Source organism: Sarcophilus harrisii, chromosome 5 (genome assembly GCF_902635505.1).
Source record: "Sarcophilus harrisii chromosome 5, mSarHar1.11, whole genome shotgun sequence".
Lineage (NCBI taxonomy): Eukaryota > Metazoa > Chordata > Mammalia > Dasyuromorphia > Dasyuridae > Sarcophilus > Sarcophilus harrisii.
In genome coordinates this window covers 68,946,310-69,090,488 of record NC_045430.1, presented here as the reverse complement: position 1 = coordinate 69,090,488, position 144,179 = coordinate 68,946,310, and the positions used below count along the sequence as shown (strand labels likewise).

The 144,179-nt window shown below is 34.7% G+C and overlaps 1 protein-coding gene across 6 annotated transcripts; it reads right to left on the bottom strand.

Annotated features, from left to right (window-relative positions):
* Nucleotides 1–58,526: 58,526 nt before the first annotated feature.
* On the bottom strand, nucleotides 58,527–141,084 carry YAF2 (YY1 associated factor 2). Of its 6 annotated transcripts, XM_031940632.1 has the most exons (6): nucleotides 140,302–140,382; nucleotides 114,785–114,870; nucleotides 102,813–102,973; nucleotides 101,944–102,015; nucleotides 64,535–64,687; nucleotides 58,527–63,841 (listed from the first exon to the last, which is right to left on the bottom strand). In XM_031940632.1, exons 4-6 carry the CDS (start codon nucleotides 101,973–101,975, stop codon nucleotides 63,604–63,606), a joined length of 423 nt encoding a protein of 140 aa, XP_031796492.1. In that variant the 5' UTR covers nucleotides 101,976–102,015; nucleotides 102,813–102,973; nucleotides 114,785–114,870; nucleotides 140,302–140,382; the 3' UTR covers nucleotides 58,527–63,603. The 6 variants fall into 6 exon arrangements, with proteins under 6 accessions (XP_031796492.1, XP_003771030.1, XP_031796491.1 ...); XM_003770982.4 differs by lacking the exons at nucleotides 102,813–102,973; nucleotides 114,785–114,870 and adding an exon at nucleotides 140,891–141,084 and having other exon boundaries at nucleotides 140,302–140,427; XM_031940631.1 differs by lacking the exon at nucleotides 102,813–102,973.
* Nucleotides 141,085–144,179: the final 3,095 nt, after the last annotated feature.

Below are 144,179 nucleotides of genomic sequence, written 5' to 3'. Positions count from 1 at the left end.
AAAAAAATATATATATATATATATATATATATTCAAAAACTAAAAACCATAAATCTCCAACATGGAGATGAGGAGCTAAGAATCAACCCGCCAAAATGAATTCTATCTCTGAGTTTGAGAAATTGTATGTTATATTACACATTGGTAAATTGAAAAAGATTCGTGAAAGTATGTGACTGCTTAAGTTTCTGTGTTCTTTGACAAGTAGAAGAATAGGACCTCCTGTGGCAAACTTTTGGAAACATAAGAGTCAAAAAGAATTGCCAGGCATGGATAAGTTGTGATTTGCTTCAGTGGAGAGAACTCTTCACTTTGGGGTCAGAGATTTGATTGAGTATTTGAAGGTAAATTTCCATATGAAATTGCTAAATTTGTTCTGTTCCTCTATCTAGTGATCTTTTCCTCCATTCATTTCCCATTTTTTCAGCATCAATAATTTGTTTAAATTTAAATAGGCCAGCTTGGAATTGTTTTATTACACATTTCTTAATTTTCCTTTTATACTTTGTTCTATACTTTGTTTTGTACTGATTTTGAGCTCTGTTCTATGAAGTCAATTGTCTTAAATGTTCACAATTTATTCAGAAATGTTTCCCACATCAGTAATGTCACATTTTCTGTATTCGTTTTTTGTAATGCTTTTGGGGGTCTTCCAATTCTTTTATTAAAAGAAAATATTCATGATGTGTTGGAATAAGATTTCTTTTTAATATAAAAGCCTTTGTCCTCCCTCTGGATGGGGACCTTTTTTTGTGTTTTTGCCCTTCTCTGTATCCAGTGCCTACCACAGTGCTTAAAGCACATAGTAAGCACTTAATAAATGCTTGTTGATTGATTGGTTACTCCTGAATCATGTTTATTGATTTTTTTTTTTTTTTTGGCTATCTTCCTCTACGTTTATCTTTTTATTGAATTCACTAAGTATTATGAAAAATATGAGTTTATTTAATTTAGGGGGTGTTTTAATCAACTTCTTCATAGAATTTCTCTATCATCTTATTCTCTGCAACTAGTATTGGTATCTATGCTCCAGTGATTTTTATGGTTATTTCTGCAGATATTTATTATGAGCCCTGCAGTATGAGATGATCACACATCCCATGATATGATATTTCTTCTTGTCTTTGGATACAGGATAAAACCAACTCTGCCATGCTTTATTTGTTTACTCCTGGAAGAATCTTCTTCCATTTAGCTACAACTTATTCTTGACATCCTTATTTCATTTATATCAAGAATGTTAAGATTAATCCAATGCAATTTCTCCAGTCATATGTTCATGAGATAGTCACAGAAAAAGGCTCTCACATATAGAGTACTAATAGCTAAGTTAATGTTTATAGAGAGTCTAAAAGGGTTCTTAAAAACCTGTGGCCCCTCCCCCCCCTTTTTTTAACTTTTTTGCCACTACTGCTGAAGTAAAAAGGGCTTACAAAAGGGTGAGAGTCATTTACTATTCTCTTTGTTTCTTAGGTTGCCACAGCCACAGAATTCATTACCACTTGGCCCTTGAAAACGGATATTATCTCTTGCTGAGAGCATACCAAAACTTTTAAAAGCATCTTTAGAGAAATCCTATCAAAGAGTTTTTGAGAACCCAGATCTATTTCTGTACACTCTGAAGTACCAGAGTGGGATTTTGTGGAGGAATGATCATTGTAGTAGAAATGGCAACTTTTTTTTAAAAGATTGCAGTGCGTTGTTTTATTTGTTTTGTATGCTTAATATATATAATATGAAGAATTCTCAGTTTTTTCACATTTGCAGGGATTCTGTTCCCCTAATCCCTATGAATGTTGAGGAACAACTATACACTTATAGAGTATAAACATTGATGAGATCAATTCCAAAAGATTAATACTTACTTTTAAGTAGAAAACTGATAGTTTAAGAGTAGACTGCATTTGGAATTCAAAACCCAGAAGTAAATGAAAAGTAAGTAGCAAGTTGTCCAATAAATCCAAAGACTACATGAAAAAAATTCAAAATTCAACAAAGCCTGCTGGGAGAATTGAAAAGCAACCTGCCCAAAATTAGTTTTAGACCAACTTCTCATAGCACATAGCATAAAGATATTAAAGGATCAGAGAAGGAAAAGCCTTTCTCAACCATGGACAGGGAAGAGTTTTTCAGCAACTCATTCATTTAAGAATATTTTCTGTTTTACAAAGTGTTTTTTCACAACAAACTTGTGAGATTATTGGACAATGGGACTTTTGAACTTCACATTTCATAGGTCACAACAACAGTCTTTTTTTCTTAAACAGACCAAGCTAAAACAGCCAGGACTCAGGTATTTGCCTAAGGCTTCCCAACCAGTAGAACTATTAAAACTCAGCCATTCTGACTACTTATTATAGCTGATATTTATTTACATATTGCTTTAAGGTTTATAGAACACTTTTATCTAATTCATTACTCATAAGCTTGTGAAGTAGGCACTATTATTATTCCTACCTTATTAATGAGGAAACCGAAGCTTGTTTTTTGTTTTGGAGGCAATGACTATGTGACTTGCCCAGGATTACACTGCTAAGTGTCTGAAGTTGAATTTGAACTCAGATCCTTTTGCCTTCAGGTTTGATGCTTTATCTATCTACCTTGCCACCCAGATGCCCCAAGAATATTTCTTAATTATATATTTTGAACTTGGTATTTGACAGAAATGAGTTAGACTCACTATTCCCTACTCTCTTAAAGTAGACTTGGCCCCTCCTCTGTCTTAACTTCACCATGGCTGAAGAGGTCTTTTTTGTAGTGGTAGAATTATAACTATCCTGTTATAGGTGAGGGAGAAGATAGACTGTATACTTATTGCCCACTTATACAATTGCATGTGTCACTGAAGCCAAAGGTCCTCAAAGAAGAAATGCAGAATATAACGTTTTCTGTATTAAAAATGGAAGATGAATTTACCCCTGCTTCCCTCCTCCATCTGTTTTGTACAACACCTTCCAAAACTGTTATGGGTCAGTAAAGATCATCCCTCTCTTTACCCGGACCCAATCACTAAAATAAAGATCTTCACCTTTTTTGGAACAACATAAGACTTTCAAATTTACTGGTAGACCTTGATCTGTATCTTGCTACTGGACCAGATAGCTCTGGTGGGGCAAGTGAGGCAAGTGACTGCTGTGAGTAAAGTTGGCCCACAAACTGGAATTGGTCAGTTGGAAGAATTCCTTTCTTCCTTCTCTCCTTCCTTTTCCTTTCTCCTTCCCTCCCTTCCTCCCTCCTTCCTTTTTTTCTTCTCTCCTTCCCTTTCCTTCCTTGTCCACAGAATGTATCATACCCTTAACCTGTAGATGCTCTTAAAAGCATTTTCTTTTGTTTTGCACCTCTGAACCTTTTCAGGATATTCTGGGGGTTCACAGGCTAGATTTCTTTCTTAAGGACCATGCCTTAAACCAAAACCCCTCTGATTCTCCTTGGCCACTAAGAGGTCCTAGGTCAAGCCCCATTTGGTCATTATTTGGGTCCTGATTGACTCAGATTGAATGTAAATAGCAATCATTTCTGCTTTGGCTGGAAACCCTGAGGGTCTTTCTCTTCCATGTTTAGTTATTGTGTGTGTGTGTATTTTCTGGAGGAAGTGAAAGAGGAGATTCTTTTCCTTGATTGCTACCTATCTTTAATCACTGAATGGGTGAAGCCCCATTCAGTCAAACTGAGGCCTTAGTTTATAAAGGCCAAGGTCTCCCATGTCTTCCAGGGCCATCTCCAGTGTCTTGATCCATATCAGGCCACTGGGCCGAGAGGGCTCTGGAGGAGAAAGTGAGGCTGGTGGCCTGGCCCAGCCCTCCCTCATTTAAATCCAATTTATTTGCATGTCATGGTGTCACTTCCCTGATCTCATGATCCTCTTCACAAACGGAGGACAAACAGCAGCAGCAAACAGGACAACAGTCCCTACTTCCTTAAGTTCTACAGTGTTCCATCCGGCCAGGACCTGTGTCCTTATGGATATGTTGGGAGAGGATGAAGCTTTGCAGCAATTTTTTGCGGGTAAGAAAGAGCCCAGGATGCAGCACAGAAGAGTAGATTTTGGAAGATGACTAAGCATGGCTTCCCTACCCCACCTCTATAATTTTGTTTAAATGTTTTCAACAAACACTGTGGAAGAAGGGCTCATTTTAAGGGAATTCTGAGAATGGATGCTTGCAGCAAGAAACTGGGGAAGGAATAGAAGCAGAATAAATAATATCATTCTTGTGTATTGTAGATTGTAGTGGAAGAAAAGTTGTTCTAATTGAAATTATCATTGAATCAGAGATTTTAGAACTGAGAAGACCTTTAGGAACATTTTCATGTAATAGTTTCTCATTAGCAGATTATTAAATTGGTTTAAGGAAAACCAGTTTACCATAATTTGCTGCTCTAGCAGTAAATTTGCTGCTTTGTATGTGTATGTGTGTAAAACAGACACATTTTCAATTTTTTAATATTTTATATATATATGAAAATGTGCATGTGAGAATATATATATTTAAATTATGTGTATGTATGTAACATGCTTTCATTGCACATACATTGAATATATGTATAACATATATTCAGTGTTATATACACAATGTACATGCAGGGGAAATATGTTCTGTCTATAGCCTATGTGTCATATTTGTTATAAATACATATGTATCACATATTCAGTATCCTCACCATTGAAGTTGGGCATGTGGCAGGTGCAACAGGCACAGGCAGGCACGACAGTTAACACAACTGGTTTCCTGTATAACTCTATGTATTTTTATTTTATGCATTTAAAAACATCATTCTGAGAAAGAAAACGTCTAGACAACCACAGGGGTCTATGACACACAAAAAGCTTAGGAGCCCTTGCTTAAGGACTACAAATTGTGGAATCGTTGCTGATCTGCTGATAGTGATGAGGTTTAGGTTTTGGGGTTCCCGTCTGTCAGGGAACCAAAATTAGATTAGGGTTCCTGGTGGTCAGGGAGTTAAACGATGAGGTCTAGTGGCAGGTTCGGGGTTCAGGGAACCAAATGGAGAAGTTTGGCTCCCTTGCAACCCCTTGGGATCTGGCGCAAGGGTGGGGAGTTTTGAAGAACCCCGTTCTGGTGGTGCAGAGATTCTCTAAGGCATTTACAGACCCAAAAACCTAGATTGATAAAAGAGGTTTATTATTGGCATTGGAAGTCAGCCTTTACTATGCAAGAATAGAAAGGCTGAATTCCTCAGTGGAGGAGTTCTGGCAGAGATCCCTACAGAGGGCCATAAAGTCTCGGTTGGGAAATAGGTAAGGACAAAGAGAGGGCAACGGTGGAAGAGAATATTATTCTAGTGGGCAGAGGTTTCCTTGGCATAGCCTAGCATAGCCTGGCATGTTAGAATCTCTGCAAAGAAATGAGTTTTTACTTGCCTTTTTTATCAGGAAGTCTTTGGCTACAAGCAGGCCTGCTCCATGGGAATGGTCCCAAGTTGGCTCTTTTTATCTACACTCTGGGTTTCAATTTGGGCTGGAATTTGAATAGAATTGAATGAGCCTCTTTAATTCAATAGGGTTGGAATTCTTTAGCTCAGGACTTAACCAGCCCCACCTAAGTTACAGAATGAAGCTACTTGTCCTCAGGCCAGGATATAACTGTTCTGTAAGAAATGATGAGCAGGAAGATTTCAGAGAGGCCTGGAATGAGTTACATGAACTGATGCTGAGTGAAGTGAGCAGACCCAGGAGATCACTGTACACGGCAACAAGATTGTGTAATGATCAATTCTGATCAATTCTAATGGATCAATTCTGATCAGTTCTCCTCAACAAGGAGATATGATTCAGGCCAGTTCCAATGATCTTGTGATGAAGAAAGCCATCTGCATCCAGAGAGAGGTCTGTGGGAATTGAGTGTGGATCGCAACATAGCATTTTCCCTCTTTTTGTTGTTTGCTTCCATTTTGTTTGCTTTTTCATTTTTTCCTTTTTGATCTGATTTTTCTTGGGCAGCGAGATAATTGTGGATATATTTATAGAAGAACTTAATGAAGAAAAACAACATATAATAATATATGTTGGATTACTTGTCGTCTAAGGGTGAGGGGAAGGAAGGGAGAAAAAAATTTGAAACACAAGGTTTTGCAAGGGTGAATGTTGAAAATTTATGCATATATTTTGAAAATAAAAATCTTTTTAAAAATAACTGGAAGATATTTCCAAGATGCCAAATGGAAAAAAAAAACATTATTTGAGGCAAAGCTTTTCTCTGAATAAAATCAAGCTATTGTGGCTAGAAAGTAAGAGGTAAAAACATTGGAAGAAACCAGTATTACTTGGAAAGAGACCAATCTTAGGGAAACCATCAACCATATTAGGTATTCTGCATATACTCAGCCTTCAAATGCTTGGATGAGAGAATTGTCACAGATTTGTGGGTCTGGTCCTTTGTCACAAAGTAGACACCTGCCCATTACCAAGATTAGCTTTGGCTTGAAGCACTATTCCTCTCATCCATGTACTGCATAGATTTCTCACTGGAACAGGGAAAGGATCAATGCCCATTGCCTTAAAGCATTGAACATGAACATCTGGGCAAGTTCCTTTCATGCACAGTTATTTATCTTGAGACTTTATCTTGGAGAATTCAGCTGGGAAGTAATAAAAAACCAGCCTGTCTGTCTTGCCATGACACATCACACACACAAAAATTACTGACTTGGAGTCACCACAAGCCCTCTGTCTCTCATGCTTCAGAGCCCAGGGCGTAGTGATTTAATTAGACTTCAATGTTTTGTCATAACAAGAACAGTGTATGCTGGCCCAAGGGTTCCTGGGATGTGTCCTGTATTTCAGACCTCCAAAGGTCACAACTACCTCCAGAGAGTCTGGAAAGCAAGCCCTCCTCAGGCTGCTCTATTCTTAAACTTAGGAGGAAGGTTCCGCAGCTGCATTTGGTCACTTAAATCTTTCCACCCTCATGTTTAAGAGCCTTGTGCTGATGTGGACAGCATGCCAGCCATGTCATCAGGAAGTTGTTCATTGAGTCAGGTCTGACTCTTCATGACTCCATTTACCATAGATGCCAGTGTTCAACAGCATGTTCTTGGCAAAGATACTGAGAAAGTTTCCCTTTTCTTTCCCCAGTGGATTAAGACAAATAGGGTTAAGTGACTTGCCCAGGGTCACACAGCTAGCAAGTGTTAAGTATCTGAGGCCAGATTTGAACTCAGGTCCTTCTGACTTCAGGATTGGTGCTCTATCCACTGTGCCACCTAGCTGCCCCAAGTTCTTCAATTATTAATGCTGAAGTTGTGTGAGGATCAGAAGAAATTTTAATATGAATGATTTCCCCAAAGCTTCAAAAATTTAAAACTATTGAAGCCATTTGGGACAATATAAAGGATTTTCGCAGAGTTTAATGTGTTGGTAAGTGTTAGTCATTAATAGGCTGTGTGTATAAGTTTAGTCTGCTTTCTGACTTTGAAATAGATGACCAGTTCCTGGTTCCTGCTTAGGGACCGGGATAAACGCAATGGGCACGTGCCCATTAAGTCTCTTTTGGATCAAGGCTCCTAAGATCATTGATTTAGGGCTCAAAGGAATTTCTTCAATAATCTAGCCCAACCCTCAGCTTTTATAGATGAGGAATATGAATCCATCAAGATTACACAGTATGCATTTAAAGTGGGCCTTGAACCCAGGATTCCCAAGGAAATCAAAGAAACAAGAATAGATCTGGATAGCCATATTTGAACAGGAACAGGGGAAGGTAAAATTAGGGAATAAGCATTTATTAGGCACCTACTGTGTGCCAGGTACTATACTACGCACTTTACAAATATCTCATTTGTCCCTTAATAACAAACCTAGGAGGAAAATGCTATTATTATTTCCATTTTATAGTTGAAGAAGCTGAATTTAAGTAACTTGTCCAAGGTCACCCAATTAGGAAGTAGTTTTGAATTTGAGGCTAAATCTCCCTGAGCCACAGAAGGAAATAATATATACTCTTAACCTTGGTAACCTAAATAGGTGTGTAGAGAAGTCATTTAAGATACTTTGCCAGTTTTAAGAGACAGAAAGGACAAACCTATAAATTATTCCTTGCAAAGTCCATGAGTTAACATCTAGCCTCAAATTTTTTCATTGGATGCCCTCTTGAAGATTTTTTTTTTTTTTTTTTTTTTTTTTTTATAAATATAGGAGTCAAATCAGGGAGTGGTCAAAAAGGTGATAAGATAAAAATTCAGATGGTTCCCCCCCCCCCCCCCCCACTCCCTCATTACCTAGTACTGTGCCTGGTACCTTGACAATAATTAGTGATCCTGAAGACAAGTATAATGTGTTTCCCTCCACTGCCTAACATAATTACTATTTTTATCTTTTCTTAGACAGTTTTGCTTTTTAGAACAAGATAATATTTTTATGATGAAGAGAGTCATTTGCATCCAGAGACAGGACAATGGGAACTAAGTGTAGACCATAATATAGTATTTTCACTTTTTCGTTGTTTGCTTGCATTTTGTTTCCTTTCTCATTTTTTTCCCTCTTTGATATGATATTTCTTCTGCAGCTCAATAATTGTGAAAATATATATGGAAGAATTGCACATAATTAACATATATTGAATTGTTTGCTGTCTAGGGGAGGGGCTGGAGGAAGGGAAGGGAAGAAATTTGGAACACGGGGCTGTGCAGGGGTAAATGTTGAGGATTATCCATGCATGTATTTTGAAAATAAAAAGCCTTAATAATAATAAAAAAAAAGAATTAGATTGTACTTAACATTGCCCTAATCTTTTTTTGGAGCTACCCAATTATTGATGTCAATCTAAAACATATGGTATAAATCTCGGTGTAAAAAACATAAACAATTTGTTCGTGTTGAGTTCCTTGAAATTAATCTTGGATATTGGCTCTTATATGTTAAATTTTCTATTAAGTTTGGGTTTGGCTGAGACAAAGTCCTAAAAAATCTGAAAGTTTGATCGATGTCCATTTTTCTTTGTTCAATATTATGGACAATTTTGCTGGCTATTGTATTTTTGGCTGCATGCCTAGTTCTTTTGATTGCTGGCATATTTATTTCAAGACCTACAGTCTTTTATTGTGGTTGCTGATAAATCCTATAAAATTCTAATTATAGCTCCAGCATTTTTGGTTTTGTTTATTTGTTTCTTGCATAATTTTCTCTTTGATCTGGGAGTTTTGAGATTTGGCAAAAATATTCCTGAGTTTTCCACAAAGGATCTCTTGGAGGTAGTGATTGGTGGATATTTTTCTGTTTCTACTTTCCCTTCATGCTCTATCACTCCAGAACAATTTTCTTTGATTATTTCTTGCATTATTGTGTCAAGATTCTTTTTTTGGTCACAGCTTTCAGGTAGTTCAATTATTCTTATATTTTCTCTTCTTAATCTAGTCTTCAAATCTTTTGTTTTTCTTATGCTTCACATTCTGTTCTATTTTTTCGTTCTTTATATTTTGTTTTGTTATTTCTCTCATAGCTTCACTAGGTTTCCCAATTTTCTTTTTTTTTCTAATTTTTTTGGATCACATTTTATATATCGTTAATTCTTAGCATAACACAGACACTCAGAAGAGATCTCAGAAATTATCTGGTCTAACATACTATTTTTTTTAATCCCCTATTACTTTATTTTTTAACATATTTTATTTTTTCCAAATATATGCAAAGATAGATTTTAGCATTCACTTTTGCAAAATGTTGTGTTCCAAATTTTTCTCCCTCTCTTCTTCCCTCAGGCAGCAAGCAATCCAATATAGGTTAAACATGTATACAAATTCTAGTTTTTTAAAGAATTATTTTCATCTTTAGACTCTATCTCCTTTTCTAATTGGCTTTTTTCCCAATAATTTTCTAGTTTTTCTTGGATTTTTAAAAGTTTTTACTCGATTTCTCTCACTTGATTTTAAAGTCTTTTTTGAGTTGTTCTATAAATTTTGGGGGCAGGTAGCCATTTAATGCTACTCTTTGGGGTAAAAGTTTTTTTTATTTTTCAAAATGTATTATTATTATTATATCTTTTTACTTACAAAACATGTGCATGGGTAATTTTTTTAACATTGCCCCTTGCAAGACCTTCTGTTCCAAATTTTCCCCTCTTTCCCCCTACCCCTTCCTTAGATGGCAGGTAGACCAATACATGTTAAATGTTAAATTATATGTTAAATCAAACATATGTATACATATCTATACAGTTATCTTGTTGCACAAGAAAAATTGATCTAGGAAAAAAAACCTGAGAAGGAAAACAAAAATGCAAGTAAACAATAACAGAGTGGAAATGCTATGTTGTGTTGTTCCACACTCATTTCCCGTATTTTTCTCTCTGGGTGTAGATGACTCTCTTTATTACTGGACAATTGGAACTGATTTGGTCCATCAGAATTGATCATTATATAGTATTGTTGAAGTGTATAATGATCTCCTGGTCCTGCTCATTTCACTCAGCATCAGTTCGTGTAAGTCTCGCCAATCCTCTCTGTATTCATCCTGCTTTTCTTGTCATTTCTTACAGAACAATAATATTCCATAACATTCGTATACCACAATTTACCCAGCCATTCTCCAACTGATGGGCATCCATTAATTTTCCAGTTTCTGGCCACTACAAAGAGATCTGCCACAAACATTCATGCACATACAGACTCCCTTTCCCTTCTTTATAATCTCTTTGGGATATAAGCCCAGTAGTAACACTGCTGGATCAAAGGGAATGCACAGTTTGATAACTTTTTGAACATAGTTCCAAATCACTCTCCAGAATGGTTGGATCACTTCACAATTCCACCAACAATGCATCAGTGTCCCAGTTTTCCCATATTCCTTCCAACATTCATCATTATTGTTTCCTGCCATAGCCAATCTGACAGGATTGGTCACTGTGCAGTGGTACCTCAGAGTTGTCTTAATTTGCATTTCTCTGATCAATAGTGATTGGAGCACCTGTAAAAGAGATTTTTTACAAAACTGTCCTCTTGTGTGAGATGAACTGAGTGAAGACCCTCTCATAAGATTATGGCCTTAAATTCTGCTCTAATTGTGACTTGAGACTTTGTAATAACAAGTTGAGCTATAGCTAAAAAGCTGGAGGTATTTGTCCTTTCCTGCCAACTCTTGCTGAGGCAATTGGGGTTAAGTGACTTGCCCAGGGTCACACAGCTAGGAAGTGTTAAATGTCTGAGGTCAGATTTGAGCTCAGGTCCTCTGACTTAAGGGCTGGTGCTCTATTCATGTGCCACCTCCCCCTTCCTAACAATTCTTACTCTTTTAAAGTCAATTTATTTTTTTGTTTCTGGGATAGTTTTCCATGTTTAAAATATAAGCCTGGACTCCCCAGACAATAGAAGAAAAAGTCAAGGGGTGTGTGTGTGTGTGTGTGTGTGTGTGTGTGTGTGTGTGTGGAGGGGGTTTCCATTCCATTTAATCTTGTTTTACAGTTTGTATTTTGCTTTCCTTTGACTGAGTTGGTTAGGAGATGCTCTTTCTCAGAAGATTATAAAAAAACCCCTTCTTATTTTTTCTTACTCTTAGAGTCTCTGATTGTTTTTGTGGTAACTACTATCCCACAAACTCTGAAGATGAATCCTAGTCTTCCCTATTCCCACAGTAAGTTTCTATAATTGGGTTTTTTCTTCTTTGCCTGTTCATTTTTTTAATAAGAGCCATTAGCGTAAGCACCTTTAATCATGGGGGAATGGTGCTTTTGACTTCCCTTGACCTGGGTCCCAAGCCAAGAGCTCCACCCTCCTGCAAGGGCCACAGCCAGCAACATCCCTGCCCCACTGCTTCAGCACTCACCTGGCATACTGGTTCCTTCTTGCCCAAGGCTGCATTTCTGCAGCACAGCTGGGCCAGGAATTCCTAATCAGCAGAGGTCCACTAGGTCTTCTGCAACCCACACTCCTAATTCCCCATCTTGTCCTGTGACTCAGCTGAGTCCCTTTGAACCCAGCTAGCCCCAGAGATCCCCTCTTGCTCTTTCTGAGGAGCTAACCTGGGGGTATTTGCACTGTACACTGGTTAATCCTGGGCCTGAGTTTTTTCTTTAGGTCTTCTTGGGTTCTCCCAGGACTCTGTTCTGACCCAAGTCTTTGTGTTTTAGTAGTCTACATTCACCCTGAGATACAATTTTATTCTGTTAGTGAGCAAAATCTATAGAGATTGAAAATTTCTGACTTACTCTGCCATCTTTCCAGAATCCTCCCCAAGAACTATAGATTTTAAGGGAAAGAACCTACTTGGGGGAAATGATCTGGTCTAAGTCACAATCTGGGAAAGTAAATAGAAAACAGTTTGAGATCTTATTGGCTTTTGGACTGCTTATATCACCTGATTGACTTAGGTCTCTCAGTTGTTTTTCAGATGACAGCTATGAAGTTGATGTGTTGTTGAAGTGTTGAACTCATGTAAGATTTCTATATTCAATTCTAGTTTCATAGATTTGGCCCAGCATTCCAATCTGTAAAAATCTTTTTGGGTTCTATAATCTAATAATTACCCCTCAGAGAATCATGTCATTTGCAGATTTGATAAACATAATATCTAGACCCTTCTCCAAGACAAGAGTGGAAGATTAAACTCTACAATTCCAATATAAGTCTCTGGAAAATTCCAGTAGATGCCACCTTCTAAACTGACAGCAGACTGTCAATGAATACTCTTGAGTCTAGATGTTCAACCACCTCTGAATCTATCTAATTAACCAGAATCTACCCCTTATTTTATTCATAAAGATAATTATCAATCCCTCCATGTTAGACAGAATCATACCCAGAACAGATATGCTATTCATGTTTTCTCAGCTCTTTAAAGAATAAAATTATCACTAATGCAATTTTCGTCTTTCTCACATTTTTTTAAGAGCTTTTGCATTCACACCCTATTTTCTTTTCTAGTTTTCCTACTTTCTTATCAATTTTCTTTTCTTTTTCTAGTATCTTCCTTCTTTAGTCTTCATTCTACCCTTATATTCTGATCCTTCTCCATTTCCGTCTTCTCCTTTTCCTCTTCCACCTTCTTTCCCATCTCCTTTCCCTTCTCTTTCTTCCCCTTTTTAAATCCTCCCAAATTTTCCATCTTAGAATCACAGATCAAGAACTAAAACTGACTGTCAGAACCTCTCACCTGAATTTTTTTTAATGATATTTTACTTCCCCTTCCATTACATGTAACAACAATTTTAACATTTTTTTTTAAATGACAAGATTGAAACACTCCCTTTCCTCCAAGAGCTCCCCTTTTATTTATTTTAAACTTAAATACAAAGTAGGAAAAGAGGGGAAAAAAATTGAAGAACATAAGAGGATTTAAAATATAAAGCAATAAATTACCATTTCAAGAAAGCCTATATAATAAGTATGACACATTGTGTGTTTAGAGCTGTCCATTTTTTGTTTGCTTCCTTATAGGTTTTTTGTTTTGTTTTGTTTCTGTTGTGCATTTTTTATTTCTTTTTCCCTTTCCTCCTCTGTAATGTTCTCTTTGGTTTTCTGGAGGTCTCTGGGCCAGCCTTGGTTTCAGCTGAGTAATCACCATGAGAATTGCCAGGTAATAAAATCCAAATTCTTTATTATCTCCATCAAAGTCTTGTCTCCTTGCCAGGGACTCAGATAGCTTTCTTGAGGCCCTCTGGAATGTGCCTTGATTTCTGTGGGGGAGGCAGGAGGACCACCACGTATCTTGAAGTCTCCCTGAGTCTGGGAGCTTGTGCACCAGCCCTGTCTTCTCGGGGTCTGTCTCTGAACCTATCTCCGAGCCCTTCTGAGTCTGTCTCTGGCTGAGTTTGTCCCAGTTTATATGCAGTATTCTGAATATAAAGCAATCATTACATCATTAGAGAAGCATTATTTGTTGTAAGATTAACTCAATCATACTGAACTAGAGAACTATTAATCACCATGCTAAACTAGATAACCATTGTCTTATCAATTCCATTGAGTTAGCCCCTAGTAAGACTCCTGGTTTCAGAGTCTGGCCCATTAGACTCCTCCCCTAAGAAGGCTACAATTAATGTGGAGAGATATATATATATACTCATACACACATATAAACATACATACCTAAACATAGATATCTATAATCATATGTAGATATGCACATTCATATGTGTAGATTCATATGTATCTAAGACCTGTACTATTTCTGTTTTCTGAAGGTAGATAACATCTTTTATGAATCTAAGTCTTTTCCATATTTTTTCAAATTTTCTAGCTCATCATTTCCTATACCACAGAAATATTCTAACCTTATATTGCCTAGTTATTTTAAATAGTCTAAAACAATATTGATTCATGTGGCTGACATATAGTATAGTTTTTCTATTTTTCTCTTTTGATTAAATCTACTTTAGATCACTATTACTACCCTTGCTTTTTCTTTCATAATAAATTTTACTCCTGATCTTTATTTTATTTCTATGTATATCTAATTCCCTATCCCTCTTTACTCTTCTCTTTTACTTCTACCTGCTGTCTTATCTTCCTATTATTCATTCTACTTCCACTCCTAGGATTCCTATATTATCCTCTCCCCCCTACTCTTTCTCTTTGCCCTCTTGTTTCTGTCTGAATTTAGTAGACTTTTGTAGCCTTCCAAATATATATTATTATTCCTTTATTCAATTTCCATTAACCTACACCTTATCTATACCATCCCCTAATCTTATTCCCTCATCTTATTTTTTTTATAAATTTAGAATTTTATTCTCTTCTAAATGCATGTTATTCTCTCTAACCCTAATCTAAAAATCTCTCCCTTATCCTCTTCCCCATCCCTATCCTTTTATTTTCCTCTTTCTGAATTTAGAAAACTTATACCTTCCCGTATATATATATGTATTGTTTCCTCTTTAACCCATTCCCAATAAGAAGAGGATTCCAAAAATACTGGCCCTCTTCTTCCAACTAATTCCTCCATGAGAGTTCTTCCTCTTGCACTTCATTTGTATAAGATATTTACTCTTTTTATATTTTCCTACACAGTTTTGCTTTTTAGAATCACATCATATTCAGTTCTACCCCAATCTTTCTTTCAAACTATATAATTTATTAATACGAATCTTAGACATAATGGTTTACATTCCCACATATAAAACATAAACAATTTGTCTTTGAGTCCCTTGTAATTAGTCTATCATGTTTACCTTATATTTCTCTTAGATCTTATATGCCAAATGTTCTATTAAGTTCAGGTCTTTTTGCAACAAAACCTGAAAAGTCTGATGATTCATTGAATATTCATTTTTTAAAAATTCAGTGTTATACTTAACTTTTCTGGGTATGATATTTATTTTGCACTTTGATATATAGTGTTCCAGGACTTACAGTCTTTTAATATAGTCATTGCTAAGTCTTATGATTCTAATTGTAGCTCTCCCATGTTTGAATTGGTTTTATTTTTTGTTGTTGATATTTGCTCCTTAACCTGGGGGTTTCAGAATTTGGCTATGATATTCCTTTAGGTTTTCCTCATAGGATCTCTTTCAGGTGGTGAGTGGTGCATTTTTTCTATTTCTACTTTCCTCTGTTGTTATAACACTTAAGGACAATTTTTAAAAATTCTTTCTTGTATTATTGTATTAAGATTTTTTTTTTTTTGATTATAGCTTTCACATAATCCAATTATTCTTGTTTTCTCTTCTTGATCTGCCCTACAGATCAGGTTTTTTTCCTTATGAGATGTTTTACATTCTCTTCTATTTTAAAATTCTTTATATTTTATTATTTCTTAGTCTCTTATAATTTTGCTAACTTCCCCTTGCATAATTCTAATTCTCAAGGAATTGTTTTCTTCCTTTTCTAATTGGTTGACTTTCTTTTCATAATCTTGTTTTTCTTGGATTGATGTATTATTTTTTTCCTCACTCTTTCTCATTTGATTTTGGCCAGATGACTATTTAATATTGTTTTTAGAGGTAGGAGAGACTTTTTGAAAAAAATCCTTCTCTGAACATAAACCCTGGTCTTCTTTCTTCTCATAGTAATAGTCTTAATGCTGAGGTTTGTGAAAAGAATTGTGGTGGATAAATTACTGAGTGTGAGAAAATTAAGTGAGAGTTTAAAACACCACCCTCTTCTTTACCTAGAGTCTCCTTCCCTGAATACAATGTGGTAGGATCTTCAGTTCTAGTTTGTAGACTGCTACCTTTGCATATGAAAGGCAGGCATTCAGAACAAATTATTTAAGATGAAGGGAAATTGTCTAGGAACACCTCCACCCACACCCTGTTGTTTTTGCTTTTTCCCAGCATTGCATTCATTTGCATGGCAGACTCATGGTTTTGAGACTGGAGGAGTTAAGATTCACATAGCCCTTTGTGGTTTTTTGGAATGTAGTCTCCTAAAGGAAGGATGAGAAGGAAATGATAGTTGATAGTCCAGGGTTGATTGGAGTTAAAGGGGATGGTCTAACTCTAAATCAAGTAGAGGTTTGGGACAAGGACCTTAATCCTTTTCATAATGATGGGGGTGAACCCTGAAACTGTGCCTCTTTTCATCTGTAAAAGAAGGATGATTCGGGGTCTCAGGTTCTCCCTTGGGAAAAACATACCTTTCCCAGACAATTCTCTCCCCAAGTTAAGTGGTCTCATTCAGTTGGAGATCTGGGCCTGATCATCCTATTCAATGGCTGGAAATTCTGGAAACTGGAAATCTAAGCCCGGGGCATTGACAACAATTGAAGGAATTTCATTCAATTTTGAATGGAAGCCCAAGCCTCAAATGGCTAATAAAAGACAACTCTGAACCCTGAATCTTTGGAGAAGTCCTAAAGAGGATTATGCTTGCCAAGGAAGCTGCCTGCCAGGACTTTTGCCCACTGTGGGGATATTCTTTTCTCAGTGTTAATCTTTGTTGCCTTCCTGACAAGACCTTGCCACTAAGAAGTCTGTCTTCCTAGCAAAGCTGACTTCTCACCAACAAATTCCTAATCAGGAGTTTTGCCCACTAAGAAAGCTTTCTTCTTAGTGAACAATAAATCCCTTTTACCATACAGATTTTCGGTTTCCGAATTCTTTGCATTGGGCCTTCACTATCTCTAACCTCATCATTTGCACCTCATCAATATGAGTAAGTCAATAGAAAAGACAGATCAAGTGCTTTTAGAACCCAAATAGCTGGCTAGGCTATGTTCTACACTATCTTATTTGAAATTTTCACTAGGAACTGTGAAAGAAGGAAAGAAAGGAGGGAGAGAAAGAGTAAAGAAAGAGAGGGATAGGAAAAGGGAGAGAGAGAAGGGTGAGTATTTTACTCTTTGTCTTAGTGGATCTATTTCATTAGATGCTTTGCATCATATAGCTGATTAGTAAACTAGACATATTGATGGTGAATGGGATAAACTCAGTAAAGATCTCTCACAGGAAGTGGCCTTGAACTATGCCCTAATTGTGACTTGAGACTTTGCAATAATAAGTAGAGCTTAAGCTAAAAAAGATGCAGGTGTGCGACTGTCTTGGATGAAATGTCTTACATTTCCCCTCTTATTTCTGCCCCCCCCCTTAATTAGCATTTAAGTACTTCTTTTAAAGGAGATAATGGTTTTTGGGAATTCAGGTAACAGAATTCTCTCATTCAAGAATATTTGCTTGTTTAGCAGTTCTCTAGGGAAATCTGAATTGAGTTTGTAATTTACCAGTATTCTTCTGTTTCTGGGATAGATTTCTGTGTTTAGAATTAAGCTTGGATTCTCCCAGACAACAGGAGAAAAGACCAGGGTCGGGGGGAGGTGGGGGAGGGAGGGCTTCATTCATTCTATATAATCTTGTGTTTTGCAGTTTGTGCTTTGCATTCCTTTACTGACACTTTGTCTGTTGGGAGTTGCCCTTTCTCTCAAGATCATAATAAATCCTTTTTTGTTTTTTACCTCGAGAGTTTCTGATTTTAATGTGGATAAGGATGCCTCTCCTACACAATTTGGGAGACTTGTCCAGGATATTTCCTTTTTGTAAGATCTTTTCCATACTAATTCCTTGGGCAGTCGCCCTCTGGAGAGCTCTCTGGTGGTCCTTAGACTCAGCTTGGGAATTCCTGCTCAGAGTGGGCAAATTTCAAAGAGAGACACAAGGAGAAAGAAAACAGAAGTGGACTAGCAAAGACAGAGGATTAATTCTGCTCAGGAGACAAGCCAGCTGAGAAAAGTTTATCTAAAAGTTTAGCTAGGACACCTTCTCCCCTCCCCCCCAACTGGGGCTTAAGTGATTTGCCCAGGGTCACACAGCTTGGACATGTTAAGTGTCTGAGGCTAGATTTGAACTCAGGTTTTCTTGACTTCAGAGCTGGAAGCTGTGAATTTTCTAGGATGAATCTCTTATTGTTATCAATATAAGATTACAGTCTATACTTATTTAGAATAGGTGATGCTTGGGAGCTAAGTTCACTTGAAGCTTTGATTAGTGAGACTTGCTATTTGAGATAAAATTTCTTGGGACTGTAGCTGATATTATTTGGAGTTTTGAATTCAGGTATGATGGATCATCAAACCAGTAATCCATCAGCTGAAAGAAAAATGCCACAAATTACTCAAAGGAACCGATCCTGAATTATTACAGATGGAGATTAATATCTGGGCAAAAGTTTGGAGGACAACCTTACCCTCCACTTAGGGTGGGATCTGACTCAGTTTCCCAGGGGTCTTCCTTTGAATAAGAACCCACCTGATTATTTCTGAATCTGGCTATAAGATGGAATTGTTATTGCATACAATTAGCTAAGGATGCTTTATCCTGTCATGTATGTACTCTTAAGATGAGGCCTGAAGGATCAGTTTTGATGCTATTATAATCATGTGCATGCTTTTTCTTCTTATAGCAAAGTTCTATAATCAAGGCAAGTTTTCAGTAGAAGTTATGAGCACAATTCAAATATGTAAGATCTTGCAGTTTCCTATCTGAAAATATGTGGTCATTATATCTTAAATAAGTAAGTAAGTGAGTATTTGGCCAAGTCATCTATCTGTTGCTAGATACATATATCTTTCTTTTAGCATTTTTATTGTTGCTGACTTTCCTGATAGACATCTTTATTTTTTTTATTATAGCTTTTTATTTACAAGATATATGCGTGGGTAATTTTTCAGCATTGACAATTGCAAAACCTTTTGTTCCAATTTTTCCCCTCCCTCCACCCCCTCCCCCAGATGGAAGGTAGACCACTACATGTTAAATGTTAAAAGTATTTGTTAAATACAATATATGTATACATGTCCATACAGTTATTTTGCTTCACAAGAAGGATCAGACTTTGAAATAAAGACATTTTTATTTATGAAAGGTTATCTACTCCAATTACTAGGGACACAAATGTTTGGGGTGATAGATGGCCCCAGAGGGGAGTTGGGGTACAGAATCCCAATTGGATTTCTGAATAGGCTTATTAAACCCCAGGTCATGGTTGAAATAATTACAACCAGATGACAAGGGCACTGGCTTTGTTAGCAGACCAGGCCACTCAGACTAGAGAAGCAGAACTCTAGGATAGATTGATATTAGACTACTTGTTGGCTGAAGAAGGTAGAGGTTGTGGAAAATTAAATTTTTGCTGTATGAAAATAGATGATAATGGACAGGTAATTAAAAAATTGCCAAAGACATCAGAAAATTGGCCCATGTCCCATTCCAGACTTGGTCCTCACTGATGTGATTTATGGTGTGGGGTTTGTCAGGGTTAATCATGTGAAAAATTCACAATGGCCATTATCTTTGGCAGAATGTAGATTTATTTAGGAGAATAGCTTACAGACAAAATGAAGGGATATAATGCACTGGGACTGGTAAATATGAAATAGAATTGGGAGAGCATATGAAAGACAAGTTTCTCAGCAAAACTCACAATTTCCTAGTAGAAAGGGAGCACCTCATGAGGTGGGGGAATTCCCTTACCTGAGAGGCTAAATCCTGAAGGGGACTGAGCACCCTAAAAGTTAGCTGTAAGGAGGAGAATTGGAGTTGGGAAGCATAGTGGAATTAGGGGAGAGGCCATGTGGTATAGGGGAAGGGAAAAGCCTTCACAAGGCAGAATGCTAGGGTGGGTTGACCCAGAGGAAGATAGCCATGGGACGGCCCAAAAGTAGGTTTTATAGGGAAAATTTAACCCCAGGGACATGACTGGTATTTCCATAAAGGAAAGATTGAACAGCCTGGAGGGAGAAGTCCAGTTGGACTTGGAGTATTAAAAGGAGGAGCGTGGACCCCTCAAAAAGAAATAAGGACAAACCAGGTGCAGAGGGATGGGAGACTGAGAACAAGATGGTTGAGGAAATGTATCAAGAATGGTATGAGAGGTCTTCAAAGGTTAATAAATAAAGAGAAGGGATTGTATGGGATAAACTGAGTGAAGTGCTCTCCTGGGAATGGGACCTTGAGCTATGCCTTAATTGTGACTTGAGACTTTGAAATAACAAGTTGAACTATAGCTAAAAAGCTGCAGGTGTTCAATTATCTTGGATGAACATTTTCCTTCCTGTTCTCCCCCCTCCCCCCCCCCCACACACACCTCTTAATTAGCATTTAAGTACTTCTTTTAAAGAACATGATGGCTTTGGGAATTCAGGTAACAGAATTCTCTCATCCAAGAATATTTGCTTGTTTAGCAGTTCTCTAGAGAAATTTGAATTAAGAGTTTGTAATTTACTAGTATTCTTTTGTTTCTGGGATAGATTTCCGTGTTTAGAAAGTAAACCTGGATTCCCTCAGACAATGAATGGGGAAAAGATCGGGGTGAGGGCTTCATTCAGAGTCTATATAATCTTGTGTTTTGCAGTTTGTGCTTTGCACTCCTCAACTGATACCTTGTCTGTTGGGAATTGCTCTTTCTCTCGAGATCATTATAAATCCTTTTTCGTTTTTTTTACCTTGAGAATCTGATTTTATTTTGGATAAGGGTCACTATCTAATACAATGATGATTTATGAGCTGTGTTTTGAAGTGAAATAAAAAAGGAACAATTAAATAAATAAAAAAGGAAAGTGCTGAAATGATATGCTGAAAGATATCAATACTTAACATATGAGGAATGAATAGCAGAGTGGTTAAAAGTTAAATGAGTTAAAGGGAAAATAGACAATGAAATTTTGATAAGGGGGAAGAAGAGGGACCTCATTTGTTCTTTCAAACTTAAGACAATCTAACTAAAAGCACATTTAAAATTAATGTAGGGCCTTTAATAGAATTTTATAAAAGTTATGAATTATAGATGTTTAGTGATAATTGAATGATAATTTCACATACATATATTCTCCATTATGTATGGCATCTTTACAAAAACTGGTTATGGATCAGAGCATAAAAATCTCAGAACTTCATAAAAGCAGAAATATTTAAATGAAGCTTTTACTGACTGCAATAAGTGAACATCTTATTTGTAAAGTCCACTGAAGAAATAATTAAAAATCAATTTAAAATTAAATATTTTAAGCCTAAAAAATAATCATGTCAAAGAACAATTGAAATAATAGATAATTTTATTAAAGATAATAACAAAAATGAGGCAGCATATCCAAAATCTTAGGATATATCCAAAGCAATTTTTTGAGGAAAATTTATGCTTCTAAACACCTTCAATAAAAAAAGAGAGAAAGAATATGTAAATTAATTGGGCATGCAACTAGAAAATTGGAAAACCAACAAATTTAAAAACTTCACTTAAACAACAAAATAAATTAGAAAAATCTAAGAAGAAATGAACAAAAACAAAAGTTTAAAAAGTCATTAAATTAGTGGCTGGTTTAAAAAAAACAATAGAAAATTTGGTTTTTAAAAAGGAAAATCAAATTAGTAGCAAAAAGAAAATTTTACAACAAATAAAGGTAATAATAAGGACCAGTTTGCCCAATTATATGCCAATAAAACTGTAATTACTTGGGAGGGCACAGAATTCTTCTAAAATTCAAAGAAAAACTGATTGCAACTTTAGATAAATTGTTTCAGAAAAAAAGGGGGTCCTACCAAATTCATTTTATGATTAAATATGATTTTGATACCTAAACAAAGAAGAGTCCAAACAAAATTATTGACCAATGTGCCCAGTGAGCAAAAATGCAAATATTTTAAATATGACATTAGCAGGAAGACTAAAGTAGCACACCACAAAGATATACAATATAATCAGATTGGATTTATATCAAGAATTCAGGATTGGCTTAATTACAAAAATCATCACAATAATAGGTGATATTAAATATAAAAACAACAAAAAATGATATTAAATGCAGGAAGTTCTTGACAAGATATAACATTCATTCCTATTAAAAATACAGGACTAAATAGACTCATCTTTAATTTGGAAAATAGTACTTATCTGAAACCAAGAGCCAGCATTATATGAAATGCAGATAAATTAGGTATCTTTCTAAGAAAATCAGGGATAAAATAAGGATTTCCATGATCACCACTATTATTTGATAGAATGCTCAAATTTTCACTATTTGTAGATGTTTACTTATATAACTCTAGAGCCTCAACTAAAAAAAATTGAAAAAGTAACTTCAGCAAAGTTGCAGTGTACAAAATAAATCCACATAAAATCATTACTATTTTCTATATAATATCAACAAAATCCAACAGGAAGACAGAAAGTTATAGTGCATTTAAAATAACTATAGGACATATAAAATAATCTGGAATTTACTTGCTAAGACACAGAGGGACTATAGAAATATAACTAAAAACTATATGTAAAAAAATAAAATTCAAATAATTGAAGAAATCTCAATTGCTCATGAGTAGACTAAGCCAACATAATTAAAATAAAAATAGTATCTAAATTAATTTACTTTTCGAATCCCATACCAATGAAACAACCACATGATTATTTCATCAAGCTAGAAAAAAAAATTGTTGCATTAATTTCAGTTGTGTCTGGCTCTCTGTAACCCCATGTGGAGTTTTCTTGGTAAAGATCCTGGAAGTGCTTTGTCATTTTCTACTCCAGTTCATTTTTACAGATGAGGACTCTGAAGCATACAAGGTTAAGTGACTTGCCCAGGATCACACAGAAAGTAAATGTCTGAGGCTGGATTTGAACTCAATAAGATGAGTTCAACATTCACTTTTGCAAAATCTTGTGTTTCAAATTTTTCTCCCTCCCCTGCCTCCACAGACAGTAAGCAATTCAGTAAAGGTTAAACATATACAGTTCTTCTAAACATATTTTCATTTTCGTCATGCTACACAACAAAAATCAGATCAAATGATGGACAGAATCAGCTACACCCAGAGAAAGAATACTAGGAAATGAATGTGGACTACTTGCATTTTTGTTTTTCTTACCAGGTTATTTTTACCTTCTGAATCCGATTCTTCTTGTGCAACAAGAAAACTGCACACATATATTGTATCTAGAATATACTATAACATATTTAACATGTATAAGACTGCCTGCCATCTAGGGGAGGGGATGAAGCGAGGGAAGGGAAAAGTCGGAACAGAAGTGAGTGCAAGGGATGATGTAAATATTTACCCATGTATATGTCCTATCAATAAAAAGTTATAATAATAAAAAATAAATAAAATTTTTAAAAAAGAAAAATCAGATCAAAAAGAAAAAAAATGGGAAAAACCAAACAACAACAATAACAACAACATATAGTTTGACTCACATTCAGTCTCCATAATTCTCTCTCTGAATGCAGATGGCACTTTCCATCCCAAATCTATTGGAATTGCCTTGAATCATCTTATTGTTGAAAAGAGTCAAATCCACCACACTTGATCATCACATAGTCTTGTTAATGTGTACAATGTTCTCTTGATTCTACTCATCATTTAGCATCAGTTCATGTAAATCTCTCCAGGCTTTTCTGAAATCAGCCTACTGATCATTTCTTATAAAACAATAATATTCCATTATCTTCATGTATCATAACTTATTCAGTCATTCCCCAAACATCCACTCAGTTTCCAGTTCCAATCCAGAAAGGATTGCTACATACATTTTTGCACACATGGGTCTTTTTCTCTCTTTTTCTCTCTTTAATAATCTCCTTAGGATACAGACCCAATACAGACACTGCTAAATCAATGGGTATGCATACAAGTCGGGCATAGTTCCAAATTGCTCTCCAGAATGTGGATCAGTTCACAACTCCACCAACAATGCATTACTTACCAACTTTTGCTACAACCTCTCTAACATTTATTATCTTTTCCTGTTATTTTAGCCAATCTGAGAGGTGTGAAGTAATACCTCAGAGTAATTTTGATTTGCATTTCTCCAATCAATAGTGATGTAGAGCACTTTTTCATATAAATAGAAATGGCTTGAATTTCTTCATCTGAAAATTGTCTGTTCATATCCTTTAAGCATTTTTCAAATGGAGAATAGCTTGTATTCTCTTACATTTTAGAAATTAGATTGTTATCAGAATCAGTGGCTATAAAATTTTTTCCCTCAGCTTCCTGAATTCTTTTTAATTTTGGTTGCATTAGTTTTGTTTGTGCAAAAACTTTTAAATGTAATGAAATCAAAATTATCCATTTTTCATTTCACAATATTCTCTAGTTCTTCTTTGGCCATAAATTCCTCTCTTCTCTACAGATCTGAGAGGTAGACTATCCCTTGTTTTAATTTGCTTATAATATTACCTTTTATATCTAAATCATGAACCTATTTCAACTTGGTATAGCATGTTAGATGTTGGTCAATGCCTAGTTTCTGCCATACCGTTTTCCAGTTTTTCTACTAATTTCTGTCTGACCCTGATTATTACAGCTTGTACTGGTTATCTACTTCCTCCTGGTGTGTCCCTCAATGAGCATTCTCAAGATTCTAGCCCTATGAGATCAGGGCTCCCTAACCCAGAGGAAAATACAAGAGTGCTTGTATAAATTTTGGGCATTGTAACACTGTAACTCATGTTGATTTCCAATCCCCTCCCTGTGACCAAGATGAATGGGCTTATTTATTGCAATTTCTTTTGGTGCTCTTGACCACTGCTTTCTTTCTGTCCTTTGGATATTATTTGTTGAAGTATATGTGGAAAAGCTGAACTCTTTCCTCTGAAACCTTTCACATTGCTATTTGAACTGGAAGTCTCCTCACAAGACTTTCATGATGCCAGTTTTCCATTTCTTCTCATTGGAAGCTATATCTTTTCCACACCCATGTTCTTCTGGGGATGTCTTAAGATGCAGCTAGTTAATATTAGGTGCAATATGGAGAGCACTGTACTTGAAGTCAGGAAGACCCAAGTTAAAATCCTGTTTTAGACACCTTCTAGCTGTGTGACCCTAAGTAATCCTTAGCCTCAGTTTCCCCATGTGTAAAGTAAGCATAATAGCAATTATATCAGAGATTGTTGTAAATATCAAAAGAGATAACATGTACAAAATGCTTTATAAATGTTAAAAAGTGCTGTGTAAATGCTAGATGTTAATATTAACAAATATTTATGTAGCCTTTTGCACTTTTCAAAGTGCTTTTCCATGAATTTGCTTCTTTGATTCACACAATCCTCTGAAGTTTGTTACCCCCATTTTATAGATGATGAAACTGAAAGTACAAAAAATAAAATTATTTGCTCAGGATTGTCTACTAATTAAGTAGTTGAGGCAGGTTTCAAACTCAGTTCCTTTCAGTGGTCTAGCCACCTGAGAATCCACTATAATCTTAGAAAAATTAAAAGCACAAAAGACAATGGAAAGAGACATTGTGGGCTTGAACATGTTCAAGTATGTTTACAATTACTTACTTGGGGAAAATCGACTATAAATAATATTACGGGGAGGACATACATGACTTGAAAAGGAAATGGGCTGTTCATTTGGTGAGAATTAAGGATGACAAGCAGAGATACAAAACGATGCACTTTTTTTACTTAATGATATTCAATGACAAGGTCTACAATGCATTGGATGGAATCTCTACAGGGAAAACAGACAAAAAGTTCACAGAAGGACTTGTGTTAGAGTCACAATCTATATTAATATATGGGGTTACCAACACAAAGAGAGTTATGGGGGCTCCAAAATATCAACTCTTCTGGCCTCAGACACTTCCATTTTAGTCAGAGGTGAGCTGGTTTAACTGGCTCCCTGGGGGTAGGAAGGGAATATTTAAAAATATATGCATAACACAATTTTCTGTTTAATCTGTATTATTAACATATTCTCCATTTTCCTAAATCTAAATGATTAATGAAATATTAAGTCAAGTTCTGATTTGTAACATTTGCTGATTTCCAAGGCAAAAATGCTTGCACTGAAAATTTAATAATTGATTCTTAGAGCTGGCTGAAGCTGATTCTAGCCTACCTGTTTCTATCTTTTTCTCTCGCCTACAGAAATTTTATTTGTCTGAAACGGCTTGATAAATCATTGCAGTAGAGTGGAATGAGAATCAGATTTGGAATCTGAGAACTTGGATTACAATCCTAGCTCTGACACTATCTGCAAAACTCTAATTTGCTTCCCTTTTCTGAAGCCTTCCATGTCCTTATGTGCAAAGTGAAGGTAAAGAGAGGTGTTTTGGGTTGGATTTTTTGTGACCTTCTTTCTCTCAAACTTGTTAATGGAAGTTTTATCATATTTTAAATATGTTTTACTTGTATGCTAGAAGAGTCATAAAAAGGGCTCATACTCGAGTTATATTTCAGGGTGAACCAAGTGGATTTCCTTTAAGGAGAAAAAAATTAAGATAGTTCTATTGGCTCACTTGGCTTGTAATCAAGAAAATATGTGCATTATAGTACAAATATCATTATTGTTGTTGATCCTTCCTTTGACGATGATGAGTGACATCTTGGGGGTGAATTGAATTTAACTGAAACAGAGCAACTCAAAGTCATCAGCCTCACTCTATCCTCCAGGATAAAGACTAATTTTAAGAATGGAATTGATTTCTTCAGAGATATTAACTAAAGTAAGGACTTATAGATGGCGCAGTAGATAGAGTGTCAGACCTGGAATCAGGAAAACTTATCTTCCTGAGTTCAAATCTGACCCGACACTTCCTAGCTGTGTGACCCTGGGCAAGTCACTTCACCTTGTTTGCCTCAGTTTCCTCATCTGTAAAATGAGCTAGAGAAGGAAATGACCAATCCCTTCAATAATCTTTGCCAAGAAAACCTCAAATGATGTTACAAAGAGCTGGACACAGATGGAAAAACAACCAATAACTAGATGATATTCACAGGGTTTTTCACCAGGCTACCAAATTTAGAAGGTGCTCAAAGTACTTTATCCACTCTATCCATTATATCACCTCACTGCTCATAGCTTAGGTAATAGGTAAGCTTAGGTAGCTTAGTTCAAACAGGAAGCTACTAGATAGCTGCTTGCCCATACTCCCAGCTACAGTGACCTCCTGTGCTGCTCCAGGATCTCTGCTTTATTCTCCCTGTCCTTCCCAGCACTGACCTGGAGTCTCCACTGCATTCTATCCCTCCTACTGACAGTGAACTGAAGGAAACCCTCTTACCCTAGAAGCAAAAGTTGTTACAGCTCTTCTTAGAATCTTTCTCTCTGTGCTTGCTTTATCAGCACATGGGACTAATTAGACTCTGTGGAACCCAATGTCGAATCCAAATCTTCTGAAAGAGTTCCTAGGAAGTGACTGATTTGTGAATAGTAGAAACTGTTCCAAATCATTACCTTTGGACCTCTAGGAGTTGTACAGGGTAGACTCTGTCTGTACCATTGGCACATAAACCATTCCTGATGGGCCCTCAAGGGATTCCAATACCACAGAATCCTTTATCAATGCTTACTTTTTGTAAACAGAACTTGCTTATATGCTCAATCAGTTGCAGGAACATTCTTCTTGGGTTTTGTTAAAGAGTGAAATCCACAAGGAGTTGTATAATCTTGGGTTTTAAGGATGGCAATTTTTTGCAGGATCAGGAAATCATTGCATCTTAATTTTTGAAACTTTGCCACATAACTTTAAAATGCTATTATCTCACACATAGTAAGCACATAATAAATGCTTATTGATTCTTAACTCATTTTTAAATGAGGAGCTATGTTTCATTCCTACAGGAAAAAACCCTTTGTTTAATTCCATCCACTGCCCCATCTTAATGATGCCTCTATTGTAGTAAAGGTAGAAAATTTTCTAAATTTAGAAAATATTCTAATTTAACACACACAGAGAGAGCCTCTTTGTTTTTAATATTAATTTTTGAAATAGGTCACATTTTTTTTTTAAATTCAGGAATATCCGGAAAGTGTTAGGTACAATTTTAGGAACCACGAACTCACTGAAAACCTTACCCTTAAATAGACTTATTGCCGATGGCAGAGCTTCTTAAAATTTTTCCACTTGCAACTTCTTTTTCTCCTGAGAAATTTTCACAACTCCAAGTATGTAAGTATATAAAATAGATTTGCAAACCAAACATTTACTGATAAATCATAAACTTATTTTAAAACAATTATTTGCTATGCATATTTTATCATGTATTAAAGATGAAGCAAATTTGCATAGTAATGAGATGGATATGCTTATTTATTTTTACATAAAGACAAATCTTGGTAGAATATTTGATAGTGCAAGATGTAGATTAACATTTTCCAAAGTTGATCAATATTTTGATATTTGATGATTCCCCACATTCAGATTCATGACCCCACAGTTTAAGAAGCTTTGGCCTGGAGTACAATCCACAAAATGCTTCTGGGGTAATGCATCTGTATACTGGAGAGACTTTGAGCCAGCCAAAAGCCATAGGGAGAGCAGGGAAGATATCAGAAGAGATGAGGCTATTGCTAGAGAAGCTACCACTAGATGGCATAGAGGAGGAACAGCCTAGTGTGCATTTCAGCAGGGAGGAAGTAGTAGTCCTTTTATATAGATTACGATTATGACATAAGTAATCATAATCCTTATTTTAACTAATCCTTCTTGCTACCTGGACTGTGATTTTAGTTAGTTCCACCCAATGAAGCAGTACAAATAATATAAGTACTTTCTAAATTTTGTCATCCTATAACAAAGCCCCAGTTGCTCCATCCTAGTCATAATTCTGCCTTTTAGTTAGTTCATCCTATGGCTCACAGCATATTTAGGCTCCAAAATATTTCCAATCTCATGAGAACAGTGTTTAGGTTTTTGTGATATCCTTGAATTAGAGATGATTCTTGGATATGCATACCTTATTTAATTAGGTTTTAGTTCCATGTAGAACTACCATGAAAAGTAGTGAAAAGAAAAAGCAGAGTGGTCACTTTTGGGGAATTCTTGGCTCCTTCTCAGTAAATTTCAGTGATGCATTTTGTTTTGTTATCTCCTTTTTACTCTTGCTGAAGAGATACCCAAAGCCCCAATTCTGTGGGAGTCTACTTGCTTAGACTTGTGCCTACTGCTCTCAGATCATTTGCTGACCCTTGCCATTTGGACACACACACACATATACACACACACGCACACATATTCATAAACTTCTATTTATCAGTTCTTTCTCTGGCTGCTAGTAGCATTTTTCTTCGTGTCATTTATTTTTAATTTGGGCATTTGTAACTGTAAAAATAACGGTTACTCAAAGTCACTCTTAAAACATTGTTATACTATATACAGTGTGTTCTTGACTCTGCTCTGTCGCACATTATTTTGTGCAAGCTTTCCGTGCCTTTCTGAGGGCATCGAGTCATTTCTTACAGCATCGCAACCACACACCGCAACTTCATTTGGCTCTCCAGCAATTGATAGGATTCCCTGCAATTCCCAGTTCTTTGCTACCACAAAGAGAGCTGCTTCCCAAAGTTATAATTACTATTTGTGAATTTCCATCTTATTTTTATCACTCTCTTCTTTCTCATTCTTTCTATCCTAATCCAAGAGTCCCAATTCTTGGACTTGACTGGTTTCTAGCCTCAATTTTCTTATTTTTGATTGCTCATTTGTGGCAAAGGGGCTGGGATTGCTGGATCAGTGTTTCTTGTGATATGTGGATGCCTACCATTGGAAACAAATTACAAAGTAAAATGAAGGAATGTGTAATTCCAATCAAAAATCTTTGGAAGTAAGAGATAAGGGAAATGAACAACTAGTAAATGATTTTGAAAAGTGAGATAGAGTTTTCTTTATTACAAGTCAAAATAGCAGAATGGTAAGCTAAGGACTGAATTTCATGGTCCCTTAGGCCTCAGTAAGAGAACAAAGTTTGTATCCCTATCAGCAAGAGATTGTGAGTGTGATGTTGGGACAAGTCTGGAAGAAAGGCCAGGGTAGTTTCAATACAATGATACAGGTAGGGGAACAACAAATACGAAGCAATGGACCTTTCTAGACACAAAGCAAAGAAGCCAATAAAAAGGAAGAGACTGGCAATTTGATTCAGAATGAGTTAAACATATGTGAGACCTGCTTGTTCATGAGATCCAAGAAACAGAGATAGGGAGGCCCAGAAAAAGATTCATTTGGAGATTCTACAGGCAGATTTTTCAGAGCTCAAAGATTTTTCTAAAAATGTAGTAATCCTCTAAGTAATGTTCTTTTTACACAAGATGCAGCTTGGGATCACAAACTCGATTTAAATTCCACCAGTATTTTTTCTGCCATCTCCATGACCATCTTCTTTCCTTATTATGCAGGGTCCAGGGCCTTCCTCTACCTTCTCCTCTCTAAAAGTCTCCTCCCTCTTACTTCTATGTAGTTTCACAATCATCCATTAAATTTATTGCTATAATACAAAGACTACAAGGGATGAATAATATATTGAGCTGTTATCAATCAATATCTCAGGTCAAAAAACTTCCTTAGATCAACTAGGCCAGCAGATTCTCAAACATTTTGATTTTAGGATTCCTTTATTCTCTTGAAAATTTGAGGGTTTTTTAAAATTTATTTAATTTCAATTCAGGGAACAAAACAAACATTTTCATAACAGTATAATGACAAAGATGATTGTAAATGAAATTGCAAATATACCATGTACAATTTACTATTCCTCCAAATATACAAAAGTTACTATGTAAATTTCTTCCCCATTCCTTTTTCTGTTTTCTTCCCACCCTGCCATTTGGACACACACATACACACACGCACACATATTCATAAACTTCTATTTATCAGTTCTTTCTCTGGGTGCTAGAAGCATTTTTCTTCGTGTCATTTATTTTTAATTTGGGTATTTGTAACTGTAAAAATAACGGTTACTCAAAGTGACTCTTAAAACATTGTTGTATAACAATACTATATGATGGCCAATTCTGATGGATTTGGCCATCCTCAGCAATGAGATCAACCAAATCAGTTCCAACAGAGTAGTGATGAACTGAACTTGATAGAAGCACTTCTATCTACGCCAAGCGAAAGAACTCTGGGAGATGACTAAAAACCATTACATTGAATTCCCAATCCCTATATTTATATTTATGCCCACCTGCATTTTTTATTTCTTTCACAAGCTAATTGTACAATATTTCAGAGTCTGATTCTTTTTGTACAGCAAAATAACGTTTTGGTCGGGTATACTCATTGTGTATCTAATTTATATTTTAATGTACTTAACATCTACTGGTCATCCTGCCATCTGGGGGAGGGGGTAGTGGGGTAAGAGGGGAAAAATTGGAACAAGAGGTTTGGCAATTGTTAATGCTGTAAAGTTACCCATGCATATATCCTGTAAATAAAAGGCTATTAAATTTTTTTTTCTTTTCTTTTTTTTTTTTTTTTAAATTTAATAGCCTTTTATTTACAGGATATATACATGGGCAACTTTACAGCATTAACAATTGCCAAACCTCTTGTTCCAATTTTTCACCTCTACACCCACCCTCCCTAAATGGCAGGATGACCAGTAGATGTTAAATATATTAAATATAACTTAGATACACAATAAGTATACATGACCAAAACATTATTTTGCTGTACAAAAGAATCAGACTCTGAATTATTACAATTAGCTTGTGAAGAAATCAAAGATGCAGGTGTGCATAAATATAGGGATTAGGAATTCAATGTAATGGTTTTAGTCATCTCCAGAGTTCTTTTCTGGGCATAGCTAGTTCAGTTCATTACTGCTCCATTAGAAATGATTTGGTTGATCTAGTCTGAGGATGGCCTGATCCATCAGAACTGGTCATCATCTAGTATTGTTGTTGAATATATAATGATCTCCTGGTCCTGCTCATTTCACTCAGCATCAGTTCGTAAGTCTCTCCAGGCCTTTCTGAAATCATCCTGTTGGTCATTTCTTACAGAACAGTAATATTCCATAATTTTCATATACCACAATTTATTCAGCCATTCTCCAACTGATGGACATCCATTCAGTTTCCAGCTTCTAGCCACTACAAAAAGGGCTGCCACAAACATTCGTGCACATACAGGTCCCTTTCCCTTCTTTATAATCTCTTTGGGATATAATCCCAGTAGTAACACTGCTGGATCAAAGGGTATGCACAGTTTGATAACTTTTTGAGCATAATTCCAAACTACTCTCCAAAATGGTTGGATTCGTTCACACATCCACCAACAATGCATCAATGCCCCAGTTTTCCCGCATCCCCTCCAACAATCATCATTATTTTTTCCTGTCATCTTAGCCAATCTGACAGGTGTGTAGTGGTATCTTAGAGTTGTCTTAATTTGCATTTCTCTGATTAATAATGACTTGGAGCATCTTTTCATATGACTAGAAATAGTTTCTATTTCTTCATCTGAGAATTGTCTGTTCATATCCTTTGACCATTTTTCAATTAGAGAATGGCTTGATTAAAAGGCTATTAAATTAAAAAAAATGTAAAAAAAAAAACAAAAAAACAAAAAAGCATTGTTGTACTATATACAAAGTGTTCTCGGCTCTGCTCTTTGGCACATTATTTCGGGCAATCTGTCCGCCTTTCTGAGGTCATTGAGTCATTTCTTACAGCATCGCAACCACAACTTAATTCGGCTCTCCAACAATTGATGGGATTCCCTGCAGCTCCCAGTTCTTTGCTACCACAAAGAGAGCTGCTTCCCAAAGTTATAATTACTATTTGTGCATTTCCATCTTATTTTTATCACTCTGTTCTTTCTATCCTAATCCGCCACTTCACCTGCCCCTCCAGTACTTTCCCCACGCTCCCAAACCCCGCCCACACAGGCTCTAAAAGCGCCCCCCCCCCCGCCCCCGTCGGGCCTCCGGGAACTTTCTCCAAGTACCCGACACTTCTGGACCTTCCACGGGTGTTGGTAGTTTCCTCTCCAACCCGGAAGGGAGTAAGGGCTGACCACATGACCAGAATCCCACCCGCACCTGCTTCCTCCGTAGTAGCTCCGCCTTTCACGCCCCAACTTTATGACACGGTTTGCGTTTTCCCACCCAGTTTTGCTTTTCAGAATCACCCCGGCCTGCACAATTCAGACTGAGGTCAGAGACTGAGGTTCCGCCCTTGGGCAAAGCGGCGAGGAGCCGGAGAAGGGAAGGAGCGGGCGCAGACGCAGGACCCCCGGCCCAACTGGAGAGGCGGGAGCCTTCCTCCAGAGAGCGGGGACTCCTAGGTAGTGCTACCGGGGGCAGTCGGGACGCTCCGGGGGGCCGACGCTTCGCCCCGAGTCATACCTCCGCTAGCAGAGCCAGGAAGCAGCGGCGGCCTTCCGCTTCCCGCCACCGGGGGCCCCGCCCTTCTTCCTCCAGAGACACAGGATGAAGGCGTAAAGGCACCACGCCCGCAGGTAATGTCGCGCGGCCCTCTTCCACCAGCCGCCCATAGAGGCCGCTGTGGCCGCGAAAGTTGACTGACAGCCGCGTCCCAGTGCGCAGTCGCACTCCCAAGCTCCTCCTTCTTCCCTTCTGGCCCCGCCCCCTCCCGCTTCGTGGCGGAAGTTACTTGCGCGTAGCCTCCTGCCGGACTGCTGTAGGGGTCGCTTTGGGCATCAGCGGTTCCCCAGAGCTGGACGCCCCCCGGGCAGGACGCGGGACGGGAGGGCTCCCTGACGAGGCCCTGAGGCCTGAGAGGAGGCTCCAGCCTCGCCCAGGCTCTCACGGAGCTGACCTGTGTGTGTGCGTTCCCCCGGCCGTTTCTCTGGGCGGGAAGCTGGATGCCTAGAGCGGGAGTGGGGGCTGGGAAGCCTATTCTGTCTCCGAGGGAAGCTGCCCCATTACAGCGGGAAAGCTTGAGAGCTGCCCAGTTGTAAAGCCTGTGCAGAGTTGCCAAAAGATTCTATCCCTTTTTCGTGCCTGTGCGTCTGAAAGCTTAGGCAGAATCGTTTACGTTATTCTACAAACGTAGCACCCCTTCTCGTGCGGGCAAATTGGGTAATCCAGGACGACTCCCTCAGGTTCTAGGTACGAACACACTCTAAAAACTGACAGATTATTGCTAAAAACAGACTAATAAGTGCTCCGAAAACAGACTCTTAAACAGACCTCAGAAAATCTTATGAGTTCTATTACAACGCCATGTAGGCCTCCTGAAGTGCGAAGAAAATCATGAAAATCAGTTTATTTTTTTTTAAGCTGCTAACCTTAGATTTAAAAAAAAACACCACTTGTCTCGGGCAAAACCGCGCAAAGATGGGAGTACTGAAAATCAGAAAAAGATAATTTTTCCTGTTGAAACTAACTTTCAAGAATATGCCAATAGAAATCCTGGTCAATCATGTAATAATATCGGAGAATCTTCATCAGATTGTAAAACAGAACTGCAAAAACAGTTTGGGCTGTTCCAATAGGCCTGGAAGTCTTGTTCCCATTGAGAGAATTATGAGCTCAAGAAAAAAAATGGATTTAAGGAAAAGCAGAATTGTTACAAAAATACCGAAATTTCTAGATGGAGAGGGAATATTGTAACAGACTTGTACTATGCTACACAATCAGAAAAGATTAAGAAATTTATTTAAGAGAGGAAGATAAACATGTTTTAATGGACTGGGAATTCATCTAATTTAAACCTCATCGAAAAACTCTATGCTACAATCAGGGTTAGATTTAGAAAAATGTACCACTTGTCAAAGACATTTATTACCCAATGTGATATAAAAGTAATACTTCATACTTTAAAAATGTAAAAGCTAGTGAACTTAATACCTTATCATGTAGAACAAATTATTGCAGCAGACTTATTCTAGTTAAAGTTCTTTTAAAAATAAAAAAAATTATAAGATACCATTGTCAGTTAATTTAGTTATTTTACTTTGCCCATTGTAATTCACATCCTATTATAGAATGTGGCCATGCTCTAATGCTATTCTTATTCTGGTCCCCCCCGCCCACGTCCCGTGCCCCCCCCCCCCCCCCCCCCCCCCCCCCTTAGGCGCCTCTTTTGGCTAAGTATAGTGAATAAGTAACTCTGATGCAAGAAAGTCATGGCTGTGGGGCCAAGAGGAAAAGTAGAGAGAAATCCATTCTTCTTCAACTCCTAAGAGAGAAGGCACTATTCTCTTTCTTGAAAAAACAAAAAACAAAAGCACTTTTGTTTGAACTGAGAGATTTCCATATACACAGAATAAAGGACTGCATATAAGACCATGAATCTTCATTGCGGGCTACTTGCTTCTATCAAAAATTGTTTGATAGAGGTGAAACCAAGATGGCAGAAAAAAGGCAGGGAGAGTTGTCCGAAGCCTCCACATTTTCCCTCAAATAACTTAAATTATGCTTTAAAATTAATTCTGGAGTGACAAAAAATAGGGTAAAACAATTTTTCAGCCCAAGAAAACTTAGAAGAACTGCAGGAAAGGTCCTACTCACTTGGGTAAAGGAGCAGTGCAACCCAGAGGAGTGTCTGGGTGAGAAAACCCAGCAGATTAGCAGACAGCTCCACAGGCCCCAGTAAAGAAAGCCAGTGATCAGTGTCCTAGTCCCTGAGTAAAGAGGCTTGGGACAGTGCCCCTCTACTGCAAGAGCAGAACTGTTGAGCTTTTTAAAAATCACAAAATAAGCTGGAAAATAAGCAATTCAATTTTTTTTTTTTAAACCCTCTGACAAAAGAAAACTACTTTGATGGCAGGGAAAATCAAAACAAAAACTCAGAAGAGGACAACAGTGTCAAAATACCCACATGTGAAACCTCAAAGAGAAATCTGAATTGAACTCAGCCCCCAAAAGTCCTTCTTGAAGAGCTTTAAAAAAGATTTTAAAAATCAAATAAGAGAGGTAGAAGAAAATTTGGGTAAAGAAATTGTTATAACTTCAAGAAAATCATGAAAAAAAAGCCAATAATTTGGTAAAGAAAATACAAAAAAAAAAAAAAAAAAAAAAAAAGAAAGAAAGAAAAGAAAAAGAAAACTTCTTAAAAAGCAGAATTGACCAAAAGGAAAAGGAGGCAAAAAAGCTAACTGAAGAAAATAATTACTTAAAAATTAGAATTGGGCATGTGGAAAGCTAATGTCTCAAGAATCAATCAAAGAAAATCAAAAGAATGAAAAATAGAAGAAAATGTAAAATACCTCAAAAGTGATCTGGAAAATAGATCCAAGAGAATTATTGGATTACCTGAAAACCATGATCAAAAAAGAGCCTGAATAATATCATTCAAGAAGTTATAAAGGAAAACTGCCCTGATAGTCTAGAATAAGAGAGTAAAGCAGTAATTAAAAGAATTCACCAATCAATTCCTCTTTATCCCCAAATGAAAACTCCCAAAAATATAATCAAATTCCAGAATTCTCAAGTCAAGACAAAAATAAAACAACCAACCAAAAAAAAAAAAAAAAAAAAAAACCAATTCAGATATTAAGAAATCACAATCAGAATTACATAGGATTTAGCAATTTCTACATTAAAGGATCAGAAGGTTTGTGATATGATATGGAGAATGATATGAATATGAGATGGCAAAAGAATTTGGATTACAACGGAGAATCAACTACCCAGCAAAACTGAGTGTAATATTTCAAAGGAAAAATGGATATCCAGTGAAATAGAGACTTTCAAACATTCCTAATGAAAAGACTAGACCTAAACAGAAAATTTGATTTTCAAATATGACTCAAGTGAAGCATATAAAAATGAATATGAAAGAAAAAATCATGTTATCCAGTAAGGTTAGATCACGGTGCAATAAAAATCCCTACATAGTAAGATAAGACTTGCAACTTTTAAGAACTGTATCTCCATTAGAACAGTTAGAAGGAATTACATAGATAGGGAGTACAAGTATGCTCACTTTGATGGAATGATATAAAAATGGTAAGGAATGAGAAAGAAGATCGCACTGGGAAAAGAAGGAAGAGAAGCAAGAATATACCTTTTTATTTCAGTACTGGGCACCCACCCACCCCCACACACAAACTATGTATTATGGGCATAAAAACCTCACATTCAAATGCAAAAAGACAGAAATATTAAATACATCTTTTTTAGATCATGATGCAACAAAATTTATATTTAATAAAGGGAAATGGACAAATAGATGAAAAATTTATTGGAAACTAATCATAGAAGGATAATTTCATCACAGAGAATGACAAGGATAAGACAGCACACCAAAATGTATGGGATGCAGCCAAAGCAATATTGGTGGGAAATTTATATCTCTAAATGCTTCCATCAATAAAACAGAAAAAGCAATCAGAAGAATGCATTGACATACAACTCAAAAAAAAAAATAGAAAAAAGCAAATTTAATATGCCAATTAAACACCAAATGAGAAATCATGAAAATAAAAGGAAAAATGAATAAAACTTAAAATAACAAAACCATTGAACTAATAAATAAAACTAGTAGTTGGTCTTATGTAGAACAGACAATACAGTAGATAAACCAACTGTTAATTTGTTTAAACACCAAATTATTAGTATCAAAAATGAAAGGGATGAATTAACAATCCATAAAGAGAAAACTAAATTATTAGAGGCTATTTGGCCAATAAACCTGACAACCTAAGTGAAATGGATGAATATTTACAGAGATATAAATTGTTCAGATTAATAGAAGAAATAGAATGCTTAAAAATAATAGCATTTTAGAAAAATACATTAAACAAGCTATCAGTTAGCTCCCTTAGAAAAAATCCACAAGTGAATTCTACCAAGCATAATCACAAGGCTATATAAACTATGTAGGAAAATATGTGAAGGAGTCCTATCATTTTTTTTTTTTATGACAATCATCGTGCTGATATCTAAACCAGGAAGGGCCAAAACAAAAAGAAATCTATAAACCAATTAGCTTAATGAATATGGATGCAAAAATTTTAAATAAAATACTAGCAAGATGTTCACAGCAATATATCATCATGATCATATACTATGACAAACTGGGAATGCAAGGATGTAGGGCTGTTTCAATATTAAGAAAACTATCAGCATAATCGATCATATCAATAACAAAATTTAAGAAATACCCATCAGTTGGGGAATGGCTAAATAAGTCATGGTATATGAATGTATTCAAATTCTATTGTGCTATAAGAAAAAATGAGCAGAATGATTTCAGAAAAAATCTGGAATGATTTATATGAACTAACACTGAGTGAAGTGAGCAGAATCAAGAGAATATTATACACAATTACACCAACATTCCTGATGAGCAACCATGAATGACTTGGCTCTTCTTAGCAATACAATTAACCAAGGTAATTTCAAAAGACTCATGATGGAAAATTTATCCAGAGAAAGAACTGATGGAGTCCAAATGCACATTTATTTTCACTTTATTGCTTTCATGATTTTTTCCTTTTGGCCTGTGTCTTCTTTCACAACATAACTAATATGGAAATATGTTTTACATGTTTGTGTATATATAACCTATATCAAGTTGCTTACCAGCTTAGCAAGGGGGTAGGGAGGGAAGGAGGGAAATAATTTGGAACTCAAAAATTTTTTTAAATGAATGTTAAAAATTGTCTTCATATGTAACTAGAAGGAAATAACACTATTAAAACCAAAAAAATAAAATAAGACAAAAATGTAAGAAATTTTCAATATTAACTCTTAAAATTACCCTGCCAATCTGTATTGCCCTCTGAACTTCTCTCTATTCTTGTTTATGCATTTTTAAAATGTCAGTGGACCCCTCTCTTTGACATCACCAATGTCCACCTCTTTTTCCCTCTCCAACCTCCTTTTATTCAAAATGAGAGTGAAAAAAACCCTTTGTAACAACTCTAGTCAAGCAAAACAAAATCATACAGCCAAGTCCAGAACAGAATGTCTCATTCTTTATCTTGTGTCTGTCATCTATTTGTCAGGAGGTAAGTAAATTGCTTCATCATAACTCTTTTGGAGATACTGTTAGTATTTGCACTGATCAAAATTGTTAAATATTTCAAAGTCATTTTCTTTAGAGGAACACTACTTTCTATTTGCAGTCTGCTTGGTTTTAACTCCATGGAAAATCATGTCTACTCCAGGATAAAACACCTAAAATCTCATCACCATGCCGAGTGCTTCAGTTTTTGATACATAATGCCTTCCTAACCCCTTTTAGTTACCTCTCATCAGACCCCAATCCCCTTCCCCCATCGGAGGGTTAGATGATAGAGCACTAAATTTTTCCCAAAGTCATCCTCTATAGAGGACTCACATCTGAACTCTCTAAATAATCCTTCATCAGCACCCCTGCTTGGTTTTCACTCTACTAAACATATCCACTGGTGTCTCTGCCTCCTCCTTATTTCATCCTCACCCCAGTTTTGCTGGTTTCATTTGTATGTTAACTCCCTCTATTAAATTGTGAGTTACTTGAGGACAGGGACCATCTTTCTTTTTCATACTTGTATCTCCACCACTCATCACAGTGTCAAGAATACAGTAGGTACTGAAAATGTTTATTGAATTGATTTTTTAAAATAAATTGTCCTCTTTTATGTACTCAGTTCATACTGCCCAGTAAATTTATGAAATTTGCCTTTTCTGATTTGCCATTATATTCTTAGACTACCATTTACTTAACCATTCTCCAACTGATGGATACCGCTTTCATTCTTATCCTTCCTTCCCCTTTCCTCTTTCTTGTAATACTTATTTCAGAGTCACAGAAATTGTTTTGATTGTAGCTATTATCCCCCATTACTATCCCTCTCTTACCCATTCCCCCCTCCATATATTTCATTATTGAATTTACTCTATTTCTATGCCAAATTTTGTATGTGTCCACATCTCACCCCAATTATGAGAAACAGCTAGTTAACCTCCTTTACCTCTTATTTTATACTACTGCATTGTTTTTACCCTTCCTTTTCTTAGGTTTCAGAACATAATCCCATATCACTTCAAGTCCTATGTTCCTTATATGTAACTGTTAATGTAACTACTCTTAATGGTTTGAAGGTACATCTGTTTATTCTCTGCTTATTAAAGTATGAACTAAGTGCAAAAATAGTTAATTCTTATCAGGTAACTCTTTCTAGAGATTGGACCCAAGAAACCCCTGGACAATGAATCACTTCCTCTTTTCAGGATAGTATTGATTGTCAGACATAAATTGTGAGGGGTTGGAGATCTGATATGGTTGGTAAGATACATAATAAAAAGCTGTTCACAAGCAGAGATAAATCTCTTGTCCTAAGATGAGAGAGCACCACTTTGTCAATTGGAGATAGGTTAAGGTCCACTACAATTGAGGCAGTTAGGTGATTCAGTGAATAGGGCCCTGAACTGGAAGTCAGGAAGACCTAAGTTTACATCTCACCCAGACATTTACTATCTTCATGAACTTGGACAAGTAAATTTACCTGTTTGTCTCACTTTCCTACTCTGTAAAATAAAGATAATAAGAATACCTCTTGTATTCTCTCTTAGAGTGATTATAAAGATAAAATTGGATAATATTTATTTAAAAAAAAAAAAGGTTGGTGCAACATGGCATATAGTAGGTGCTATAGAAAGGCTACTAATATATTTCTACTATCACTAGAATAATCTTATCCTTAGTGGGGAGAGGAGTCATATTGGTCCTGGGTCTAGCACAGCATATCACCACCCAAATGTCCAAATTTATAAAAGAACCCCCCTTTCTCTCCCTCTCTCCCCTTCCCCCTCCTCCCTCTCCTGTCTCTCATGGTAATGGCTACAACTTGGTTGTTTAGCATATATCCTTTTATTATTATAGCCTTTTATTTACAAAACATATGCATGGGTAATTTTTCAACATTGACCCTTGCAAAACCTGTTCCAACTTTTCCCCTCCTTCCCCCCACCCTATCCCCTAGATGGCAAATACATGTTAAATATGTTAAAGTATACTTTAGCATATATCTCTGAAGAGAGCTAATACGTTTTGCAAACAGTGCTGGAAAGCATTTTCCTTTAGTCCTGACTCTAAAGAGGAGAACGTTTAATTGTCTACTTCTGTGCTCTCCAAGTCCCAGATCATTTTGCGAGACTCATGATCACTAGGTAGGAACTTGTATTGATGAAGGTCATCTCTCCTAAGCCCCCTCATATGCCAGCCATGCAGCTTGGAGTTCAGCCAACTGGAAAGACTTGCTAGTACCCTAATTCCTAGAGTATTTCATCTTATCAGTTTAGTGACTGCTGAAGTCCATTTGTACATGGCTCTCTTGTATGCAAAATGGCATTCCTAAATGAGTCAGAACCTTATGAGAAGAAGACATTGGGTCAATAGAGGAGGCAGGTTTCCAGTAGTACCTGACATAGTCACAACCTGTTTCTGAAGAACGGAGTAGAGGGCCTAGGAAGAATGACTTCCAATGTATAATATCCATTTAGTAATAGAAGTTTCTTGTGCTGTATCTGCCTTGTTAGAGGGACTATCTTGCATACCTAAACTACAATAGGTACACATGGAAAAAAGGATAACATGACCCTTTGTCATCTGTTTAGTATCAAGTAGGACTGAGTAAGGGACAAGCAACTGCTTTTCAAAAACAGTATAGTGAGTGGCTGATCTGAGGAGCGTGGAGTTGCAGATGCCTAACAGAGGCTTATTTCTACCACCCTTTGGGTATCTACCAAAGATGCCACTTAGTCAGGGTTGTTTGTTAGTGCTCAAGGGGAGAGACTTCTGGACAAACTGCTTTACATCTTCCATGGAGGGACCTATTCTGAGAATCATTTAAAAGACACTGGCTTGTGTGTGATTCAATAAAAGTAGGCCTCATGATATCCAAGTGGGGACTGTGAATTTTCTGAAATCTAGAGAATCCAATTAGAAACTGGGCTTCCTGCATAAATCAGGGACAAGCAAGGGTTAGTGTGTGGGGCTTTGCTCACCCATTGTATCACTCAAAACTTGACTGAGAGGGTTGGACCTTCACTTTTCTTAGGATTGATTTCCCACCTGTTATTTCTCATATGGACTACCAGCTAAATTAGGGTCTCTATCACCATGCCCTCAACATTGTCAGCAATGTAGTGCTATATTCCATTGCTCTCAGGAAGAGAATCTCAGGGTTCTACCAATCAAAATGTAGTAGTATGAAGTTCAAGTAGCTCTTGGGAAAGATGATAAAGATATATTGGACTCCTTCCTTGGTGAAAGTTGACTCTAATTCATTTTAGCCAGTTTACTTTCCTTATAATTTAAATAGCATTAATCAAAATTGTCCATTTTATTTTCTTTAATAGTTTTCATCCCTTGTTTGGTCATAAATTCTTCACATTTGCATGGTTGTAAAAAGGTATTTTAGTTTTTTAAGTTTTAATTTGTTTTTAATATGACATTTGATATTGAACTAATTTGTACTTGGAGCTTATCTTGATACATATTTGATATATTGATTTGATGGAATTTCTCTGTCTCTTCTTTCTAGGTTTTGTTGGAAACAAAGAATATTGATAATTTATGTGGGTTGGAATTTTCTAAGTTACCTCCATTTCCTTTTTGCTTGTTTATTACTTCAATTTCTTTTTTTTTAAATCTGATTGCATTTCTAGAGCCAAATCAAATAATAGTGTTCATAATGGACCTTGTTTTACTCCTGTTCTCAACATAAAGTCTTCCAGTCTTTCTCCATTACAAGGTCCAGTTATTCTTAAGCTTTCTAATTTATTTAACAGAAATGGCATGGGGTGGGGTGGAGATTGTCAAAAGCTTTAAAAGTATTCCAATATAATCATGTGGTTTTTATTTCTGTGGCTTTTTTAGCTATTATCTTCCTCTGAATATGAACTGAATATGAACCATAGATAGTTGAGTTCGTTCTCTTTTGTTTACTCAATTTTATTCATTTATTTTGTTTTTGGTGGCTGTTAATGTTATCAAGTTGCAGTCTTGAGGTATGGGAAGTGATGTGTCAACTTTCAGATTCTTCTTACTTTTATTTTATGAGGTCTGTCTTGGTGTCCAATCTTGGAGTTCATTTATAGTTTATTCAATTTTTTCCCCTGATATTTATTCAATCAAATGATCTTTTTTCTTCTGTTAATGTGGGCATTTTGTGGATGCCCATCAATTGGAGAATGGCTGAATAAATTGTGGTATATGAATGTTTTGGAATATTATTGTTCTGTAAGAAATGACCATCAGGAAGATTTCAGAAAGGCCTGGAGAAATTTATATGAACTAATGCTGAGTGAAAAGAGCAGGACCAGGAGATCATTATGTACTTCAACAACAATATTATATGATGATCAATTCTTATGGATCTGACTCTCTTCAACAATGAGATGAACCAAATCAGTTCCATTTGTTCAATAATGAATAGAACCAGCTACACACAGTGAAAGAACTCTGGGAAATGAATGTGAACCACCACATAGCATTTCCAATCCCTCTGTTTTTGTCCACTTGCATTTTTGATTTCCTTCTCAGGTTAATTTTACCTTATTTCAAAGTCTGATTCTTCTTGGGCAGCAAAATAAGCATATGGATATGTATACATATATTGTATTTAGCATATACTTTAACATATTTAACATGTATTGGTCTACCGACCATCTGGGGGGCGGGGAAGAGGGGAAAAATTGGAACAAAAGGTTTTGCAAGGGTCAATGCTGAAAAATTACCCATGCATATATCTTGTAAATAAAAAGCTATAATAATAAAAAAGTGGGCATTTTGTATTTTTGTAAATATTTATCCCCTTCCTCTGTAGACAGATAATTGAGTGAAAAAAATTCTTATATTTGTTTTCCTTTCATCTTCAACTATTTCAAATTCATCTTAAAAATAATTATTCAGATAATTTGGTATTTTGGGACTGCTTGATTTAAAAATTAAAATTTATTTATCAACTCACTTGCTATTTATGCTTTCCATTTTGTTAATCTTGCCTTTTATTTTCAGAATTTCTAATTTAGTATTTGGTTAGTGGCTTTTTGTTGATTTTCATATAGTTTTAATAATAATAAATAATATTTACATAGCACTTTTAAGATGTAGAAAGTGTTGTACAAATATTATCTCATTTGACCCTTATAACAATAATAATACCATGATTTCCCCCATTTTGCAGATAAGGAAACTGAGATAGAAAAGGTCAAATGATTTGCCTATGATCACAGATCTGGTTAAGTGTCTGAGGCCAGATTCAAATTTATATCTTTTTGATTTCTAAGTTTAACAATTAATCCACTGTGCAACCAAACTGCTAATTCATTGATCTATTCTTTCTCTTTTATTAATGGAAGCATTTAGAAACAGAATTTTTCTGCTTAGGACTGCTTTAGTCTCATGTTAAAAAGTTTTTGGCTGTTGTGTCATTACTGATTTTCCTTGATGAAATTACCTATTATTTCTCAAATTTGTTCTTTGATCTACCAATTTTCATCATTTAGTCTTCAACTTTTATTCTTTTCTTCAAAGGGACTAAATATAATTTTTATTGCATTATGGTCATTAAAGAATGTGTTTAACATTTCTGCTTTTCCATATTTCATTCCAAGTTCAAACCTTAGTTACCAGTTTGGTCTGGCTCAGGCCTAAAGTTAAGAAGATTCACAGTCCTGAGTTCAAATCAGAATTCAGACACTTACTAGCTGTGTGGTCCTAGGCTAACCATTTAACCCGGTTTGCCTCGGTTTCTAATATGTAAAACAAACTGGAGAAGGAAATAGGCAAAGCATTCCAATATTTTTTCCAAGTAAGCCCCAAATGGAATCATGAAGCACTAGAAATGACTTATATGACTGAACAAAAGAAAATGTATAAATGCTAACTGTGAGACACAGGGATCTGGACTGTAATTGAATAGATGAACATAGGAAATTTGGGGACTTAAACTGAAATAGATAATATATGCATATATATAAACACACACACACATATATATATGTTGGTATATGTATGTATATACATACATACACACACACACACACAAAATCTTTTTTTTTATTAAACCAATTATTTTAACCTTATGTGCCCCCAAATAATTGGCACTGAGACTGAGTTCAAGTGAGAAACCACTTCTATGGAATTCATTTCATTCTTTGGAAGGTAGTTAAATGCTAATAAAATTGAGTAAGTTAGAACTGTACAATAGAGTGCTATACTGAATTGCAACTATAACAGAAATGGTACTAGAAGCAATTTGTGTTGTCCCAGAATTTTATTGTGTAGCCATGAAGTTGCTACATAATGACTTAAGACACAGTTCAAGAAAAGAAAATCCTTAAATTAGTAAGCAGCACATTTCAGTGACTAAAACTGGCAACAAATGTCTATACAAAGCATGCAGAGGAAAATAGTATTGTAGCACTTATTCAGAAGGTGAATATTTAACTCATACTGTTAAGTATAAACTCCAGAACATGGCTACTATATCCCTTCCAGACTCTAGGGATAGCCTTGAGAAGATTGAGAGAGGTACTTTTCTAATGCTATATCACTCCGACCAGTGTGATTCCATTGTGAGTATGGGTTGATGCCCAATTAGCCAGCCTTAATTAACTTAATTAATTAGAAAAGGATATTTTTACTAAAAGTGGTGTGATCTAATGATGGACAGAAGCAGCTACACCCAAAGAAAAAACACTGGGAAATGAATGTAAACTGTTTGCATTTTTGTTTTTCTTCCCGGGTTATTTTTACCTTCTGAATCCAATTCTCCCTGTGCAACAAGAAAACTGTTTGGTTCTGCATACATACATTGTATCTAGAATATACTACGATATATTCAACATATATAGGACTGCTTGCTATCTAGGGGAGGGGGTTGAGGGTGGGAGGGAAAAATCGGAACAAAAGTTGAGTACAAGGGATAATGTTGTAAAAAATTACCCTGGTATGGGTTCTGTCAATAAAAAGTTATTATAATAAAAAAATTAAAAAATATAAGTGGTGTGATCTAATTAGTTGCTAACAAAACATCCTTCTGCCCTCCCAGGAAAAAAAAGCTTATGATAAACTATTTCACTTGTCCAAATAAAGTCTAAGGGAAATAGAAAGTTCACATGGATAACTCACAGTTTCTGGTTGTTTTTTGTTTTCCTTCTGGGCTATTTGTAAAACTGAAAATCTGTATCCAGTCTGTTCTTGGTTCCCAATAGAAACATTGCCATCATCTGATGCTGGTATATTCTCCCCTTTATTTTCCCTTCTGCTCAATTCTGATTCCATCCCCTCTAATTACAGTTTCCTTAGTGGTTGGATCTTAAAAGTTTTAGCCTCCTCTCACACTGAGCAATTCATCAACCTAGGTCTCTGTCCCAACTGACTTGGGTGGTTATAAGTGGACCCAGCTGGATGCTATTCTCTTCCTTCATGCTTGGTAGAATGCTTTATACATATCCAAACATACAGTGTACTGGTCCAGTCATCTGTCCTGTTCCCTCTGTCCCTTAGTATTTTGGTCCCACACAGGCAGCTCAGAGGCTGCTTTCCCTGGCACTCACCAGCAGTTCAGAGATATAGGTAATTCAGAGTCTTATAGCATCAGTACAAGTAGGTTGCAGCCCTTAGCAGACTTTTGATCCTAGAGGACTGTGGCAAACCTGGCTATGGAGGCCCAAGAAAAGTTTCACAGCCAAAAGCCAAGGTCTCTATGGTAATTGAAAGAGAGAGAATGGGCAGGTTTGGGTTTTGATATAAACCTGTCTTGTGGGCTTGGCTCTGCTAGTATGGCCACATTGCTGGTACTGATGAGCGAGGGGTGCTAAGTGAGGTCAGGTTCTGTGTCAGTTCCTGGATTTTGTTGTTTTTTTACCTTGTTTGAATTCTTGGTGTCAGCTCATGGAACCAACTTACATTATTTGGCATATAATTTCTCTTTGGGGGAAGTTTGAGTGGTTCTGGGGATAAGAGAAAATGTTTAGTCCCCATCTTGTTGCCCACATGACCCAGAAGCCACTATTAGGATTTGATGAGAAGATGGGAAGTCCTCTGGAACAATGAAGTTTTCCTTTCACTAAGGGAAGGTGGAATGGGAAGGGACTTCCACAATCAATTCTTTCTCAGTAGTTTATCTAGAGCTGTCTCTTCTCTACTCACTCAAATCCTTAATTTCTAAATTTGAACTGGTCTTCTATTTTGTAGCAGATATATAGGATATGACCAGGTTTCTCTAGCCCATCTGAACCGACTTGCTATCCTGGTTAATTCTAAGCCTGTCTTTTGATGCCCTGTGACTACTTGATATGACTCATGCCTTAAGTCAAATAGAGCTAAAGGAGTTTTTCCCATTATGGTATGTCAGGTCAGTTTTTGCCCTTTAGGAAATGAATCCTAACTATGTCTCTCTTTTTCCTTTCATAACAAACAGGGGCAGATGAGCAGTAAAATTTTTCTGAGTACAATACCAAATCTGTTAATAGACTGATGCTAGAATATTTCTGACTTAATATACTAGGTTGCAAGTTTGAAAAAAACTTATAATTTTAATTTGTATTTGTGGTCAAATGATACCATAGAGATTATTAGATAGGAATTACATTATGATACAGGAATTCCTCTAAATTAGTAAAACAATGTTTTTAATATATAAATTTTCTAATTAAATGGAATAACAAATTTTGAGAAAGTAACATGACTAGATTGTTTTTCTTCTAGGAACTTATACACACACATATATGATTAATTTCTAAATGTATCTAGCATGGGAATTCAATCTGAGTTTGTTTTAGTAATAAATTCTCAAAACTGGATTAACGATTTTACATATAAAATTGTACTGATAATTATAAGGTGGGTATTTTCCCATTTAAAATATATTTGATAATTTTAAAAGACAGAAGAATTAATTTTACAGTTAGAGTCTTATGAATTTTTAATATCAGGAACCGGTAAAGAAAAAAAAACAAGTGGTAGCAAATTCTCTGAAGTTTCAGATTTGGAAAACTAAATTTAAAAGATTCTTCTAAATTGGATTAAGCCTTGTTACTGGAAGATTTTAGAAGAATTATTTAAGAATCTTCGTAAGTGATTCGGAACCAAACAAGCAGGGCCCCTTTTAGAGCTGTTCTGAGAATGTAGTAGATTTTTAGATAGCAAAACCAATTAATCAAATAAGGGCAATTTGAAGGAAACAATACAACATCTGATTTTTAATTGAGAAAAGATTAGGGACTCTGCAATTCCCTAATTCAGAAAGAGGTCTCCCATTCCCCCCAATTGTCTTTAAGCAAAAGAATTTGGCAACAATAACTGATTGATCAGTATGGCACAGATAAGACATGTATAACTTGAGATATATAATTATAAGAAAACTCCTTAAATCACTATTAGGATGTGAGCTTCTGTTCAGCATAACTTAGGTCATTAATTAAGGGTCTCCAAACATCAGGGAGAAGTGATTCAGTTTCCCAGCCATGAAGGATTATGTTGAAACAATGCAATAAGGTTTTCTCCCAATTTCTACAACTGAATGAAGTTTTCTCATAAGACAGAAATTGAAGTAAACCCATAAATGAATAGAAACTAAGCTAGCTCCAGAATTCAGTCACAAGATGGAGTCATTCAATTTCCAGAATTAATCTTGCTATCCTAATCATCTCAATTTTCTCAATTTCCTCCCTGGGGATATCTAATCAACAATGTTTTCATCTAATAAATGTTTTAGGGCTAAGTGAGAGTGATTTTGATTCCATTCTTTTCAACAAGCTTATGGAAAGTTTACTGAAATATATATTATATGTATTTACAGAAAGAAGTGTGTGTGTGTGTGTGTGTGTATATACAAAAGCTCCTAAACATATATGGAGGACTGTGTATATATTTATGTATCAAATATTACTTACATATTATATCCTAATTTCTTTTGAGTTTTTAAGCTCTAGCACATGGTCGATTTTTGTAGTGGTACCATGCACAACTTAATTAATATATTAAAACACACATGTAAAAATATATATCTGTACTTTATATATTTGAATATACTATATATTATACATAGGTATGTATAAGGGATAACAATATACTTGCGTATTTATGTATATAAGAACATACATACTTCTATTGTTCAATCATTTTCAGTCATGTCTAATCCTCTGTGACCCCATTTGGAGTTTTCTTGAAAAGAATACTGAAGTTGTTTGCAGTTTCCTTTTCTACCTTATTATACAGATGAAGTAACAGAGGTAAACAGAAGTAAGTGACTTGCCCAGGATCACACAGTTATTAAGTGTCTGAAGTAAAATTTTAACTCAGAAAAATGAGTCTTCTTGACTCTAAGCCAAGCATTCTATCCACTGTACCACTCAGCTGCCCCTGGTTGTATTTTGTACATACATATATACAAACCTATATATTTGTGTATATGAATTTGTATATATACACTTAAATGTATTTAAACTTTTCAACTGTACATGAAGTATTTATAAAAATTGTTTGCTAGAGCTTAAAAACTCATAAAGAAATATAGAAAAATAAATGTTTTTATTGACCAAAAGAATAAAAATTATTATCAATAACAGGTTTTGAAGAGAAAATTAACATTTAAATAGACTTAATTATTTATTCCTAAAGAATTAGTGGGTCAAAGAAGAAATCATGTAAATGATAATTTCATCAAACAAAATGACAAGAATGAAACAATACCGAAACTTTTGGGATACACTCAAAACAGACCTGAGTACACTGAATCCACAGGAGTTGCTGAGATTATCATGAGATACGAAGAAAAAAGAAGAAGATCCAGGATAGAACCTTGAGATGCAGTCACAGTTAACGGACATGATATGGATTAAGATCTAACAAAAAGAGACTTACGAGAAGAAGATCCAAGAGAAATCAGTCACCACCAGAAGGGAAGATTAGAAAGCAGCATTCAGTGATAGAGAGGTGGATTGAGAAAGACCATTCAATTTAACAGTTAGACTCAGAATGGGTAGGACTATGGATGAAGTAGTGGGGAGACGTCACAGTAGCAGAGAAAGAAGCTGTTTTGACCTAGGCAGCTTTCAACTCTGCATCCCAAGGATTAGGAAGAGGTAAATAGGCTTGCCAGTCATAGGATGTAGAAATATTGTTTGTAACTCCTACCAGGCCATACATACAGGGTGTCTGTTTTGGTAATCCTCAAATACCAGGAAAGAAGGGAGATCAAGATGGGTATATGGGATGGCCAATATATTCCTGGTGAATGAGGCCTAGGGGCTGACAACTCATATTCAACACAATTCCTTTGCTTATCCCAAGATGATTGATGCACAGTCAGAAAATATCAGAAATAAAATATATCCAATTATTCTTGGTTAGGCCTGGTATCTGAACATCTTTTGTAGGAGGCTCTGCTCTAGGTTCTGACTAGGTGGTAACAAAAGTGTTGAGCATTTCATCATCTTCCCTTGTGACTCTTGTCCTATGAAGTATCCCACTGGCAAAAGTCTCACACTAAAACCTAATTCTATCTGGAGTAATGAACAGAGCTGACATTTTTGTCTAGGAGAAACAATTGGGGTTGAGTGATTTACCCAGGGTCACACAGCTAAGTAAGGGTTAAATGCTCAAGACAGGATTTGAACTCAGGTCCTCCTGACTCCAGGGTTGGTCTTCTATCCACTGCACCATCTAGCTGCCCCCAGAGATAACATTTTAAAGCATCAATATGTATAGAATTACAGACAGCTATTTGGCCCAGTGGATAGAAAACACTGGCCTTGGGATCAAAAAGACTCATCTTCATGAGTTCAGATTTAGTCTCAGACACTCACTAACTATGTGACCCTGGGCAAGTCACTTCACCCTGCTTGCCTCAGTTTCCTCATCTTTAAAATGAGCTGGAGAAGGAAATAGCAAACCAGTATTTTTGCCAAGACCCAAAATGGAGTCACAAAGTGTTTGACACAACTAAACAACAACAAAATGCATGAGAATCTGGAAAAATCTATTTAGATGAATCATTAAAAATGATTTTAAAATTATTTAAATTTTATTATTATTATTAAAATTTAAAAATGATTATTAAAATAGCTTTTATTCTTAACTAGGTGTAGTATGATGTAAGATTTAATATAGCTCACTGGGACAAGAATTAGGCAGAAACTTTTTTTTTTTTAAAGGAGATAGCTTGGAAAAGGCTACTAACCAGAAGTTACACTTGCTGAGAGAATATGGGGTAATTTATCCATAGAGAATCTTTAGAAACCCCTTATTCCCAATAAAAGCTAATACTTATATTGTCTTTTAAGATTTACAAAGCACTTTACACCTCTCATTTTATCTCCATAATCATGGAAAGTGAGTGCCTATTATTCCTATTTTACAAATGAAGGAGCTAAAAAATCAAGGTTAAATGACTTGCTCAGTCACATAGCCAGTAAGTGTCTGCAGCAAGGTTCCAACTAAGGTTTTCCTGATTTCAAGTGTTCAGAATGGAAAGATATCTTATAGGGGACCTTCTTCAATTTACACTTGAACAAGAATCTTCTTTACAACATCCCTGATTATTACTTATCCAGTCACCACTTTTAAAAGTAGTCATTATGCTTTTGGAAAAAAGGACCTTCCAGTTCTCAAATTTTTGCTTTTCTAATTGTCCTAAAGAGATATTTGAATTGAAAATCTTAGCTGCCAAAGAAAGAACAGTTTCAGATTACTTTCATCTACTTTATCTGTCCATATGTACCTTGCACATAATGCAATTAATGACATTCTTTCTGCTATTAGATTATTTATTCCTTGAGAAGAAAGACTACTTTTGCTTTTTTCTTTGCACCCTCAGTACTTAGTACAATGTCTGGTATGTGATTAACATGCAATAAGTGCTTGTTGACTAAATTCCAACAGAATGTAATCTCTAGAATTCAAAGGTTTACACAGGGGTTTTAAACTTAGGATCTGGAAATTTAAAAAAATATATTTTGATAACTGCATTTTAATATAATCTGCTTCTTTTGCAATCCTATATGTTTTATTTTATAGATTTGAAAACAGTATCCTGTGAAAAGGTACAAAGTTTTCATCAGACTATGAAAAGATATGATGCAAAGAAAATGTTACCAAGACCTGTTTCTAATACTGAGTTAGATTCAGCAAATTCAGTTCTCATATAGTGAATAATCTTATTATATATCACACAATTCAAGATAACTATAAGAAAACAAGAAAAGTTCCAGAAGATAATCAAAATATTGGAAATGCTGACATGAAAACTAAACTGATCTGGAAAAGCAAAGGTTTAGGGAACATGATTAACACAAAATCACAGAGAGAATAAATGATTTTGTTCTTTTAATTTAAAAATACTAGGATGATGGGACATATTAAAATTTTTTTTTAATTTCTCTAACATTTTTAAGAAATATTTTTTCTCCAAATCTCTTTTATTTTCCTGGGGAAAACCCCTTGGAAAAGTGATGGGTTAAGGATAAAAAAATCTCCCCACTCACAATAAGTATTTGGCCACTGAGAAAGGATAGAGATGGAAGAGAAATTTCTTGATTTAACTCCAAGAGTAAGAAGAATGGTCCATGAGAGAATGGGATGGTGACTTGATTCTCAACAAATCTGGAAGATTAACTTAGACTGTATTTTAACATGTATTTTCCTTATTCAAGATTCCTATTACCTGAAATCTTCTTGGCACAAGGTCAAATCAAAGGGCATGGAAAATTATGTCATTTTGGACATCACCATCTCCAAGTTATAATTTACTTAAATATATTAAATAGTTTTTGGTAAACTTTAGCCTAAATTTTAGGGTATAGTATTTATATTAATATTTTTTCTTCAAAAGGATACATATGTCCACTGTGGAATCTGAAGAAGGAAATTTTTAAATATATATAATTTAGGAAAAATAAAAAGAAATTAAACTTTATATAACAGATAAGAAACACATAGAATATTTTTCTTATGGCATTCTCATCATTTTTCTTGCCATGTAGCAGCATTCTATTCTCTAAAATGGTGTTCCAGCTTCTTTCCTGCGTGGGTCACTGCTTTCCTGATAGGTACACTCAGTCCATTTTCTCCAGTTCTCCATTCCCCAACTTCATCTTCTGGATTAGTAATTAAATCAACATTGCTATTATATCGCTGTGACTTTCCAAACCACTTAGGTCACTATTCCTCTATTTTCGTATTCTTTCCGCATTGAAATATAGGGTCCTTGAAGGTAGGTATTATCTTGCTACTGGTATTTTAATTTTCAGCACAAGGCACAATACATGATATATAGAAAGCATTTGATATATATTTTTCATTTGTTAATCAAGTCATAAAGAAAAGGATTCACAAGGAGTTGAGCAAATTTATGATAAAAACACAAATAGCTATTTTAAAAGACTACAATATATTTATTCTTTAAGGTTACTATCATAGTCCAATGTATTGTTATTGTTAGTCCTTGAAGACCATGACATCAGGAAGTCATATCTTGCAAGTGAATTGGATTTAAGTTAGGCAGAATTGTGCAAAGTTACTAGCCTCACTCTCTCCTCCTGAGCTATCTGGTCCAGCAGCAAAGATGACTGTAGATGGTCCCACAGGGCCAATGTATATTCCTTGATATGGGACCATCTACAGTCATCTTTGCTGCTGAGTGTACCATTGGTGACTAATGATTCACTGGATCAGAGAGCAGCAGTTCCTCTTTATGGATAACTGTGAAAACATCAGTCAAGAAGAAATGTGTATGTGCTATGTGTCAAAAACCAGTAAACTCAAAAGTAAATCTGGCCTTGAGGAACTCACAATCAAATGAGGAAGATAACCCACAATAACCATGTATAAATAAGCTATAGAGAGTAGATTGGAAATAATCCCTCAGAAGGAAGACATGACAATTAAGTTATCAGTCAAGGCCTAAGGTAGATTTTTACCTGAGACTTGAAGAAAGTGAAACAAAGAGGAAGAAGAAAGAAGGGAGAACTTTTCAGGCAATGGGAACAGGCAGGGGAAAAGCCCAGCCAGGAAATCAAGCATCTTGTGTGATGAAGGGTTTGGAGATGGGGTTGGGAGGTGTTGGGGATGATTGGGATGTAAGTTGCAAAAAGACTGGAGAGGTGGGGGGAAGAGGTTATAAAGAACACCATAGTCAGGTCTATGCTTTTCATATTGACAATCAGACTGGCTTGGAAAGAGGAAGACACTTGTGTCAGAAAGATCAGACAGCAGACTATTGTAGTAGTTCAAGCATGAGGAGATGAGAACCTGTACCAAGGTAGTGCCAGAGAAAAGAAGGGAGCCACAGGAGAGATATCATAGTAAACCAACAGGTCTTGGCAACAAATTGGATGGGGGTAGGGGATGAGAAAGAATGACACCAAGGTTGTGAGCCTGTGTGACAGGGGTGAATGGAAGTTCACTGGCTTGTAAAAGAGTAAAATTTGGAAGAAATAGAAGATGAGTTCAGTTTTAAACATTTAAAGTTTAAGATGTTTAAAAGGGAGCTAATTCAAGGTATCCATCTGGATATGTAAAAATGAAAGTCAACAGGGAGGTTAGGAAATTTGTTAACAAATTTTAAAATCATCATAGATGATTTGTTTGGGGAAAAGGCTCACTGAAAAATCAAGTAAAATGTATGTATTAGGAGGCAGTGCAGGATTGTAAGTGGTAGCTGTCTCAGCCTCCAAATACTCCCTGAATTTAATCACCATATTAAAATTCCATAGCATTTTCATGACATTGAAATCATTGTAGTAGAACTCAATATTGTACTTCCAATGTGACTATCATCTCTTTATCTTTACCTCCCCGCCCCCCAATGTGACTAGAACTATCTTCTGACATAATAAGTATAAGAGAGGAGTAAGCATTCATGGGACAGCTTTTTAGATGCTTGAAGCCAGATATCTGTCAAAACAGAATTAGAAATATGAATTTCAGATGAAAGTTGTCAGATGGTTAATGATAATTAAGTTGCCTCTAGGTAAATTTGCCTAAAAGACCTTATTAAATTTATCCTGTTAAAATAATTATGAATCTGAAATTTAGTAAGAAAAACATAAAAGTCCTATGATTGAAAACGTCTGTACAAAAAAGATATGGGTGTTTAGTGGATTGTAAGCTCAATATAAGTAAATAAATTCAATATGGAAGCCAAGAACACTATGTGGTCTTTAGCTACATCAATAGAGAAATGAATACAGAAAAAGGAAGATGGTAGTTCCTCTGTATACTATCATAGTCACGACAAGGAGTACCATGTTCAGTTCTGGGCATTCCAGGATGGACAGTGACGAGTTTTGAAAGTGTCCAGAGGAAGGTGATTAAGGTGGTAATGTGGCTAATGACCATGCCATACTAAGATCAATAGAAGAAACTGGAATTTTAGACTGGAAAAGATTGAGTTGTGTCACATGGACAAGGGGATTATCAGACTCGCTCTGTTTGGTCACAGATAACAGGATGAAAATTCCACTAGGTGGAATTTATGGAAAGAGAATCAATCAAAGTAAGGAAAAGGTGCCTAACACCTGTTGTCCTTTAGAGGAAAGTGGATTCCCCCTCCCTTGGGGGATCTTCAAATGAAAGCTGGGATTCTTGGTAAGAAACAGGTTAGACTTAGTGGTACTGTTACATAGGTCTGTTAGCCATTATGAAACCATAACATCCAAGCTTAACTTTCAGAAATTCGGATGAGCTTGACAAAATCAAGGGCAAAAGGTCAGTTACTATGGTCCGAAATGAAGCTAAGGGCAAAGGAGAAAGCTGATGGAAAGGCGGAGAGTTAGAAACAGGAAGAAGAGAAAGGAATAAATATTTATATTGTACCTATCACATTTTGGGCATATTACTAAAATGCTTTACAAATAGGATTTTATTTGATCCTCATAACATCCTTATGAGGTAGGTGCTGTTATCCCCATTTAATAACTGAGGCAAACAGATTAAGTGACTTGCCCAGCGTCATAGAGCTAGTAAGGATCAGAGGCCAGATTGGAATTCAGATCTTTCTGATCCTAGAGCCCAGCCCTCTATCTATCCACTGTCTCAAGTGAAGAGAACTATTAGTGTCACAAGAGTTAATTGCTAAGAATTGGGAACTATGCCCACGATTTTCTGTGTATAAAAATCATGCATGTCTTTTGAACAAGCACTATTAGATGTTTCCCACAGAGATTAAAAAAAAAGAAGAAAAAGAACAATATGTACAAAAATATTTTTGGCAATTCTTTTAATGATAACAAAGAATTACAAATTGAGGGATGTCCATCATTTGCGAACGGTGCAACAAGTTGTTTTATATGATTGTGATCAAATACTATTGTGCTATGAGAAATATAGCAGGATGTTTCCAGAAAAACCTGGAAAGAGTTATACGAACTGGTGCAAAGAGAAATGAGCAGAACCAGGAGGACATTGTACATAGTAACAGCAGTACTGTATTATCAACTGTGAATGACTTAGCAGTACATTGATCCAAGACAATCCTGAAGGACTTATGATACAGATTGAAGCATACGTCTTTATTTTTCTTTTTTGCCTCTGTTTGCTTTCACAATATAGCTAACATGGAAATATGCTTTGTGTAACTGCATATATATAATCTGTATCGAAGTGCATGCCTTCTCAATAAGGACCTGGAACTCACAATATTTTTTAAACAAATGCTAATAAATGTTTTCCTTATTTTTTTTAAACAGCATGGTTAAGTCTGTATTCACTCCATATCAGTTCTTTCTCTTGAGGCAGATAGATGTTTCCTCATTAACCCTTTGGTATTGCCTAGGATCATTTTATTGCTGAGAGTAGCTAAGCCATTCACAATTCTTCATAAAACAATATTGCTGTTACAGTGGACAACATTCTCCTGCTTTTTTATTCATCAGTTCATATACCATGTTTTTCTGAAATCATCCTGCTTGTCATTTCTTATAGCAGAATAACACCCCACTACGATCATATACCATAGCTTTTTTTTTTTCTTTTAGCAATTCTTCAATTAACAGGTATCCTTTGATTGGAAATTTTTAGCCACTACAAAGAGGTGTTTTAAATATTTTTGTACAAATAGTTCCCTTCCCTTTTTTTTTTCTTTTTTGGATATGCTTGGAATATAGATCTAGCAATAATATTGTTCAATCAAAAGGTAGGCACAGTTTTATTTTATAGCCCTTTGGGCATAGTTCCAAATTGCTTTCCAGAATGGTTGAATCAGTTCACAACTCTATCACCAATGCATTCAAATCCCTGTTTTTCTACATCCCTTTCAAATCTAACATTTCCCTTTTTTAACATATTAGCCACTCTTGACAGGTGCTGTCTCAGAGTTGTTTTAATTTGCGTTTCTCAGATTAATAATTTAAAGAATTTTTTTTTATGTGACTACAGCTTTGATGTGCCTGAAAACTGCCTGTTCAACTCTTCTGATCATTCTGACCAAGTCAAATCATTGGGAAATGATTTATATTAAAAATTATATGTCATTGGGGGAAAAGTACAATATTAAATTTTTTAAAAAGAAAAAAAGTTAAAGTTTATTACAACATACTATTAAGGACTATATTTTCTTATGGTGCAATTATATTGGTATGCTGCAACACCCATGTTTACCCAAACTAATGGCTTTCTGGTCCAAACTGATCAGTTATGGGGGATTTTTCCCAAAGGGTACTAACATATCTTTGATTTCATAATGGAAATCAACAGGAAACAGCACTTATTTTATATAAAGGTCCACACAAACTACATGAAAATAACGTACCCCAAACAGAGTACTATTCTTAATACATTAATTGTATATTAAAGGACAATACAATTCCTCTAACACTTGTCTCCCTCCTGTTAACTTATTATCACAACTACCCTATCTCTCCCAGTTTATCATAATAATAACCTCTTAATTGATCATCCCATGTATAACAGTTATTCATCTGTCACAGTCCCTATATTGTTAATTCTAAACTACAGGTCTTGGTCATGATGTGCCCATTTAAAGAATTTCAGTGACAGGTTTCCAAATAACTGTTAACCTTTAGTTAATATTCTCTCTTTCTTCAGATGTACCTAGGACACTTTTTGCTTTTCATTTCCTTTAGTCTATATACATGTTTTATATCTCTAGAAGAATGTAAGGTCAAAGGGGGCAGAGTCTTTTTCATTTGTTTTTTTATATTCAATCCCTGGAATGTAGAAGGTCTTTAACATTTCTTGAATTGAACCATTTACATGAAAACTTTTAAACTTTAGTTTTGATGGAAATCTTTTCTATCTTAGATAGATATACTGACCATGAGTTAATTTTAATTAACCATGTTCATAATGATCAATGATTGTGTTATGTCATATTATAATAATGGTGACCATTAAAGGGCTATGTGACCCTACAATAAATACTGGATTGGTATCTCCTTCAATTTCATATTTATTTTCCCTCTTCTGTTATTAGTGTCTCTGCCCTCCATAGTTACCAACTCTGCTTCCAACTATCATCGACTAATCTCTGCTATAGACTTGTGTTGCTTTTTTTTTTTTTTTTTTTTTTTACTTGCTATTTTTCCTCTGGCACCTTCCATGTTTTTCTGTTTTTTATTTTAAAATGAAAAGTTCTATTCTTCAGGCCACAAAACTAACCCATAATCATATTTTCTGTTATCATATCTTCACTCTTTGGCTCTTTGTAGTTATTTTTTAATTGGTCATGTTTCAGAGTTTCTTTGATTTCAATCAAATAAAGAGACCAAACAGCTGCATGTCCAATGTGTATGTGAATGGGTATGTTACCCTCTAATTTTCTCTCTTTTCTGATATATTCATCTGTCTGTATTTCTCTTTAAAGTTTTAAAAATGATCACTATAAAAATATTCAATGATTTACTAATTGTTCCATTTATTAGATCAGTTCTTCAAAATATTCTCAAAGTAGAATTTCTCTCTTAAAAAAAAAATCAATTAAAATTTACGTGGTTGAAACAAAAAAAAAAATCGCCTAACTTTATTTTTAATAAGACTCCATGTATATAACACATACTAATTTATTTTTTTCCCAAGGGGAAAGATTTTACATAATGAAAAACTGGTCATGTTATATCATCCTTCAGTTTAACAGGGGGTCTTTTGGAGGTGAATGGGGAGTGGGAGGAAAATAGTGGGAAAGAGGAATTAAAAAGTATTTTCAATTCTTAAATCTTTCTGACCTTCAGGAAATAACTTGATAAAATAAGTATTTTAGTTCAATAAACCAGCAACTTTTTCTGGTGTCTAATTCAAAATACTTTAACAACTACCTCTTTTTTGTATATAAGAAATTTGATAATTGCAACTTCAAATTATATTCCCTTTATTTTGATTTGTATTTTAAAATACAAAACTTGTACACCAACTCTCCACAAAGATGCATCACATATAATGCAGCAATGTTTTCTCGGTAGGGCCAGATGATTTGATGAAAAGCTCAGTATTATAGTTCAGGAGTCATGAAGTTCTCTGGTCCAGCCTTAGATTATGTTGCTTCCTACCTTACCATTCCACTAAAACTGTCTTTTTGAAAGTTACTAATGATCGTAGCTGCCAAAACCAATGGCTTTTTTCTCAATTTTTATTTTCCTTGACATTGTTGATCACTCTCTCCTTCTTGATACTCTAAGTTTTGGGGACACCAATCTCTACTGGTTTTCTTCCTATCTATAAGACTGCTCCTTCTCTATCTCTTTTGCTGGATTCTCCTCCAGATCACACCTTCTAAGTCATTCAAGGTTGTCCTGGATTCTCTCCTCTTCCTCCTCTTGAATGATCTCATCAGCTTAATTACCATCTTTTTGCTAATAATTCTTAAATCTACCTTTCCTGTCCTAATCTTCCTCCTAACCTCTAAAACTTTAATCTCCACCTGCCTTTCAAATATCTTAAACCAGATGTTTAGTATTCGTATTAAAATCAATTATGTCCAAATCAGAATTCATTATCTTCTCCACTCCACCTCAAACCCTTCCCTGCTTCCAATCTTCCCACTGCTGTAGAATGTAAGACTGTCCTGCTAGTTTCTTATGCTTGCAAGCTAGGAGCCTTCTTGGATTTCTCACTATTTTTCATCCCTTGTCTCCAAGCTATTATCAAAGTCTGTTTATTTTATCTTTGCACCATCTCTCATATATCCCTCCTCCTCCTCTTCCTCCTGACACTGTCAGCACTCCAATGCAAACCCTCATCAGCTCATGTCTTGACTATAATAGTAATCTGCTGATGGGTCGCTTATCTTAATTTTCTCTCTCCTCCAGTTCATCCTCCATTTAAATTATTTTTTCTAAAATATAGGTGTACGTACATATACATAATGCTCTAACAAATTCTAGCTCCTCATACCTTTCCAGTCTTCTTGCACCTTATTCCCAACATGTACTTTTTAATCTAGTGACACAGGCCTTCCTGGCTGTTCCACAGACAGAATCAGTTCTCAGCACCGGGAATTTTCTTTGTCCATGCCCCGAGTCTTTCCCTCTTCTTCTCTGCCTATTAAATTCCCAAGTTTCTTTTAAGTCCCCAAATAAAATTCCATCATATACAGGAAGCTTTTTCTAACTCCTCTTAATTCCAGGGCTTTTCTTTTAAAAATTATTTCCTATTTATCCTAAATATAGTTACTTTGTGTTTATTATTTGTGTTGTCTCCCCCATTAGATTTTAAGCTCTTTGAAGGTAGAGACTGACTGTCTTTTGCATCTTTTGTATCCACATTGCTTAGCCCAAAACTTGACACATAGTAGATAACTTAATAAATGTTTACTCCTGCTAAACTGGACAAAGGATTTAACTTCTCTGGGCTTAAATTTCTTCATCTACAAAATTTGTCTAATTTATTGCCTAAAATACATTTCAATTCTATTAATTGATTACATGATTAATGGAAAACAGATTTGAAAAAGATAAGATCATTTCCCCCTTTTCTTCCTCCCTTCTTATAGAATAAATTATTCAGCATCAATTCTTTCATTGGAAAGATATTTAGAAGAGCATCAAAGAACATTTAAAAAGAACACATGTAATCACATTAATATGATTAAGGATCTGTTATAGCAGGAAAACAATTTTTAAAAAATACTCTTCTGTGATTTTATAAATACTGGTTTCAGAATCAAAGGATTTATGTTTGAGTCTTGACACTGCCAGTTAAGTTTGGTGACTTTGGCAATCATTGTGAGCCTCGGTTTTTTCACCTGAAAAAAAGATAAAATTTATCCTACATACTTCATCAAATGTAACATATGGCAAAAATGCTGGATTTGGAGTTAAAAGGACTTGGATGCAAATGTTAACTATCATTTATTCTATATTTTGCTAGTCCTAACAGCTCAAATCACAGTTTTTCGATTTTTCAGATAAGGGGTTCAGATCAGATAACCTCTATGGTCCCTTCCAGCTTAAATCCTATGATCTTATCTGATAATACAGGGAATACGGTTTCTAAGTATGATAAAAAACAGCAAACTGCTTTTAATAGGCAATGAAACATCATGTGGGCCAATTTTTTTGCTTACTGTATTTTTGTATATTTGCCAGACTATTCTCTTTTGCAAACCATTTAAAGTATCAGAATTTTTTTTTTCTCGTGCCAGAAAACTGCAATTAGAGGCCAGTCTGTAGAACAAAGTGTCACCTAAAAATAGTGGAAGATTCATTAGCATATGCAAATGTTCAGGATCTCAAAAATAAACCAACCTTTAAAAGCATCTGAGAAATAGGAAATGAATAAAACAAAGACAAAGTAGAATTCATAGTGCAAAAATAAACTGGTCTTATCATTAGAAGTGTCCTGCTAAAATAACCATCCCCCAAACCATAGTTTGTTTTAATCTTTTTACATAAATTCAATCAAAAAAAAAGAAATACTTAAGTGTTTAGATATCATACCAGACTTTCTTTTTATGCAAGTATTTCACAACTAACATCTAACAAAACAGCCTTTCTTAAGCTTATAAGTGTGACAATTAAACAAAAAAAATTACATTTTATAACCCCCCAAAACCCTAAACATTAAATCTGTCAATTTAAGTTATCATGAAGATGTCTTATGTAATACTGTAAAACTATGCTCACTAATAAATGTCCACTCTGTATTTATATTAATTCTTTATATTTGAGAATATCGGGCAATAAACATTTATTAAGCACGAACTATGTGCCAGGCACTGTGCTAAGTGTTGGTGATACAAAAAAAAAAAAAAAAAAAAAAAAGGCAAAAGATAGTCCCTGTCTTCAAGGAGCTCACAATCTAATGGGAGAAAACAACAAGCAAACAAGTATTTAACAGAAGAATTAGGAAATTCTATGAGAATTTATGCGGTTTTGAGATTTTTTTTTTTTTTTGTGCATCAAATATACATTGGCTGTAAACAAAAATGAAAAAGGTATAGTCATAAAAATATTTTATTGGTAATTTTACATAATGCTAGGTGACTGTAAATATTTTGTTTGTATTAGTATATTAACATATGCATAAATGATAATTATGCCTGAAAATAGGGAACTGCATGTTTTTCATAGGAATTGTTTAAAAATATTTAATAAAGGGCCAATTAACATAACAAAAGCTTACTTAAGAAGAAATAGGATAAATTATTAGTTATTCCCCAGTTCTGTACCACTCCATATTTCTGTAGTAATTATATTAATATATGTGGATAGCACTGAAAAAGTCTGGGGCAAGAAAAGAATGATAAAATTATTATTCAGTGAAATCTTTTACAGGATTGGAACTTTTTAAATGGAAATTTTTCTGTTGCCTTTTTTTTTTTTTTTTTTTTTTGGGCAAATGCACATCATTATTTGAAATGGAAAATGTTATATATTGTGGAAAATACCAGTGTATAATGATAATAATACTATATCTGAATTATAAAGTTAAACAATTGATACTTTAAAATGTTTACTATTTTGCTAGTAAACATAATAAATGAATGTTTTAAAAAGTCAATAAAAGAAAATTTGATAAACCAGTAACAGTAATCTAATAAGATGTGTCAAAAAACATTGGCCAAGTTCATAGAAATCCTTTAATAACAATTTTCTTATTTAACCACACCAAGTACCAGCAGGTGTATAAGAAGATAACTATTATGAAAATCTGGTTGCTCTAATAATTGATTAAATTGATCTGATTTGTATGTATATATGTGTATATACACACACACACACACAAACACACATATACAACTGTTTTATAATTCTCAAATAATACATATCTAGGCAGCTTGAACTATGTTATAAAAATTTTAATTCAGTACATGCCAATAGTAGTGAAATCAAGTTTTAAGTGTTGGAATTCACTAAAAGTGAAAAAGATTACCAATAACACTGCATAATGAATGTTCTACCACATTTTCATGGCACTTTTAACTTTGGATATCAAAATGTTAATTCTGGAAATGTGGTCTTTAGTGTAGATTGCAACAAGATTATTAATCCTAATGCACTTATATTTTATGTTAAAACAGATTGTGGGCTGAGCATAAATGCTTGTCATGAAAATGTGGCTTGTGTTAGCCAAAATATTTGCATTTGCATGTTACAGAGAAGTGACTAAAGAAACCGGAAAAAAGTAAACTTTAATGAGACTCTCCATTTAATGATGAGGCTTCTCCTCTGGGTGAAGATGACCTGGACATTCCTCTTTCTGTATTATCAGAGCTAGAACCGCTCTGACTATGATGATCTGCAGAAACAGCACTAGATGCAGGTGGCGACTTAGTTTTCTCCTTAAAGTCTGTAATAATGACTGTCAGATCTCCAACGGTCACTTCCAAATGCTGAGCGCTACTCCGATCCACATTTTTCAATCGTGGCCTAAATGAAATTTATAACATTTAAAACCAGTTTTCCCCTCTAACATAATTTTAATGAAACTTAAGTGCAAAATTTACATGAAAAATATATCTATGTAAAAAACAAGGTATCCAGTGTAACAAACATACCCCCAATACACTGATGTTAAAAAACTTGGCAATTTTTACTACTCAGCATTAGAGGCATGACAAAATGGTTCCAACCATAAGTCTTATCAAAATCAATTGTAAAACATTTAATATAATGGTAATCATGTAAATCATGTAAAAGGCTATGGTCTGATCCAGTGATGTGCTAATGTATATTTATGCCACAATGCATAGAATTGCAGAGAATTCAGCAATAATATGTCTCATAATTAATATCTATAGTTTTATGAATTTTTATGAAACTAATAACTAAAAATTATGGTTGGAACATTCTGCGATTGCTTATACTAAAGAGAGTATGCTGATATATAAAGCTGAGAGTATTCACTCATTAAGAAAACAAATTCTCATTCTTGGATAATTCACATCCCAGTAAGTTACATATTTGAACAGTTTTTCTATGATTTAATTTCTAAGATCTTTTGAAACCAGTCAAAACTTTAAAGCTATGTTTATACATATAACTGAATACACAGTAAATCTTTAAAAAGAAAGAAAAAATGTATAAATTTTCTAAATGTTACAAAATATGTTTCAGATTTACCTGGTTTTCTTATGACTGTTCTTTTTGCTAGTTGTTTCTTTTTCACTTTTTTCCTTTTCTAATTTATCTTTTTTCTCTTTCTTTGACTGTGGGGGGGGCACAAATTGCTGAGTAACTTGCTGTGCAACCAACTGGGAGACAGGTCGAGGTTTCCTGTGTACATTTTAAAAGATAATTTTATTGTATTTCAAGAAAATGTTCTTTTAGAATAATATGTAAAAGAAATATAAATCATGATTTCCAAATTATTTACAAGTTAAAGCCAGATCTTAAAAGTTAAAGAGAAAATACATTATTATTTTGCTTTTTCGGTTAGCGCTGGGGAAAACTAGGCCAATTTATGATATAATATAGTTAAAGCATTCTGAGCAACAGGAATCAACTTAATTATTAGATCTTTAATATGTAAAATAAAACTGGTCATAAAGGAGCCATTAAATATTTTTGATAAAGGAAAGGAATATAGCTAGAACTTTGACTTGGAAAAAATAAAATAAAATAAAACCAAAATGTTTATGTCATTTGCAATATATGTAATGAACACAAAAGCATAAGCATGGATTACTGTGTGTTGATATTATGTAACCTACACTTACAAGCAAATTTAGATAAATTCAAACATTTACTAAATGCCTATTACATTCAGAGTATTGAAAACAGATGGTTCACCATTTTCTTGAACATATACAGAGATAATTATCCAGAAGGTCAACATGTCTTCTTTCTAACTAAAATCTATCCATCTTTATTTGAAAAGCTATTTTCCTTTTTAAAGCTGTCTACCTTACAGAATAACTTCAGAATTTTTCCCTTAAACTAGGAAAAAGACTATGTTTCTAGCATAATGTCAACAATTCTAGTTCCTCTAATTTCTCCTTATAATGAACCTAATTTTTTTTTCATCATTTTACAGCTCTATTCTGGATTCTCAATTTTTTGACATTTTTTTGAATGTACATAGACCTTTTTTTTTTTTTTTTTTAAATAAGGGAGGGTTCAAGTTGAAAAGGTAAAGACAAAAAGCATTAATAAAACTTACTTCGAAAATTTTTTAAAAAGCAGCAACCAAAAGTACTTTCTAGTAAAAGTCTAAATAACATGAAATATAGTGAAAGGTTTCTCAGTCTTTGAATTCCTTGTACTGATTTTCAATATCATTCTGGCTTTCTTCACAATAACATAATAGAGCTTTCTGGTTTAACAAAGTTTTTTTTACCCTCAAAACACAGATAAAGAAACTGAAACTTCAAGAAGGTAAATGATTTGGCCCAAGATCTCACAGTGTATCAAATTTAATTCTATGTCAAAACATTTCATTTCACAAACAATTCAGTATAACTATTACATGAAAGATACTTTAATAGGCATTATGTATACATTATTATTATAAAATTAGATGGCAAGTAGGGAGTCAGATTATGAAAAACTTTAAATGTCAAGCAATAATATTTTATCATAAAGACAATAAAGGAGCCATTAAATATTTTTGATAAAGGAAAGGAATATAGCTAGAATTTTGACTTAGGAAGACGATTTGAGCAAGTTTGGAGGTTGGGTTTTGAGAGAGAGGGACAGATTACTTAGGAGTCTATTCCGAATTTTTCAAGTGAGAGGTGATGAGGGATCTACTTTAGATTAAATAGTCACAATGTATGTAACATTTGCAATGCCTATTCCTCTTTCCTGCCACCCCCTTTACATAGCAGTTCTCACAAATAAGGTTAATCCATGTTCAAAGTACTCATAGGTCTATATCCACAAATGCGTGTATCTCTACAAAGTACGTAACAGTCAAATGAACAAAGTACATAACAAGTTCAAAACAAAGGCATTCATTATCAACTTTCTGCTAGTCACTCCTAAGGAATGGCCCCTTCAGAAATATAACCAAAAAAAGCTACTATTGTGACCTGGAAGTTCAAAACACAAACTCGATAGACAACAAAGTTAAAAACATATACAAGCAAAGCTTCAAAGAGAAATGCAGATTGGACAAACTTGAATTCCTAGAAGAACTAAAGTTTTGTTTTTTTTTAAAGTAAAAAAATTATTGCAAAAATCAAATATGAACAAAAGAGGAAAAGTTGCAAAAAGAAATTAATGCAATGCATTAATGCACAAAATTATGAAAAGAGAATAAAAAGCTTTGGTAAAGGGGGTACACACACAAGAAAGTAACACTTTTAAAAACCAGAACTGACCAAATGGTAAAAGAGGTACAAAACTTCACGGAGGAAAAAAGTTCCTTAAAAATATTAGAACTGCTCAAGTAGAAGCTATTGAATCCATAAAGCATCAAAAACAATAAAACAAAGTTAAAAGAATTTAAATATCTCAGATTTTTAAATTGTTGGATAATTTGTTTATTTATTTTTATTATAGCTTTTTATTTACAAAACATACATATGGGAAATTTTTCAACATTGACTTTTACAAAACTTTCTGTTCGAACTTTTCCCCTCCTTCCTCCCCACTCCCCAGATGGCAGGTAGTTCAATACATGTTAAATATATTAAAGTATACGTTAAATACAATATATGTATACATATTTATACAGTTATCTTGCTGTACAAGAAAAATCAGATCTAGAAAGAAGGTAAAATAAACCTGAGAGGGAAAACAAAAATGTAAGCAAACAACAGAAAGAGTGGACATGCTATGTTGTGGTTCACACTCATTTCCCATAGTTCTTTCTCTGGGTGTAGCTGATTCTTTTCATTACCGAACAGTTGGAACTGGTTTGAATCATTATTGGATAATTTAAGAATTGAATTTAAGAACTATTGGACTACCTAAAATCTCTGATTAAAAAAAGATCAAGAAATTATAAAAGAAAACTGCCCAGATAGCTTATAGCCAGTGGTCCAAGTAGAAACTGAAAAATTTCAATGCCACCTCCAGAAAAGGATTCTAAAATAAAAACTCCAAAATTACAGAGTTCCTAAGAAGACAATTCAAGTAATCACAAACAATTAAAATATTGTAGAGCCACAATCAAAATCATACAAGATTTAGCAGCTAAAGAATTGATGATTTTAAATATATTCCAGAAGGCTACTAGCTGTAATACTAGTTTTATTAGTTGTAATACTACCTTCACAACCAAGAATAATCTACCCAGGAAAACTTAAGTATGCTCCTACAGGAGGAAAACTGACATTTAATAAAATAGAGAATTTTCAGTCATTCCTGATAAAACAACCAGAGCAAAAGATAAAATCAAATATTCAAACACAAGAATTGAGAAAGGCATAAAAAGACTTATTATTCTATAAGATTAAGTTTTCCAGAAACTTCCTCCAACCATGTATACTGGCAACTTCTACATCTTAGAGCACTGTCTAAAGTACTGAGAGTTTGTATTTTCCTTTATCAACTATGCTATCAACATTACCCCTTATTGTTGTTTAGCAGTTCAGTCCTGTATGACTCATGATCCTGTATGTAAGGCCATACTTTCCAAAGGACTTTCTTGACAAAGATATTGGAATGGCTTGCCATTTCTTCTCTAGTGAATTAAGGCAAATAGAGATTAAATGATTTGCCCAATGTCACACAGTTAGTAGACTGGATTTGACCTCATCTTCCTTAATCCAGGCCTACACTGAGCCATCTAGCTGCCCCCTACAATATCCTTTACTAAAATATAAAATTAGAAAAAATTCTACAATCATTAACCCTAAGATCACCAACTTTATCTCTCCTCTTCTAAGCTTCCCTTTACTGTCAAAAACAGGGAACATTACCCTCCCAGTCAGCCAACCTTCTAACATATGTATCATCCTAGATTCCCTACTCTCACTAAACCCACTTATATTTTTGCACAATCTTTCCTTTTCTGCTGTCTCATCACCTTTTTTGTATATATATCCTTTTTTCTTCTCACATGGCCACCCACTCAACCCACATTAACTCTAATTAATTATTGCAATAACCTGCTGGAAGCTTTCCCTAGCTCAAGTCTCTCCCCATTACAACCTATCTTCCACTCAATTCCTAAGGTAATTTTTTTCTAAAAATAGATCTGATAATATCTCTGTTAGCTTAATGAGCTCCAGCAGTTCCCTATTTTCTTTAGCATCAAATATAATATAATCTTAATTTGTCATTTAACTCTATAACCTCATTTCTTCCTATTATTTCTAGTTTTCTTATATTTTATTCCCCTCCACATAACTCCATGTTCTAATAATTCTTCAATCAGCACAATCTATGTCATGTCACCATTACTTCTGAAAAGCTGTTTTCAATTTCTACAATGTTCTTGCATCCTCATCTCTGGATCTTTGTTATTCAGATTTTCTTCAAGACTCAGCTTAAGTGGCAGCTGGATGGCAAAGTGGATAAAGTATTGGCCCTGGAATCAGGAGAACCTGAGTTCAAATCTGACCTCAAGACACTTAATATTTCCTAGCTGTGTGATCCTGGGCAAGTCAATTAATTCCAAATGCCACACAAAAGAAAGTGTCTGTTTTGATCTTCCTTGTCACCATAGTAACTTTCTATGGTTAGAAACTTTCCTATATTACTTTCTATCTGTAATGCAGTATGAGCTAATTAATTACATGTTACCTCTCTTATTGTATTAGGAACTCCCAAGTTCAGGGGCCATATTTTTGCCTTTATTTGTATGCCCAGTGCTGAGTATAGTGCTTGACACATAGTAAATATTGAATACATAGTTATTAATTAGCTGAAATTAGTCACAAGGCTATTCATTTATTTAAAGGCAAGAAAGCACAATCATTTTCCAAATCTAAAGCACTGTCTATTCAGGTCCTTGAATTTCTTATGGATTGGCTTTTGTTCTTAAAAGTAAGAAATGCAAAATCAATAAAATTGATAAACCAATAATTAATTCGATTTAAAAAAAAGAAAGAGGGAAAACAAATTACTAGTATCAAACAGAAAAAGGACAAATTTACCACCAATGAAAATAAAAGTAAAGCAACCATTAGGAACTACTTTGTTCAATAATATGCCAATAACTTTAATAATCTAAGTGAAATGGATGACTATTTAATAAAAATATAAATTGTCCAGATTAATAGAAGAAATAGAATAATGAAATAACCCCATCTTGGGAAAAAAAAAAAATCGAACAAGCCATTAAATAGACCAATTCCCCTAATAAATGCTGATGCAAAAATTATCAAATACTAGAAAAGAGATTACAGCAATATTATACAAAGATCATACACTATGACTAGGCAGGATTTATATCAGAAATGCAGAACTGGTTCAATATTAAGAAAACTATTAGCATAATGGACCATGTCAAGAATAAAATCAACAAAAAAATCACATTATTATCTCATTAGATGCAGAAAAAGCTTTTGACAAATCACAACCCTTACTCCTATTTAAAACCATAAAATGCAGAGAAATAAAGGGAGCTTTCCCTTAAAATGAATGACATCTATCTAAAATCATTAGCATTATCCAAAACTGGAAATAAACTTGCCAATAAGATCAAGGTAAAAAAAAGAATGCTTATTGCCATCACTATTTTTCTATATTGTGCTAGAATGCTAGCTATATAGCAATAAGAAAAAGAAATTAAAAGAATTAGAATAAGCAGTGAGGAAACAAAACTATCATTTTTTGTAGATATATTGGTTTATTTAGAGAATCCTAAAGAATCAACTAAGAACTACTTTAAATAATTAATAACTTTTTAAAAGTCACAGATTATAAAATAAATCCACATAAATCATCAGCATTTCTATACATTACCAACAAAGTTCAACAGCAAACAAGAGAGAAATTCTAGATGACATAAAATCCTAAGAGATTGGCTCACATGACAGAAAAGGAAAATGACAACTGTTGGAAAGTATATGAAATAATTTGGACAATAATACATTGCTGGTGGAGTAGTAAACAGATCCAACCATTCTAGAGAGAAATTTGGAACTGTGACCAAAGGTTATAAAACTGTACAGTTTGACATAGCAACCAACAGTACTAATAAGTCTATATCCCAAAGAGATTAAAAAAAAAAAAAAAAGGAAAAGGAAAAAGATCTATTTGTACAAATAATATTTATTTATAATAGCTCTTTTTCTGGTGAGAAAGAATTGGTAATGAAGGGGATTTCCATCAATTGGGGAATGGCTGAACAAATTGCAATACACGATTGTGATAGAATACTATTGTGTTACAATAACTGATAGGAAGAGGTGGAACCAAAATGGCAGAGTAAAAGCAGAAACTCGCCTGACCTTTCCCTCAACTGCTCCAAATTCTTTTAAATAATGACTCTAAACAAATTTTAGTGTCAGAACACCCCAAAAGACAGAGTAGAACATTTTCTTCCAATGAAAGACAAGTTAGCAGAAAGCAGGAAAAATCGGTGGCACTGGGAGTCCAATGTACAGTCCCCATGCAGGATGCCCCAATCCCAGCCACAGCAAAGCAGAACCTCCAATTTCTAGACCTGTTGGCCCAAAGTTACCAAAGACATCTTAGAAGGTTGCTAGGAAAAGTTTGTCAGTAGGGTGAGAAGATCTTGGAAAACCAGGAAACCAAGAGTGGATATGAACAGTGGTGGCATGGCAGCTTTTGAAGGCCTCAGCCCACTTTATTAGCAGAGAGGAAGGACTCTTTTCCTCAGCACACTGAATCTTACAGCTACAGTGAGGGAGGGGGAGATCTCTAAAAACAATTACACAAAACCAGTGAAGCTTGGGGCAGTTCACCCTCCACTCTGGAAATCAAGCCCTACTCTAACAAAGAGTTAAAAGCCGAGTAATGGACTGGAAAAACGAGCAGACAACAGAAAAGGTTTTTGACCATAGAAAGTTACTATGGTGACAAGGAAAATCAAGACAGACACTCAAAAGCAGATAAAGTCAAAGCTCCTACATCTAAAGCCTCCAAAAAAAAAAAAAAATAAGAATTGGTCTCAGGCTATGGAAAAGCTCAAAGGGAACTCTGAAAATCAAGAGAGACAGAGGAAAAATTAGGGAAAGAATTGAAAGAGCTGCAAAAGGAAATACAAAAAGCTAAATGAGGAGAAGCATGACTTAAAAAGCAAAATTGGCCAAATGAGAAAGGAGGTACAAAAGTTCACTGAGGAAAAAGAAAGGATAGACAACGGGGGGCACAGTGGATAGAGTGCTGGGCCTGAAGTCAGGAAGATGTATCTTCTTGAGTTCAAATCCAAACTCAGACAATTACTAATTATGTGACATTGGACAAGTCACTTAAATCTGTTTGCCTCAGTTTTCTCACCTGTAAAATAAGCTGAAGAAGGAAATGGCAAACCACCACAATATTTTTGCCAAGAAAAACCCAAATGGGGCCATGACTAAAAAAATACTGAATATTTGAACAATAAAATGATGAGCAAAAAGCTTTCAGAGAAACCTGTGAAGACTTATGTGGACTGATGCAAAGTGAAGTGAGTAGAATCAGGAAAATACTGTAAACAAAAGAAATAATGTACAATGATCAACTGTGAATGACTTAGTTATTCTCAGCAATACAATGATCTAAGACATTTCCAAAGGACTTAATATGAAAAATACTATTCACCCCCAGAAAGTCTGAATGCATTATTTTGGGGGGTTTTTGTCTACATTTTCTTTTGTAATATGGCTAATACCGAAATATGTTTTGCATGACTTCACATGTACAAAATCAAACTGCTTGACTTCTCAAGGAGGGAGGAGAAAAGGAAAGGGACAGAATTGAGAACCCCAAGTTTTTTTAAAGGAATCTTAAAAATGGTTTTTACATGTAATTGGAAAAAAATTAAAAATAAAATGCTTCATTAAAAAAGTAAGAATTACAATAAAAAGATTTGCTTAATAGTTACTTGAAAATAAGAAAGGGAACAAAACCCTTAATAAAATCAAGACAGATCACTATCAGACTTAGACTCTTCACATCAAGATATTTGAGGTCATTTCCTAAGGTAATTGAAGTAGGAGGGTGGAATAAATAGACTCTCAAGATTCATTCCAAATAAAAGATTCTAGGAAAACATATTAGAACCTGTCATACTAAACATTCTAGTCACCATGTAAAGATGTTGCATTCACTGTATTCTCTAAGATATAATGAAAAAACACTTTTCCAGGATTAGTTCATCTGATCATTATAACTACTACCCAAATCTATATGACTTTTTAAACAGATCATTCTTTCTACTCATTAAAAGAGACGTCTTGGACTTCCTGCTAAATGTATTGATCAATTTTCTTAGTAAGAATTGAGAATGCTATGGAACTAAGATAGAAAAATTTAAAAAATCAAGCAGTACAAATATCTAGAGGGGAAATAGATGCTTATAAATTTCCCACTTATTTAGTAAGGACAGGAAATAGCTTCACGGTTAGCAGCTGAATAAGGCTAAAAACCAGATCAAGGAACAGTGATTAAAGAAGAACAGAAGCAGTTTTCTGGTTGTATGATATGGTAATATTGAGAATTAGAGAACTATTGTGATTGGAGAATGAATTAGATAGAGAAATTATTTCAGGGGTGATACGTGAAACGAGAAAGTGCATGTCAGAAAATGAGTATCCAGACTCATTTTGAGCCATAGAGCACCTGTTGTGCACTAGAATAGTACCAGTGCTTAGTAAATGCCTGGCACATTATGGGCACTTAATAAATGTTTATTGACTGACTGGGTGGGACTGGGTATGAGACTATGTATCGGGTGAAATCATATACTGATGAGTGAACCAACTTCCTTTACAATGTACATACATACATATATCACATACTGATATGTATATATCAGTGCATAAAGTGTGTGTATGGGTGTGTGCATGTACATGTGCACACACACCCAGTATATCAGTTGAGGAAGCAGTAATGAAAGCCTCCAAAGTCAAATTCTCTTCATATAGTATTATCATGGCTTTTGGTCTTTTTTCTGGAAAAGACATGCCAAAAAGTAGGTGGGAATAGCCAAAGGAATAAACCATAACATTGTGAAAGCAATATGAAACTATCTATTTGATACCAGCTTAGTTTCCTTTAGTTATCTATTCTCTTGGAGAGTGGGATAGGGAGGAACAAAGGGATAATTAGCAAGTTAGCCTCTTTGAAAGAAGGTTCACCACTAAAGCAAAAGAAGGGAAAATAGGGAATAAATTAAGAAAGTTTTAAGGCATGCAATGGTAGAGAAAAGGGAGCTTTGAAATAAATGTTTTCTCTTTGCTTGGAAAAAATAGGATGTAAAATGCTTGACTATAGGGGGATGGAGACAAGGAGAAGAGGGCATAAGAAAACTAAGGTCTGAAATAATCTGTCAAGATTTGATAATCAGGTAAAACTAAAAAGACTGCTAAGACCTAGTGAGGATCCAGTTGAATCTAAATAATAGATCTGAAGTGAACTCAGTTTACAGTTATATAACCCTCTGGTAGCTTCCCATGAATAAAAACAGAGAAGCCAAGTGATAGAGGTAACAAATATTGATCATAAAAAGTTTCACAGCTTTGGAGTTTAATAACTTTGGGGGCATAGTTCTAAATTTTTTTTTCAGAATGATTAGACTAGTTCACAGATCCCCCAACACTCTATTAGTGCATCTGTTTACCTACAGTCCCTCCAGCATTTGTCATCTGGAATTTAAAGGTTACTGGATCTAATCTTCTTATTTTACAGATTAGTCACTGAGAAGTTATGTAACCTGCTCAGAGTCACATGGCTAATAAGTGTCCAAGGCTTATCCCAGGTTTTCCTAACTCCAAATCTGGTCCTCTGATGTCTTGGAAGACATCACCCTGATAAATATGGTTTGGTAAAATGTACCTAGCACAGGATAGAGAAGAATAGGATTTAAAGGAAACTGAACTGGCCAACCATATGGTTAAGATTGTGAAAAGGAAGTGAGACCAGATGGGGATGATGGATGAGGAAAACAAAGAGGAATAAAGAGAACTGGAGATCATATTTGGAACCAACAAACATTTATTAAATGACTACTATCTGCTAAGCACTGATCTAAATTCTGGAAAGTCAACAGAAACTGGAGGATAGGAAGCTATCAGAAAGATTTTAGAGATTGGAATCACAAAGTTAGACCAAGTTTTAAGTAAGAGTCAGATGAAAGATACGACCATCTCTGTGCATGTCTGTGATAGATTTCAGGAGACTGAAAAAACATGAGGTCAAGGTGTTTGAGGGGTAGCTGGCATGTGTACTGAAGTCTCCAAGTATAAGGAGTGAATTAAGTACTGAACTTCTTGAGGAAAGAAGGAGAATGTCCTGAAGGCTGGAAGAAAGCTGCCACAAAAAGATGAATCAAGTGAAATGACAGAGACTCTCAAAGAAAAAGAAAGTGGTGAATGATAGCAGAGCAAAGAAACAGTTTGGGAGTAGGAATAGAGAGAGAAAATTTCTGTCCTTCTTTCTGGAATAGTATTTCATTTTACATAAAATAACAAACAACTGATAGTGAAGATGATCAGGGACACAGCATCTCCCTGGACAGACTGGAGTGAGAAAAGGCTTGAGGAAAAGATCAGTCAGGGGGTCATTGCAATAGTTCAGGAATGAGAGAAGGGGCTGTGCCAGGGGATAAATCACTAATAATTAGAAAAATGCAAATTAAAACAAATCTTAGTCACCTCACACCTATCAGATTAACAAAGTTGACAAAAAGGGAAAAATGACAAATGCTGGAGGGACTGTGGGTAAACGGATGCACTAACAGAGTGTTGAGGGATCTGTGAACTAGTCTAATCATTCTGAAAAAAAATTTAAAACTATGCCCTGAAGGTTATTAAACTGTGAATATCTGTTGACTCAGCAATACTACTACTAGGTCTTGGGATGGGGTTGGGGATGGGGAGGAAAAAGGAGGAAGACAGCATTTATATAGAACCTAATACATACTAGGCACAATTCTAATAACATACAAATATTATCTCATTTAATCCTCACAAAATCCCAGCAAAGTAGGTGCTATTATTCCAATGATAGAGTTGAAGAAACTGAGACGAATAAAAGTTAAGTCACTTGCATGGGGTAACACAGCTAATAAATACCTGACTCTGTATTTTAAGTCAGGAGAGACCCAGGACTCTTATCTACTAGACCACTTGGTTCCTTCAGGTCCATACTCCAAAGAGATTGAAGAAAAATTCATGTATACAATATATTTGTACAGCTCTTTTTATAGTTGTAAAGAGCTAGAAACTTGGGGCATGTCCACTGGGAATGGCTGATTAAGTCATGGTATAAGAATGTCATAGAATATTATTGCTATAAGAAATGATAAAGGGAATGGCTTCAGGAAAAAAAAAACTGGAGAGGTTTGAATGAGCTGGTACAATATAAAGTAAAAAATAATCAAGGGAATAATTTATGTAATAACAACAGTATTGTAAAGGCAATAAACTTTGAAAAACTTAGCAATTCTGATAAATATAATGACCAATCACATGGTTCCATTTGATGAAACAGGCCACTGCCAGACAGAGAGCTGATGGACTTAAGTGTAGAGAATCAAGCATATTTTCTTCTTTTTCTTTGTTTTTTTTTTTGGGGGGGGGGGGGTGGGGAAGGTGGCTAATTTAGAGATTTGCTTCACACAGTCATACATATTTATAACAACTTTTGTTTTTCAGGCCTTTTCAGTGAGGTGGTAGTGATGAGGGTGTAGGAGAAGACCCCAGATCTTTGACAGGAGCAAGATAGCAGGGGTACTATCTAAAGAAATTCTGAATTTTACAGCCTAAGATGCTCAAGGGAAGAACACTGGTTGTCTTGACCTTTTGATCTTAATTGAGTCTTCTGTTCCATAAGTAATCTATTATTATTGTCTCACAACAGGAGAAGGCTTTTGATAGAGTTCTTAACTGAATTCTTTGTATTGACAAAATCATCATAACTGCAGTTACTATATCCAATCAGAAAGTCAAGATGTGATGCCAACCCCCGAGGTTATATCTCCCCTATAAAAGAACCAAGCTGTACCTTGCTAATTCCTTAAATCCTTTTTAGGATTTTTTTTAGGGTTATGGAGTTGGAGAGTTCATTAGGAACTTGCCATGAAGGTGTCTTAATGGCATCTTCCCCTAAGTTAATTGTGAGTTCCACTAGGGAACTTGACTTTTCTCTTGTTAATGGCTAAAATCCCTAGTCCGTGCTAAATCCTTGCTAAAAATCCTTATAGATTTAGTCCACTCTTAGCAGCATAATAAAATCTTTGTCTTTTGATTTTACTCTTTTGAGAGACATCTTGAGACACTAGCCTAAAAGCTCAACACACTTTTGGGGCCTAACACTCCCTTACCCCAACACTTGGTGGCCCTTATGGGCAGTCTTAGAACCCCAAAATATTTGGGGTGCAGAAGAGTCTAGTGGTATCCCCCTAAAACTTCAGCAGTACTGGAGGGAAGGCAAGAATTTGGAACCAATGAAAATGAAACTGAATTTTAAAAAATGAAAAAATGGGCATCTGATATTCTTGTTATCACTAGTTAAAGTAACTTAATTTGAATCAAAATTTAAAACCAAAATGATCTATACATTTTAAAAAATGCATCAAAATCACTGCATGATTCCTGAATCAAATCAATACTGTCTACAATAATGTTTTGTATAACGGAGATTCTCAAAAAATATCTATGCTATTGTTAATCCCCTTCAAGTTGTTTATTAAATATTACCTGAGGATTTTTACTTACCTTCATCTAACATTAGGAAGCCCAACAACAGCAATCAGCAGGTCTCAGAACTGAAAGTTAAATCTGGTGATAAGGACAAATGCACAGCAGCAATACTTCCCTTTTCCATGTAGCAGAATTTGGAAGCCTCCTTCTATATATTTCACCCAGACTCTGAAACCCTGCTAATAAGGCACATTTGGCCCCCCACTATAATCCCTTGATTTCTTTTCTTTAGATTAACTTTTTATAAGCTTTTTTTATTAGCATACATATCTTCAAGTACCCATAGGTAGAATCCAGTTTTAAAAATCTAAGCCTTTTTTTTCTTTTTTTACAGCCAGCCTCTGAACAATTCCATATGGTTACTAACAAAACTGTCAGTAGAATTGCACTCTAGTTGCTGTTAACACTGTCTTGATATTGGAGAGATACCAGTGAGGCACACGAGCTATCCACCAGTTATTTCTCATTTTTGTTAAATGATAGTTATTTCTCTTTTAATAATCTATCCTAAAATTCTGTCACAAACTTAAATTAAACTAACTTTACAGATTATACAATCTGTAAAAGATAGACCTCTTCCCTTTTTTAGTCAATGAGAATATTTGTATAGCTCCATTCCTATGTGGTACCTCACTCATCCTCAAGATTTTATGAAAAACCACTGACACAATTTAGTTATGTCATCTTGCAGATTTTTCAGAATCTAGGACATGATCTGTGTGAGCCTGGTTGTGTTAACTCATTCAGATACTTATCCATATCTCTGATGTAGCATGGCCAACTTTTTTCTAAGATTATCTTTTTACTATTTCCTCTTTTACATTGCATATCAATTCCCTGTTATTTTTGTTATGTCTTTATAATCATAAGATAATTTTCTTAGGTATAGTAAACATAAAGAGTTGAATATTTCAGGGCAGCTAGGTGGTACAATGGGTAGAGTACCAGCCCTGACGTCAGGAGGACCCAAGTTAAAATCTGGCCTTAGATGCTTAATACATTATGGGCAAATCATTTAACTCCAATTGCCTTAGCCAAAAAAAAAAAAAAAAAAAAAAAAAAAGTTGAATATTTCTCTTTTCTGCCATTTTTAATAACAAGTAATTCGCCTTTTTATAATACTTTAAATTTGACAAAGTGTTTTACAAATGTTGATGCTATTGTAACTTTATATAATTAAAAAAAAAAAAAAAAAAGGTAGTAGAGCAATGGATGAACATCTTGTTTTAAAGGTCCTAGAAATAGAATATATAGTAAAAAAAAAAAATCTAGAATGAAATCAGTAGACATGTATTTCAGCACTGGATCCTGCACTCATGAGTTTTGGACAATTCAATAATTCGATTCAATAAACATTTTTAGTTGTTTTCAGTTATGTCCAACCTTCATGGCTCCATTTGGGGCTTTCTTGGTAAAGATACTAGAGTGGTTTGCTATTTCCTTCTCCAGCTCATTTTACAGATGAGAAAAATTGAGGCAAACAGGATTAAATTATTTGCCCAGGGTCAAATAGCTATTGAGTATCTGAAGCCACATCTGAATTCAGGAAAATGAATATTCCTGACTCAGGTCCCAGCAGTCTATTCACAGCTGCCAACCTAGCTCTCTCAATAAATATATATTAAGTATCTATTATGTGCCACTGCCTAAGGAATTTATTATCTAAAGGAGGAAGACAAGATACCAAAATAAAATGAACAAGAGAAGGGGAAAATCCCTAGAAAGGTGGGAGTGATGATGGGGAAGATGCTGTTCTATGGAATCAAAATCAAGCAGAGTAGCTGATAGAAAATGAAGTTACTATACTAGGAAGGTTATGAGCTGGTTATATAAAGGAAGGGCTTTGAAAGAAGTTTAGTGATTTGTCCTCCAACTCTCCACCAGAGGGAAGAGACCACTGAAGGTGAGTTGAGAAAGTGCTTCCTAGTAAAGAGATCAGTTTATACTGAAAGGACAGTATGTTATGTGGAGTCAAGCCAAGTCATTCTGATGGAATGTCACTAAACATCTCAGTTTTACAACACGTAAAAAAAAAAAAAGTATCAAAATACATAATCTCTAAAGACAATTTCAAATTTATTTCAATTAATTTCACTCCAAATACCTATTACTGATATACATAGCTACAAAGAAAAAGAAAATCTTTGCCCTCGGAGAGATTACATCTTACATGTTCAAGAGTAATAGAGTTCAAGATAATTTGAGAAGAAAATATTAATGAATGACAATAGTGGTATTGATGAGATTAGGGTTCTTGTTGGTCAGGGAGTTAAATGATGAGGTTAGTGGCAGGTTCAGGGAACCAAATGAAGAGGTTTAGCTCCCCTAAATCCCCTTTTAAGATTGGTGCAAGGTAGGGAGTTGTAGGAACTCCCTTTCTGGTGGCCCAGAGGTCCTTTGTAAAGGAATTTATGAACCCGAAAAGCTAGATTGATAAAAGGAAGTTTATTATTGGCATTGGGAAGTCATGCTTTGTTATATGTGAATAGAAAGGCTGGATTCCTTAGTGGCAAGGTCTGACAGAGAAATAAAGTTTCTAGTAGAGAAATCTTGACAGAGAGGTATAAAGTCTCGTTAGGGAAATAGGTGAGGATAAAGAGAGGGTAACGCTGAAAGAGAATATTATTTCAGCAGGCAGAGGTTTCCTTGGCATGTTAAGTCCTCTGCAAGGAGTGAGTTTAAAATTGGCTCTTTTATAATAAAGCCTTTGGCTACAAGCTAAGGCCTGCTCCTGAAGGAGGCTGGTGGGTGGAATTAGAGCTGGAATTGAATAGAATTTAATGAGTCTCTTTAATTCAATGGGAAGCTTCATCCACAGTCAGTGTTATCAATGGGGATGGTGTCCACCTCTCAGGATCTTTTACAGAGGTCAGGATTCAAGGAGAATCTGTACTTCAAGCAGTTTTAGAGTTTTGGGGAGGATGTCAGTAGGAGGGAGGGTGAAAAATAAGGAAACACTTTCTGGAGATAGAACCTGAACTAAATCTTAAAGGTAGGGATTATTAAGAGACAGAGGTAAGAGGGAAGCACTGGATGTACTTTAAAATCACTACCATTTCCAGATTCTCCCTCTACCACCAATTCTCAGTAATCTCTTTCTCTTCTTTTGTGATTCACTGAATCCATATTTATCACCCAATCAAGATTTTGATATCTGTTTTCTTAAAGGATGAGGATCTCCAGGATACTAATCTTTCTTCCTCACTGGCAGGTTCATATTAATAAGAAACTTTAATAGACATAGGAAACCCTCAGTCTTCCTAATATTCCAATTTCTCAAATTACTCATTTCCCATGACCAAAGGAATACCCCCAAATTCACCATAATTACACTGGGAACAGAATCAGCATTCTTAGGTACCTGTAGAGAAAGAAGCTAAGTGGAAGATTGTACAAGGAGAAAGAGTGCTACAGCAAAAACATATCACTAGAAAGACTGAAACAGAAACCAACAGTTAAGGAAGAGGATAGAACTTGGTACCAGTGGCACCATTCGGAATGGCAGTGAAAATAGCATTTAGACTATTAAAGGGACAAAGCCAAACAGGACCTACCCAACCTCAGAGTGCCAGAAGGGAAGGAGCAAAGTGCACTAGTACAAAATTCCAATTTATGCACAGAAGCTGGAAATAGAAGTAGGCAGGGGGAAAAAACCCCACAACGATAAAAAAAACAATGGCTTAAAGGAAGCTTAAGAGCCTCAGAGGGGGGAAAAATGACTTGTCTACAAGGATTCCAAGCGTAAATGGATGAAATCAAGCAGAATGTAAAAAACTGAAAACAGAATTAAAATTAGACATCCAGAAGAGGAAAAACAAGTAAAGATAATAGTTCAGAACAAAAGATACCCCGGAAGTAGAACCTTGAAAAACAGAATAGAACAAAGAGATCTCAATGACTGTAAGACAAAAAGAAATATTCCAACAAGGTCAAAAGGAATTAAATTAAAATGAGAAATAAACTAGGAGCTAATTTTTTGAAAAAACAAACAACCTAAAAAATAGGTACGTAGCTAATCCAATTTTTTTTTTTAAAGAGAAGAAAACTAAATTGTCAATACCCAAAATTAAAAAAAAAATTTACTGAGATGAAAATAAAGGCAATTATTAGAAACTACTTTGTTTAATTAAGCCAAAAATACCTGGTTAACCGAAACAAATCTTTACATATATATAAAATACTTATTTATCATATTTTTAATTGAAGTTTTTTTTTATTTTCAAAACATATCCAAGGATAAATTTTAAACATTGACTCCGGAAAAACCTTGTGTTTCAATTCCCCCCACCCCCCACCCCCCTTCCTCTTACCCCAGTAAGCCCAGTAGAAACACTGCTGGACCAAAGAGTGCAGTTTCCTTTGGGGAATAGTTCCAAATTGCTCTCCAGAATGGTGGGATCTGTTCACAATTTTACCAATAATATATCAGTGTCCTAGTTTTCCCACATCCCTCCAACATTTGTCATTATCTTTTCCTGTCATCTGAGCCAATCTGAGAGATGTAAGGTGATACCTCAGAATTGTCTTAATTTGCATTTCTCTGATCAATAGTGATTTAGAGCACCTTTTCATATGACTAGAAATGGTTTTAATTTCTTCATGTGAAAATTGTCTGTTCATATCCTTTGATCATTTATCAATTGAAGAATGGCTTGAATTCTTACAAATTTGGGTCAATTCTCTATATATTTTAGAAATGATGCTTTTATCAGAACCATTGAATATAAAAATGTTTTCCCAAATTATTATTTCCCTTCTAATCTTTTCTGCATTAGTTTTGTTTGTACAAAAACTTTTTAACTTAATATAACCAAAATTATCTATTTTGTTGTCAGTAATGAGCTCCAGTTCTTCTTTGGTCACAAATTCCTTCCTTCTCCACAGATCTGAGAGGTAAACTATCCTATGTTCTTCTAATTTGCTTATAATATTACTTTTTACGTGTAAATCATGAACTCATTTTGACCTTATCTTGATATATGGTGTCAAGTGTGGGTCAATGCCTAGTTTCTGCCATACTAATTTCCAATTTTCTCAACAGTTTTTGTAAAATAGTGAGTTCTTATCCCAAAAGTTGGGGTCTTTGAGTTTGTCAAACACTAGATTATTATAGTCATTGACTATTTTATCCTGTGAACTTAACCTATTCCACTAATCGACTACTCTATTTCTTAGCCAGTACCAAGTGGTTTTGATGACCGCTACTTTATAATATAGTTTTAAGTCTGGCATAGCTAAGGCACCTTCATTTGCATTTTTTTCTATTAATTCCTTTGAAATTCTTGACTTTTATAAAACATTTAAAGGAACTATAAAAGAATAAAATCTCCTAGTAGATTTACAAGTAAATTCCATCAAACTTTCAAGGAACAATTAAGTGTAATAATATACATATAAACTATTTGGAAGAAAAAGAAGGAAAAAAATAAATTTCTTATATGACATACAGCAGAAAAAGAAACTACGGAACACTAACCCTAAGGAATATCAACGTATAATAAACAAAACATTAGGAAAGAGACTAAAGCAACACAAAAAAAGATTGTACTGAATAACCATTACATTTACATTGAGAATGCAGAGTTGATTCAATATCAGGCAAACTATGAACATATAATATGAAAAACAATAAAAAGCCCATGTTTTTATCAATAGGTACAGAAAATATATTGACAAAATCCAACAATTGTATTAAAAAAAGATTATAAGAGGAATGAATGGATAGTTCTTTAATAATAGCCTTGATTTTCAAACAAGGGGTTACATTTTCTAGAATGGAGAAATAGAGATATATCCCAGTAAAATAAGGATTCTTGGCTACCACTGTTAATCATTCTGCTTAATTAGCTAAGAGGCAAAAACTATGATTCTTCCTATAAAATGAAAGATCACTGGGCCTTATCATCACTTACCCTGACTCCTAGATAGCACCATCTGATCTGTAAATGTATTCTAAGGGCTCATGGCCCCTGCCACATGTCTGCAGTCGAACTCTGCTGTATGATTATGCTATCGATTAGAATGTGTTCTCCTTGAGAAAAGTTATTATATTTGGCATAGGGCTTGGCACAATTTTAACTTTTCTACTCATTTACTCAAAATAAAATGAAAAAAAAGATCATGATTAAATTAACAGATGTAAAATAATGACAAGTGACTTCATTTGTTGTTGTTTTTTTTAAACTGGAATAAATGGATGTTCCCTTAAAATGGTAAACAATCTAAAAACAAGAAAGAAGACGACCTATAATCAGGAAATACTAGAAGGCTCTTCAATTAGCTTTCGGCAAGGACATTCAATGCCATCACTATTATTTGATAAAGTTCTATGAATGCTACCCATAAATAATACACCTACTATAAATGCTGTCTAAAATACAAAATAAAGAAATGGAAAGAAAATGTCTATGCAGAAAAGAAAATTAAAAATTTTTACAAATGATTTAATGTTTTTTAAATGCTAGAGATTTAACAAAACCAAAACAATAACTTGAGTAGATTATAAAACCCAGTTATCCTCATTTATTATCATTTATTTATTATACTACTTATTACCAAAAGGAAGAGAAAATGAATTTGAATTGGAAATAACTACATTATTTCAAATATCTGGGAGTCTATCTACAAAATGCAAACAGAAAGTATATATAACTACCCCCCCCCCAAAAAAAAACCTTTCTAAAATAAAGGTAGTTTAACCAGAAGAGGAATAACTGTTTCTTATTCACAGGCTGTACTAATATATATTTAAAAAGCCAATACTAGGGGCAGCTATAATACACTGGCAAAATGGACAGAACACCAGCCCTGAAGTCAAATCTGGCCTCAGAACACTTCCGGGCTTTGTGACCCTGGGCAAGTCACTTAACCCCAATTGCCTCAGGGAAAAAAAAAGCCAATACAGGTATATAAATTAATTTATAGTCAATATATCATGCTAAAATATCAAAGGAGAGCTTTAGTTAACTAATTAGCACAGATTTATTTAAGCACTATGCTATATGCTGGAGATACAAAGAAAGGCAAAAAAACTGTCCCTGCTGCCAAGGAGCTCATTAATGGGAGAAACAATATAGACAACTATGTACAAACGAGATATGGACAAAATAAACAGGATACAATCAGCAGAAGAAAGACACTAACATTAAATGGATAGATAAAAGCTTCCTGTGTAAGATGGCATTTTAGCAGAAAATTGAAGGAAGACAGTAAAGTCAGGAGATGGAAATTAAGAGAGCTTCAGGCATGTGGGAGCAGCCAGTCAAAGTGTGCAGAATTGGGAAATAAAGTATTGTTTGTGAGGAACAAGGAAACCATTATCACTAAATCACACAGTACATAGAGGGGAAGAAAAGTAGAAGATTGAAAGATTGTGGGAAGGGAGCAGTTTATGAAGGACTTTAAAAGCCATGGCTGGATGTTACTGAATAGGAGGTAACACTGTCAGATTTATACTTGGAGGAAGATCAATTTGCCAGGGAGTAGAGGATAGCCAGACAAGGGGAAAGATTTAAGGGAGATCCACCAAAAGGCTATTGCAATACTTCTGGCTTGAGTTCCAATGGTCTTGACAGAGAGCCATCTGCACCCAGAGAAAGAATTGTGAGAACTGAATGTGGATCACAACATAGTATTTTCATTTTTTTGTTGTTGTTTGCTTGCATTTTGTTTTCTTTTTCATTTTTCTCATTTCACCTCAGTGACCTGTCAATCAATCAATAAACATTAATTCAGTACTTGTCATGTGCTAGGGCCTGGGATAAGGCCCTTACAAAAGAAGAGTAAGGGCAGTCCCCGCCTTCAAGGAGCTGACAACTTAGTGGAGGAAAAAACAAACACAAAGGTATAATACAAGCTATACACGAGATAAATAGGAAATAAATAATAGAAGGAAATAAGAAGGGTTGAGGCTTCCAATAAAAGATGTTAGCTGGGACTTAAAACAAGCCAGGGAGGTCAGCAGTCAAAGTGTAAGACAGAGAACATTTTAGGCAATGGAGCAGCCAGAGATTTGCCTGGAGTCAAGAGACAGGGTCCTGGAACAGCCAGGGCATTGGTGTAATTGTGTCAAAGAGTGAACATCAGAAGTAAGGTGTAAGAATACTAGAAAGAAGAACTGATAGAGTCTAAATATAGTATTCTCTATTTCTCTCTATTCTTAATTTTTCTTGAGGGTTTTTATTTTCATTAGGGTGGGAGATCTATATTTTCTTTCACATCTTGACTGTTATGGAAATGTTTTATATAACATCACATGTGGTTTCTTAATTGTAATTGGGAATAAGGGAGAGAACCTAGAATTCAAACATCTTAAAAACATTTATTGTAAAAAATTGTTTTGAATATAACTGGGGAAAAATATTAAAATTTAAGAAAATTAAATAAAAAAATTTTTAAAAGAACATTGAAAAGATTAGGAGGGTCCTGGGTTATGAAGAGCACTGAATGCCAAACAGAACATTTTATAAGTGATCCTGAAGGCAACAATGGAATTTATTAAGTAGAGAGCGTGCCATGAGCAGAGCTGAACTTTAGGAAAATCACTAGTGGTTAAATGCAGGATAGATATAACAAAAGAATACAAACTATATAACATATCTAAGAAGTCATCATCCACAATCTACTTAAAGAATTCCATGGAGTAGGAAAACAAGATAACCCATTCCATTTTTGGACAGCTGTAATTCTTAGGAAGTTTTTCCTAACATCAAGCTTAAATTTGTCTCTTTAAAATTTTTACCTACTGTTTCTGGTTCAGTTCTCTGAGGCCAAAAGGAACAAGCCTATTACTTTCACTACATAACAACCCTTCAAATTTAAAAGGTATAACAAGTCATTATCTCTTTCATCACTTAAGGCAGATAGTATAGGAATAAAGTATTGAACCTAGAGCCAGAAGACCAGAGTTTAAATCCAACTTCAGATAATTACTGCTCTGTGACCCTGGATTTAACTTCTTTTTGCCTTAGTTTTTTCAACTGTAAAATGGAAACAATAGTAATACCAATCTTGCAGAACTGTTATGAAGATCAATAAAATAATATTTATACAATGTATAGTGTCTTATGTGTGTGTAACATCTGTTCCATTTGAACATGGTTAAATAGCTGAACATGATATACTCTAGACAACTATCCTGATAAACAACATTGTTTGTATATAATTTGAAACTGATGATTTGAGTATATTTACATGTCCTATTGCAGATCTTTTTTTTAATAACTGGAGCAGAATAAGTATCTCTTAGGTTTATCATTTGTATAGCCTACTGAATTTAGGGATGGAAGATACCTACTTACAGACTTAGTTCATCTTCCTGAGGGGTAAATTAGCATTAGGATGAAAAATTTTGAAAAAGCAACCAGATCAGATGATTATATATGTCAAATATAAATTATTCTAATGGAATATAAAGAACTTGAGCATATCCTAATTATAAGTTCCAAAAACTAACTTCCAAGAGTTTATATATACAATTGTATTGTTTACTCTGCATAAATCAGTTTAAAAAGGCTAGTTACATGTTGATTTCTCACTAAATATATCAATATAACAATATGCTAAGAGCAATTTACTAGAGCAGTTACCGAGAATAAAACTGGCATTTTCCCTTTGTGGGCATGAATCTGAAGTGAAGAATAAAATAAATTGAAAACCACTCTAAGAAGTCAAACGATTATAGAATAAATGACAGCTTTTTAAAAAGCACTCTTAATCTTAGCTTACAGGTCTAATTTGATAAAGCATTAAATCTTTAACCAAAAGGGCTTGTTTTATAAGTTACATTCTCATAGATTTTATTTTTTTTTTAAAAGATTCTTCTTTTAGCTTGTTGGTGACAGTATCGACATGAAGTATAGACTTAGGAAAAGATAGAAATATCAAGGAGAAAGTAAAAAACCTAAATTCTCCAAAGTTTCAAGTGAACTATGGGTTAAATTTTATCTTATTTTTTATTATCTTACTTTTGGACTATTACAATAGTCTGCTAATTAGTCCACTTGCCACAATTGTTCTCCTCTTCAATCCATCTTCCACTTAGCTGTCAAAGTGATCTTACTATAAAGTTCAGGTTTGACCATGCTAAAATTAAAGCTATAAGATTTGAGCTAGTTTTCACCATATCACCTAGGTATTCACAATGCAGAATTTAAGTGTATTATATTAAGGTCTGTTTTGCAAAAAATAACAAACTTCTAAAAATCTCTAGAGGTAACCTGAATTAGAGAAGCAGATCTACTAAGAGAAGCTGCTCAAAGAAAAGGCTGATTCTAGAATGCCCAAGAAGAAAGGCATTCAGAAACTAGATGACAAAATGAAGAGAAGAGGTTTTCAGAAACCAGACAACTGCACGAAATATTTAAGACCTAAGAGATAATATACTAATGAATTGGACATTAGGATTGGATTACTAAGAAATTAAATGTTCACCTTTCTCTCTCACTCCTTCCTCATGTATTGTTGTCTCTGTAATAAAGTCTACTTGCTGAAAGAGATTGATCATCAATCTCTTTTTCCCCTTCACAATTATTTCTATTATGCCAAACCCAAGGCTTCATAATTAATAATCCTGAATGAAGTGTTGAGTGACATCAGGTCTTTATGTATCCTAGTGAATCGATTCTGACAGGCAGACAGACTTATCAGCAAGTGATTCTTTGAGGAACTGTGATCTCAGTGAATCAGAAGGGGAAATGTGTAAAGATACTGTCTTCTCCTGTAAATTGTCCCCTGCTCTCTTACTAATTTTCACTCTTCTTACTGCTTACAAACAAGCACATATCACCACCCTCAAAAAAATCCTCATTTGATACATTTTGAAAAACATACTTTTCTATGTAGTTGCCATGACTTCTAGTCCTTTTACTCTCTTTTTTAACTCTCTACAATCTGGTTTCTGATCTGTTCAATCAACTGAAACTGTTCTCTTTAATTAATTAAGATAATTTAATTTAAATTATCTTAGTTATTCATTTTTCTCCACCTTTAGCTTTCTTGACATCTCTGTAGCTTTTCACACGGTGTATCAACTTTTTAATATTTTCATCTTTCTGGGTTGTCATGACACTACTTTTTCCTTCTACCTATTAGACTACTATACTCAATCTCCAATGATGGATTTTCGTCCCACAGAACTCTCTATCCTAGGCTCTCTTCTCCCTCAATATAATTTCATTTGGTGATTTTATTTCCAAAGGATTCAATTATCATCTTTATGATGATGATAATTCTCAAAAATAATTATCCACTCCTAACCTCTTTGCTAACCTATAGTTTTGCAACTCTGTTTGTTGGATATCACTGGATGTCCCAAAGACATTTGAAATTCAACATATCCAAAACTGAGATTATTATTTTTTCCTCCTTCCAAATTTCCCTTTTACTATTGAAGGGTATCACCATTGTTTCTGTCACCTAGATTCACAAGTTAGGTGTCATTCTTGATTTTACTTCTCTCAACCCTCCTGCCCCATCTGTTGCCAAACCCTGTCAATTTTACCTTCACAATGTCTCTTTCCCATATGCCCCTTTCTTGTCTTAGACAGTGTCACTCCCATGGTGCAGGTCCTAATTATCTTACTTTTGGACTATTACAATAGTCTGCTAGTTAGTTCACTTGCCACAATTGCTCTGCTCTTTAATCCATCTTCCACTTAGCTGTCAAAATGATCTTACTATAAAGTTCAGGTTTGACCATCTAACCCCCAACTCAAAAAATTCCAGTGGCTCCCCATTCCCTCCACAATCAAATAACAAAACCTACTATTCGGCTTTTACAGATCTTCATTTTCTGCTTCTTCCCATATTTCCAATTTTCTTATACTTTATACTCCTCTACATGCTCTACAATCTAATGACACTAGCCTCCTTAATGTTCCTCACATATAGTATTCCATCTTCCAGCTGAAGGCGTTTTCATTTCCTACTCCTACCCCACCCTCCCCTTTACCTGAAATGTTTTCCCTCTTCACCTCTACCTCCTGGCTTTCTTCAAATTAAAATACCATCTTTTATATAAAAATCCCATTATCTTATATATACAAATATTTTTTAAAAACACCTTTCTCAGTCTTCTTTAGTTTCCCGATTTCTCCTCCGTTAATTACTTCCTGTTTATCCTGTACTGCACAAAGTTGTTTGCATGTTGCCTCTCCCATTAAATTGTACCTGCTCAAGAGCAGAAATTGTCTTTTGCCTTTTTCTTCTTCTTCTTCTTCTTTTTTAATTCCCAGTGCTTACACATACACAAAGGACAAAGAACATAATAAATGTTAGCTGACTCATATGCACATATCCACATAATTTTCTTTAGATTGCTACAATAAACCCAGAAAGAAATACTAGAGGTTCAATTCTGTGATATAAAGTTTTGATCTCTCTTTAAAAATTATCCTTCCAAGCTGATAAAGGCAAGACCAGTTTGCTTAAAGATGTAATGAGGCTGAAAAATGTTTTCCATCATATAAATCCAGCTTTTGCTCTATTTCCTTACAATGCACATCAGCTTCTTCTACATGAATGGCCTCTCCTTTAACATGTCAGAAATAGGATGTTGTTAATTGAGTTTCTGGGGCCTGTTGCAATTCTCCTTTAATTTTGACTCTATTTCATGTCCAATCTCAGTAACAAAAAACACATAAAAAAAACTCAAGAATGTCAGTTTCTGTAGAATATTCAAAAACTGGTTTCTGTGCCTTTACTTTCCCTAAAAACTATACATACTTTTACTGCTGTCTCTATTTCCTGACTGCTAGAACTACATCTTCAAAGAACTCTGTCTTCTTTGTACAGTAACAAATGCTGCCCACCATATGTGACCTGGAACTATTTCTAGTTTTATCCAAAGACATCTGCCAGTACACACTGTATACTGTAGCCTGGATCACTTTCTGAATGCTATCTGCTCCATTCCCAATCCTGAAGAAATCAGCACAATTCTATGCATGCTAGAATCCTCTTCTACCTATTTTCTCAGAAGTTTCACATCCTGTTGACACTTTTTCTGACACTATTCTTTTCAAGATGCCTCTCCAAATTCTTTAACATTCTCCTAAATATAGGAAAATAAAATATCCTTTATGAAATCAATTATAATTATGATATTTTTCATATTTAGCAGGACCACAATGACTTAAGAGACACAAAGAACACCACTCTTTATCAGTTCCTGAGGCAGCCTGTTAAGAAGAAGGCAGGGTAACAAGAGCTTTTTACTCCCAAGGACATGAGCTGCATCTGCTTTGCATACCTTAAAACTCTATTTAAACATCATCTGAGGCTTATATGATTTTGATCCTCAAATCTGGAAAATTTAAGACTGAAAAAATAAACACTACAAGCCAATATCAATAAGTATTAAAGACAAACAAAAATATATTGATGTATTCTAAATATTTATTATGATCAAGATTTATACCAGCAATACAAGGACAGTTCTATTTTGACCAATTACATTCCATTAAAACTGATAATTGATAAATTTGCAGAACTATAAAATAATCAATCAGATTAACAAAGAAATAAACTATATAAATAATTCAATATCACAAAAGAAAATTGAATAAGCCATAAATAAATTCCCAAAGAAAAAAATCCTAGGATAAGATACAAATCATTTTTATCAAATATAGAAAAACCAATTAATTCTATTAATATACAAAATGTTCACCAAAAAAAGCCTCTACAAATAAATATCAAGAGCAGAGGATTAGGTACAAGGGAGAGACTAAATGAGGAAAGAAAATTACAAATGCAAAAAATTTTAATAAAATATCATTGACCAGGATTTAGCATATTACAAAGATTATATAGGAGACCAAGTTGAGTTTATTATACCAGAAATGGGAAGTTGGTTCATTGTAAGGAAGAATGTAAATATTTTTAAAATATTCATGATATAAATAATAAAAAACAAGGGGTAGGGATAGCTAGGTGGCGCAGTGGATAGAAACTTGCCCTGATGCCAGGAGGACCTTAGTTCAAATCTGGCCTCAGACACTTAACACTTGCTAGTATGATCCTGGGCAAGTCACTTAACCCCAATTGTCTCAGCCAAAAATTAAAAATAATAATAAACAAAATTACTAACAGATACTGAAAAAGCTTTGGACAAAATTCAACACTTGCTGCTTTTAAAAACTCTAGAAATCATAGAAATAAATGGGATTCTCCTTAATATGGTAAACAAATTATACTTATATCAGGGCAGTTAGATGGCCCAGTCAGGAAGGCCTAAGTTCAAATCTGACCTCAGAAACTAGATATGTCCAACCATTACCTTGGACAACTCATTTAACCCTATTGGCCTTAGTTTCCTTATCTGTAAAATGAGAAGAAAATAACAAAACACTTCAATTTCTTTGCAAAAAAAACAAAAAAAACCCTCCAAATGAAGTCACAGTCAGATACAACTCAAATAATTAAACAAAAATATTTATATATAAAAGCAATTATATGATTATATATCACATAATCATATATTCTTATACCGATGTCATTATTATGTAATGAAAAAATATTAAGGGCCTTTCTAATAAGATGAGAGATAAAGCAAGAAATTGAATCATCACCATTACTATTTAATCCAGTGATACAAATGTTAGCTATAACAAACATATAAGAAAAAGAAACTGTGGGAATAAGCAAACAAGGAAACAAAGTGATGCTTTTTACAAATGATATGATGGTATACTTTAGACAACTCCAGATACTAAATGAAATTATTTCAGCAAAATCCCATGAGATAAGGAATTCATAATTTCTTAAAAGGTAAATGGAATTACAGAGAAACAGTAGAAGTATAATAGTATAAATGTATTTTTAGACACACAAAATTTTCCCCAAGAAATAAAAAAAGAAGTTAAAAACCTGGATGGAATTTTTGAAAATTCTCTGGCAATCTTTTCAGCTGTTACAATCCTTGGATTCTGCTATCACCATGTTCCCAGGAAAATATCATCACCAGAAAAGTCATCATCACAGAAATGGCACCAGCTTTAGTATTTATACTTCATCAGTAGCCTAAGTCTCTGACTTAGGGCAAGAGCAAATATTTCCTCCCAAGCCTCCATTTAAAAAGAGTTTAGAAGGTGCAATTTTTCCCATTAGCTACATCCCATTTCCCACCCTCCACCCTCTTAAGCTTCCTTTTGTGTATTGTCTTTGTCCATTAGACTTTAAGCTCCTTCAAGGCAGGGACTGTCTTTTTGGTTCTTATTTGTACTTCAGTCACTTATCAGTGCCTGGCACATAGTAGGTGCTTAATATGAACATCAAATATCAGCAAGCAAGGATTTAAGTGCCAGGCAATGCATTAAGTGCTGGGGATACAAAGAAAAGCAAAACTCAAATGCCTACTGTCAAGGAGTTAACAATCTAACATGAAGAAAAAGGAATATGTAGTATGTATATGTGTTTTTGCATATATGTACTTCTTAGTTGGACATGGCACCTAACAAAAATTAACCATGCATTAAGACATTAAAAACCTCACAAATATAGGAAATAAACAAATATTAAATATCTTTTATGGGCTACAATATAAGAAACAATTAAAATATACATTAAATTAACCTGAAATAAATCACAGAAACAACCAAAGAATAATAGAAAAATGGTTAATATCAAAGAAAATGCTGGCAATTAGAAAATACATAAAAATTTAGGAGACACCATCAAAATAGTTCTTTCATTAACAAAAGAAAGAAGGATTAGTTCTAGGAATTGGATATGTAACTAAAAGAATCGGAAAGTCAACAAATTTCAAAAAGTCAAATAAACAGTAATCCTGAAAATACTGAAAAAGTAAGTTAAATTGTTTTTTTAAAGGAAGCAAAAAGGACAGCTAGGTCACATAGTGAGATAGAGCATAGGCCTCTGGAGCAGGAGGACCTGAGTTCAAATTTGATGTCAAAAACTTTCTAGGTGTGTGAGCCTGAGCAGTTCAATAAACCTGTTAGCCTTAATCCACTGGAGAAAGAAAGAGCAGATCATTCTAGCATTTTTGCCAAAGATATTACATTAGCATGCTAGTCCATGGGGTCACAGAGAATCAGATAGGACTGAATGACTCAACAATAAATCTACATAAAAACAAAAATAGGAATTATATAAAATGAGGATAAACTAGAAGACTTTCCTAGAACATTCTTTTCTAGGATAAAGTATGATCATTATTTTTATGTATACTGCTAAAAATGCTAGCAACAGCAATAAGACAAAGAAAAGAAACTGTGAAAATAAGCATAAACTTAAACTTAGTATAAAAATATTTTGCAGATAACATAATAATTTACTTAGAAAATGCTAGAGTCAACAAAAATGTAAATGAAACAATAACTTCAGCAAAGTTGTAGGACTAAAAATAAACTGGCCACGTATCCCCAGCATTTTCATAAATTCCATTCAAAATAATTACAGAACATATAAAATTGTTGGGAATGTACCTATCAAGACACATAAGAGGAACTACAGTAATGAAAACTACAAAATTTTTTTGAACAAATAAAGACCACTCTAAAGTAACTGAAGGCATATTAAATGCTTGTGGGTAAGGCTATTCAATATTCCAAAAATTACAATACTACCTAAATTAGTTCACTTATTCAGTGCCGGGCCAATTCAATTAACAAAGTACTACTTTATAGAACTAGAAAAAATAATGTTAGTTTATCTGGAAGCATAAAAGATACTTCAAGGAAACCCTAAAAGAAATCTCAAAGGAATCTTAAGTGAAAGACTGAAAAGTGAGAGGGAAGGGGTACTAGCAATACCAGATCTCAAACTATACTACAAAACAATAATAACTGAAACAATTTGGTTCTAATTAGAAGATTAAGTATACAATAACTAAAACAAACAAACATGGCAACCTCATGTTTGAAAAATTCAAAGATCTAAACCAATATTGTAATAATTCACTATTTTACAAAAATAGCTGGGAAAACGGGAAAGTAATTTGGCAGAAGTAAGAAATCAAAACTTCTCATGCTATATACCCCAATGGTTAAATGGATACATGACTTATCATGGGTGATATCTTAAATTAAAGCAAGGAAATTACTTGTCAGATCTATGCATAGAAAAAGGATTCATGACCAGAAAAGAGGATAAAGAATAAAATATTTAGGAGCAACCAGGTGGTAGAGTGGCTAGGATATTTGGGCCTGTCCTCTATCATAGGAAGATCTGGGTTCAAATCCAACTTCAGAAACTTATTATGTGATCTTAGACAAGTTACTTAATTTGTCTGCCTCGGTTTCCTCAACTGTAAAACAAGAATATAATAGTATCTTTCCTGCATACCTGTTGTGAGAATGAAATAAAGATAATACTTGTAAAGTGCTTAGAACAATGTTTGTTGAATAGTAAGCTCTATAAAAATGCTTATTTCTTTTTCCCCTTCATAGAAAATAAAATGAACAGTGTGGATTATCAATATAAAAGTTTTCTTTTTTTCAGAGACAAAAATAATACAATTAAAAATAAAAGGGAAACACAATTGGAAAAAAAAAAAGACTTTGTACCAAGTTTCTTTTAAAAGGATCTCATTTCCTGGATACTTAAGTAATTGATTCAAATTTATAAAACTCATTTCCCAACTAATAAACAGTCAAAGCAAATACACAGGCAGTTTCTCCCTATAAACAGGGAGAAATCCAAGTTATCAATAGCCATATTAAAAAAATTCTCAAAAATCACTAATAATTAGAGAAATGCAAATCTGAACTTCCAATTCAATATATGCTGATATATTAGCTAAAATAACAAAAAAAAAAGGATAGTGACAAATGTTTGAGGGGCTTTGGAAAAGCAGAAACATTAACACATTGTTGTTGGAGCTGTTAATTTTTTCCAGCCATTTTTCAAAGCAAGAAGGAACCATAACCCCAAAATTATTCAAATATGCATGCACTTTGACCCATTATTACCTCCACTAAGTCTATATTCCAAAGTGATCCAAAAAGGAGGAAAAAAGAACCTACAAACAGAATAGTTATAACAGCTCCTTTTATATTAGAAAGGAATTAGAAACTGTGGGAATGTTCATCGATTGGAGAACTAAAAATTAGGATTATTAACTAAAGGAATATTATTGCAGTATCACTAATGATATATGGAAGAACTGATGTATGAACTGATTTGGAGTAAAACTGAACCTATCACCTATCTCCCAGAAGAGAATGTTTAACAGACTAAGCATTTTGGACATGTCAAAGTGATATCTTCTTAATGTGTTTTGCCTCATGGGAGAGGGAAGTAAGTAAATTTAAATGACTGTTAATTTTAAGAAGTTAAAATTTAAAAAAATACATGAGACAATGCAAAACAAAAAAATCATAGATTTAATTACTATAAAAATAAATAGAGCCAAGGTTTTACATTTTTAAAGAAAAGAAATTGGAAGGGGAAAAAGAAAAGGAAGTTATTGAAGTTATTAACAATCAAAGTAACAATCTTTGTTAAAGTTTATGTGTCTACACAAATAAAGTAACTTTGTAGCTTAAAGATTTATTAGGGTTTTTATTCTTCATTTTAACTATCATTTGTTTGTTCATGATAAATACATAGTAATGGTTTAATGCTTCATGAATTTCAGGTAGACAATATCTATGGCATTCCTATGATGCACTGTTTAAAGTAATAGTATAGATTAAAAAATAAGGTTAGACTAAAATGACTTTTAATTTATATCTTATTTTTTTCAATCAACAAAAATATTTTTTGTCTCCTTTCCAACACCACTGGGGGGAAAAAAAACTTTTCTAACAAGTATGCATTGTCAAGCAAAACAAATTCTCATGTTGATGTCCAAAAAATACAGCTCAATTTGCACTCCATCTCCTCTAAAATGGCAGTTGGTCATTTCTTTGATTACAGTTCTTAAATCTTTCAAAGTTGTTTTGTCTTTACGATGTTGCTATTCCATCAATTGCTGTCTGGTTCTTTTCACTTCATTCTGCATTATTTCGTCCAAGTCCTTCCAGATTTCTATGAACTGTCACCTTCATTATTTTTATAGCAGAATTCCATCATATCCATATATCACAATTTGTTCATATGTTCACCAATTGATGGACATTCCCTTAGTTTCTATTTATTTTCCACCACAAAGAACTGCTAAAAATATTTTTGTTTGTACATTTTTCTTTGATCTATGTGGGATATGGATTTAGAAATGATTATTGCTGGATATGTTCTGTTTAGTAAATTTTTGAGGGAAAGCTGTAAACTGATTTTTGGAATGGCTGGACTAATTCATAGCTCTACCAACTGAGCATATTCTTACATGACTTCTTGGTAAATCTATGCTAGCCTCTAATGATCACTATTTCCTTTTTTAAGTGTTTACCAACCATTCCTTTTAATAGCATTTTCTAGAATTTTGACAGGAATCAAAAGCAAGTTCATCAGGCTACACTCTGAAGAATTTACCTTCTTCCCTTTTTGAAAGTAGGGACATTTGCCCATCTCCTGAGTTAAAGGACCTCTCCATAATTCACAACTTTTCAAAGATCAGACAGTAGTTCAGCAATTACATCCATGAGATCTTTCAGTTCCTAAGGATGTAAGACAGGCAGAATATTGATCAGATCATTGTCTTATCTTAATTTAATCACTTCCTGTCAAATAACAAACTGATGCTAATCTTGCAAGGGCCAAGCTGGAAGCAAGTCTGGAGGCGCTTAAGAGTCACTCATCTCTTCAGAATTCTTGGGATTAAAGTCCAGGGATGTTTCTCTCAGGGCCTGAATGGAGATAGTGACTGGGATAAGTTCATCTGACTGATATATACTAATTCCTGTTTATCCTTTCAAGGTATCTTGCTAGTTCAGTTATTTTGTCTACCCAATGGTGGCTGGTGGTAGAAATGGAGGGACCCAATTTCTCTCCCAGAATTGCACTTGTCAATGATGATTGCCAGGGTCAATTGAAAAGTACAGCTATTGGGTATAGAGGAACACTGATATTCCTGAGACTTTTTAAGCTTTGGATTCTGAATTTTCTCCACTAAGGATCAAATGGAATAATATATGTAAAATGTATTACAAACCTTGAAGTACCATATAAAAGTGATCTTATACAAGTGTAGATTTTTTTGTCTACTACTATTTAATAAACTCAGTGGTTCCCTATTACCTTTAAGGCCAAATATTAACTCCTCTGTTTGATATTTAAGCCTTTTCACAACATTCCTATCTTTACTACATTCTTTCATATTACTCCTCCTTCATACAGCACAATTCTATATCATAATGTTTTATTTGCTATTCCTTACACATGCCTTTTCACTAGCTGTTCATCTACAATAAGAATATATCCTCCCAATTGCTCTTAGAAACTCTGGCTTTCTTTAAGACTCAGTTCAAAAACCGCCTTCTGCAGGAAGCTTTTCCACACAGATGCTAGTGTCTTCCTGTATAAAGTTACCACCTGTATATATTGTTTCCTCTAATTATGTGAGCTCCTTTAGAGCAAAGATTGTCTATACTGTCTCACTTTTCTCTTGGTATTGTCAGTATATTTAATGTTTTCTTCATTCATTTACTCATTCACACTGAACATATCTTATAAATATACATGTAATTATGCAAACATTACCATCCTTGTTTCAATGCTTTCATTTTTTTTTTTCGGGCCAGGAATTATTTTTGCTTTTTCTTAGCTTTCCCCAGCATTTAGCACACTGTCTGGCACATGATTTGACTTCGTTCTGTCTACACAACTCAGACGGATCTGGAGGAGAAAGTGAGGGTGCTGACTCTACATAGCCCATCCTTACTTAAAGCCAACTCACTCACATGTCATGTCAACACTTTCTTGATGTCCCTCTTTGAGAACAAAGGACAAACAACAATCTCTTTAAGTAAAGCTGCCCTACTGGGATCCAAGTAACTGGTCAGTTGGACAACATACCCACCTACCTACCAATCTATCTTTACCTACTTATTTTCCTTCTTTCCTCCCTCCCTTCCTTTTTTTTTTTTTTTTTTTTCTTACCAATGAATCTCAAGATTACCTTGGGATTTACCTGATTTTGTTTTTAATGGACCAAGCCTTAAATCCAAATTATCTAACTCTCAATGATTGGCCAATAAGTCCCAATCGGTAATTATGTGGGCCTTGACTAAAGTGAACTTAAATAGCTGTTTGGGCCAGAAGACCTGGGGGTCTCTCTCTCTCAGATTGGATTTTTTTTTTCCATCTAGCTAAAAGACTCCATTCTTTGCTTCAAATTTTACCTAACTTAATCAATGAATGGGCATAGTGTCAGTCAAACTGAGACCTGTAGAAGACCCTAGCTTAAAGAGGCCAAGATCTCCCCCTGCACCCAGGGCAATCTCAAGTCATCCTGATCTATATCTGACCACTGGAGCCCAATGGCTCTGGAAAGGAAAGTGTGACAGGTGATCTTGCACAATCCTTCACTTAAATCCAAATCACTTGCATGTCATGGCATCAGCTCCCTTATATCACAGTCCTCTCTAAGAAAGAAAAACAATGACAACAGCCTGACACATAAGTAGTGCTTAATAAAAGCCTACTGACTGATTGATCTGCTATTGTTTGCTCCTACTACCACCACCAGTACCACTATCTCTACCTCTATTCTTATATTGTATTATAGAAGAGAAAGAAATGAGGTCTATTCTATTCAACTTGGAGGGCAGAATGGTAAAAGTTACTGCCAGATTTCAGTTCAATGTGAAGGAAAAAGTCCTAATAATGAGTTATTAAAAAAATATAACAAGTTGTTCCAAGAGATGGACATGTCTCACTGTAGAGCTTCAAGTGAAGGCAGGATGACCAGCTGTTGTTGAAGAAATTAATATTTCAGATTTTATTTAAACTAAATACCTCTGAGTGATAAATAATTTTTCTTTTTTAATAAAATATATACAAAATTATACTCCTTCTACAAGTTAGGTGAAAAGGTGGTATAGTACATCAAGCACTAAATCTGTATTCAGAAAGACCCAAATTCAAATCCAGCCTTAGAAACTTACTAGCTATAACAGGTGCCTAATATGTAAAACAGAATTTATAAAAGCACCTACTTCCAGAGTTACTGAAAGGATTAAATGAAATAACATGTAAAGCATTTTGCAAACCACAAAGCATTAAATAAATGCTAGCTATGTTGTATTATTGCTTTCCAATTTTGCCTTGCAACTAAAGTATAAGTGAATTCTACATTTTAAAATGGAGATGGCAAATTTTAAATTTGTTAAATAAAATGATCTTTCTCAAAATAATGAAAATATACCAAGCTTTGAAGTAGGATTCAAATTCAGGTCTTCTCAATCAAAAGTTCAGCACTTTGTTTAATATACCACCAAACTATATAAAGATTTTATCTATATCTGGAAAACTCCTTTTAAATGTAAAAAATGCACTCTTGATTTACAAGAGCTAATGTTATCTCATACATTTAGTAAGACCTCATTTTAGACTAAAGACTCAAGTAAGCCTAAAAGAACCATCAGCCGACCAAGGTTGATAAACCTGATTTGTAAATCAATGATATATATGTAACTAGGTGGTACAGTGGATAGAGCACTGGGCTTAGAATCAGGAAGACTCATCTTTATGAGTTCAAATATGTACTCTGAACAAATCACTTAAGCTTTGCTTGCCTCAATTCTTAATCTGTAAAATGAGCTGGAGAAGGAAATGGGAAACCACTACAGAATTTTTGCGAAGAAAACCCCCAAATTTTGGGGGGGATTCAGACACAACTGAAATAACTGAACAACAACAACAACAAAAAAAATCAGCGGTATGAAAGAATGAACTGGAATTTAAAACATAATTCAATCTCAAAATAAAAAGCACTCAAGTAAAACTGATCACCTGGCTTTCAAAAGGCATTATTATACCCAAAATTTCTTATTTATTTTTCCATGAGGGAAAACAGTATTGTCTTAAACACCTTCTATTAAACTTGATATGGCTGCTAAATTTTTTAAGGAGGCTATTGCTAAAATAATTCAGTTATACTCTTCTAAGTAAATAGATTAAAACAGACAGATTTTCTATTGCCACGAATTATTTTCACAAATGTTAACTATAACAAATTGTACTATAAAGTATTATAGGGCAAGAACTGTAGCTAAGGTTCTTTTTCTGTGAAATGCCAACAAAGACCTTCATAAATGCTACAGCAAAAATATTTACATTAATAATAACCTACTTTCTTTTCCTAATTCACACTAAAATGCTGATATTACTAACATTCCCATGAAGAATCAGCAAGGAAAAAAAAGTGTTATTAGCTGTTTGGTGGGGTTGTGTCTTTGTTTGTTTGTTTTTAAATCACAACACTGACTTTATTGGCCTGAGTTCCTGGTAAGGAAATAATTAATCAACTAACTGGCCTATGTACCAGTGAATACAAAGAATGAATTAATCTCTACTCCCAGGGAGGTTGCAATCTAAGAAGGGAGATAACAAGGATACAAGGATATATAGAGAAAAAAATATAAAAGTTAAATACAAGATAAGTTTGAATGAAAGGACACTAGCATTTGTAGGGGTCAGAAAAGGCTTCATATGTGGAAAATTGTATTTGAGCTGAGCCTTAGAAGAAATATAGGGTTCGAGGTGAGAAGGAAGTACATTCTGGGCTGGAAAGTGTAAAGCAATGGTTCTCAAAGTATGGTCTAGAGAATCCTGGGGATCTCTGAAACCCTTTTAGAGAGTCTACAAATTCAAAAATAGTTTTTATTTCCAATATGGTAAATGTCTATAAATATAACCCAGATAAACAAAAACGCTTTGGAGAGATCCTCAATAATTTTTAATAGGTTAAAGATACTGAAAACAAAAATTTGAGAACCACTGGTGTAAAGGCATTACAATTGTAAGTAAAGTATTATATGAGGAATATCAAGACTACCATTTTTTTACTGGACTCATGAAGTCTGTTGGTTAAAATAAATGTTCAGAGATCCACCTAAAGAATTTAAATAAATCTATCCTTTAAGAAACTGGTAGTTTCCCCAAAGCAGCATCATTAGCCTTGCTAAAGTAAAATATTTTTAAGACTGATTTATTTTTTGGATATTATTTCTATTATTTCATCATAAATATTATTTCAGGATATTAGCTACTTTTGCTATTTTTATTGATTGATTTGTCACAGTCCACTGTTATATTTTTAACAGGAAAATGCTATCTATAACCAAAAATACAGATATATTCTATTCTGAGTCAATCTAAAGCAAATCACAATGTAACTAACAATTAACTCAGGGGCATTTGTTGCATACTTTATAAAAAGAATAGGGATTTATAAGCTTTTCTAGTGCTTTCAAAAATGTAATTCAATTTACCAAGATTGATTTATACAAATTTTGGAAAAATATGAGTCTGTGAAATGGGATATTATCTCCTTAACTATGTAAAAAAATAAGCTTTCTAAATTTAAGAACAAAAGACTCTAAATTCCTGAAACGATAAACAACTTAAGACTAAAATGTCTCTCCCTTATACCAACTTCTCTTATGTTTAGATTATTTTCAAAGAGAAGAGACTTGAAAATGTCTCAAGTCTATGAAAATTGGATTACTTACCAGCAACTGGAGTTATCCTATTGGGTCTTTTCCCTCACAGATCCACACTGTCTTGCCATTCTGTACAGCATCAGAATCTTCGTGATGGTCATCCTCTGGAACTGAGGGGGCATGCAGTACAGATGTATATGTAAGAAAGTGGGGGAGGGGAATTTGGGAGATGCTAGAGACATGCTTCAGTGTACTTGCTTACCTTCCTGAAATTTGAAATTTCAACGGTTCCATGGTCCTCGAGGCATTCACAAGAACTTCAAAGTATGTGGATCTGTGGAGATTACCCAATAGAACTCCAGTTACTGGTAAGTGATCCAGCTTTTTCTTCTCTATCAGAATAAGAACATTATTCAAACCAATACTACTTAAATTTTAGTCTTTATTGAGAACTACAAAAGAAAAAGTTATAAGTAGACTGATAATATGTACACCCATCAGAGAAACATATTTACACAAAAACTTGCCAGAATTTTCCATTTTTATAAATGATGTCATTGCAAACATTTTAAAATATTACTTTAGTTACTCATTATGTAAACTAAACAGAATCTGTTTCATGTATAAAGAAAAATGATAAACATTTTATCATTAATATTTAGTCAATGTCTATGTAAATCAAAACATTGAAGATTAACTCCTCAGTGAGTTAACAATGTCAAATGCAGAAAAGGGATCAGTTATGCTACTCATATACTATCAGCTTTGTAAATCTTTCAAATATCTGTTCACAAAAAAAGAAAAAAAAGTGTTCCAAACTACTCAAAAGTACCATTAACAAATTTTTTACATATTTACACTCCTTAGGGTGAGGAGAAAGAATTTTAAAATGCATAATGATTAAAAAAAAAACTTGTTTGAAAGTACTTTTCTTTTTTAAAAATTAATCTCATACTTACATCCTTTAAAATTTCAAATCCATTTACCATCGTCATCCCCAAGCCTGCATAGTCATCTCTTTTGACACCTGAATAATCATTCATTGCATCAAAAAAGAAAATTGCAGTTCCATAAAACTAAACAACACATCCATTATGTCTGGCAGCATATATAATGTTTATAGTCCCCAACCTTTGCCAAGAATGAAGTGGGCTATATTTTTCTCCTTTCTTCTTTGGTACCCAGATTATTCTTTATACCAGTAATTCTTAAGCTCCATTTTTTCTTTTCTCCAAGCTAATTATACACATAGTATCGTTTCCAAAGGCTTCAATTAAGTCCATCATCTTCCTCTAAATGAGAAACAAAATTTGATCACATCTCTTCTAAAATATCCTGCTCAAAACTATGGCATTTTAGATATGTTCTAACCATCAAGTCTTTACAGTTTCTACCTTCAAAGTGTTTTTATATATGCTGCCTTTTTCCCCCACTCACAAAGCAGCCATTCTAGGTACAGATGTTCATCATCTCAACTACTGCAACAGTGTTCTAGTTGGAATTCTTGCCTTAAATCTGTCCTCCACTTCAGTCACAAATCTATCAAAAGAGATACAATCTCTCTCCCTCCTTTCTTTCATTTGTCTGTCTCTCTGTCTCTCACACACATATCCCTTCAATAAATTCCAGTGGCTCCCTACTATATCAGGATCAAATATGAAATCCATTTGGCTTTTTAAATCGTTCATAATCTTTATAATTTTCTGTTTTTCCATTATTCTTATACTTTACACTTCCTTCCAGCTTTCTTGACTTTTGTTCTTTACAAATGACAAACACTTTATTTCCAGACAATGTTTTTTCTTTGATTGTCCCCATTTCTGCTTCCACCTCCTCCCTTCCTTGGTCTCCTTCAAGTCTCAGCTCAGATCTCATCTACAGAAAGACTTTCCCAGTCTCTGTATCCCAACTCTACTGCCTCATTTCTAGTGCCTTCTCTCTGGGATTATCTCTTTCCATTTATAATGTATGCACATAATTGCTTACATGTTGCCTTCTCATTAGAATGTAAGAGGGTCTTGAGGGTAGGGATCATATTGTTACCTGCTGGCACATAGTAAATGCTTACAAATATTTGTATACTATCTGAATAACCATGGCAGAGTATAAAAGTGTTGTAATATCACTGGTTGTTGGCACTATGCTTCTAAATTTATGTCACACAATTTATATTGATTTTATTACACACTAAAATTTTATACAGGTCTTTCCCTCCTCCCTCCAAATAGTTGGACCACTTTTCCTTTCAACAGTACAAGAATTAAAAAACAAACAAACAAAAAAAACCACTCAACTGCACACTTAGAAGACCTAGCATTGATTCTTATATTTAACATACTCTTATTAAATTACACATAATTCTAGCTTTGGAGGCTATCGTTTTGGATCACTATTCTGTCAACCCAGCCTACCTCTCCCAGTTTTATGATCTTCTGCAAATTTTAGAAGCATACTATGTATACCTTTCAGCCAATTCATTAAGAAAAAGAGTAAACGTAATGGGATCATGGATAGAACCTGGTACACTACATACTCACTAGATATATAGCTCCAGCTTGACATTAATCTATTAAAAATCACTGTATCAGGTTTGGAATACACCTATGTTAGCCAGCATTAAGCCCACATTTCTTTGTCTTGTTCATAATACTATTACAAGAGACTACCAGATAACTTATGTCAAGAGAAAAAGACTATTATGAATCTGGATCTATTTGGAAGATAAAAAAAATGTACAAGTACAAGCATTTGTAGAAAAGAAAATATCTCTTTGTAGTTTAGTAGAAAAAGTAATTTCCTGTAAAGATAAACTGATGAGTCTATGTATGTTAGAGTAAGAAGGTTGCCACTGTATAAATCTTTGGTAGAAATAGCAACCACTTATTAATTGAAACACAGAGTAGATAAGTACAAAGCTGCTCAATTATAGCATGAGGAATGATGGTCAGAAAGAGACAAGAGTTCTCTGGGTAAGGAACAGCATCCATTTGCATTGATTGACTATCCTCTGTAGTGTCACTATGGCATGTGTATCTCTGGTGTTAGTGTCAATCTCAGTCAAGTCTCATGTACATATTATCTTCATCAATTCTTATGAGCTCATAAACACAGCATTATGAAGGACTATATGATGTTGAGGCCCTACTGAAGTTCCCAGATGAGAATGTTAGGAAGCAGTAATGGTCTTACCTATTGTAGAAATATTTTTAAAACTTCATTTTTAATTTCTCTAGAAATAAACAAATGCTATTTCTTCAACCTAAAACCTTGTCCCAAGCTTTTCCCTATATGAAAATGAGAAGAAAAAGGTTTTTGTTCTCTTTTCAAATTCACAGTTAAAATACTGATCACAGGAGGGAACTTTAAAGGTAAGTGGTCCAGGAAAGAATTGAATGGGGGCTATTATGTTAACTCCAAACTGCATTTTTAACATATTATGATCTTTTCCTTCCTCATAAGATTCTATGATGATATAGATGATCTTCTAATGATACCTGAAAACTTCTTGGAAAAGAGTCATGTTAAAAGGCAAGGAAGACTATGCCATTTATAAAATTTCTTTCTCTTTCAAAGCTAAATATTAAATGAATATTACTTATGGCAAAGAAGTATAAAACACAAAATTCTGAAATTAAAAATATTAATATTTCTTATTTTAATACTAATAATGTTGCAGAAAGCCAGGAATAATATATCTACAGCATTTCCCTCATCAAGAGTTTACTAACCTTGTCTTTAAAAATGTATAAAAATTAGTCTGGTATGACTTGTTCTTATAATGAAATCATGCATCATGCACACCTTATTTTACTAATCAGTAAAATGACAATAATAACAACTGCCATTACTTACAACACAGCATGATGAGGTTTAAATCTAATATTGGATGCCAAAAGGCTTGTCACAGTGCTATGCAAATGTTCACTATCATTATTCAGATAATTCCTTATTATACAATTTTGTACAAATTTCTGAGTTTAAAGATCACTAACTTTAAAAGAAAACAACCAAAATGAGAAGTAAATAGTTCTGTCATTTTCCATCCATGAAACAAGTTCTGTTCCTTCTTTTAGAGTCTTCTGCCAACAAAGCTTAAAAAAAAAAAAAAAAAAAAAAAAAAAAAAAAAAAAAAAAAAAAAAAAAAAAAAAAGACTTTTCAACTAACTCACTAAGGGATTTAATAATCTTGATATTATACACACAGAGCTACACAAATTTTTGGTGTTCCTCATCAGTTGCCCTAGATTCAAGCTTTTGTTTTTCATAACATTAGGATTATATTCATGTACTACAAGTTGTTTAGCCATTCCTCAATCAATGGGCATCTATCTGTTTCCAAATATTTGCTACCACAAAAAATGCTGCTATAAATATTATTTTGGTGTGTCTGTGAACTTATCAATGATCTCCTTGGAGTATAAGTTTATACATTTCAGTGACTTTATCTGCATAATTCCAAATATTGTCTTCCAATTACACTGGCTCAGGGCCCCACAAATAACATATACATATGCCCAACTTCCCACAACTCCTCAAACATTGCCTACTCCTATCTTTAGTTATTTTTGTCAATTTATTGGATATGAGTTCAAATAAGAGCTGTTACAATACAAATCAAAATTTGTATTCCTTTTATTATTAACATCTTGTATTCTTTCATATGATTGTTAACAGTTTGTAACTCTTGAGAACTATTTGTTGATATTCTTCAACTCCTTATCTGCTAGGGAATGCCTTCTTTTTTCATATCTTTTAGTTGTCTATTTATGTTGTACAACAAACCCTACCATAACATTGTACTGCTGAAACAGCTATAAATTGGTTCAGTCATTCTGAGAAGAAATTTGAAGCTAAGGCAAAAAAAATTATTAACCTATGCAAATTCTTGGACCCAATCATGCTATTATATCTATAGGCCAAAAATATCAAAGAAAGAAAAAAACAGAAAGAAATGAATAAACAAAAGTATTTACAGCAGCTCTTTTTGTGATGGCAAAGAATTGGAAACTGAAAGAAGGGGAAGCCTACCAATTGGGAAATGGACAAACAAATTATGGTATATGAATGTAATAAAATGAAATAAAATTATGAACCTAATGGTTTTGGATAAAGCTGTAAAGATTTATTTGAATTGATACATAATGAAGTAAACAGAACCAGGAAAATAATTTAAATGATAACAATTTTATAAAAAAAAAAAACTTTACAAAATTTAAGAATTCTGGTAAATGCAATGATGAAGTATTATTCTAGAATATTCAAAATAAAACATAGTCCCTTTCTCCTGACAAAAAGGTAATGGATTCTGAGTACAAATTGAGATAGTGTGAGATATATACATATACACAATCACGCATACATTTATGTATATAGGCATGACCAATGAAAAAACAACAGTTTTCATTATTCATATTTATTATAAGAGCTATATTTTTCTTTTATTTTCTAATTAAGGTATAGAAAAATTTGGGGGAGAGAAAGGATGATTTTGACTAATTGAAAAAACTAAGTATCCCTTTGTTCAGTATAGCATCAAGAATGCAAATTAATTTTGGTGATATTGTTGTTGAGCAATCAAAAGCACTATATGCTACTCTAACTAAAATAATTATTTGATTAAAGGACACTATGTAATTGAATATACACAAGTATTTCTTTTAGTAGTTTGAAACTCAAATATTTTATTTATCTTATAGTTAGCTAGAATGGAATTTCTCTTTCTATTTCTGCCTCTTAGATTTTGTTAGTACTATATAAAGAAATGCTATTGATTTTTGTAGTCTGAAGCTATTGTTCCAATTAGTACCTTTGCTGATTCTATAGAATTTTCTATAAGTATTGTACTTTTACAAAAAAATTTTATGCACTATTGAAGTAATCCTCTAATTGTGAAATGTTTTTGTTTTTAATGTGATTAATTATATTATTTTTAAGATGATGAACTATCCTTGTTTTCCTGTTATAAATACAACTTGGAATGAATGATTTCTTGGATAAATTGGATTAAAAACTCTAATGTTTGAGAAGATTTTATTTAAAATTTTGAATTAATATTCTTTAATGATATTAGTTTAAACTTCTCCTGGGCTTTATATTATGTTTATCTTTTGTACTTTATATATTCTGTACTTCATCTGTGATTTTAGGCATGAGGGCTATGTTTTTCTCATAAAAGGAGTTTGAGTATCTTCTTTCTTAATTTTTGAGATAAGTATACTATAGACATTATTTTAAAAATGTATTAGAATTCTCCTGTGAATCTATGCACATCAGTAGTTTTTGTTATTAGTAGTTCCTTTATAGCTAGTTCTATTTTTTTTTTCTGATTTCAATTCTCTAATTTGTCTTCTAATAGCTTCATATCTATTTTTCAAGGTATTCTAAATCTTGTGTTCTCAGTTTTAGTACCAACTAGTGCATAGTAAATTCTGATAATTTTTTTAAATTCTGATTTTGTAGTGATTTTACCTTATTCATTCTGTTGATTTGGCTTTCTGCCTTTTTGTTGTTGTCTGAGGCTATAGGAGTTAAGTGATTTATCCAATGTCACACAGCTAGAAAGTGCTAGTAGATCCTGACTCCAGGGCTGGTACTCTGATTACTGCACCACCTAATTTCCCCATTCCTTCTTCTTTTAATCAGGTTGTTTACAGGCTTTTCAATTTTGTAAGTATAAAATTAGTTACAACTAGCTTTTAGTTTCATCATTTCTATGGGTTTTTGTTTCTTTCCAGATCATCTCTTTCTTTCTCCTTTTTTCCCCCAATATATATCTACCTGCGTGCTTATTTTAGATTTACTTGCTGACTTTTTAATTTTTAATGCGATTGTGGATTTTTTTTTATCTGAAGACGGCTTTTACTGCATTCCAGAAATTTTAGTGTTGTGTTCCATCATTATTACTAATAATATATTTTCAATTTTTGTATAAGTTCTATGTGAAGCAGAAAAATACAGTCCTAGTTAGAAGATGCCATCAGTTTTTTAGGTTTAGTTTTTCACTTTTGTTTAGATTGTATTTATGTCTAATATAGAAAGGGAAATTAGTCTTCTATTATTGTATTAATATCTATATATTCTGATAATTCAATTAATTTTTCCTAGATTTTTCCCTCACTTAAATCCAACAACAGCTCAAATCTGTTAGGATCTAAATATGCATTTAATGTTGATATTGGTTTGTTGGTCTTGTGTTTCTTTCCGCCTAATGTAGCTTTCTTTTCTGTTTTTTGGTGTTGTCAATATAGATTGTAGGGGAGACAGCAATAATTTTAAGGAGCCTTTTGATCTAAGAATGCCACTGTTCTGTCAATGATTATAAGTCTTCTGGCCTAGGAATATAATAGTATTTCTTCCCTTAAACTTTAGGGAGTTTTTCAGTAATCTTGAGACTCTCGAACCTTAGGATGCTATAATTCTAACAATCTAGTATGTCATCAGCATATCAATGACATGAACTGGATAATTTGTCTCCTTGCTCCAGGTTCTTTGCTAAAATTTTGGACTTTAGCCCTCTTTAATTGGCATTGCAATTACAATAAACTTTGCCCCTGAACTATGATATGGGTTCAGCCTGCAAATTCTTTTGAGATACCTCACAACACTGGTCTGCAACCCTCAACCTTTTGGGGTTCCTTCCCAACCTCAACAGCATGATTGCAATTCCTGTCTTTTTGGATTCATGTTAATACATGATAAATGTTTTTAGTTAAATAGTAAAAGCTTCCCCTTCAAATTCTTTTCTTACAGTTGATTTTTTAAAAAATATTCTGCATCTATTTCTAAAAAAAAGGCAACAAGCTTTCCTTGTTCTTTTAATCAATTCTCTTCCATTTCTATTCTAGACTTTTACTCGTTTATTCCTTCTTTAGTCTCTTTCTCATGAAATGAAAACGTCTTGGGGAATATGTTTTAGATTTCTTTTTTGGTTTCTATGCCATTGTGCTGAAAAAGGAGATTCTGTGCCTCAATTACTACCAAGCCTTAATCACTGAATGGGTGTGATTTCAGTCAAACCTGTAAAAGATGTTAGCTTAAAAAAGTTAAGATCTAAAAAAGTCAAGATCTCCCATAGCATCCAGAGTCATCTCCAATCGTCCTGATTTATTATCTTGCCACAGGATTCAAATGGCTCTAGAGGGGAAAGTGAGGCAGGTGACCTGAACAACCTCCCTCACTTAAATCCAATTCACTTGCATGTCATGGCAAAGTATACCAAAGTATATCATGGAAAGTATATTAACAAGTCATAATGTCATGATCCTCTTTGAAAACAAAGGACAAACAACAACAGATCTTGCCCTTTCTCCCCTTCTCCCCAATCTTTTTTTCTTCTGCTGTGCCTCACTCTTAGCAACATTAATTCCTACAGGAATTAGGGAAGATAGAAGTATTGCCCTATTATAGAAATTTTCCTATATCCCTGAAATTCCTGATTATAGTTCGTTATTACCTACCCTTTCCCCATTAATTTTTCTGGGGCCATTTTTCATGAAATCTCTCCCATCTTTAGAAATACATTATTCCATTCCCTTCTATAATTAATAGTAGATATTTTAACATCATTGCTTTTTGCTTCTTTTCTTTCAGAATGGAAGCACAAATACATAGAAGTGAAGGACAATCACTTGTCCTTTTATTTGTTTCTTCAGGGGAATTAATCACTACAATTCAGGGTTTTCTATCATGCCAATTACCCATGTTATATGAGCCATAATTTTGCATTCACAATTCCTATTTCTCTCACAAACCACTTAGGAACATCTTCTCTTCTTCCCAAGCTCTCATGGAAATTCACAGAATCATTTGTCTCATGGATATTGCTTTATTTTCCTTAAAAAAAATTAATTCAGAGATATTTGGATTCATTTAGCTGTCCTATAAGTAATCTTCCTTTCTATTAACAATTTCTTCTTTCTTAGTTTGTCTACTTGTTCTCACTGTTTTTAAATGAGTTTTCTTCCTCTTGAGATTTTTAATAATTTTAGTCTTTTTTCCTTATATTCTCTTAGAGCTCACTTTCTGACTCCTTCCCCTTTGATGATGAATTTCTAAGGTATGGATTTCAAAGCTTATCATAGCTTCTTCCCACAATGGGGAATTTATTTCTCGCTGGTTTCAGCCCAAATAGCTTCTGGGGTAGAGGTAAAGAAAGTAGGTCCTAGCTGAAAACTAGTATCCCTTTCCTTTGAGCTAGGTGGAACCTAACCCTAACCCATCCCCTTTCCCCAATATGTGCTTTGCCCCAGTTCTCTCTGTTTTTAATTGTCTAGCTAATCATTGTTGTTATCATGCAAAGGTACTGCAGCTACAGGCAGAGTAAGTTTCAGCTTTTCTATACCTCTACTTTCTCAGGGAAGAGTGCTAAAGAGGGAAGAATTTAATTTTTGATGCTTGCTAGGGAAAATTATGAGGTGGATCCCAGAGCACTAACTCATAGCATTCATTATGTAGTTGTGCCAAAATATGCGAGGTGGTAGAAAAGAGGGGTGTTAAGTAAGACTATGAGGGACTAGTTTTCTCTACTGTTAACTAATCAAGTTGTTACATCTCTTTAATAAAATCTTGGTATGGAGTTGGAAATTCTCCTTTTTATCTTTCTTAGGGGTACAATTTCTGTTGATATCAATAGAATTTTATTATTTATAGCATTCCATCCCTCTTGTATCAATTTACCATATATAATCTCAAGTTATGGAATCCTACATATACTTTGTCTTAACTGTTTAAAATAGTTTCTCCTCAAATCTTGCTTCAGAATAGACCCCTTAGTATTTATGAATCTAAGGTGTCATGGTTGTCTTTCTATTATTTCTATTTCAGCAACCAGTTCCTCCAGTAAAATCAAATTAAAGATATTCCTTCATCCTTCCTTCATTCTGTGGACTACCCAGATGGCCTTGTTGGCTGTTCCTTACACACAACATTCCATTTTCCATCTCTGTATTTGCAAGTTATTCCCTCTGCCTGAAATTCAATTTCTCCTCCTACCTTTTAAAATCTATTTGCCTGAAAACTCACTTCAAATATTGTCTTCGACACTTAACCTTTCCCTCATTCCCATAGATAGTAGTGCTACTTGTAATCTTCACTGATAGAATGTAAACTCCTTGAAAGACTGTTTCATTTTTTTGTGTCTTCAGTGTTTCCTCCACAAAGTACTACTCTGATACTCTACCATAGTATGTAGTTAACCTTGAGGTCTTAAGGCTAGGGCATATTCTACCATCTTAGAAAAGTTTCAAGAATGGCTAACTACAGACAGAGACATTAGCCAGCATAAATTTGGTTTTGACCACAGCAAACAAATCATGAAATTTAAAAAACAATGTAAATACTCTCAGACCTTTCCAGTTTTCTTTTACTCCTATAGTGATAGTAGCAGACTGACAAGAAGGAAAACAAGAGAGTAGGTGCCTTATAAGATTTACAGTTTTTAGGGTATCTTTAATTTGACTGCTAGTACTCTTAAATGTGAGATCTTCATACAATTAGCAAGGACTAGACATATTGCTAAAGGTTCTAATCAATCTTGACATTCTTGCTATAATCAAATCAGAAGAAAGAAAGAAGTTTCAATTAAATGGAAAAATGGCTCACTCATAAGAAAAGTTAGTGGAATGAGTTTTATAGTACCACCAAAGACATGAATATTTGTTCATCATGTGTTACAATAGTAATGTGTTACATTATGTACATACATACATGTTACAAACTTTAAAGAGCTATATTAATACTAGCTATTACAATTATTATTCTTTACCAAAAGAACACCACAAAACCAACTGCAGCTTATATACTAAAATCAGCTTCCATGATTAAAGAGAAGACCTCCAAACTAAATCAATAAACACTCTGATATTTCATAACTTCAGGGGGAAAGCAGGAAAGGTAAGGAAGGTAGGGAGAAGTATATAGAATAGCATAGTTCAGAAAGAAGGAAGGACAGAGTCTAAAGACATGCAAATCATGCAGAAGCTCTATGCCTCTTCAACATTAAAACTTCCTTAAAGATCACACCTTAAAGGTGTAATCAAATAACAACATAAATCACAAAAAATGTATTTTATCAAACAAAAAAAAAGACTTATTTTTGATGTGGAAGTGATCGCTGAGTAAACAGTCTCTGTACAGTCTCTATCAATAACTCATCATAGCTAAGACCAGATTTATTATTTTTTAAAAATTAAAAAATATATGTGGTATACAATTCAAACAACTGAACACTTAATGATCAAGTGACAATCAAAATGGTATAAGTAGACAATATAAAGTATATCAACATTTACTATAATAATTTTGGTAGACAATATAAAGTACAACATTTATTATAACGATTTTTTCCAGAAATTTATCTGATAGGTAAACTGCCACAGAATTCAGAAATGGCTAATTTGTAAATATATGACTTCCAAAAGCAACGCCAGCTTAATAGAAATAAGGATAAAAGTATATAGTGCCTTAAGGTTTAAAAATGCTTTATAAATATCTCACTTTATTTTCACAACTCTAGGAAGTAGATGCTACTATTATTCTCAGTTTATAGATCAGGAAAGCAAAAGCAGCTTGTTCAGGGTCACACAACTACTGTATGAAGCTGAACCTGAATTCAGACCTTTCTGACTCCAGGTCCACTGCTCTATTGTGACATCTAGTTGCTTAGAATACATATTTATTTCAAAACAGTGGAAAGTAAAACCAATTTTTAAAAAGCTTGGCAAGATAACCAACTAAGCAAAGCCATTTCAAGGGTATTTAAGGATGAAAATAGAAGGAGGACTGTGAACAGAAGAAAAATGAGAATGATTTATAAAAATCATTATGATGAACTGCTTTTTCTATCAAGGATGGTGCAATCACCACATTAGGACCCTAACATCATAAACCCAGATGTCCTTATAAAGGGGGAGGAAATAGCACAGAAAAGAATGAAGATAGAAAAAGCAATCAGATTGGATCAAAGTCCAATATTTGGACCAAAATCAGCCTCCATGGTTGAAGAGTAAAGAAAAATCTGTGAATTACTTGATAAGACCCTCCAAAGTAAATCAGTGAACACTCTAACTTCAAAGAGAAGGAAGAAAAGGTAAGGAAGGGGAGAAGCAAATGTAAAGTATGATTTAGAAAGAAGGAAAGTGAGAGTCTAAAGACTTGCAGGTTACACAGAAGCTCCATGTTTCTTAAACACAAAAGCTTTCTTAAAGAAAAGAATAGAGGAGTTCTTATTGGAGAAAGAACTATGTCAGTATTGAAGAAACAATATACAAAGTTATGAAAAAAAAATCTCAGTCCTCTAATATTAAAAAAAGGTTGACAACACCAATAATTATTGATCTATATGCCACTGTAGTTAAGAGCTAGGGTATTTTTTAACTTCTGCCCCTATAAAGGCTAAGCTAGTTTCTCTTTAATAGCTTGATGGCCATCCTTGAGACCTGGCTGACTCAAAGAACTAAAGGCTCAGCTGTGTGACATCACTCCTTGATCACCAGAATAGCCACAAGGAACACAACACCCAAGGAGCTTTCTTAATCAATCTTAATACCTATCTTTGTTGAATATCCTTCTCCTCTTATACTAAATTTCCTTTTGCTAATTGTTGAATAATCTCAACATATTTCATTTCATTCTAATATTGAACCTAAAGTTCCACAGAGCTAGCCTGAGTCAAGGCACATCTAAGAGGATACATCAACGCAAAATCTTAGTGAAAGTTATCTATCCATGAACTGAAAATATTCTTAATGATGTTATTTGTAGAGAACAAACAGGCTTCTACAAACAAGATTCATCAATGGCTCCCATCTTCACCATTTCACAATGAAGATAAAGATATAGAGAATATAAGATCCTATTGTTCATTACCACAGTCTTGATAGAACAGGATGCCTCTTACAAGTGTTTTTACAATTAAGTATCTACTATCCAGACATCAAAATCATTAAAAATTTCTTGAAAAATATAACTGAAACAACCACATTCAACAATCCTCTGCATAATAAACAACAGATGAGGCGTGAAACAGGTAGATGTATATCTGCCAAGGGTATTTGTCACTGCGATGGATAAGATCCAGTGGAGAGTCCAAGTTGAAGAGGAATTACCTGTAGATGGTGAGGTCCTCCAGATGTTCCTGTTTGTGGATGACACTGTGTTGATTACATCAAGCCCCGGAACACTGCAGAGCCTCCTGGAAGAGATCTGTAATCACTCAAAGGAGTTTGGACTATCTATCCACACAGGAAAGATCAAATGGATGAAGAACATCCATTGTACAAAATATACATGCATTTAGAGGGACAATCTATAAAGAGCTTATCCCTCAGATGTATATCTGGGTAAGACAGTACAGATGAGAGCAATGAGATGGACCTAAAGTTGAATAGGTGAAGAGCATGCTATATTGACTTGAGGAAAATGCAAAGCTCATTGATCTCAAAGCTTACCATGATGGAAGAGGCATTTTTTTTTTTTAATACTAATATCTTACCAACATTGTTATATGGCAGCAAGACATGGAATTACAAAAAATTAAAAATGAGTAGCACACAGAAGATAATGGATAAAAATGCATGTATTTAAAGTGTATTTATGCTATAACAGCTAACTGGGAAAGAATTCTGAACAGAGTAAAAGATATCAAGGAATTACATGACAGGAAGAGAAAATGGGCTGGCCACATGCCAAGGGCAAGGGATGACAAGTCAGATAGTCACAATGCTCCAACGGGAGATTGTAACATTAGGAGAAACCAAGGAAGGCTTCCAGAATGTTGTTTGGACCCTCTGATAAACTTATAGAAGCACATGGATAAGAGTCACACATAATGGACACACATGAATAAGTTGCAACTTGAATCATCAGAGAAAACTTCTGAATCTATGAGATTATAGATCCATTTGAGTATTGGCACGTTGTTCCAAGTACATAGCAGGACTTTAACAAATACTTGGTGACTAAAATTTGAAATTTTCTTGGTTTCTTTTTAATATTAACCATTTTTGGCAACATGGACCATTTTGGAAGTTTGATTTAGTTGAATTTGCCTGATTACTGTTCTTCAAACAATACTATCTTCTAACTCTGCATTTTTGCCTATTTTACCCCCATCTGGAAAACTCTCCCTCCTTGTCCCTACTTTTTTTATTTCCAATCCCTATAATGCTACTGTGCCTTCCTTCTTAGTATTTGGTTTCTATGTAGTTCTTTTCTTGAGGATCAGGAAGAGTTTTTATTAATTTTATTTTTCATTTCTTTGTATACTGTAGCTTATATCTGTGGTACCTAAAAGGTGCTTTTTGATTTGAACTGGTAAAGACTATGGACCCTTTCTTGCAGTGTTTTTAAATACACAAAACAAGATATAGAGAACCGAAACAGAAGCCAAAAGTATTAAAATACAGTTATTAAAATATTTTAAAAATCAAGTTCACAGATACAAGATGTAGAAAACTCTCAAACTTTATTATAACAATCCAAAAGACTGTCATTCATTGATTTTGAATACTGAAAGAATGTCACTCATTAATTTAGGTGGACGTGTCTGTGTTTTTAGCCTTTCAGTCAAAAATACTTTAATATGAAATATGTGTTAAACCTGTTTTTAAAAAATATATAGAAATTCTTTATTTATCTGGAAATATTAGGAAATGAGGTCAAAGGATATATGAATGACATCCTGAAGAGTTCACTGATCATGATGCCCTCATATTATAGAAAAGATATTACAGTATCTAACTTTTTAGCTACCTGAGACAAGGAGTGAAAGAAAAGTGTGGGGTTGTCAATCTGTTATAGTTAGCCTCACCCCATATTATGAGACAAACATATTTACAGAATGGGGATAGGTATGGTGACACTGGGGCACTGGTTCTGGCTCTTCAAAGTGAGGTGAAGGGGACAGGAGAAAGCAGTAGCCAGGGGCTCAGGCACCATGATTTGCTTTATCAAGAAAGATCAGAAATCAGAGAGTAACAAGAAACTATAATGAAGTGTCAAACTTTGTAAAGAAATTAAGTATAATACTTAATGGATTGTAAACACTTGGTACATTTGTATCTACACTTAACTTTTATTGTAAATTAAAGATGAATTCAATATTTAGTTCAGTGAAGATTTATTAAACTCTTACAATATATAAAGCTCTCTGTGGCCAAGAGTAATATATTCTAATGTTTCAGCATGCAGATAGAAAGACTAGATTGAAAAAATAGTCAAGATCTCTTCCATGACTATGAAAGACTTAGATGCAAATGATTCATTAAATAATTTCTTCAGGAAATATGGAATCTCAAAGGAAATAGTAATAATAAGCTAACAGCTAATATTGTACTTTAAGGTTTACAAAATATTTTATCTTTTCATCTCTACCACAAGTCTAGGAAATAGGTGTTATTATTATCTTCATTTTACCAATGAGAAAACTGAGGACAAGAGTCAAGTGATTTACCAATAGTCACACAGTCAGTGTCTGAGGAAGGATTTGAATTTAGGTCTTCTTGGCTGCAGACAAAAGTACTCTACCCATTAAGTCAGGTGTCTTTGATATAAGGATCTAAGAGGAGATACTAGAAAATCAACTTTTGAGAATTTTTGTATCTGAAGAAGAGGGATGCACATACCTGCATACAGCCTGCCAAGGCACTCCTTTCTCACTAATTTTGTGATGCACTATATAGTCAACCAATATATCATTCTAAATTAATTTGAAATCAGGTGGGGGAAGCTTGTATTTTTCAAAACAAACAGCAAACAATTTATACTAACAACTGATTTAGGGAAAAAATGGTTTTAATTCAAAACATAAGCACTTACAGTAAGTAATTTACAGAATAAACAATAATGAGTTGAAGTCAACTCATTATCATGGTTCTTTGCAGTAGATACTCATATGTATGGATCTTTTGATTCACCGAGGATCACAAATTTCAAATATGAACTGTCGTCATAAATATCTCAAGTTATTTGTGTCAAGCTGCAGATAGGAGTTGGATTAAATAACTCTCCAGGTCCCTTTCCAACTTTATATACTGAAGCCATTTTTTTGCTACGGACATGAGCTATATCTCTAGCTACCTACCTTCTAACATTGCTTTGCTAAATAGGAGATATCTCTTCTGGGTTGACTGGATATCAGACTTTAGGGAAAATGCTAGTCTACAGTTCAAAACCAATAAAAATAGTGGATAAATGATAGTCAGCATTCAAGATAACCCCAATTAAGGAATAGAAAATATGTGAATTCCAATCATCATAAAGGACTGTTAGTCCTCCAAGAACCATGACAGCTTTTCTATACCAATCACCCATGCAATCAAGCATATTTTTTTTCTTTTTGAGAAAAAGCCTGAAAAAATAAGTTTGACAATTTACTCATAATCTGATATTTTAAAGGCTGAATTCTTTCCATCTCATTATATGTCAAAGAGAAGATATGTTCTTTTTTCCCCCAAAAGTTTTATATTGGAAAATATAATTTTGTAAATTGCTGAGGAGGGGGAAGCTTGTATTTTTTTTTTTTAAAACAAACAGCAATTTATACTAATAACTGATTTAGGGGGAAAATTGTTTTAATTCAAAATGTAAGCACTTACAGTAATTTACATTATAAAACAAAATTTTATAAGAATAATAGATGGTCAGATCAATTCTGGGTTTTTTTCTATTTCAAATTATCAAGTAGATTTAAGAAGAGGATTTTGTGGTAGTTACCAATAATCCTAGAAAACTCTAATTATTTAATTTATGTACCTCATTCCAACTCAGACTTTATATTTCAAAGCAGTTCAAAAGAAACATGAGATACAAAAACCATTACATTGAATTCCCAATCCCTATATTTATGCCCACCTGCATTTTTGATTTCCTTCACAAGCTAATTGTACAATATTTCAGAGTCTGATTCTTTTTGTACAGCAAAATAACGGTTTGGTCATGTATACTTATTGTGTATCTAATTTATATTTTAATGTACTTAACATCTACTGGTCATCCTGCCATCTGGGGGAGGGGGTGGGGGGTAAGAGGTGAAAAATTGGAACAAGAGGTTTGGCAATTGTTAATGATGTAAAGTTACCCATGCATATATCCTGTAAATAAAAGGCTATTAAATAAAAATAAAAATTAAAAAAAAAATAAAACATCTTTGAATTTAAAAAAAAATTAACATGAGATACACAAATTTTAGATTTCATTCCATTTCAAATATCAGAAGGCTCTACCAATCCATGAGAATATTAGTCTGATCAGCCATACTCGGATAACACTATACATTGACACCAACATAGTGATGTTATTTTGGTCCTCTTATTACGAAGGTCTTCTTTGATTATAGACAAGTAAAGGGTAGTTCACATCCTTATGTATTAATCTATAAAAAGTTCAAAATAAACTACTCAGGCTGATACATCATAGCTATTTTCTTTATTAGGATTTATGAAATCTTTGATATCATGTAATTAAACTGAAAATTCTCTCATTTTGTACAGATAAATTGCTGCATAGATTACTATTTACCATACTTTCATACATAGCCCTAGACCATCAACCATTAAATTATATTTTTGGAAAGAATCAAAACAACTGTAATCTGAAGACAATGTAAATGTAACGTGATATTATAACAGGTAATATTTTTATTTGCTTAAGTCATTCATCCAGCAGGTTCAACCAAGAAAACAAAGTCAAAGATTACAAGTTTCTATGATGAACAAGAGGAAAATTTAGAATACAATAAAAAGCAATAAAAAGACTTAAAACCAAAAACAACTTACCCTGCAAAGTATAATTCGAAAGAGAAATAAAATAGACTTCGAATGTCTGAAAGATTATTAAACAATTCTTTTATAATTCTATGGAAAATGTTAGGAAAATATTTTTTCCTAGTCTAAAATTTTTTTACACTTTTTCTTTTAGGTAAGTATGTAAAAGATTTAGGACAAAAAGGCCTTTCTCTGGAAAATTGGATTAGGGTGAAAACTAAATTTAACTCAGATCATTAAGATCAAGTCAAGTATCATTTATAAAGTGCTTATTATGTGCCTGGTACATAGCTGTTAGCATGTTATCTTTTCAAGTTCCTTAACAATTGGGACTGTATTTTACCTTTGTAACTGCAGGGTTTAGCACAATGCCTTGTTCTGGAAGCACTTAATAAATCCTTATTAATTTGACTATCTTTATCTTTTAATACTTTTCTTCCTAGAATATTATCTCACAGAAGCCAGAAGTAGGATCTGGACATTAAGAAATGTCTCTTCAAATGTTTTTCCATTTAAAACCATGTAGTAAATTTTCAATAAATTCTCATTAACTTGACAAACCAAAGTACTCCAGAAGTACTTTATAAAATAAGATTTTTTTTAGTCAAGAACCCAATCAATCTTACAGAAGAGATCAATTGGTGAACTGGGGATATTTAATCTGAAGAGAAAATTTTAACTATAGAGAAAATTTCAACTAAATCAATAAGTACTGATTATCTGTTACATAGTGATAACTACACTAGGTATAAGACACAATCCATGCTTTACCAGCAAAACATAATCCATGCCTTTAAAATTTTTAGTCTCTCAACTATGTCTAACTCTTCTGATCCCATTTGGAATTTTCTTGGAAAAGATACCGAGATGATTTGCCACCTTCTTCAGCTCATTTTACAAATATGGAACTAAGGCAAACTGGGTAAGCGACTTGTCCAGGGTCATCCAGATAGTAAATATCAGAGGCCAGATTTGAATGCAAGATAAGTCTTCCTGACTCAAGGGTTGGTCCTCTATCCACTGAACCACCTAGATCCCTACTTTGATGATAGAAACCATTACTTGAAGGACTAATCTCCAGAAAACCTACTTAGATTCAGAGCAAAGATCCAGAAGCAAGGCATAAATTTCATCTAATGTAAAGGAAAACTTCCTACATTAGAGCTTCAAAAAATGGAATAAGTTCCTATTACTGAATATCTCTAAGTAGAAATGAATGATTCATAGCTAAGGAAAACCTTTATCTAACTGATTTCTCTTTCTCAAATCTCACATATTCCTATATCTGGACCTATTCTATACATTTGATATAACTTGAGTTATACCTTGTTCTTTTAAACCTTCCATCGAAGTATTTGAGAGGAGGGACCACATATTTTTGTATGTCCAGAACCTGAGATAATGAATTACATACAAGAAGCATTTTTTTTTCTGTCTAGCTGAAAATATTGTAAAAGGAAACTCTGAAGGTCCCTTCAGACTCTGCCATTCTATGATTGCATAAACCTGCTCAGTTGCATAGGATAAGTATCTCAAAACAACTTATAAATTTTTCTTTTTTTTAATAATAACTTATTTTTCAAAATACATGCAAAGACAGCTTTTAACATTCATTGTTGCCAAACCTTGTATTCTAACTTTTTCTCCCTCCCTCCCCTAGAAAGCAAGTAATCCAATATAGATTAAACATATGCAATTCTTCTAAGCATATTTCCACATTTATCATGCTGCTGCACACAACTTGTAGATTTTTAGAAATTTTCAAAAATTTTATATCAAATCCTCAAACAAAGTAAATATTTTTTTCTTCTTTTATCAACTGTGTACTTAAAAGAAAAAAAAAAAAGAGCAGCTATCATAAGAATAACCATAAATTTCTAGTTATTGTGGCATCTATCAGTAGTATTATGTTTTATTAAAAATAGGTAATCATTAAAAGGAAATTTTCTCTTTGCTCTTTGCTATTCTCTTATTCTGTGGGAGATGAATGGAGATGATGTTTAGCTTGGAGAAAATTCAGTCAACAAGTGGCAGGAGATTCAGGCATGGAAGAATCATGAAAACTTTATGGGAAGAAAATAATCAACAGTGTCAAGTATATTAGAGATGTCAGAAAGGGAAGAGGTCTAAGAAAAGGCCACTAGAGATATGGCAAGTTAAAAAAAAAAAAATTGGTAACTTTGAAGAGAAAAGTTTCAACTGAGGTTAAGATCAGAAGTCTGACTGCCAAGGATTAAGGACTGAGTGAAAGGAAAAGAAATAGCTTCTAAGATTCCTTCAAGTCCTAGGTTAAATGCCACCTTCTAAAGGAAACCCTTCCCAGTCTCTCTTAATTTTCTCTTAATGCCTTCCCTCTGTGGATTATTTCCTTTTTATCCTGTACATAGTTTGTACATAGTTTCTCTGTTAGCATGTGTTTCTCTGATTACACTGGAACTCTTCAAAGCCAATTATCTTTTTTTCTTTCTTTGTATTCCCAGCACTTAGCACAGTGCTAGCACACAGTGGATACTTAAAAGTTTTATTGACTGACTGAAGTAGAATCACTGAGCATACAGAATTTTTCTAGGAATTTGGCTAAAGGGAAGAAAGGCAATTAGGTGGTACAGTGGATGGAGCACAGGTGTGTGTTATTCTTCTATTAGATTTTAAGTTTCACAAAGGTAACTGAAGGTAGGAGTAACTAAAAAAGGAAAAGCCTTCCCTTATAAGCCTGAAAAAGCTCAGAGGTTTTTGCTAAAGGAGATCAAACCCATTTAAGCTTAATTATCTCCACTTTGCATGTCATCCTCTCTCCCCAATGGTTAATGCCTTTTAAACGTTATGGTGCTTGCACCCTAGGCCCCTGAGCACTCCTTTCACTGTATATAACACCACTATTCCATCCATTGCCCCTACTCCTTTGAGGAGACAAAAGCAAAGATTTGGGGGAAATGTTCTTTGGTATTTATCCTAGGAAGAGCTGTCTGGATGTGAGATATTCATAATAGCCTCATTTACTCCCCGAAAGTCTTCCTTTGGATGGGGTTCCTGGTTACTGTTCCTAGTAACCCCCATATGAACTCCACTTTTGCTTATGCTTTTTTTTTTTTTAACTCATATTTGGTCCTTGCATTTTTAATCTACTTGTGAGATTTGTTTCCTCCAGACTCCAAGCTATGAACTTGTTATCCCCATACTTGTTCAATCTGAATACTACTGGTTAACTGATTCTGACATTCAACACCCTCGGATGGTCTTGCTGCCTGCCATCTTCAAGTCTCATGCCTCCCCTCCTCAGTCTGCACCCCACTAGGCAGAGACAGATCTACACTTCTTATTGGCATGAAACAGCTCTGGATGATGAGACCCCCATCTCTGTCCCAAATAAATTTGGGGTACAAACTTCCTGAGAGGGGAAGTGATGGGGTATAGCTCCTAGGGGAAAATATAACAGTGACGGGGTCACCTAAACTTAGAGTGCTTTTGTTATAACAATCTGTCTGATTTTAAAGTCTTCTGGCCTTAGGATAGTCCTACAAACATTACTGAATGTCAAACAGATAATTTGCTGGTCAATGATAATCAAATTCTTGAGACAATAGTGAATAGACCACTCTTCAGTTCTATCTCTAGGCCACAAAACTGACATGAAGAACTGGATAAATTTGTCTCCTTGCTTCTGGTTTTATTACTAAATCCTTCTGGAACTTAGCCCCAACTTCAATTGGCATTACAATTACAATAAACTTTGCCCTTTGACTTAAAGATGGATTCAAGCCTGCAAATTCTTTTGAGATACCTCACAATACTGGTCTGTGATCCCAATCTTTTGGGGTCTCCTCCTGAACCTCAGCAGTTTCATGAGTTTCTTTTATATCATGGTCACAAAGGGATTTTCTTATTTTCCTTGATTGTTTTGCCTAAAGCTCTAAGGAGTACATTTAGAATCCATTAAGCATTTTATTAAATGCTTATTTTAGACCACACACCAGGATACAGAGCAAAAACAAAAATAGTCCTTTGCTGTTAAGGAGCTTTCATTCTAAAGAAAAAGACAACAGGTACATTTGTAAGTATATATCAGATACCAAAAGAAACAAAATTAGCTCAGGTTTAAAACCTCAAAAGTAACATCATTTACAATTCAAAAATATTTACTGGTAACATTATATTCCAGATACTGTACATCCTCATTAAATGGTTACATAATCTAAGAGAGATCAGATGAGACCAAAGATTTAAAACTGGAAGGAAACTTAGAAATCTAGTCAAACCTCTTTTCTTTAGAAATTTGATAACTGAAGGTAGGAATAACTAAGTAACATGCCCAAAGTCAGAAAGATTTTTGTTTTTGTTTTTTTTTTAATGTGAATGCAGGCCTTCTGATTCAACATCAAGCATTCTTACTATTGAAATACATAACCATCAAATAACATATAACTACAATACAAAAGAATACAAATAAGAGTTCTATAAGAATTCAAATAAGGAAATGATTAAAGGTACTTCAAGCCAAGACAGTGGAATAAAGAGAAAAAGAATAATCTAATTCTCAGATATATATTCTATCATAGACCAAAAAAAGAACATTAGTTTAAATGATTTAACAAATGAAAAAAACAAAAACAAAAAACTACAATCACTTCATCTAAACTAAGGTGGGAGGAGGGGAAGAAAGGAAAACAGCCAAAGAAACGGGAGTAGAGTGGAGGGAAGCACAGACCTTGGAGACTTCCCAGCCTTGATGAAAAGCAATCCTAGGATACTATAAGGCTGTAGCAGTGCAGTCTACCAGATACCAGGAAGCCCAGAGAATTCCAAAAGGGAACCCCAGGATAGTCAAACACCTGCAGAGTTCAGAACTCAAGAGGACAGTGATTAACCACCTAATCAAGCGGATCTGAAAGGTTGCAAGTCATCAACCTGAGCACTACTTGTACTCTGAAGATCTCAATTCTCTGTTACAAAGAGAATATATTTGGCCTTAGTATCTACTAGCATTTTGTCCAGGGATACCAGTGGAAGTCAGGGCCTGCGGTAGGAGCCCAGATAATACAGATCAGGGTAAAACAGGAGCACATCATCCCATCCAGGAGTATAAAAAAAGCAGTCAACATTTGACCCTGACCTTAAGTCCCAACTCGGGAAACAAAGCTGAAAATAAGAACAAAACTAGGCTAAATAACAAATGAAACAATAAAGAAATTTTATAGATATAGGATCTAGGTCACAAGCTTATAGAAAGAAAGTAACTTCACAGTAACTATGGATGAAACTACATGGCCACAAGGACTATTAAGATTCCTAGAAAAGATGAAGCAAGTCAGTCAAACATTTATTAAGCATCGATTATGTACCAGTGACCACACTAAAATCAAACAAGACACTCTTTGTAAAAAGCAATTATCATAATGCCTGGCAGAAAAGCAGGAAGAATGCTTATCTTTTCCCTACTCTAAATGTTATTGATACAAAAGTAAAAATAGTATATTCTCTTTTGAAGTTCACAACATGCAAATAACTATGTATAAGAAAGTCATATATAAGATAAATTAGAAATAATTAAGAGGGAAGGCACTAAGGAAAGGCTTCCATTACAAGATGGGATTTCAGTTGATATTTGAAAGAAGCCAGGAAAGTCACAAGGTAGAAAAGAGAAGGGAGATCATTCCACACATGAAAGAAAGTGAAAATCTGCAGAGTTAGGAAAGTATGATATAGGAGGAATAGTAAGGAATCAGTGTCATAAGTTCCAGAGGCTATGAAAGGGTGTAAAGCAGGGGTCCTCAAACTTTTTAAATAGGGGTCCTGTTCACTGTCCCTCAGATTGTTGGAGGGCCAGACTATAGTAAAAACAAAACCTTTGTTTTGTGGGCCTTTAAATAAAGAAACTTCATAGCCCTGGGTGAGGGGGATAAACGTCCTCAGCTGTCGCATCTGGCCTGTGGGCCGTAGTTTGAGGACCCCTGGGTAAGGTATAAGAAAACTGGAAAATGGATGGGGGTTGGGTGGAGGTATCAGATTACAGAAGCTTTTGAATGATAAATAGGATTTTATATTTGATTCAGAGAGCCAATGAAGTTTGCTGGGAAAGAAAGTGACAGTCAGACTTGACTGTTAGAAAGATCACTATAGATCTAAATGGAAGAAGGACTGGAGTTTAAAAAAAAAAAAAAGAAAGAAAAAAACAAAGACAATTGGTGGCAAGCAGACTAATCAGCAAGTTGTTGCAATAGTCCAGGCATGAGATGATGAGGGCCTATAACAGGGTGGTGGCAATGCCAGAAGAGAGAAGGGAGACCTTGACAACAAATTAAACATAGGAGATGAAAAACTGCTAGGAACCAAGGATGACACCAAGGTAACCATTCTAGGAACTGGGGAAATGGTAGCACTCTCAACACCAACAGGGAAGACTGAAAGTGGAGAAATTTTTTTTTGGGGGGGGGGAAGGAAGAGGAGATAATAACTTCAGTTTTAGACAAGATGAATTTAAGATATCCACCAAATACCAAATAAAAGATGTCTTAACAGGCAGTCTTGAGAGACTAGAGGTCAGAAGAGAGATTAAAGCTGAGGTATGTAAATTTAAGAATCATCAGTATAGAAATGCAAATTGAATCTATAGAACCGAGTAAGATCACCAAGTACAGAGTAGAGAGGGAGAAGAAAGGGGAACCTAAGCAGGAGTAGCTGGCATGACCTTGATGAAAATCCAGCAAAGGAAATGGAAAAAAGTGCAGAAAGTTAGGTAGGAGGAGAACTTAGATAGAGGTATATTTCAAGAAATTAGAGAAAAGAAAACATCAAGAAAGTGATCCATAATGACAAAGACTGCAGAGGTCAAGTAAGACAAAGGCTGAGAAAAAGTCACTAGATTTAGCAATTAAGAAATAGCTAGTACACACTTTGAAAAAGCAATTTCAGTTGAATTATAAGATCAGAAGCCAGACTTGAAAGTTAAAAAGAAAGTTTAATAAAAAGATGAGATTTAAAAAGAGATCAAGAGTAAAGTATGTGGAGATACCTACTGTAGACAGGAGAAGTATGAATTACTACCAAGTGAAGCTGGATAGATTAAATAAAGGAGGATAAAGGAGACATGGGCATGTTGTAGAAATAGTCAACAGATACTGAAGAACACTAGAAATAATAGAGGAGGGCAATCTGGAAGAAAAAAAGAATGAAATGAGATCACTTGTACATATAGAGGGATTAAACTTAGCAAGAAGTATTATCTCTTCATGTGAAAAAAGGATAAAGGAAGAAATAGTATTCAAAGGCATATGGCTAACTGGAAGAGGGGAGAAAAGGCTTAGTGAATGACTTCAATTTTTCCAGTGAATAAGGTAAGGTTCTCACAGCTGAGAAGTATACGAAACCATGGGAAATTTGAGAAAGAACCACACGGCTGAGAAAAGCCATAATGGTAAGAGACATACCAAGTTAACTGAGGTATCCGTGAGGCCAGCTGAAATCATGTAAAATAAATCTGGAGTGGACCCAATCAACATGGATTCATTATTTTCTCAAGTTTTATTCAGCAGCATACGTGTAGGATCCTGAATGGTAAATGATCAAAAACTGAAACCCGACAAGCCAAAAATCAATGATATAAGGGGATTCAAGAAGATAATAGAGGTAAATTGGTTCACCCAGAAGTAAAAATGGGGAAAAGAGAATGTAATTAGTGCTACAGGTATGACAGCCTGGGGAGAGAACTCAAGAGATAAGAGACTTGGAAATCATTCTATGGATAAAGAATAGAGTTTGGCAGTCAACAAATATAGCAACCTAGTCTTTGACAAACCCAAAGACCCCAGCTTTGGGGATAAGAACTTACTGTTTGATAAAAATTGCTGGGAAAATTGGAAAATAATATGGCAGAAACTAGGCATTGATCCACACTTAACACCGTACACCAAGATAAGGTCAAAATGGGTTCATGACCTAGGCATAAAGAATGAAATTATTAATAAATTAGAGGAACACAGGATAGTTTACCTCTCAGACCTGTGGAAGGGGAAGGACTTTATGACCAAAGAAGAACTAGAGATCATTACTGATCACAAAATAGAAAATTTCGATTATACCAAACTGAAAAGTTTTTGTACAAACAAAATTAATGCAGACAAGATTAGAAGGGAAGCAATAAACTGGGAAAATATTTTTACAGTCAAAGGTTCTGATAAAGGCCTCATTTCCAAAATATATAGAGAATTAACTCTAATTTATAAAAAATCAAGCCATTCTCCAATTGAAAAATGGTCAAAGGATATGAACAGACAATTCTCAGATGAAGAAATTGAAACTATTTCTAGTCATATGAAAAGATGCTCCAAGTCATTATTAATCAGAGAAATGCAAATTAAGACAACTCTAAGATACCACTACACACCTGTCAGATTGGCTAAGATGACAGGAAAAAATAATGATGATTGTTGGAGGGGATGCGGGAAAACTGGGACATTGATGCATTGTTGGTGGAGTTGTGAACGAATCCAACCATTTTGGAGAGTAGTTTGGAACTATGCTCAAAAAGTTATCAAACTGTGCATACCCTTTGATCCAGCAGTGTTACTACTGGGATTATATCCCAAAGAGATTATAAAGAAGGGAAAGGGACCTGTATGTGCACGAATGTTTGTGGCAGCCCTTTTTGTAGTGGCTAGAAACTGGAAACTGAATGGATGTCCATCAGTTGGAGAATGGCTGAATAAATTGTGGTATATGAAAATTATGGAATATTACTGTTCTGTAAGAAATGACCAACAGGATGATTTCAGAAAGGCCTGGAGAGACTTACACGAACTGATGCTGAGTGAAATGAGCAGGACCAGGAGATCATTATATACTTCAACAACAATACTAGATGATGACCAGTTCTGATGGATCAGGCCATCCTCAGCAACGAGATCAACCAAATCATTTCTAATGGAGCAGTAATGAACTGAACTAGCTATGCCCAGAAAAAGAACTCTGGGAGATGACTAAAAACCATTACATTGAATTCCCAATCCCTATATTTATGCACACCTGCATTTTTGATTTCCTTCACAAGCTAATTGTACAATATTTCAGAGTCTGATTCTTTTTGTACAGCAAAATAACGTTTTGGTCATGTATACTTATTGTGTATCTAATTTATATTTTAATGTATTTAACATCTACTGGTCATCCTGCCATCTAGGGGAGGGGGTGGGGGGTAAGAGGTGAAAAATTGGAACAAGAGGTTTGGCAATTGTTAATGCTGTAAAGTTACCCATGCGTATAACCTGTAAATAAAAGGCTATTAAATTAAAAAAAAAAAAAAAAAAGAATAGAGTTTGGGGTTGCAAAGAAGAAAAGGTAGAATGACAACAGATTGTTATTCAGATAAGGGAATTTCAGAGTTCATGAACATGAAAATGGAGTATTTGAGGGAAATGACAATAATAAGGGTATGATTATCTTTATGTATAACTGTAATGGAGTGGGGTAGATAATGTAAAATGAAGAAATTTAAGAACTGTAATTTTAGACTATTTAGATTATTTGAGGAAGCATTAATAAACTTATTGAAGTTCCCTAGTATGACTGTGGGAGATGGGGAGGAGAAAAAAACTGTAAGCTTGATTGAACTGATAGAGGATAAAATCTGTAGACAACACATTTTAGAATTTTGCATAGAAAGGGATTGAGTGAATACCAAAGAAGCAGAGATTTACTAAGTGGCAATGAGGAACAAGTACTCCAATTTCCCCACTTTCCTTGGGAGAATGAGTGAAAGTATGACTGGCGCTAGAAATGGCTAAGGGGGACTGTGTAATGACACATTAGTAGGGATCTCAATGAGAGCCAGATGCTGGAAGGAGTGGGAAAGGAAAAAAAAAAAAAAAAAGATAAAAGCAACTGTCTATGAAACTACACTCCAAAAAACACAGGGTGGGTTGTTTTAAAGTGGGACTCTTAAGTTTGGGGCTTGGGTGTGAATGAGGAAGTAAAATGAGCAGTGGCGGTTATAAATATGAGAAACCTAAAAGGAAGAATTAGAAAGAAAATAGACAGCTCAGTATAGCACTTAACTTCCTGAAAATTAGAATGAATCAAACATAAATTATTTATTCTATGAGATAATAAGAAATACTAAAACAAAACCAAAAGGTTGAAAAAATATTTTAAAAATATATTTTCCTAAGAACTTTCAGACTGCCTGTTATTTATGAAAAAAAGAAAAGTCTGGTTACTATGTTTCAAGAAAATCGATAGGCTCAGACATAGTAGAATTAGTGGTCAAAATGAAAACAGAAAGAAAAAACCTTACACCTTCTTTAAAAAAAATTGAAAATTCTCAGGAATACGGTGAAAACCCAGAAGTCCCGAGTTAAAGATAAAATACTTCACAAGCAGCCAGAAGGAAAAAGTTCACAAAGAATCATAGTTAGGATCACACAAGGCCTATTATAGGCAACCACAACTGTAAAGAGTTTGTAATACAATATTACAAAATGAAAAAGTTATACAAGCTTACAACTAAGAATAATTTATCTTGCAAAATGTGAGTATATCCTATAGAAGAAAAAGGCAACCTTTAATGAAACATAGAAACTCTAAGCATTCTTGATTAAAAAAATGCAAACAAAGGAATTAAGAAAAACATAATCAATTACATTGGAGCAACTAGAAGAAACTGTTCAAAGATAAAGACTACTTTATACTGGAGGGGATTAGAAATAAGTGGACTTATAAAAACTAAATGTTGTCAAGAGTAAAGTGGAGTGCAGCGTTACAGTAAGACAAAAGAACTAAGAACGTTTTTGGGTTTTTTTCCTCCTCTTAAATATCTTAAGAAAAGGCAGGGGGAAAGAATAAACTAGGGAACAAAATTTACTATTTCACATAATTGGGATGTCGGAATAAAAGACTAAAAACACAGAATAAAGGATATGGGAAGCAAACATCACACAAACTTCACTATCATTGGAACCAGACAAAGAATGGTTACTTACAGAGACAGACAGAGAGACAGACCACCCACCATCCTCCCCTCCAATTACATTTGGTATAAGAATTCATTAAAAGAGAGAAACAGGTATGGCAGAGAAGGAGTCACAAAAGAAAAGATAAGTAAAAAGCAAAACAAGTTTCATCTTTGGAAGGTGGATCATAAAGGAAGAATTTCAAGGAAAGGAAGCTTAAGAATAGGTGACTGTTGTCCAGCTGAGATGAAGGAAAAAAGGTCTTTGGAGTGGTTGCAGATTGTTTTAATTTTAAATCATTAGTGTTAACCATATTTCTTCTCTTTAACTATCTTCTTTAAAAAGAAGGGGATGAGAAAGACAAGAAAATGAAAAAGAAGTTATGATGTAGGGAAATACATGATAAACAATCATAATGGTCAACACAAATGGGATGAACTCACCCAGAAAAAAACAGAAAGTTAGCAGAAAACATTAGAAAATAGAATTTTCCAACAATACCAGAAGTACATCTGAAACAAAGATTCACATGCTTTTAAAGTAACAGGATGGGGAAAATTTTATTATGCCTCTGCTAAACCCCCCATCCTCCCAAAAAAGATAGCAATCATGACCTAAAACAAGACAAGAGTAAAAAAAAAAAAGAGAGAGAAAGACATAATCAAAAATAATAGAGAAACCACACATCATGCTTAAAGACAACAAATTATTATTCTTAATACTGGAGTTGGCATGGGGATAGGGGGCAGGGCACTGAATTCTCTAAATTTGACCTGAAAGGGATGATGGCAATGACAGTCTTGGTGTATGTTGGCAAGCAGGTGCTATGTGACAAATGTGTACATGCTTTCAAGGAAAAAAACTGATGGATTGCCAGCAATGACATGATAGAAACTGAAGAAGCCAATGTGATCATTCTAATAACCGATTCTTTCACCAAGCAAGCTAATCAAGAGATGACAACAAGAAATTCTGGAATGATCAGAAGATCGACACAATTCTTTGGAATGGGAAGAAAGCAATGCCAAAGCTAAATCTAACTATAAAAACTGATGTGTAATTAGAACATATGGACCTCAACCATTTCTAGTCGCTTTGCAATCAAATACCTGACCTTGGCTAAAATTTACTTTAGATGGAATTTCAGGGAGTTTTCATTTAATTCTAGAAGCTTCAAGTTTGTCCCTCATGGTTATAACACGATAAAGAGAGCCATCTACTAGCTCTAATTGGGGAAAATAGCAGCCTGTTGCCTGGTTCCACTACAACTGCTATTCTTCCGGTTACCCTGGATAATCAAAAATAAATAGGAAATAAATTGCTACTACTAGCTTTAGGTCCTGTACTCCGTTAAAATTTGAAACTTTTCATTATAAAGAAGGGAAAGGGACCTGTATGTGCACGAATGTTTGTGGCAGCCCTTTTTGTAGTGGCTAAAAACTGGAAACTGAATGGATGTCCATCAGTTGGAGAATGGCTGAATAAACTGTGGTATATGAATATTATGGAATATTACTGTTCTGTAAGAAATGACCAACAGGATGATTTCAGAAAGGCCTGGAGAGACTTACACGAACTGATGCTGAGTGAAATGAGCAGGACCAGGAGATCATTATATACTTCAACAACAATACTAGATGATGACCAGTTCTGATGGACCTGGCCATCCTCAGCAACGAGATCAACCATTCAAATCATTTCCAAAGGAGCAGTAATGAACTGAACCAGCTATGCCCAGAAAAAGAACTCTGGGAGATGACTAAAAACCATTACATTGAATTCCCAATCCCTATATTTATGCCCACCTGCATTTTTGATTTCCTTCACAAGCTAATTGTACAATATTTCAGAGTCTGATTCTTTTTGTACAGCAAAATAACGTTTTGGTCATGTATACTTATTGTGTATCTAATTTATATTTTAATATATTTAACATCTACTGGTCATCCTGCCATCTAGGGGAGGGGGTGGGGGGGTAAGAGGTGAAGAATTGGAACAAGAGGTTTGGCAATTGTTAATGCTGTAAAGTTGCCCATGCATATATCCTGTAAATAAAAGGCTATTAAAAAAAATGAATTAAAAAAAAAATGAAAAAAAAAATTTGAAACTTTTCATGACTAAATCAGTCAACAAACATTTATTGAGCATTACCTCCATGCACAAATATAAGCAAAAAGGACTTCCCAGCCTTCAAAGAGATTACATTCTAATTGAGGAAGATAATACATAAAAGGGAACTGAATGGGGAAAGGGAAAGAAGGAAGAAGAGTCAAGGGACAGGCTGGTAAATTGTGGAAAGCTGGAAATAAAAGTGGATTAACAGATGGTTAATCTGGAATCTTTTCTAAAATGGAGGTTCTGGAAGCAATTCATCAATGGGAAAATGGGAAAAGAATGCCAATAGAAGCCGAAAGATGTTCTATGGTGAGAAGGCCACAAGTGTTAAGAGAAGTTCTAAAGTGAGAAGGTAACTGAAGTATGGAAATCTGAAAGATGACTAGTCTAGGGCTCTACCTCAAAATGGAGCTTCTGGGGGGGAACTTAACAAAGGAAAAAAGGGGCCTTCAGCCAGAGAGATTTTCCAGACAAGAAGGCTATAGAAAAAAAGAGTAATGTCTAGGGAATATTGGGATCTCAGGGTATGAGGGGTGGGAGAGACGCACAAGCTAAGGAATCCATATAAAACTACAGGAGGAAAAGACTGAGCTAATGATGACTTATACCATACTATTCAAAAGGTAACATCATCCTCCCAGTACCTCAGGCTCACAACCTGGAGTCAATCTGAATTCCTCTGCATCTGCTATGGAAGATCCAGTTGCCAAGGCCTGTCAATTTCATCTCTGCACCATCTTTTAAATGTATTCCCTTCTCCTGACAGCCATCACGCTAATTCAAGCCCTCAACACCTCATGTCTGAACTACTAAAATAGCCTACTAATGGATGTGTCTGCTTCAAGTCTCTCCTCACTCCAATCCATCTCTTCATTCAGCACCTAAAGTGATTTTCCTAAAGTACAAGTCTGATCCCCTACTCAACCAATTCCAATGGTTTCCTATTTGCTTCTAGGATCAAATAAAAAAAGATTTGCTTGGAATTCAAACCTAGCCCCTTTTTAGCTTTCCAATCATCTTATACTTTGCTCCCCAACATGTATGCTATGATCCAATGATACTGGTCTTCTGACATTCCAGGAACAAAAAATTTTCTCTTGACTGTTGGCATTTTCTCCTGCTATCTGCAAAGTTTGAACCATTCTCCCTTCACCACTCTGACTACTGACTTCCTTGGCTTCCAAGACCAACTTAAGTTCCATCTTCTATAGGAAGCATTCCTCGATTCCTCTCAATACTAAGTGCCTTTCTTCTGTTATTTACTGCCTTTCCCCCCTCTATATATAGTTTGCTCTTTATACATTTGTTACATATTGTCTGCCCCATTAGATTGTGATCTCTTTAAGGGCAAGAACTTTTTTAAACCTCTTTTTGTATCCTCGGCATTCAACATGATGTGTGGCATACAAAAGGAACTTACTAATTAATCAATCAGTAAATACTCTAGTTAATCCAATAAGAAGGCTGGACTACCTGATCTCTAAGCTTCCTACTATATTTGATATTCTATGATTATATGATATATATAGTACCATTAAATATATATAAGATATATAAAGTACCATTAAAAGATACACAAATGTTGATCATATTTGAAATGTCATACATTGTTTTGTGAAGTAAAATTATTTAAATCTGAATTTTTCATTTTAATAGATGTTACATACTGAGCTTAAATTGAGTCTATCCCCTGGTAATTTTGTTCTAATACTGGAATGAAATGGGAGTCAGGTCTGCCTAGCCACAGATGAGGAAGGACATTCAACAGAGATATAAAGTAAGGATACAACATTGATTTAGCAGAGCACAGCTTCCCTGTGTTAGCCATGCTATCAGTCCATGGTCAAAAGACTCAAAAAGAAAGAGCTAGAACTGCCCATACTCTTTTGTACTCATAAACCCAAGAAGTCAAATCAAAAACCTGAGTCAATCTCCTGAACATGAAAGGAAGGGAGGAAAAAGGCTTATTAAAAACTTGCCCATACTAAATGGCAGGGTCTTATGAAATACTGCTCCAATCACACCAGGCTATCAGTATTGTTATTTACTTAAAAACTCAACAAAAAAGAACTTTAAGATATTTATTACAATGTTGATAATCGTTAAGTAATACCTATTTTGAATATATCTTTCATATCTAAAAATACTGCATTCAAGATTTTTTTTTTATACCAAATTTGTTGTGGTTGTTCAGTCATTTCAATTTTGTGCAACTCTTCACAACCCTTGGGGTTTTCTTGAAAAAGATATAGAATGACTTGCCATTCCTTTCTCCTTCATCTTACAGATGAGTAAACTGAGGCAAACAGGATTAAGTTACTTGCTGCCCAGGGTCCAGTAGCTAGTTAAGGTCAGATCTGGAATCAGTTAAGAATTTCCTATGTTTTTTTTTTTTAAGGCAATGAAATACTCTTTATTCAAATTAATTATAGCAAATTAGCTAAAGAAACTGTAATAAATTGTAAAATCTGACACCTTATGAACTCATTAAAGCAAAAGCATTCCTTGATGCCTTTAAATTATTCATTTTCATGACCTGAAAATTATTTTAAAATAGTTTTACTGGTAGATGATTTTTGAAATTGCTATAATAATATTATCTCACCAATTTTCACCATATATAATTGAAAATCACTCATAGTAGTTAAAAGTGTTTTAAAAGGCCATGAATGAAGCGATTTGTGTATAAAACCTTTCACTTGTACACAGCACATGTAGAGAAATCCTTTTGCCTCAATATATAATTGCATTCTATTCAACAATTTGTCAATATTTAGTTTTGTTTAAAAAAGCATTCAGCATTTCAATTTGGTTGTCTGATAAGTATATTTTACATTAAATTTCCTTCATTTTCCCCTTCACTTTTTTCAACAAACATTCTAATTCTAAATATAGAACACGGGGCCAGCAGTGAGTATAAAAAGCAATCATTGAAAAGTAAGTCTCGGCCCTTGTGGAGTTTCCTCGTCCTAATCCTCCAAATTCTTTCCTTCAAAAATCCCCCACTTTTCCATTTTTAAGAATCTCCTATTAACCAATAACGATTTCCAGTTGTTGCAATAATAGAATAAGGTAGGTTGATGAAACTTTTTCCTATATATGTTGTACATTGTACTAAAAAGTGATCATCAAAATTGCCAGATTTGAAGAGAAAAAAGAATAAGATAATGATCACTGAGACAAGTAGGGGAACTAGAACGCTTTTCAATTCAAATGCCAATAACCTTCCAACATATGGTTAGGTATCTCTCAGGAATTGACCAGAGAATTCTCAAGATGAAAACCACACAGGAAAATTTCTAGAATAACAACTTATTTTTTTCATCCATTAGAAACTACAAGGGTCTTTGACACATTTTGTGGATAAACAGATCCTGTTAAGACTCATAAAATACTACCTTGACATTTTCCTTCCTAGTTCTACCTCTCCAATCCAAGTAAGTCTTGTTCAAGAGAGGTGAATACTTTGTGATTACAAAGAAAAATCAAAAATAAGCACAAACACTCCACCACATTTCTCATCAGGATCATAGATTTAGTGTTGGAAAGAAATGTGGAGATTGTTTAATTCAACTTTCTTATTTTATAGATGAGAAAACTAAAACCCAGAGAAATTATGACTTGAATAAGATCACAGAGATATGATGCACCAGAACACGTCATCTTATTCCAAATTTAGTGGTTCTGATACTACATAAAAATGTGTGAAGAAAAAAAAGACCTTTCATCTTCTTCCTCCTCTTAAGAAAAGACTAGATATTAAATTAAAAAAAAAAAAAAGAAAAGACTAGAAAACAAGGCTTATGATGAGAACATGAAGGAGTTAATGCTTGGCCTAGAACAAGAAAGATTGTAGGGTAATGAATTTAAAGCATAAAGGGACTATAGAAATCATCTAGCTCAACCCCCTTCATTTTATCTTTGAGGAAGCTGACCACCAGAATCAGTAAGTGACTTGTCTCAGCATCAGAGGAGTACTTTGAACACTAATACTCCAATTACAGAGTCCAAATTCTTTATATTGATTCCACAAATACCCATGAGATTTTAAAAACCCATGGTAAAATGTCATTAATTTGAATGACCAAAAACAGACTGCTATATACTGATTTCAGCAACAAAAAGAAATTTCCATTTACTCAGAATAGTTGAGCAACAGGACACTCTGGTGAGCCCAGCATTCTGTTTGGAAGACAATGAATATTCTAAGAAAACAATAAAATTTAATATCTTCAGTTTCTCAAGGTTGTTATAATAAACATCATGTATAAAGGTGCAATATAATAACCACAGAAAACATGGGTATTCATTTTGGAGAGTAGTTTGGAACTATGCTCAAAAAGTTATCAAACTGTGCATACCCTTTGATCCAGCAGTGTTACTACTGGGATTATATCCCAAAGAGATTATAAAGAAGGGAAAGGGACCTGTATGTGCACGAATGTTTGTGGCAGCCCTTTTTGTAGTGGCTAGAAACTGGAAACTGAATGGATGTCCATCAGTTGGAGAATGGCTGAATAAATTGTGGTATATGAAAATTATGGAATATTACTGTTCTGTAAGAAATGACCAACAGGATGATTTCAGAAAGGCCTGGAGAGACTTCTAACTTAACTGATGCTAAGTGAAATGAGCAGGACCAGGAGATCATTATATACTTCAACAACAATACTAGATGATGACCAGTCCTGATGGATCAGGCCATTCTCAGCAACGAGATCAACCAAATCATTTCTAATGGAGCAGTAATGAACTGAACTAGCTATACCCAGAAAAAGAACTCTGGGAGATGACTAAAAACCATTACATTGAATTCCCAGTCCCTATATTTATGCACACCTGCATCTTTGATTTCCTTCACAAGCTAATTGTACAATAATTCAGAGTCTGATTCTTTTTGTACAGCAAAATAATGTTTTGGTCATGTATACTTATTGTGTATCTAAGTTATATTTTAATATATTTAACATCTACTGGTCATCCTGCCATTTAGGGGAGGGGGTGGGGGGGGGTAAGAGGTGAAAAATTGGAACAAGAGGTTTGGCAATTGTTAATGCTGTAAAGTTACCCATGTATATATCCTGTAAATTAAAGGCTATTAAATAAAAAAAAAAAAAAAGAAAACATGGGTATTCTTAATTGATTGAACATAGACACGTGTAAGCACCTAGTTTTCTAAGACAATAAATCACTCATGTCTTAGATCTCTTTAATAAAAACAGAATACATAAAAACAAAATCTACTTACTTAGATGCTAAATAAGCAGATTAGACTTTTACTGAACTATTTATATTAACAGGTAAGAATTACACCACTGTAGCACTCTCATTCAGAGAATTTACTGAGCTATTTTAAAAAATAATAGCTTAAATAGTCTTCAAGAATGGTCACATTCCTCTAAAGCTGGAGTTCTTGGACCTTTTTGTGTATGTGTCAGATTCCTTTTTCTCTTTAAACTTATGGACATATCTTTAAAATTAGTAAAACAAAATGCAAAGAAAACAAATTAAATTGAAATATAGTTATCAAAATATTTAAAAATAAGTTCCCAGTTCCCAGATTAAGAACCTCAGTTCTAAAGAAAAAAAAAAATATAGCAGCATAGAATTTGGCTTAGATACAAAATGAGATTTCATCTGCTAGAGACTATTTAAACTTGGTCTCATGTGGAACACAAGCCTCATTCCAATTAATCCAAGACTGAACCCATTTGCAAGTTACAGCCTTTTCAGCAATAGTCTTGCCATTACTGACTTAAGTACTATACCAAACTTAAAATGTCACCTGGACATGTAGTATATAAATATTTTCAACACTGCAACCCTGGCCTTTCCAAAGTGTGCTAAAGACTCTTGACCTAATCAAACATTTCCAGGGAGACGAATACATTTCAACTTGCAATCAATAGGAACCCTATTAAAAATTTAAAGTGTCCTATACCACTACTGCAGCCAAACAGGGATATCTTACTCTGGATTCAGGAATAAAAATTTTAATAGATTAGGAAACAAGGAAATGAGAGCCCTTAGAATTCAATATGGAATCAATAGTTCAAAAGAAGCTGTTCAGAAAAAAATGAAGTTAGAAGTTGAAAGAGCGGGGGTTTACTTTTAGTAAGGCTTAAGATTTTTGGTATACTACCATCTATTCAGTTTCTGTCCAAATTACAAACTATGCTGGTTTTTCTGAGCCCTTCTCAAGCAAAGTTTCTATCAAAAAAAAAGCTGAACCTAGAAGAGCCTAGAAGTAACTAAACCCCAGAATTATATACCACCAAAAAAGGTTTTCTAAAACTTCTGTTTATTAAATTTTAAATAAGCTTACTTAGAGTAAGTCCACTGGTATTATTAAGTTCTGATAAATCTAGTTTTATATTTTTGTCATATTTCCTTGTTATATTCAAAATGTTTATAGTATGCATAAGAACAAATACTTATTTGGCATAAGTATTATATGGTCTCTATTTGTTCTTTTAAAAAAACTTCAATAACTTTTTTGCTTTTTAAATAAGAACAGTATAAAATTTTCATAATTACTACACAAAGAGAACAGATTTGTTTGGGCAGTCAAGGAAAATCACATACAGGGCAAAAAATATCACAATGAGTAATTGAGAGGCTTTGATCACATTACTGTAGTTTCTAGATTTAATGTCAAGATTTTATCTTTTTAATAAAAAGAAAGTGAGTTAAACCAATGGGAAAGAAATCTCATTATTGATATCACAAATAAAATTCCTAATGAATATTAAAACTAATCAGTGTTAGTTAAATTTTCTTAATTATGGAAAATGAAATACATTAATATGCTTATATTGCATTTTGCTTACCTCACCTATTGGAGGTCAGACTGATTCAGAGTATGTAACCTTTTCTAAATATTAGGCTGGACAGACGATTATAATGGTATTAACTCACAGCCTACCTTCCTGAGCTCAGCAGCTCAGCATCTCTGTAAAATAGGTGTTGAGGGATAGGGAATGTCTAATTTTGAATTTCCTGGATGATTTTCTGTACCCACTAAATTCTTAAAGGTTATTTCTTTCTGAGGTAGACAGAACATTAGACAGATCAGATAAAGTTAAGACTGAAAGTAGGCAGAGGTTATTTTTAATTCAACAAGTTCAATCTAATACACTGCCATTCAAGAGAATTTAGAACATCTGGCCACTCAGTTAACCTACTGCTACTAACCGAGTATTTCATTCACATCTTTAAAGAATATTAAAGACCTAAAACGAAATTAAATACAAATTTAAATCTGAACCAATCAGACTTCATTTCCAAACAGAAGTTTATATAGTATCCTGCAGTGCCACATTTCGTGCCAACATAATGAATTACATCGTCTAACTGCTTCCAAACGATTAAGTGGTTTCTCATTGATCAAAAACTGGCAGAACAATGCAACCAACATTAAATCTGAGGAGAAAAACCGTTACTTCTGGCAATACGAATTAAATCATAATGCTGCCTTTAAATATTTAATTCATTCTGAACAGTAAAAACTAATACAGGCTCTTCAATTTCACCGCAAACCATAGCTCAGGGCCCAATCAATGTGACCCAGTTCCTATGCTGGACACAACCTTGGCTTCCTCTCCGTCCTCCGGCCCTTTTCGTTGTATTACTCCGTAAGAGGGGGTGCTAGCTGCACAATCGGGGTGCCGGGGAATACCACCTTTTCTTTTCTCCGACCCACAGGGAGGGGAGAAGAAAAAAGACAAGAGGAGCACCGAGCCGGGGCGGCCACGCCGGATTCCTAGACCCCCCAAAGGGAGACGAGAGCCGGCTGGCAAGACTCACCTAGTGGAGGTGCCCTTCCTCACATCACACATCATGCATTTGAAAGCCTCGGCGCTGTTCCGAAAGGTGCACACGCTACAATCCCAGTATCCTTCATCCGAGGATGGCTTCGGCTGCCGCTTCGGCCTGCAACACGCCACCCGAGGGGAAAAAAAGGCCCAGGGTCAGCGGCAGCGCCTGAGAAGCATCCCTCAGCCTCGCTCCCAGCCCTCTCTTCCCCTCGTCCCGAAGCCAGCCCCGCGGGCACCGGGATGGACTTCCCTCCCCGCTCTCCGCCCCCCCTGACCTCCCAAAGCCGCCCTCCGGCCTCGCGGCCGCTCCGCTCCCGTGGGGGAGGGGAGCGCTGGGGAAAGGGAGCAAGCCCACAAGGGAGGCCGGGGACCGCCGCGGCCGCTTTGGGGGCTGAGAAGAGCTGCTGCCGGAGCCGCCCACCAGCCCGTCGCCATCGCGCTTCCATTGTAGAGCCACCGCTTCCCTCAAGGCAGCCCCGGGAGCACGGGCCAGAGCGAGGCGGCCCCCGGAGTCTCGGCCGACCCGGAGGCGCCCTGCTCCCTCCAGGCCGCCGGTCCTCAGAGCCGGGCACGGTTACCTGGTGGGGCTCTTCTTGTCTCCCATGGCTTGGCTAAAAATACACCCCGGAACTCGCTATCGCTCGCTCGGTGTTTGTCAATAAAAATGATAATCAGCCCGAGCGGAAGCAGTCAGGGAAGGGGGGCGGGGAGAGGCTCGGAGAGAAGCTGGTAGGCGCAGCCGACGTCGATCCCCCCCCCCCCCCCCCTCTAGCCTCCAGCTGGCTGAGAAACTCCGGCTCGGGCCCACGTGACCCGAGCCGACCAACCCGAAGCGGGGCCGGAGACTTCAAACCAGCCAGCTCGGCGGGGGAGGCCGGCGTAGCGCGGCGCCTCGTAGCGGCAGTTGCTCTCCGCCTCCCTTCGTCTTCCCTCTCCTACCCAGCTCTGTTCCGCGGGCGTGGAAGCACGACAGGTGACCGTCAGGGCTGTTGGACCTCAGAAAGTCCTCCTCCTCGCTTCTCGCGGGGTGTAAGGTTAAGTAAGGGTGCTTTGCTGGTTCGGCGGCCCTCGCTGCCGCAGGCCGCGTCTCCCTGAATGTGTGGCGGTCCTCCGAGAGCTGGCGAGAGTGCTAGACGCAGCCCAACGAAATAAGGCATCTTAGTGCAGCAAAAACAACCCCGAACTTTCAAATCGGCAAACCTGCCTTCGGGGTTTCTGCCGGGTGCGTACTGACGTTTATAACCTTGGGCAAATTTGCAGGGCGTGCTCATGGGTTCCTATTTGTGTGTGTAATGAGATCCCACTCTTTCTCTCAGCATGAGCAACAGCATCGAAGATTTACATCGAGCGCTTACTTAGGTTCCACCAGACACTATGCTGAGTATTGGGGGTACAAAGAATGGCGAAAAAAACTGCTGCCCTTGAAGAACGGATATATACACACACACACACACATATATATATAAAATTTCTCCAATGCTATATATAATCTGTAACTATACAAAAATACTAAACATCTTTTATGGATCACAATGCAATCTATATATATACACACACACACAGAGAAAGAAGAGCCTTTGAAGCCCTTTTAAAGGCTTTAAGATTAAAAAATTATTTGGAGGCTAAATAAATCATAAAGAATGAGTGGGTCAAAGAACAAGTCAATGCAAACAACAAAACGATACCAAAACTTTTGGGGTACAGCCAAAGTTGTACTTAAGTTTATGTCTCAACAATATGTGTGTGTGAAAGAGAGACAGAGACAGAGAGGGGTGGGGGAAGAGAAAGGAGAGAGAGAATGTATATGGGAGGAAATCTCACAAGAGAGAATATCGTATTATGAAGGAAAAGAAAAGATGTTTTTGCAGAAGATGGGATTTGACTTGAATCATGAAGAAAGCCAGGTGATAGAGGTGAGAAAGGAGAGCATTCCAGGCGTAGGAAGAGCCAATGAAAAGTCATCAATTTCAGCAACGGCAGGAAGACCAATATACTAGAATTATACAATAAGTGGAGGAGTAAAGTATAAGACTGAAGTGTAAAAAGGCAGGAAGCAGATAGGTTATTTAAAATCTAGAGGATTTTATATTTGACCTGGAAGGTAATAGGGAGCCACTGGAGTTTTGTTTTGTTTTGTTTTGTTTTAATTGAAAGTGACCTAGTCAGTCCTGTATTTTAAGAAAATCACTTTGGCAACTGAGTAGGGAAAAACTAGGGGTGGGGAGACTAACCTGAAGACTCTTGTAGTAATTTAGGTATGAGATAGTTAAGGCTTACATCAAGATGGCACCCAGGTGGAGGGAAAGAGATCTATAAGAGAAATGTAAAGGGAAAGATAAAAATGATAACACTTGACAGCCAATTAGATATAATAGAAACCATATTTTTAAAAATCAATGAAGAAAATGCCCAGATTTTAGAGCCAGATAGCAAGGTAGAAATAGAAAGAATCTACTGTCCATCCCCTGAAATACCAAAATGAAAACTTACATAGATAAATACAGAGTTCCCAGGTCAAAATAAAAATTATGCAGGCTGTGTGGGGGTGGAAGAAAAAATTCAAATATTAAAGATCTACTTTCAAGATCCCAAATGTTTTAGTAGCTACAAATAAAAAGGAGCAGAGAGCTTAGAATATGATATTCTAGGAAATAAAAGATACAGGCTTACAACCTAAAATAAGACAGTATAATGCTGCAAGGGAAGAAATTAATTTTTAAAAATACTATTACATTCTTTCCAATTATATGTAAAGACAAATTTTAACAAGTATTTTTTAAAAATTTGAATACAGATTTCTCTCTCTCGGCTATCCCTCTTCCTCCCTATAGGTAGTTTGATATCAGTTATATAAGTGTAATCATGTAAAATATATATATATATACATATTACTCATGTTATGAAAGAAGAAACAACAAAAGGACTAGAAGCCATAAAAAAAAAAAAAAAGTGAAAACATTATGTTTCAATCTGCATTCATACGCTATCAAACCTTTTCTTGGATGTGGCTAGTATTTTCAAAGGTGAGTTCTTTGTATTGCTGAGAAAAACTAAATCATTCATAGTTGATCATTTCATAATGTGGTTGCTGTGTACAATGTTTTCCTGGTTCTGCTCACTTCACTTAGCTTCATTTTATGTAAATCTTCCCAAGTTTTTCCTGAAATTGTCCTGCTCATCATTTCTTATAGTACAGTAGTATTCCATTAATTTTATATACCACAACTTGTTCAGCCCAATTGATGGGTATCTCCTCAATTTCTAATTTTTTGCCACCACAAAGAGAGTTGCTATATATGTTTTTGTACATGTAGGTCCCTTCCTTCCTTCCTTCCTTTCCTTCGTTCTTTTTTAAAATCTCTTTGAGATACAGACCTATTGGTGGTATAAAACTCCAGATGTCCTATTGCAGATACCTAATTGGCATCCTCTATCTCTAAGTTTCAGACTTTCTATCTCTAACTGACTACTCCTTTTGCTCCTAGTTTATCAGAATTTATGGTCTTACCCCTGACCTTGTCAGAACCGGATTGATGGTCTGTCCTTGGAAATTCCTGCTGTTTACCAATATTCAGATTCCACACTTTGCCTATCCTGATCTATGGAAACATATATAATTCATTAGAATCTCAAATTCACTACTAGATTCTTTGAGAAGAAGTCTAATTCATCCCTGGAGGCAGAGTGGATTCTACTCTGCATCTAGACTATCTTTCCCTCTCAGAAATCCAAATAAAATATTAAAAACTCTCTAATCTCTATCTTGCCTCAATTTCTCTGGCATTACATTATAAATTGGTAGTCATCATAACCATTTGGTACTGGCTGAGAAATGGAGTAGTGGATCAATGGAATAGGTTAGAGACA

Excerpts from the sequence above, each read along its gene's own strand:
- YAF2 (XM_003770982.4), bottom strand. The coding sequence starts at position 140,916 with ATGGGAGACAAGAAGAGCCCCACCAG. Across the intron at positions 102,016-140,301 it reads AGGAAGGGCACCTCCACTAG|ATCCACATACTTTGAAGTTC; the intron begins GTGAGTCTTGCC and ends TAATCTCCACAG. Across the intron at positions 64,688-101,943 it reads AAATTTCAAATTTCAGGAAG|GAAACCTCGACCTGTCTCCC; the intron begins GTAAGCAAGTAC and ends AAATGTACACAG.